We start from the raw sequence: 101372 nt of genomic DNA, 5'->3' as shown, positions 1-101372 counted from the left end.
TTCCCACACCTGTCTCTGTGTGGGTATTGGCATAAATGAGTGTAATACGGTTTCCATGTGCAGTCATCACAGCAAATTACTTTATTTATTCGAGCATCATGGAGGCCAGTCTGAACAATTACTGCAACAACACAATACAAGACTCCTAATTCAAACAGAGAACTCTGGCTAAATGGCTTTAGGAGACATTTGCAGGGTCATTGAAACGATCTCCAGTCAACTCGTTTTATTAGTTGTAGTAGTAAGACAAATACCAGGGCATAGAATGTGTTGCATTCTTGCCAGTCCTTTGGACTGGAACGTAGCTTTCTGCTCCATCAATCCTGGGTCTGGATCAGGTCTAAATTTCTATGAATCCTAAATGTGCAGTGATCTTATTGGATACATTGTACCATCAGCTGAATGAAATTAAAATAATTTTCACCTTGACGCAAGAGCATATCTAAACATGGCAGACCAAAATCTGCTAAGGGTCTGTCACCATATGTATGGCTGGGTGGGCAAATTCTAGTTCTAGAATTTTTATATCCTATACAATCCTAGAAGAGGTTTTGATGTGATAGACCTTTTATATTGGTAGCTTTTAAGTGGTTATCCCCTCTTAAAGTAAAGGCTACTGTAATGGAGGAGAGACACTGCAGGTGAATAGAGTTACATGTTTATAGAGATCATCAAGAAACTGTTGATTACTCACATTAAAACAATTATGTTTTATATTAAAAAAAAATCTGAAATGTTTGAATAAATATGCAAATGTGGCAATACCTAACTAATTATGCGTACATTTAATTTTTTTTTTAAACCCCAAACTATATGTTGTAAATAGCCAGAGATAAAATCATTGTTTCATTTTTACAACTTAAGGGCTTACACTACACGACTTTTCACACGATTTGACAGTCGCAGACAATCTTCCAATGTCGAACTGGAATCACAGAAGTCGTGCTGGAGTTGTGGCGCGCGCCCGTAATCTCAGTCGTTTGGTGTAAGGTGGTCATCCGACCCGATTTCAGCCAGTCTTCTTCCCGTCTTGACGTTCCGACATTATCAAACATGTTTGATATTATCGTTTGTTTTAAGGGGTTGGCTCAAGCGAAATGACGTAAACACCGTCACACTCTCGCATGCACCAAGCACTACGCAGGAGGAGCGGCATTAGTCGCGACCTGTGTCCGCCTGTGCAGGCACTTATTTCGGACACTTTTTCCTTGAAGCCTCGGCTGGAGAACCAGGTTGACAGCCGTGCAACCTTAACACTTTACCGTCAAATACAGGGTTAAGGGGGCGCCTTTAGCTCAGTTGGTAGGGCGTCCCCCCCCATGGGCCTCGGCCAGCAGTGGACCCGGGTTCGATTCCAGCCCGCAGTTGTTCTCTGCATGGCACTCCCCTCTCTGCCCCATTTCAACTCTGTCTCTACACTATCAATAAAGCATAAAAATGCCCAAAAAAAAATACAGGGTTAGGAGTTAAAGTTATTGGGGGACGAGATCAGCAAATAAAGATGGTCAAATAACTAAAGGAAGTCCCCCGCTCGGAATATTGAATTAACTTTTTTTTTATTAAATAATCACTATCGCGTTTGCGGAAATAATATTAATCTCATAAGGAATCTAGTTGTAGTCTTGCAATATGAGACCCCCTGTCTTTTCAAAATCTCACTCTGTGACTGAAAACTAATGACTACTTGTCTTCAGGTGTGAGTGAGTTGATTGTCTGTAAGAGGGTTTCAGTCTTCAGTCTTTTCAAAGTCTTTTAAAAGTCCTCTAGTGTAAACCGAGCATAACATGTGTCCAAAGATTTAACAAAACAGAATATGGGTACAGCCTTTTTTCATTTTATAAATCAAAAAATACTTTCAAAAAATAGTGTTGCCTTTTACGGCATGTTTTTAAGAAGAAAATGTATCATAAATCAGACAATAACCAACATATGAACAAGTCCTTCTGTAATAACCTTCAGAATTGTGCTAGGAATGATTATGGAAAGTTTAGTGCTTCAGATACATTTTCTTCTTTAAAACATGCCAAAAGTTATCACTATTTTTTGATAGTATTTTTTGATTTATAAAATGTAAAGAAGGCTGTATCCATATTCTGTTTTGATAAATCTTTAGACACATAAGTTGATGAAATGAAATAATAATTTTTAACTATTTCCAACACCTAGTTTTGTTTTTGTTTTTTAATTGAAAAGGTGCGCATTATTAGTTAGATATTGCCTACTTTGCATACAGTGCTGTTTGAAAGTTTGTGAACCCCTTGAGCATTTTGGAATTGTATTGTTTTTAACCATTATTAATTAATTTTTATCAATACTAGTATTTTTTATATGAAATAACAGATGTTTGTTTATCAATTCAAAATTTTTCTTTTCCAGAAATCAATTGATAAAAGAGATAAAACAGAGGTTGGCTAGTGAGCGAGCATGGAGTAGGCAGCAAAACGACATGCTCTGCTGAAACTTGAATTTAAAAGTTTTATTTGGCACTTTATACCCTCAAAAGGCGACAAAATACTATTATAAGTTTATTGTTCTCATTTTAGTTGAGTTAAAACTTGAAAGCGTGACGCCAATGGCCAACAGTTTGCGTTTGAAATTCGACAAGTACAAATTCCCCGGAGAATCCCCAACAGCTGGGCCTGAAGCCCCGAGTACGAGTGTTTCAACATCCGCTAGCATCAGCGCTAACTCGCCTCGGCCAGCTAGCCAAATGGAGTCCGCGGATATGAAAGCTGAAATCCTCACGGCACTGAAGAAGGACATCGCTATCCTGCTTAGGACGGAGTTAAAGTCCGTCCTGTCTGAGGAATTTGAATCCGTCAAATCCGAGCTACATGCAGTGAAGGCGGAGGTGGCTAACAACACTTCTGCAATTCGCTCCGAGGTGGACACGATGAAAACAACTCTATCCGACATGGAACGCGGGCTGTCTTCATGCTCCGATGACGTGACTTCACTTCTAACTAGAGTGGGAAGACTCGAGACAGAGGTTATCAACACACGGGAGAAATGCCTCGACATGGAGGGGCGAATGAGACGGGACAACATTCGGATACTAAACGTCCCAGAGACCCCACTCTCCAGCACACCAGCGGCGGTCTCTAAACTGCTAAAAGAAGCTTTAAAGATGGATAAAGACGTCTTGATAGACAGATCGCACAGAGGACTGCAGGCAAGGAAACCTGACGGCAAACCCCGAGTCATCGTGGCAAAACTACACTACCACCAAGACTGTGTTGACATTCTGCGCCGTGCCAGGGAATCCGGACCACTCAAGTTTAAAGGGACTGCCATCTCCATTTTCTCGGACTACCCCCGAGTGTCGCACAGGCCAGATCGGCTTTCAACGAAGTGAAGAGGCTGCTCCGTGGGCAAGATGGTATCAGGTATGGCCTTTCCTATCCAGCACGGCTCCGGATCACACATAATGGAACTGAGAGACAGTTTCAAAGCCCAGAAGATGCCATGACCTACGTGAAAACCAAAATCCTTCATGGATCTACATAAGGCTGGTAAACCATGGCTTTATTGACGTGACTTTATCCTCCATCACAGTAAAAGGTTGGTGCTGTCCACTTTATTATCTGAACACATCGTTTTGATTGAAAGACTGTATAGCTCCGAAGAATAATTACTTAGGCCAGATGAATGAATACGTGTGGAGAGCACAGAAAAAACAAACTCTGTTTAAAAAAGGTCCCATTTAGTCATGTCTTGTGTTTACAATTGACAAGAGATATCAATATGCTGAACAGGATATTGCAGTGTGTTCTAGTAGACCTATTCCTACATTTATTTGTTTTTTTATTTCATCTCTGACTCTGTCAGGACCTTCTAAAATCACTCAGCTGTTTGTCGTGTAAAAAAGGAGACACATGGTTATTGCTGATACTCCTTTACAGCCATATTATTGCTGATACTCCTTTACAGCCATATTTTGCTTTCTTATTTACTTTTTCTCTCATGGTATTTAACCTACCATGCAACGCTGTCTTCCCTTATTTTTTCTTATTTTTTAAATTTTTTTATTCTTATCAAAATTTTATTATACATTTATGAACCCGAGATCCTGATACTGAGATGGCAGACAGTGAACTTTTTTAATTTATTTTATCTCTATTTTATTATTCTATTTTTTTTAAATAAATATTCTATTTTTATTTTATTTTTTCTCCCTTTTTTATTTTATTTATTTGAATGATTATTTTACTGTCCATTTACTCTATGCCTTTGGGTTGAGAACATTTTGATATATGTAATGTTCAATGTGCCTTATGCTAATCTAAGTTCTATATAAGTTTTAGCAGAGTTCTGCCTTTCAAGTAACTAGCGCATCCTTCTACAAGCACTTAAATGTGTAGATGCTTCTGCGAGGGGGTTGGGAGTCACCTTGTTCGGTTAGGTGAGGGGTGGGGATTCACTGTACCTGACTTAGTCAACTGTATGTTTTTTTTTTATCTTACTGTTATTCGTCAGGGATATTTTCAGCACTTTGGGAAATGCAAAACTTTCATTACACCAATCTTCTCTTCTCTCAAATGTGATCATGGCTAACACAGACACTTCTAGAGGATCAGCTAGTTGTGATGTTACCTTTATAAGTTGGAATGTAAAGTCTTTAAATCATCCAGTCAAACGAAAGAAAGTAATGTCTCATTTGAATAAACTAAACGTGGGGATAACATACCTACAGGAGACACATCTTAAAACTTTTGATCATTTTCGACTTCATCCCATTCAAATTTTCACTCAAAGTCCAGAGGAGCGGCCATCCTTATTAATAAGAACATTCCATTTGTTATGTCAAAGGTTGAAACAGATTCCTCAGGGCATTATATAATTGTAGTAGGCAGACTATATAATACACCAGTTATCTTGGCTAATGTTTATGCCCCACATTGGGAAGACAGCTCTTTTTTCAAAACCTTTTTCGCTCTACTCCCTAACATGGATACGCACAATCTTATACTTGGAGGGGATATGAATTGCGCGCTATCACCTGCCCTAGACCGCAGTTCATCCAGAATTATAACCACATCCAATACAGCTCTACAAATACAATTATTTCTTGACACAAACGGTATATCTGATGCCTGGCGCTTTCAAAATCCCACATCTAGAGGTTACTCTTTCTTCTCACCAGTGCACGGGACGTACTCACGCATAGATTACTTCTTCTTGGATAAGAAGCTTCTTCCATTAATGACTAAATGTGAATATGAAGCAATAGTTATCTCTGACCACGCCCCCCCTGTTGATGACTCTACACATACCGGTCTCTCATGCCAACTACCGTCTCAATTCGTTATTACTTTCAGACGAAGATTTTATTAAATTTATCTCCTCTGAAATAACTATATTCCTCGAGCATAATCAGACTCCAGGAATATCCGCTTCATTATTGTGGGAAACAATGAAGGCATACATCAGGGGACAGATAATATCATACAGTGCACGGCAAAGAAAATGTCGCAATGCAAGACTTGAACAACTAACAAATTAAATTCTTGATCTGGACGCAACAATAGCTCTTACCCCAGCTAATGATTTACTTAAATTACGATTGGCGCTTCAAACAGAGTTCAATTTATTGTCAACCAGACGCATCGAAAACCTTATTAATAAAACACAAAGTAGAACATACAAATTTGGCGAAAAGGCTGGAAAAATCCTCGCCCATCAGCTCCGTCAAAAAACTGCAGATCGAACTATACCTGAGATAAATGATGAATTGAGCACTAGGCATACAGATCATTCAGAAATGAACTCATGTTTTCGTAAATTTTACTCAAAGTTATATGCTACAGAAACCCTTGGGAACCACACTCTGTTTGACTCATTTTTTGGGAAAATAAATGTCCCTACAATTAATGATGAGACTGCATTCGATCTAGATGAACCATTTTCCATAGAGGAACTTACTAGTGCAATCAAGTCCATGCAAGATGGAAAATCCCCAGGACCTGATGGATTCCCAAGTGAATTTTTTAAGAAGTTTACCAACAAACTTGCCCCGGTCTTGCTATCTGTATTTGAAGAGTCACTTGCCACAGGCTCCCTTCCTCATTCTATGCGCCAAGCAGTAATTTCCCTCATTCCTAAAAAAGATAAAAATCCACTAGAATGTGGCTCATTTCGCCCTATCTCACTCTTAAATGTGGATAGTAAAATTATTTCCAAAATGCTAGCCCGTCGTTTAGAAACAATCTTGCCCTCAATTGTGTCTGATGATCAAACAGGCTTTATTAAAGGACGGAATTCTTTCTTTAATATTAGACGCCTGTTCAATATACTTTATGATCCCGCTTCACCTGACATTCCAGAAATACTGATATCACTCGACGCCGAGAAGGCTTTCGATTGGGTGGAGTGGGATTACCTTTTTTACACCCTCAAACGATTTGGGTTTGGTGAGAAATTTGTCTCTTGGATAAGGTTGCTTTACTCCTCTCCATTAGCTGCTGTCCGAACAAACAATAATCTCTCCTCCTATTTTCCTCTCCACCGTGGCACCCGACAGGGTTGCCCCTTGTCACCCCTTTTGTTCGCTCTTGCAGTCGAGCCATTAGCAATCGCCCTTCGCAATGAAGCTGATATAAAGGGAATACAGAGAAACGGCTCGGAGAGCAAGTTGTCTCTTTATGCTGATGACATGCTTTTATATCTGTCCCACCCTTTAACTAGCCTTCCAATAACACTTGATCTCCTCAAAGAATTCGGCAAAATATCAGGTTACAAAATAAACTTACAAAAAAGTGAGATAATGCCAGTGAATACTGCAGCTAAGCAAATTAATTTAGACTCATTTCCACTAAAAATAAGTGTGCAAAAATTTAAATATTTAGGAATCTGGATAACACACACAGTTAAAGACATCTTTAAAGCTAATTTCTCACCATTACTTTCTAATCTTAAATTAGATCTGGAACGCTGGAGTCTATTACCTTTGTCATTGCAGGATTAATACAATCAAAATGAATGTGCTACCCAAATGTTTGTATGCATTTCAGTGTATTCCTATATTTATATCTAAATCATATTTTGTCAATTGACAAATTGATATCTGCATTTATTTGGAACAAGAAAAACCCTTGAATAAGGAAAAGCATGTTACAACGGCATCGTCAGCAAGGGGGATTATCTCTTCCTAATTTTCAGTTTTTTTATTGGGCTGCCAACATTAGGACATTGTTATATTGGAAGCAATCTCCATCTAATGATAATGCCCCTGCGTGGCTACAATTGGAGAATTTATCTTGTTCAACTTCCTTGTACTCCCTGCTCTGTTCAAGACTTCCCCTACCAGATCCTATATCCAGATTTTCCTCAAACCCAATTGGGAAACACTCTTTAAAGATCTGGAAACAGTTTAGGAGATTATTTTCTCTCAAACACTTCTCGATTTGTGCCCCTATTGCGAGAAATCACCTTTTTGTACCATCAGTTATAGACGGAGCTTTCCATGAATGGGAGAGAAGAGGAGTAAATACAATAGAGGATATTTTTGTAGATAATACTTTCATATCCTTTGGTCAGTTAATGCTAAAATATAATATTCCCCGCTCACATTTTTTTAGATTTTTACAGCTCCTTAGCTTCATATCGGCATCATACTCTCTTTTTTCATCACAACCACCCAACTCTCTTTTAGAATCCATTCTGAAACTTGACCCATGTTCCAAAGGGACCATTGGGACAGTTTACTCTTTATTAAACTCACAAAATCTGGAACCCTTGACATCAGTAAGGAATCGGTGGGAGGGAGATTTGGGGACAGTGCTTTCTGATGAAGTTTGGAAGAAGGCCATAGATAGGATACATTCTTCTTCTATTTGTTTACGTCACACAGTCATCCAGTTCAAGGTCTTACATCGCCTCCACTGGTCAAAAGTAAAGCTGGCAAAGTTCACACCTATCGATCCCATATCTGACCGATGCAAGCAAGTGCCGGCTACGCTTTCACACATGTTCTGGTCCTGTCCGAAACTTAATAATGTTTGGCAATTGATATTTAAAACCTTTTCAGATGTTTTAGAAGTACATATAGAACCTTCTGCTATCATCGCAGTATTTGGAGTTACTCCACAGGATATACATCTTACGTCCCAAGCAAGAAAAGTTATAGCTTTTGCATCTCTCTTGGCCAGACGACTTATACTCCTCAAGTGGAAAGAGAAGTTCTCCCCAACCTTTAAAATGTGGATTAAAGATATGATGCATCACTTAGTGTTAGAGAAGATTTGTTACTCTACTAGAGGGTGTGCTCAGAAATGTAATGCTATATGGAAACCTTTTTTGACCTATGTGGAGAGGATAGATTATGCTAATATGGGAGTTTAGTGCTGCTGACCTCATTTCCTTCTCTATTGTAGCTGATTTACTGAGGTGTAATTTTAATTTCAATCTGTATTTATTTTTTGTATTTTCCCCTTAGACTGTTATTTAACTGTTTGCATGTATTTCTGGTTTTGTTTTGATTTTGTCTTTTTACTTATCAAATGTGATCCCTGAATGCTATTGTTATAGGATGGTACAGTGTTACTGTTAAAGGGGTGGGGCTCTGTTGGAGCAAGTTGGGGGGGGGGGGGGGTTATAATTGTATGAATCTAATTGTATCTGCATTGCATTCTGTAAAACGTCAAAAATACCAATAAATAAACCTTGAGAAAAAAGAAAAAAAAAATAGATAAAACTAATTATTTGCCAACTGTTGTATCTGCAAAAGTTTGTGAACCCTAAGCTGCATTGCTTAAATCGAGCAGGTAAAAACAATCAGGTGGGTCAAACTGATTGATGAAATAGAAAAATTTAATGAGAGATCTTTAGGGAAGAAATTGGGTGGCACAAGGTAAAACAAAGAAAAAACCAAGTCAGTTTAGACTCACCAAAGTGAACCCATACAGGTCAGACATGCTAAAAGGAGAAAAAAATCTCAGAGGATCTCAGGAATAGTTATGATGTTGCACATTTGTCTGGGGACAGCTATAAATTCATATAAAAAAGTTTGAGCTCCATCGGTCCACCGTGAGGCAAATCATCTACAAATGGAGAGCTTTAAGAATGACTTTACATCTGCCTAGAAGTGGACTTCCTTCAAAAATATCCTCAAGCGCCACAAGAAAAGTGATTTTTCAGGTAAAAGCCCACCCAAACATTACATCTGGAGATTTGCAGACCACTTGCCACCACCGTTCTTCACTTGGGAGAAGGTTCTCTTGGTGGTAGGCAGAGTTGCGTTTTTGCCCAAACATGGTGGTTTTGGTTATGACCAAACAGTTCAATTTTGGACTGATCTGTCCACAGAATAATTCTTCAGGTATCTCCAGGTGCTCTCTGGCAAAGTTGTGACAAGCAGTTTTGTTCTTTTTTGAGAGCAGAGGCTTCGTCAGCAACCCTCCCATGAAAGCCATGTTGACTGTGTGTTCTCCTTATTGTGGAACCATGCACATCTGTCCCAGATGCTGCAAGAGAGGTCTGCAAATCACTAGATGTAATGTTTGGGTTGGCTTTTAACTGAAAATCCCTTTTTTTGTGGTGCTTGTGGATATTTTTGAAGGAAGTCTACTTCTAGGCAGATGTTCAGTCACTCTTAAAGCTCTCCATTTGTAGATTATCTGCCTCACGGTGGACCGATGGAGCTCAAACTTTTTTTTAATTAATTTATAGCTGTCCCCAGACAAATGTGCAGCATCACAACTCTATTCCTGAGATCCTCTGAGATTGTTTTCCCTTTTGGCATGTCTGACCTGTATGGGTTCACTTAGGTGAGCCTAAACTGACCTGGTTTGATCTGTTTTATCTAGTGCCACCCAATTTCTTCCCTAAAGATCTCTCATTACATTGGTCCATTTCATCAATCAATTTGGCCCACCTGATTGTTTTTACCTGCTCGATTTAAGCAATGCAGCTCAGGGTGCACTTTTGCAGATACAACAGTTGGCAAATAATTTGTTTTATCTGTTTTAACAATTGAATTCTGGAAAAGAAAAATTTTGAATTGATAGACAAATCTGTTATTTCATATAAAAAATACTGGTATTGATAAAAATTAATTAATAATGGTTAAACACTGGGGCTGCAACTAACGATTATTTTGATAATCGATTAATCTGTCGATTATTAATCGATTAGTGTTTTGGTCTGTAAAATGTCAGAAAATGGTGAAAAATGTTGATACATTTTCCAAAGCCCATGTTGACGTCCTCAAATGTATTATGTCCAAAACACACAGATATTTCAGTTTACTGTCATAATAGGATTAAAGAAACCAGAAAATATTCACATTTGAGAAGCTGAAATCAGAGAATTCGGAAATGTTTTATTAAAAAATTACTCTAAACGATTTATCGATTATCAAAATAGTTGCCGATTATTTTAATCGATTAACAATCGATTCGTCGATTAATCGTTGCAGCTCTATTAAACACAATACAATTCCAAAATGCTCAAAGGGGTTCACAAACTTTCAAACAGCACTGTATGTATTCAAACATTTCTGAAGAAAACGTCATAAAAAGAATTGTTTTAATGTAAATAATCAACTGGCAAAGTTTCATAATATCTAAAAGTTAAAAATGTTACTCTATTCACCTGCAGTGTCTCTCCTCCATTACAGTAGCCTTTAATTTAAGAGGGGATAACCACTAAAAAGCTACCAATATAAAAGGTCTATCACATCAAAACCTCTTCTATGGTACCAAAATAGGATATCAAAAATCACAACTAGAATTTGCCCACCCAGATAGTACCAATATTGGTAGATATTGACATTTTGGTACTGTGCCCATGGACTAATTCGAGTGAATTTAGTATCAGAAAGAGGCTGACAATGATTACCACTTCATTTTAAGCATAATAAGGCTTTAATTGTAAGCCAGCTAACATATAAACACAACATAGTATTACAATGTTTTAAAATGCACTTAACCCCTTTTCCAATAAGAGGACAGCGAGCACATTTTCAGAAAAACGGGAGTAACATCTCCAACAGCTGCAATCCCGCTGAACATGTTTTTATGTCTTTTTTTTATTTATTTTTATCTCAGCCTCAGTCCCTGCACCAGGCTTGCATACTGTCCCACAGTTCCCTAGCTGTGTGTGTGTCCTAGGGAATGCAAGGGAATTATTATTATTTTTTTTAGATGTGAAGCCTTTTTGTAGCTGAGGGTTTTGTTCAGTGCAGGAGCTCTGTTGCACTCTCGCCGCACACTAGGTTATGCACACTACAGAGTAGAGGGTTGTATTATTTGGCTGGAATGACACAATGATTGAGTAAAGCTGGCTACAACTGCTTTCTGGCAGCACGTTTGGCCCATTAATTTTATTGTATGCTTGCCAACACTGTCCTCTCATGGGAAATGCTCTCATTTGGAATGGCATTATGATCTTGGACATAGATTCATCTTTCTTTATTTTTCTTTTCAATGTTGCATGTGTATGGCTGAGCTTGTAGGTTTGAGTTCAACAAGCATTTTTAGAAAGTTAGTGATTTTTTTATGAAAACAAAACACTAAAAACATTAGGATGAAGGAGGTGTTTTGTGTCATTTGTCCTTCTCCAGTGGCTGTAAACAAGCGTGCCTGAAATACTTTGCAAGACTTTTCCACACGTTGGCACGTTTTCCTCTAGATGTGCTGTGTGATGGGATAGTTTAGTGAAGGAAGCCTTTATCAGTTGGGATCGCCTAGGGCAACATGAGTCTGGCAACCAAACTGTCTTTTTATTAGCTTTTTATTTTTAAAGCCCGATGATTGTGAAGTTCTATTATACTTCAGGAACAACATTGAAACATGACATAAGATCTTTACTTGAGTCAAGCTCATAGAAATGTGTCAGTGGTAAATAACCATGTGCTTACAGTTTTGAACTTGAGTCCAACCTAATGTGAAAAAAACAAACCATTTATTTGGCTAAGTGATGTTTTGGAAGATAATTTCTATTTTTTTCTTTTCTGTGAAGTTTGTATGCTGAATTTGGCAGATGTGAAGGCAAATGAATGTATATCTTTGTACAAACCATTTAGTTCAGAGGACATGTTAGATATGACACATGCAAGAGAAAAACTTTTATAAATCTTTTTGTATTAGAACATTAACAATGGTAATTTTTTGTATATACGAAGGCTAGGCTTTCTGATTAGCAGAAAGGTAAAACATTCCTAATTTTTTTTTAAATGTATGTCCATTGAAATAATGATGGAAACATTATGCGCAATGTTTATGTGCCTTTTATTTGGGTTTGTCTAAATAAAAGAAAACAATAAAACATGATTGTGGACTGTCCATGCTGAGTCCCACAGAGAAAAGTCAATACTGTCCATCTGAGACGATCCCCTATGGTGAAGGTCAGATGTTTGCCCTGGTCTGTATGGATGTTCTTGATCACCACGCTCCTCTGTGTCTTCACTGGCTCAGTCGGCCTGCTCGTGATCAAGGTTCCTCTGTGACTTGGCCTATTGGAGTATGTGACAACACAAAAACATTTTGATGTTTTTTCACCCTTAAACGATATCACTTGGAAAGAGTGGCGGTCTGTGTGAAGGCGGTCTTTGTTTGACATTCAGTGTGTTAACAGACATCTGAATGAGCAAAGATATACTGCTGTACAATTAAAAGCAATCCAGGTTAATTAAACAAAGACTGGTCCATATATAATAGCTTTTCCCATTTTTTTTTTAGTATAGAAGAACTTGACTGGTCTTAGAGCAACTCAATCAAATACCTGTGATGGTGAACTGGAGCCCTCACCCAAATCAAATCCCTGCGGCTGTATTCATAGCCTGACAGCAGAGGAGTGGAAGCTGCTACAGCAACAGACAAGTTACCATGGTGTCAACAACACCTTACACTATCACGCATGGAGAGAATGAGGTGTCAATGTTGTCTAGGCCATGTATCGCAACATAAAGTTCAATGACTTAAAGCAGTGGTGTCAAACATACGGCCCGCGGGCCGGATGCGGCCCGCGAGATGATTTAATCCGGCCCGTGACTTGTAGAGCACACATTTATGAGCATTTCAAAAAAAAAAGTAAGTCTCTAGCCCATTCCTGTGAGGAGATATGAATTTTTAAAGAAATAACCAAAATGCTCACTCCAGCCGCTAGGGGGCAGCCTAAATAAAAAAAAAGCACATTTTAGCAACGTGGGAAATGGTAAATGGCAATCTTGCTTCACCGCTATTAATGTTTCCTCCAGTGCTTTATGGCAAAGTAAAAACCAAAAAAATAAAAAATAAATAAAACAATTTTTATTTTTAGTGCTGAACAATTAATGTACTAGCAAGCGCGATGTGTCCGCGGCTCTGCACGTGCGAAACGAGCAGGAGCATGCTAGTGTAGGCCTACAAGATTTATTTCCTAATTTTCCATGCTGCTTTATTTTTATGTTTTAAATTGGGAAAAACGAATTCCAAAACAACCAATAACCTCTGTATTTAAAAATAAATCAAAACAGTAGAAGTTGCACTTTTATTAAATTTTATTTTGTACTGTCTGCATGTTTGCACAAAATGTGTACCTGTACATATAGTAAACAAAATTGGACAACTGTAACGTCAGTGCCTGTTGTATTTGTGTATTCAAATAAACAGTTGTTTATTTCATTAGTGCGTATTGGCATCTTTGAGCAAAATACCCCCCAAATTTTTGCTGCGGCGCCCAGCGCCGCACCTCCTATTCCCATGGCCAGCAGCAACCTTTACTAAGACATTTCCTGGGGGGTACAGAGATCCCTTGTGATCCGTGATAATGTAGGTTACAAATGTAGACTGAGTGATAAAGCATATTACTGAAAAACAAAGCTAGAGATTTGGAGTTGATGTACGTTATTTTGCCATTATTGTACTGGTCCGGCCCACTTGAGATCAGAGAGGCTGTATGTGGCCCTCGAACCAAAATGAGTTTGACACCCCTGACTTAAAGCAATCACTCTCCGTAAGCCACATAAAAGGCCAGTTTGCTAAAATAAAATGTGTCGATTCTATACTGTATCAACATTTTATGAACATATTTTTAAATTAGTTTCAAGACATATTTAAAGCTGTTTACAGTAGAAAGTCTGTATAGCTGATTGCAATATTCTCAGAAGCTGTGGTTTGATGCATGGCTGCCTTTGAGCTGCTGTCTTGTAGAAATCACCTTACCACCAGAGGTCCCTGTACTCAAGGTATACTACTTTCAAATAGCGGCAGTCATGGTTAGGGGCAACATGTTCTACTACGTTGTGCTACACAATCGGTAAAAGTGTTTGTAACGACTTATATAGGAACTATTTCAACAATGGTTCTGTAATATGTGTTTCATTTCTTTGAATGATTCAGAATATTATTTCTTACTGGAAACTATGTAGGGGAGTGGGGTGAGATGTGCCACTTTTTACTCAAAGTGACTTTAAAGTGAGGCCTTGACAGTAAAGTCTCCAACTCAAATATGTACATACAGTGCTGCTTGAAAGTTTGTGAACCCCTTGAGCCTTTTGGAATTGTATTTATTTGAACCATTATTAATTCATTTTTATCAATACCAGTATTTTTATATGAAATAACAGATGTTTGTTTATCAATTCAACATTTTTCTTTTCCAGAAATCAATTGTTAAAACTAATTATTTGACAACTGTTGTATGTGCAAAAGTTTGTGAACCCTGAGCTGCATTGCTTAAATTGAGCAGGTAAACACAATCAGGTGGGCCAAATTGATGAAATAGACCAATGTAATGAGAAATCTTTAGGGAAGAAATTGGGCGGCACTAGTTAAAACAAAGATAAAACCAGGTCAGTTTAGGCCCACCAAAGTGAACCCATACAGAAAAAATCTAAGATGAAGCTGTCGGATAGATTTTTTTGGAAGGACACTGTTACAGTAGTCAAGTCTACTAAAGATAAATGCATGGACAAGTTTTTCTAAATCTTGCTGAGACATAAGCCCTTTAATTTTTGATATGTTTTTAGCCCATCGATGACGGCTGCTGCGCGACGCCACATTGTATCTCCTGCCGGCTGCTGCGTAGCGCAGCATTGTTACTTTATCTCATTTTCATGGCGTGCGCGGCATAAAATGCACCGCCAGTGGTTCAAATACACATGAGGTGGGTTTTGTTAATTTTTTAAGACCACGTGACCACCCAAAAGTTGTGTGGTTTGCCGAAAATCACGTCAATTAAAAAAATTAAATAAAAAAAATACGCCGGCTGTGTCCGCGATTGTGTATTACAGAACAGTTAGTGGCGTTTGGTGCGCAGAATCAAGGTCTACTATAGATTACTGACGAAAATCACACAACACATTGCATCTATTCATTAACAATATTTATGAATTTAGGCTATATTTTGCTGCTCCAACTCAAATTCAACCCAGCCAGGCAATAGTTCAGTTTCGTTTTCATCTCGAAGCTGTCCCCAGACAAATGTGCAGCATCACAACTCTATTCTTGAGATCCTGAGATTTTTTTTCCCTTTTAGCATGTCTGACCTGTATGGGTTCACTTTGGTGGGCCTAAACTGACCTGGTTTGATCCCTGTTTTATCTAGTACCACCCAATTTCTTCCCTAAAGATCTCTCACTACATTGGTCCATTTCATCTTTCAATTTGGCCCATCTGATTGTGTATACCTGCCCGATTTAAGCAATGCAGCTCAGGGTTCACAAACTTTTGCACATACAACAGTTGTCAAATAATTTGTTTTATCTGTTTTAACAATTGATTTCTGGAAAAGGAAAATGTTGAATTGATAAACAAACATCTATTATTTCATATAAAAAATACTGGTATTGATAAAAATGTATTAATAATGGTTAACATAAATAAAATTCCAAAAGGCTCAAGGGGTTCACAAACGTTCAAGCAGCACTGTATATTTCAGGGTGGTGTGAATCCCTGGCAACAATAAATTTGGATCTGAAATAAACTGTTTCAGAAATATAGCTTTTGGAAAAAAAGTTGTCTTGTGGCACAACTTGCCCCCGGTGTGGTGTAAGTTGTGCCACAAGAGAGAATAGGCTCGTTCGACCCCAGTTGTGGCTCGTCTGGAAAGTAGACAAGAGTAGCCGAGTGCAGTCGGGGGAGTGATGAAAAAGCCTGACTGAAGCCGGACAGCTCCAGGTCGGCTCGACTTGCATGTGCCGTCGGAAGTAGCGTCCTTGTTGTGGATGCAGTTCGTTTTCTAGTATTATTTTGAAGGCCTATTAGAAATATATTCGTAGAAGACCTACACATAGCCTACTACAACCGATTAGAAGCAGAACACAAAAGCGAGGGACATTTTCAAAACAAGATATATCCCCATTCCCCACACACCTTTGTCTTTCTTGTTATTTTACTAGAAAACTTACTTTTAAGTGATAAAAAATAATTTACAAATCCAAATAAAGGAGGTTTAGTATTTCTCCCTTCACATAACGAATATGATCGGCCTAAAGGTCTAATAAAATATCCCTTATTATTACTGTAGAGATGGCTATGATGAACTTTATTATGATGTGTAACATGTAACATACAATTCCCAGACCATTTAGATCACTGGAAATAAGGCTATGATTTAATCTTAATGGTATAAAGATATCACTTCACCACAAATTAATGTGACTCAAGTTTGTGTTCACTTAATAAATGTATACAGCAGAATTAAACCTGCATGCTAATTATTGCTTTCCAAATTATTTCTCTGTCAAGGGTTCAGATCAGTGGAGGTTTAACTCCGATTAAATATATTTCTAGTTAAATGCATACACTGTAGGCCTAATGATATACATTAAAATTAAAAAGAATGGATCGTAATTTAATTTTGAGCAGTGATGTCAGACTTTTGTGTAACCAATTGGGGAAATGCATCAAAGGCACGGGGTTTAAACTCCCAATTAGCGCTCAGCTCCGCCTGTCGGCAAGACGTTTCCCATCAAACATTTCGCTCCCGCAGCCCGTGGGGAGAAACTGCAGCGACTTGCTCCACCCTGCGTTACGAATCGCATACTCTTTCTTTTTTCTATTCTACATACTACATCCGACGATAAAAATAATATAGTTAGGATGCAGTAGGCATACTATTACACTTCACGTGCGCACCGGATTGTGGGTCAGAATCGCCCAAATAGGATGCAGTTTTCAACACTAACAATCTTGGCCGGATGAAGTAGGACATCCGGGTACTTCTAACCATCCTAAATCTGACCACAAGAATCGGGACATCCTAAATCTTTTTTCTACATACTATGTAGTAGAAAGTATGCGATTCGGAACCCGCAGGGCCAGTGTCTGTGTCCGTCTCGATCCCGCGGGACTTCAAAGTCTCATGCAGCCGAGCCGCAGCCAGCCACAGGTGCAAGTCGGACAAAAAGTCTAACCATAATGCTGTGCGCTCAGCAAGACGAGCGTCATAACTGCACAGGTCTTAGCAAGACGGCTCCTTCTCAAACGAGGCTAATACCATGGGGTAAATTGTGCCATTGATATACACTCACCGGCCACTTTATTAGGTACAGCGGTTCATTTTCTTGTTAACACGGTATAACTAATCAGCCAATCACATGTCAGCAACTCAATGCATTTAGGCATGTAGACCTGGACAGGACAACTTATTGAGGTTGAAACCGAGCAACAGAATGGGTAACGAAGGGGTTTTAAGTGACTTTGAACATGGCAATGTTGAGGGTGCCAGGAGGGCTGGTATGAGTATTTCAGAAACTGCTGATCTACTGGGATTTTCACTCTAAACCACCTCTAGGGTTTACAGAGAATGGTCTGAAAAAGAAAAAATATCCAGTGAGCGGCATTTGTGTGGACATAAAATGCCTTGTTGAAGTCAGAGATCAGTGGAGGATGGGCAGACTGGTTCAAGATGATAGAAAGGCACCAGTAACTCAAATAACCACTCGTTACAACCAGGGTATGCAGAATACCATCTCTGAACACAAAACACGACCAACCATGAAGCAGATGGGCTACAGCAACAGAAGACCCCACCGGGTGCCACTCCTGTCAGCTAAAAACAGGAAAATGAGGCTACAATTCTCACAGGATCCCCAATATTGGACAATAGAAGATTGAAAAATCATGCCTGATCTGATTAGTCTGGATTTCAGTTGCGACATTGAGATGGCAGGTTCAGAATTTGGCGTAAACAACATGAAAGTATGGATCCATCCTGCCGTGCACCATCAACCATGCAATGTTCAAAGTCACCTAAACCCCCTTTCTTCCCCATTCTGATGCTCGGTTTGATTTCAGTGCATTGTCTTGTCCACGTCTAAATGCATTATATTGCTGCCATGTGATTGGCTGATTAGCTTTTTGTTTTTATAAGCCATTGAACAGGTGTACCTAATAAAGTGGCCGGTGAGTGTATATACATAAGTGTGATAAAACATGATAAAAACCATCAAAACAGACATTGGGAAGGATTTTTACCAGTTCCACCATTGTAGGCGCATAAACATTCACCCATCTGTTGCTCTGGCGTGCACCGGCAGTGAGACCATGGAGTGTATATACTATATATGAGTGAAACGAATGGCGGTTGGTAGCGTTCTCTCTTCTGATTGGATACAAATTTCGGGATACTCCAATAAGTTTATTTGCCGATTACATGCAAAGCAGCTGACTGAGAGATCGGCTTTACACTGCATTCCAAAATATAAGGCAAATTCGATTTTCCCAGATTTTCCTAAATAGTCGATGCAAATCACAGTCAGTATAATTTTCAAGTCATCAACCGTTAGAGTATATTTCGAATTTTATTGAACAAACCTCCCAATAATAAAAGTATTTTTTTCAAAAATAAAAAACTCCAAATGTTTCAAAACATTTTATAGGTTGTAAACAAATAAAAATGGTCATTTGTTGAATTTGCAGCATTAGGAGGTCACATTTAGTGAAATCAAAAGCTATTTCAATCAAATACATCTTAACAGGCCAAGTTACAAGTTAACATAGGACCCCTTCTTTGATATCACCTTCACAATTCTTGTATCCATTGAACTTGTGAGTTCTTGGAGAGTTTCTGCTTGAATATCTTTGCAAGATGCCAGACTAGCCTCCCATAGCTGCTGTTTTGATGTGAACTGCCTCCCAACCTCATAGATGTTTTGCCTGAGGATTTTCCTCAGGCAAAACATGTGAGAGGCCACACCATGAGTTTCTCTCCTTTTATGCCCAAAGCAGCCAGTGACACAGAGGTATTCTTTGCAGCATGAGATGGTGCAGTGTCATGCATGAAGATGATTTTACTACGGAAGGCATTGTCCTTCTTTTTGTACCACGAAAGAAAGTGGTGAGTCAGACACTCTACATACTTTGCCGAGGTCATTTTCACACCGTCAGGGACCCTGAAGGTGCCAACCAGTTCTCTCCCCATGATTCCGGCCCAGAACATGACTCCGCCACCTCCTGTCTGCCGTCGCAGCCTTGTTGGGACATTGTGGCCATTCACCAACCATCCACTACTCCATCCATCCGACCATCCAGGGTTGCACGGCACTCGTCAGTAAACAAGACTGTTTGAAAATGAGTCTTCATGTACTCCTGAGCCCATTGCAACTGTTTCAGCTTGTGATCATTGTTTAGGGGTGGCTGAATAATAGGTTTATGCACAACTGCAAACTTCTGGATCCTACACCTTGAGGTTCACGGGACTCCAGAGGCACCAGAAGCTTCAAATACCTGTCTGCTGCTTTGTGATGGCATTTTAGCAGCTGCTCTCCTATTCCGATGAATTTGTCTGGCAGAAACCTTCCTCATATTACCTTTATCCGAACGAACCCGTCTATGCTCTGAATCAGCCACAAATCTCTTCACAGTATGATGATCACGCTTAAGTTTTTGTGAAATATCTAATGTTTTCATACCTTGTCCAAGGTATTGCACTATTTGACGCTTTTAGGCAGCAGAGAGATCCTTTTTCTTTCCCATATTGCTTGAAACATGTGGCCTGCTTAATCATGTGGAACGTCCTTGTTAAGTAGATTTCCTTTGATTGGGCTTACTTAGCAAACTGATAATCACAGGTGTCTGAGATTGATTTCAATGATCCAAAGCGCCCTGAGACACAATACCATCCATGAGTTTAAATTAAATACAAAAAATGTAATGTTTATGACACTTAATTCCAATTTGCATAATAATTTGGAATGCAGTGTATGAAACGCGCACAATATGTAAGTGATCAATGTATGAATAAAGAGCGAGTTAACACTTATACAGTATTAACATAAATAAACCGCTTACTTCACCTTTAACATTAAAAAAAAATCAGAAATGTTTGAATAAATATGCGAATGTGGTAATATCTAACAAATTTTTCACACATTTGCATTTAAAAACTAAAAAAACAGAACTAAGTGTTGGAAATAGCCTGAGTTAAAATCATTATTTCATTATTACAACTTATATGTGCCCAACGATTTTTCAAAACAGAATATGGATACAGCCTTTTTTTCATTTTATAAATCAAACTTTCTCAACTGTAGTTTTTTTTCCAACACTTCTATACCAAGAATCACAAATTCCGAAGCACTTATATCAACTAAACTTTCCACAATCATTCCTGGCACTATCCCGAATATTATTATACAAGGATTTGTTCATATGTTGTTAATTGTCTGATTTATGATACATTTTCTTCTTAAAAACATGACGAAAAGGCGACACAATTTTTTGATAGTATTTTTTGATTTTTAAAATGAAAAAAAGGCTGTATCCATATTCTGTTTTGTTAAATCTTTAGACACATGCAAGTTGTAATAATGAAATAGTGATTTTATCTCTGGCTATTTCCAACACCTAGTTTTGGGATTTTAAAAAGATGCAATTGTATGCATAATTAGTTAGATATTGCTAAATTTGCATATTTATTCAAACATTTCAGAAAAAATTGTAATATGACATATTATTGTTTTAATGTGAGTAATCAACTGGCAACGTTTCATGTTGATATCTATAAGTAAAAAATATTACTCTATTCACCTGCAGTGTCATAGTAGCCTTTACTTTAAGAGGGAATAACCACTAAAAAGCTACCAATATAAAATAATTGAATTTCAACTTATTAAGATGTGTTAATAGACACCTTTACAAACACGTTGGTGAAGTTAGAGGTAAGGAATTTATTCCCAGATTGGCAAATCTGATAATATTCCCTGACTAATGGTTTGCATAAAACATGGTCCTAGGTCCAACATTTTAAAAATGTATGAAAGGGTCATTCTGCACACTGTGTGCAGGGCTGGACTGGGACAAAAATTCGGCCCTGGCATTTTGTAACCAGACCGGCCCACCACAATTAATCGACCATCCACCAGAACACATTTATCACAGTCCCTTAACGATGACTGTTCCATTGAATTAAATTAAAATGTTTTTATTTTGAACAAGTGTATAATACAATAATATTTACAAAACACACACACACACACACACACACACCAGTAGTAGTAGTATTTGCTGTGTGTGAGAGAGAGAAAGAGAGATTGAGATCAGTGACAAATTGCACTTTGAGACGAGAGATGGATGAGATTTTTATGGATTATATATTACTCACCAATTGAAAATGTCACTCACTCCAAACTCCACACCAGACAAAAGATGTTGTCAAACAAGGCAACCTTTAAAAGAGTGAGCTGGGACAGATAGAGAAAGGTTAGAATGATGGTTGAATGGAATTATATGATCACATTAGTAGTACTGTATCTGTAATGAAGTAAATATTGTGCACAGTACTTACCTAGTTGAAGTGGATCTGAGTGCATCCTGTATGTGTGAAAAAGATAGGACATGAGACATGACATGAGACAATAATATAAGCAGTAAAACCTAATTAAGTTTGGACGATTTTATACTCGCTTAAAAGACTGCTTGGCCCTGTGAATCTCCTAAACAACGGGTGACAAGGCATGAGGGGAACCTAAAAGGTGGGAGAGGGATGAAACATGATCATTGATAAATGTTAAAACAATGAAATGACATTGATATTAGAATATATTCTAGGGAAAAGTCACTTAATCAAAATATCAAACTCCCCACCAGACAAAAGACTTGAGAAATAGTTACATCATATATTGTATTGCGTACTTACTTTGCGGAAAAGGCTGCTGCAGGCTTTTAATAACAGGTGTGAGGGCTTCCTGTAAGAGAGGATAAGAGGTTAAGATTGGAAGAGAAAAAAGCTGGCAAAAAGAATATTTTCATAATAATTGTATTATTTTACCTGAACACGCTACAAGAGAAGCTTTCTCAATAGCTCACTCTTCGTAGCTACCCTGTCAATGACAATGTCCGAGTCCAATACCATAAGGATGTCTTTCTCTGTGGCCATCATCATGAACATCTCCAGCTTGTTTGCCGACAGGCTGCTCCGAAGTCTGCTTTTTATGAATTTGAGTGTTGAAAATGTTCTTTCACAGGCCACCTGAGTCAGGGAAAGGGTCAGCAGGTACTTGTACGCAATCCCAAGGAGATGATACGTATCTGCCAGCATGTTGAATCGTCTGAGGACTTGATAGCAGCAGAGTGGGCAGTTTTTGCAGGAGGAACAGCTTGTAGTCACAATGGTTGTGTCTTCTTCCTGTGCTGCAGATCCATCTTCCACTGTCCTGGTCTCATATTCATCCACATGTGATGCCTTAAGCATATCCCACTGTCCTGCAAAAGTTTGTAGTTCTGCCTGAAGACTGTTCACTGTTAGCCTGGCTCTGCCCGCCTACCTACTTACGCCCAAATTTCATTTTCCCTTCAGTAGTCAGTCTGGTGGTGGGGCGTATTAGTGAGATTTTTCCGAACAGATTTCTGAGTATCCAATCAGCGAACAGAAGAAGTGGCTGAGAACGATGAGGGTCGAAGTCGCGTTCCAGTTTCAGTTGAATGCTGCGTTCCCTTACGCTCGGAACTCGGAAACTTCCGACCTGTTAGTTCCGAGTTCCGACCTGTCTGTGTTCCAGTGCATCTGCTCGGGAAAGTATGGACGCCTACAACCTTTCTCATCCAAATAACTAAACGTTAGGCTCTAGCAAGTTACCGTTGCCAGGTACCGGTAGATCCATAGACTACAATATGTAGTGAAGTCGGAAATTTCCGATTTCTCCAGCCATGCCTTTTTTTTCACCCTTTTTTTAGGCAGTACAGCCTCCACTTCAATGACGGTTTCTTCCTCCCGCTCAAGTTTTTCATTTGTCCATTTGACAAATGTGTCTGCAGCTGCCTTCACGGTTGTGAAATCTCTTGTAATGCCTTTGAGGCTATCTTGTGTGGCAGTGACCATACGATGGGCAGAAAGGATGTCCATTCCTTTTGTCTGCAGGTACTTAGAAAGTGGAGAGGTTTGCTCAAAGACTCTAAGGAATACTTGTGCGGTTAAAATGGTCTCATATTTGAGGAGACCCTCTTTAAAGCCTCGGGCTCTTGCACGAACAGATGGCTTTTCTTTGGCTTGGTGTTCGATTGCTTCCAGTGTGAGCACAGCATCGATGAAGAGGCCATTGTCAGGTTTACTAAAATGTCCAAATATTTTTTCAAGAGCATTGTGCTTGGCCCACCACCGTGACTCACCAATTGGAGAGAGGCGTCTGTGGCTCTTGTCTTGAGTTTGATTCTCCCAAAGAATAACCCTGTGGTAGGAGTCCTTGATGAACATCAATCCAGGAGATGGAACAGCGACCCACTTTCGATGTTGGTTTGGGTTGTTTCAGCCAGTACAAGATTCAGTACATGTGCATAGCACCACACATGCACATGGCCAGGAGACTGGGAGGTCATCAGTGCTGAAAAACCTTTGTACTGGCCCTGCATATTGGATGCCCCATCTGTTGCATTTGCAATACACATGTTCTTGTCTAGTTTCAGACGCTCAAGGAGTCCTGAGAGCAGGTCCACAAAGTATTGCCCAGTGGATGCTTGGCACCTCAAAACAGCGACAAGCCTTTCCCGCCCAGCATCAGTCACATACCTTAATATAACAGAACACTGATCATGACCTGTGTTGTGTCCAGTTGAACAGAAAACATTCCTGCTTTCTAGACATCCCCGGCAATGGTCTCTTGAATGAGATGCCCAACTGTATCTATAACAGAGTTTGCTGTTGTTTTGGAGAGTAGGGTGATGAGAGACCCTCTTCCTCTTGTTCCACTGGATTGGTGCAATGTTTTGCTTTTGTCTATGCAGTCATCAAGATGCTCCCTTAAGCAAACATCATACTTTCCCAATAACAGGATTAACTCTAAAAAGTTACCATGGTCAATGGTGTTGTGCGTCATTGTCCCCAAGCCTTTTCCCAAGCACTTTAACCACCTCTACAACACGCTCCAAAACCTGCCGTCTCTTCTTCACCTGTTCCCTATGAGCAGACATCTGGCTGCCTGCAAACCTGCTCTTCACGTCCTTTTTTGAGCACTTTAAAAAATATGCTTCAGCACAGGTTTTGTGTGCGGTGCTCTTCTCATGCTCCTCTGTACGTTGATGTATATGTCTCCAATCTGACATTCCAGTAGTGAAAATGCTGGCATCAGTCGTCTTCCCAAATGCCAGACAGACAAAACAGAACAATGTGTGTCGTTGTGTGCAGTATGTGAGCCACTTCCTGCTGGTGCCATCTTTACAATTGAATACCTTTTGCACAACTAAATTGCTAGTATTTTGTTGTGGGTGGTGATCCAAAAATGCCTCTAAAATGGAAGGCTCAGGACGGACAAAATAATCGACATCCTGCTCCTTGCTCTCTCTCTCGTCCGACTCCTCCTCTGTAGATGGTGGCTCAACCTGTTTCATAAATGAGACACACAATTTATTTAGGTTTAAAGGATGTATCAGTTAATGAGGTGGAAAGATGCATTCAAATATAGTTATATAGGCAACATGCACACATTGTTGTTTTACTCAATTAAACCAATGTGAAAAAAAGTTCACAAAATAAATGGTGTACTTAATGTGTATTATTGTAAGTACATGATGGTCTAGAAAGCAGGACTAGTAAAATAAACATTATTATTATTTTTAATAATAATAATAATAATAATAATAATATCTTTATTTATTTAGCACCTTTAAAAACAATGGTTTACAAAGTGCTTTGACATAAAATATCTAGGAGCAAGTACAAATCAAATACATACATACATACTTATCATAAACACATAACTAAGTAACACTTTACTCAACAGCTTGTAGAAAGTAGGCTATGTACAATTATGTGGTAGTCTAATTTTCTTTATATTTTCAAACGACTAAGCATAATGCCTCAAACACTTTAAGTGTTGTGATAGTAGAATTTGTCTACTTTAAGTTGCATATTTGAGTGAATATACCTTTCTGAATTTACTGTTGACTTTGAAATATATTAATAAATGTTTAATGTTCAGGTCAAATTACAGTCTGTGTTTTTAAATTGCATTTAAATTATATACAAAAAATCATTTTCCCCCCCGATGTTTGTCTACATTTATTTGATCTCATTTAGCATAGGACAGCTGTCTCACAAATACGTTTTATCGATTTTTTTTATGTCCCAAAAGAGCTGTTTACCCATATGGTCTTAGCCTAATAAATTAATAAAGCAAATAAAACATTGACAGCTTCCTCACTTTAATGATGCAAAATAAGTACACCAACAACAAAGCTTTTTAACTCTTCAAAGAAAACACAAGAGAGCTAGCAAATGTTTAGTAGGCTAATTGTTGTGTTAGCTAAAATAGCCACTTTGACCTGGCTCGATACACCATGATGACGTTATAATTCAGGCAGCTAGCATTAGCAAACATGCTGTGTTATAATTAAGCAAGCTAGCTACACAAACATTTTCTTTCTTTCAAAGGTTTTTTTATTCAATAAAAGATTTGCAAAGCAATTACAGTACAATGATTACGTTTTTTCCCCTTTTTTCTTCCCCCGAACACACCCCGCCCATATCCCACCCCCACACCCAACCACAAACAATCCTGCATCACAAAATCAGCACAAAAAACAAACAATACACAATGTTAAAAATGACAGAAACGAAATACACGCTACAGGAAACAAAAATAAACAATCAATATGAAAAACAAAAAAAACATAAATAAATAAAATTAAATCAAATAAAAGAGGGGAAGAGGTAGCTACTCTTCTATTGTTGTTTTTTTAAATAATTTAGGAAGGGGCGCCAAATTCTGTCAAATGTATTCTCGGATCCCTGGGTAGTATAACGTATTTTCTCTAAATTCATACATGACATAATGTCTCTAATCCAATGTGAGTGGGAAGGAGGAGCAGGATCTTTCCACTTGAGTAAGATAACCCTACGAGCATTTAATGAGGTGAAGGCCAGTACCTTCAGCTTCACTTTAGGCAAGCCCGGATTTGGAGCAATGCCAAAAATTGCAGTGAAAGGGTTCGGTTCAATTTGATGCTGAAGTACAGAAATTGTTTGAAAAACTGATGTCCAGAACTCAGTCAAGGTGGGACACAACCAGCACATGTGAAAGAGTGATGCCGGTGCGCTCTTACAGCTATCACAGGTCGGGTCTACATCGGGGAACATACGAGCTAATTTAGTTTTAGATATGTGGATACGATGTACTACTTTAAATTGCACAAGAGCATGTCGGGCGCACATGGAGGTAGAGTGTATCCGATCCAGGACTGAATCCCACATGTGATCTGTGAAGGCAGAACCTAGGTCCTGCTCCCACAGGGTTCTTATAGCTGCTAATGAGGGGCTATGCAACTTCGAAATAAGGTTGAAAAACACATAAATTGAGCCTTTTAATGTGGGGTTTACAGAAAGAAACAAATCGACATGATTGGCTAGCGGTTTATAAGGGAATTGGGGAATTAACTTGGGGAACTAAAATGCCTGATTTGCAGAAATCGGAAAAAAATTGTCTTTTCGATACCAAAATGTTTTGTCAATTGAGAAAAACTAGCAAATAGATCATTAATAAATAAATCACCGATGCATTTTAAGCCTTTTTTATGCCAGATCTTGAATGCACCATCCACCGTCGAGGGAGTAAACAAATGATTAGCTGCAATTGGGCTGAAAAGTGAAAGATTCTGCATTCCAAAATTCTTCCTAAATTGGGTCCAGATTCGAAGGGAGTGCTTATTCACGGGACTACTGTTGGGAATAGCTGAAGAGAGTGGAAGTGCGGCGCTTAAGAGGGCAGATAGAGACAATGGGCTAATAGCGCTGGACTCCATTGTTACCCAGACTGGGGCTGAGTCGTCAAGGTGAAAATGCACCCAATACACTAAAGAACGGATATTAGCAGCCCAGTAATAGTATTGGAAATTAGGGAGGGCCATTCCACCTGTTTGTTTGGGTCTTTGAAGAAAAGCTTTCTGTAACCGAGGGTGTTTACCATTCCAAATATAATTTATCATTAAAGAGTCAAGGGCCTGAAAAAAGGATTTGGGGAGAAAGATGGGGAGACATTGGAATAGATATAGGAACTTTGGGAGTAATGTCATTTTAATTGAATTTATTCTACCTATAAGAGAGAAAGCCAGAGGAGACCACTTCGATAATATTTGCTTTGCCTGATCCAATAATTTGAGGAAGTTCGATTTAAATAGGTTTTTAAAATTTCTGGTAAAACATACCCCAAGGTAACTCAGATGATCTGTCACCACTTTGAGTGGGAGAGCTGTGTAATCAAGTTTAAGAGCTTCTTCATTAATCGGAAAGAGTTCGCTCTTACTCAAGTTAAGTTTATAGCCAGAAAACTGACTAAAGACCTCCAACACAGAGAGTGCCTCTGGTAAAGAGGTGGCTGGCTTGGCGACAAACAAAAGTAAGTCATCGGCGTATACTGATACCTTATGTTCAATTCCTCCTCTCCATATCCCCTGAATCTGTTTGTTACCGCGAATGGCAATCGCAAGTGGTTCGATTGCAATAGCAAAAAGGAGCGGGCTCAAAGGACAACCCTGCCCGGTCCCACGGTGCAGATCAAAACTACTTGAGTAACGGCTGTTTGTTAATACTGAGGCAGAAGGGCATGCATATAATAATTTAACCCAAGAAGTGAAAACAGGACCCAAACCGAATTTTTCAAGGGTGAAAAACAAATAATTCCATTCTACTCTATCAAATGCTTTTTCAGCATCCATAGAAGCGAGGCATTCTGATTCAATATTTCTGGGGGAATATAAAATGTTCATTAGCCGGCGGATATTATAAAATGATTGGCGTCCCTTTATAAACCCAGTTTGGTCGGGGGATATGATAGAGGGGAGAACATCCTCCAATCTGTGGGCGAGAATTTTAGCAAGTATCTTCACATCTGTATTTAATAGTGAAATTGGTCGGTATGATGCACAATCTAGAGCAGGGGTGTCAAACTCATTTTGGTTCGAGGGCCACATACAGCCTCTCTGATCTCAAGTGGGCCGGACCAGTAAAATAATGGCAAAATAACGTACATATGTCAACTCCAAATCTCTAGCTTTGTTTTTCAGTAATATGCTTTATCACTCAGCCTACATTTGTAACCTACATTATCATGGATCACAAGGGATCTCTGTACCCCCCAGGAAATGTCTTAGTAAAGGTTGCTGCCGGCCATGGGAATAGGAGGTGCGGCGCTGGGCGCCGCAGCAAAAATTTTGGGGGTATTTTGCTCAAAGATGCCAATATACGCACTAATGAAATAAACAACTGTTTATTTGAATACACAAATACAACAGGCACTGACGTTACAGTTGTCCAATTTTGTTTACTATATGTACAGGGACACATTTTGTGCAAACATGCAGACAGTACAAAATTAAATTAATTTAATTCATTTTTAAATACAGAGGTTATTGGTTGTTTTGGAATTCGTTTTTCCCAATTTAAAACATAAAAATAAAGCAGCTTGGAAAATTAGGAAATAAATCTTGTAGGCCTACACTAGCATGCTCCTGCTCGTTTCGCGCGTGCAGAGCCGCGGACACATCGCGCTTGCTAGTACATTAATTGTTCAGCACTAAAAATATATATATATATTTTTTTTTTGGTTTTTACTTTGCCATAAAGCACTGGAGGAAACATTAATAGCGGTGAAGCAAGATTGCCATTTACCATTTCCCACGTTGCTAAAATGTGCTTTTTAAAATTTTGGCTGCCCCCTAGCGGCTGGAGTGAGCATTTTGGTTATTTCTTTAAAAATTCATATCTCCTCACAGGAATGGGCTAGAGACTTACTTTTTTTTTTGAAATGCTCATAAATGTGTGCTCTACAAGTCGCGGGCCGGATTAAATCATCTCGCGGGCCGGATCCGGCCCGCGGGCCGTATGTTTGACACCACTGATCTAGAGGATCTTTATCCTTTTTTAACAACAGGGAAATACAGGCCTGGTAGAACGAAGGCGGGAGTTTACCTGAGTCAAATGAGTCTGAGAATACTGAACATAAAAAAGACGACAATTCGGCTGAAAATTTCTTAAAAAAGTCAGATGGAAGTCCGTCTGGACCAGGAGATTTGCCTGATTGCATAGATGTTATTGCTGCAATAATTTCCTTCTGAGTAATAGGTGCCTCAAGGCTATGTCTCAGGTCTTGAGAAAGGGAAGGCATGTTCAGGTTACTGAAAAAGGTTTCCATCACCGTTACGTCTACTGTACAATCAGAACTATACAAAATTGAATAGAATGTTTTGAACTTTTCGTTTATCAATTTCTGATCTGATGTTGTACACCCACTGTCTGTCCATATTCCAGGGATGAGTTGCTTCGCTCTAAATCCGCGCAGTTAATTGGCCAGGAGTTTACCAATCTTGTCACCATGCTTGTAAAAAGTACTTCTGCTCCTAAGCAACTGGTCAGCAACTTGACGAGAGGAAAGAAGGTTGAGTTCTGTCTGCAGATCTGCTAAGAGTGGCAGGTTTGGGGGAAGAGCGATCTAAGACTGGATCTAGATAACAATTAAAATCCCCACCAAGAATAAGAGAATGGGAATTGAGATCAGGGAGTTGAGAAAAAAATCTCTTAAAGAATTCTACATCATCGACGTTAGGCGCGTAGACGTTGGCCAAGATGACTGACTTATTGTAAAGTTTGCCTGAAACAATAATAAAACGTCCATTTTTATCTGATATAATGTTTGAGGACTCAAAAGGAATATTACTATCAATAAGGATAGCTGTGCCCCTAGCCTTACCCCTGAAATTAGAATGAAAAAATTGTCCACGCCAGCATTTACTTAATCGCCCATGGTCAGAGTCATGTAAGTGGGTTTCTTGAAGGAAAACTATTCCAGCCCTGAGCCGTTTTAGGTGGGTTAAGACCTTACCCCTTTTCACTTGGTGATTTAGCCCCTTGACATTCCAACTAATTAAATTAAGATTGCCCTTCATCTTGCTCAATTATAGTGAGAATAAAAAGAGTTGCTCCGATAAGAAAAAGAGTAGCAAAATACAGAGGGAAAGAAAAACACACAAAAAAAAGGAAAACACAAATAACTGAAAACACAGCAGGTGATGACTTATCAGCTAAACCCCCAGTTAACACCACCCCATCCCACCCAGAACCCACCCCATTTATTGCTCTAAACAGCAAACCCCAAAAGACCCTTACTAGTCTCACAACAAACATTCCAAGCCTTAACTTCCTGACCTGTGCTAGCTTCCCACATAGGTATTGTACAATTCACCCCATAACAGCTAGTAACACTATGAACAATCCAGCAAACTGTCAAAATGACAACACACTAAACAGAAATACCATGCTCACCTAACAGATTCGAAATACCAAAAAAAAGAACAAGGCGTGAGTTAGACAAGCTGTCCAAATGGCAAAAAAAAGAACAGACACGCTTATCCAGCCGTTTTAAAATAGAGATACAAATAAAAAAAGCGATTGAGCTAGACAATACGTCAAAATGACAAGCAACAAAAATGTCACGCTCACCCAGCTGATTTACTCATTTTAAAAAAGGGAGAAAAAATGCGTGTAGTACCATCAGTCTGAGAGTTTGGCTGGGGATATGAAAAGAGCATTTGTCCAAATTTGTATACTCACAGCAGGCAATCGTATTTACTACGGACTCACACCCAATGTAGATATGTAGTTAGATGCTTCAGAGACGGACCGCAACCACCTTCTCTCGCCGCTCTGGAGAGTAATGCGAAGCCTCGCAGGGAAGAGGAGAGAGGGACGGAGACCGCGCTGATAAAGCTCAGCCATGGCCCCCTAGTATTCAGCCCGCTGCTTCACGACCTCCGCGCTGTAATCCTCGTAGAACCGGAGCTTGTGGCCGTGGTATTCCAGCTCGCCCCGGTTTACGTGCCTCTCTCATGATGAAGTCTTTAGTCTGGTATCGGTGGAAGCGGATGATGACGGGCCGCGGTCTCTCACGCGGGCCCGGTTTGGGTGCCAGAGTGCGGTGAGCTCTGTCCAGCTCCGGGGAAGAAGGGAGAGTTTGATTACCAAAAACCTTGACGAGAAGCTCGGAGAAAAAGGCGGTGGGGCGAGCGCCCTCAAGTGACTCTGGTAAGCCCACAATACGTACATTCTGTCTCCTGCTTCTCCCTTCCAAATCCAATAGTTTAGATTTCAGCAACTTGTTATCTTCCTGCAGTGAGGAGCACGTAGCCTCAAGTTGCTCCAGGCGTCCGCAAACAGTTTCTGCATTCTCCTCGAGATCGGTTATACGTTTCCCCTGGCCTGAGACCACGGCCTGGATGTTGTCCAGCTTAGTGTCCATGCTGGCGAACGATGACTTGAACTCAGCGGCTATGGATGCTCTATGCTGCTCAAGCAGGTCCGGAATGGAAGCCATTGAGCTAGCATTAACATCAATGCTAACCACGCTGTCCGAGGACATATCTGACTCTGCCGAATCTCTTTTTGCATTTTTCTTTCCTCTAGGCCAGGGGTGTCAAACTCATTTTGGTTCGAGGGCCACATACAGCCTCTCTGATCTCAAGTGGGCCGGACCAGTACAATAATGGCAAAATAACGTACATCAACTCCAAATCTCTAGCTTTGTTTTTCAGTAATATGCTTTATCACTCAGTCTACATTTGTAACCTACATTATCACGGATCACAAGGGATCTCTGTACCCCCCAGGAAATGTCTTAGTAAAGGTTGCTGCTGGCCATGGGAATAGGAGGTGCGGCGCTGGGCGCCGCAGCAAAAATTTGGGGGGTATTTTGCTCAAAGATGCCAATACGCACTAATGAAATAAACAACTGTTTATTTGAATACACAAATACAACAGGCACTGACGTTACAGTTGTCCAATTTTGTTTACTATATGTACAGGTTGTGGCGTGTAAAGACGGGAGTCGGAGGCGGAGTGTCAAAAGACGGAGCTAACTGCTTTAATGACATTAAGACACTTGTCGAGTAACAACAACGGAGCAGACATGTCAACTCCTGCTAGTCTCCACATGCCAACAACACAAAACAGGAAATTCCCCCAGTCATAACAGTCCCCCCGGAACCCCGGAACTTCAGTTCCATAGGTGAATTATGTAAGATCACTACACAAGCCCCCCCAGAATTCACCCATAGTCAAAGTCCCCGCGCCGGAAAGGCACGCTGGCCCGGCCGCGACTAGAACGAGTGGCAGGGGCCGAAGAGGAGAGGGGCGTGGTGGGTGCGGCAGGACCAACATCAGTTGCGGTCGTAGCGACTGTGGCACCGATGGTTACAGGAGCGTTGGTTACAGGAGCGCTGGTAACAGGAGCGTTGGTTACAGGAGCGCTGGTAACAGGAGCGTTGGTTACAGGAGCGCTGGTAACAGGAGCGTTGGTTACAGGAGCGCTGGTAACGGGAGCGTTGGTTACAGGAGCGCTGGTAACGGGAGCGTTGGTTACAGGAGCGCTGGTAACGGGAGCGTTGGTTACAGGAGCGCTGGTAACGGGAGCGTCGGTTACGGGAGCGCTGGTAACGGTCGGGCGTGGTGGCGTCATCTAGGCCATCCTGCTTCGGAACCATGTGGAGTGGCGAGGACCACGGACTGTCGGAACGGCGAACGATGCCCAGGCGCTCCATGTTGGCGAATTCAGCCTTAGCAACCGCCAGTCTCTCCGGAGCGAGCCGTCGGGCCCTGGCATGGACGGGGGGCCCTTTCGTCTCAATATGGTGCTCCACACCGTGTTTCGTCGACGTGGACGAGAAGGTTGGTTGCAGCAGGCTAGAGAACTCTCTGAGCAGCCGCTGGTACCTGTCACCCTCAGAGAGCGAGCTAGAAAGGCCGTCGTATGTCCCCTCATCGCAGACACGTGCGAACGAGGAGAAGGTCAATGCGTCATGCTGTTGCGATCGATATTCAAATCAGTCTCGGAATCTTCAGCGGGACTGACGTCAGGGTCACCAATGTGGCGTGTAAAGACGGGAGTCGGAGGCGGAGTGTCAAAAGACGGAGCTAACTGCTTTAATGACATTAAGACACTTGTCGAGTAACAACAACGGAGCAGACATGTCAACTCCTGCTAGTCTCCACATGCCAACAACACAAAACAGGAAATTCCCCCAGTCATAACAGTCCCCCCGGAACCCCGGAACTTCAGTTCCATAGGTGAATTATGTAAGATCACTACAAGGTACACATTTTGTGCAAACATGCAGACAGTACAAAATAAAATTTAATAAAAGTGCAACTTCTACTGTTTTGATTTATTTTTAAATACAGAGGTTATTGGTTGTTTTGGAATTCGTTTTTCCCAATTTAAAACATAAAAATAAAGCAGCATGGAAAATTAGGAAATAAATCTTGTAGGCCTACACTAGCATGCTCCTGCTCGTTTCGCACGTGCAGAGCCGCGGACACATCGCGCTTGCTAGTACATTAATTGTTCAGCACTAAAAATAAAAATTGTTTTATTTATTTTTTATTTTTTTGGTTTTTACTTTGCCATAAAGCACTGGAGGAAACATTAATAGCGGTGAAGCAAGATTGCCATTTACCATTTCCCACGTTGCTAAAATGTGCTTTTTTTTTATTTAGGCTGCCCCCTAGCGGCTGGAGTGAGCATTTTGGTTATTTCTTTAAAAATTCATATCTCCTCACAGGAATGGGCTAGAGACTTACTTTTTTTTTTGAAATGCTCATAAATGTGTGCTCTACAAGTCACGGGCCGGATTAAATCATCTCGCGGGCCGCATCCGGCCCGCGGGCCGTATGTTTGACACCACTGCTCTAGGCATTTCTCCAAAACAGTGCCAGCGTTACCAGCAACACAAGCACAAAAAAAAATCGATGAAAATAGGGTTTAATCAGTTAGGCAGTGTTTCCCACTAATGTATCATTCCGTGGCGGGCCGCCACACTTTCATTTTGCCCCGCCACACTTTCATTTTTTATTTTTTTTTATATATGTATATTTTACTATTTAAAAAATATAGGCTACATGTATACATTTCATTTGCAATGCGCGAGTTTCACTTGGAAACAATAGCATTTGCGCATAAAAATCTTTAACGTGTGATTCGCGCTGTGATCTCAAGAAACAATATTTCCTTCAATCATGGACGTACTGTATTATCAAAGCGCCGCTTGAGGGATCGAGGCTTCAATCTCCCCGAGTCAATCAGCCCCTCCCCCTGCGGTGTCAACACGCGCTTTGACTGTATTGCCTTTGAACACTCTCATTTTTTCAAAGTAAACGCTTCGGACCCCGCGGGACACTCAGTTAAGAGCATCGAGGGGGCGCCGAGAGGCAGGGGCTGGGACAGACGGTAGCTCGCCTCGCGGCGGACCGTCAGCTCGATCCCGAGATCCAACTACGAGCTTTTTAACTGCAGCAACTTTAAGATACGCTATTGGAGCTGGAATTACCGCGGCTGCTGGCACCAGACTTGCCCTCCAATGGATCCTCGTTAAAGGATTTAACGTGTATTCATTCCAATTACAGGGCCTCGAAAGAGCCCTGTATTGTTATTTTTCGTCACTACCTCCCCGAGTCGGGAGTGGGTAATTTGCGCGCCTGCTGCCTTTCCAGCAGAGCACCCTCTGCTGGAAAGAATATTTTGAGCTATCCTTTGTGATTGTAGCCACAGTTATTTGAGTACTAGTAATTCAACAATCTAATAAAACAAAAGGGCGCTTGTGTTCACTCTTTTGAACCACAGGTAACCACCACCTTTGCTTAATTTTTTTGATGGCTCAAATGTGTATCATAGAAAATTATTTATTCATTAACCATTGATAAGTGTGTTAAACTCCATCTTAATCACCATTTATATAGGAATAATGTTCCTCAAAGTACACCAGATTGATGCATTTAACATTTAAAAGGTACAACATTTTCTTCCGGGGGAGCATACCCCCCGGACCCTCCTAGGGGGGGTCGGGGTCCGTCCCCCCCACACTTTCAAAAAATTCTGTGGGAAACACTGAGTTAGGTCTGAAATAGTTAGTGGGAGCTAGAAAGCGATCGCACCTACTCCATGCTCTGTAACCTGGAAGTCCCGCTACACAAACATTTGAATCAACATAACTTAGTTTTCAACTACTTACCACTAATCCAGCAGCAACTGTCCCGCTGAGCAGTAAGAGGCTGTCAATCTCATCGCCTGAGCCCTGGTCAGCGCCGCCGCTGCCTATCTCTGCTCTTGGCCTCGGCCCCTCTTCGTCCCCGCCGCCGGCATCTTGCGCTGGCTCTGCCGCTGCAATTTCCACCGTAGTCGGTGGCGGTGCTGAATCTGATGATGGGCCAGCTCCAGCTGTAGCGGCATAAAACATGTGCGATATTTTCGCACACTGTGCAGCGTTTGCCTCTAGGGCTTCTCTTTTTTTGTCTCGGAGTTTCTCCGCGCCTCCTTTACGCTTCTTCTCCATTTTTTGATTTTTTTTCTGTTCTTTAGTGACGTGACTGATTAACAGATCGACAGCCGCGGCCCTAGGGGCGGGACGTCGGCCCTCCGGTGTGTGTTTGATTGGGCCAGCAGGTATCATGATGATGAGTAACGGGCCTTTCAGGTAAAGTTGACACTGACAGGCAGCCCGCACGCCCAAGGGAGGCGGGACCCCGGCCCTCCGGTGTGTGTGTGACTGGGCCAGGCGGCAGCTCAGCCCAGGATAGCCAATCATGATGAGTAACGGGCCTTTTTCAGGTTAAGTTGACACAGACAGGCAGCCCGCACGGCCCTCGGCTGTGTGACTCGGCCTGTCCTGGCCGGGCCGGGCCGGGCCCAGAAATATAATTATTATTAATAATATAATATATATATATTTTTTTTTTTACCTCACCGGCCCAAAAGGCTGCCGGCCCACCGGGCATTTGCCCGGTATGCCAGATGGTCAGTCCAGCCGTGGCCATGTCTGAAGTTCCCGATATTATGCGTACAATCAAACGCAGCAGGCATGCCTTTTCCAGAAGCGCCTGCATTTACATTTACGGCCACTAGAAACTAGCCGGGCTCCGCCCGCCCGCCTACTTCCGGCCAAATTTAATTTTCCCTTCAGTAGTCAGTCTGGGTGTACAGTGCATTTCCCAGCTTTAGCCGGAGAATCTACAGCCGTCCAATCAGCGAACAGAGCGAGTGGCTGAGAACGATGACGTCGAAGTCGCGCTCCAGTTTCAGTTGAATGCTGCGTTCCTTTATACTCGGAAGAAGGAGATTTCCGACTTGGTAGTTCCGAGTTCCGACCTGTCTGTGTTCCAGTGCATCTGCTCGCGAAAGTATGGACGCCTACAACCTTTCTCATCCAAATAACTAAACGTTAGGCTCTGGCAAGTTACCGTTGCCAGGTACCGGTAGATTCATAGACTACAATATGTAGTGAAGTCGGAAATTTTCGAGTTCCCTGTCCAACTGGTACGCACCGTCAAAAGCCGGCTCATGACACACGTGACGACCAAACGTGATGCGATTGGTTGGCTAATCCAGAGTGGCACTGGGCAGATCCAATAGTTTTAAACTTGGACAGACACCCGCCTCCAAGTGAGTGAACGTTTGCCAATTACAGCACTTCCAGACCTTCTGTACAAATGAAATGAAGTACGATGGTCTGGTTGGACCAGGCTAACTAGAAACAACAACGTAACTCAAATGTCTCAGATTACAACTTTAAGCATTGTTACCCGTTTTAAGCTCTGATTATCTTATTTCCTGTTTATGGCTAGGCAGGCTTTTATTTTGAAAGCTATCAGCCGGTACTTATTAACTTCCTGTGGTACGTAGAACACCCCAGTAGTAATATATAAATAACTAAATAAATAAATAGACCAATGTAAAAACAGCAAAAAACATTTAATAATTTTTAAAACATTAAATACAAGAATAAAGTGTAAATAATAATTGTGTGTAAGAAAATACTGTACATAACATATAATGTGTTGCTTAGCCTAATATTACTTTTTACGATATACCATCTCTATTTCACTTTCATTCCATTTCTATTTGAATGTAAACAATCTTGCAATGCAGGCATGTAATTTCTATATTGTAAAGTACAGCTGGATTTCTTGAATTAAAGGTGCTTTACCAATAAAGTGTATTATTATTATTATTATTATTATTATTATTATTATTATTATTATTATTATTAATAATATATTTTGATAAATGAAAATGATAGGGGAAGTCCTCAGACATGGAAGATGAAATCCACCAAAGCTCCACTAGTGGAGTTATAACAACTTTGTGTGCAAAACAAAAATGATAGGGGAAGTCTTTTGAAGATGATATGCCATAAAGCTTGTTTCATTCGGACCAACCGTGTTGCAGCAGCGGCACATTATTCGCCAAAACATATAAAAAAACGGACCTCATGAAACCTTTCATTAATCCTAACTCGGGCTATGTAACACTAAGGTTAACAAAATGGTATACACATCACAGGAAACACAAAAAAAAACTCACACATTTTTACAGGTGATGTTTAAAAATGTTTTAACTCATACAATTTAGACTTAGGGTGTATTCACACAGGGAAAGTCCGCTAGTTCGTTTGCTTTGGTCCAGACCAAATAGAGTTTAGATTTTTTTTGTTTGATGTGGTCCACTTTCATGTTGCCCCTTTTGTAAGTGAACCAGCATTACGAAGCAAAACCACATGTGATCTGAGGTCATTCATTCATTGGACAGACATTCAGGGGTGTAGAGAAGCAGGAAGAACGAAGTAAAAACTGCGAAATATATCATTGATATAATATGGGGTTAAAAATAATAAAAAGGCCTACTTCTAGCCAATAAATAAAGAAGAAAAAAATCTAATTATTTTTGTTTCATATGGTTATAATATGTAGCCCTATGACAATGCCACGTTATGTGAAAACATAATTTTTACTGTATTTTTGCTGCTGGACGTGCGGCTCGTGAGAAGAATAGGCTCATGCCGACACTCAGCTGATTAAGCTGTGTATCAGCTGGGTGTCAGTTCGGCGCAGTTCAGCTCCAAACTGACACGGGGATAGTATTGACGGTCCCGTACATGGGAAGCAAAATAAAAACACACACTTCCTGCGCAGCGTGAACCTGTTGACACTGTGCGGGAGACACTCCCCTCTCCTTCATCTGATCACTGAACACATTCAGCATTTTTACGCGTCCTCTTGATCAAATGTAATATATTGTTCTGGGCTCCCGGTCAAACCACAACTTATCGTCCTAACAATGGCGACAACAACACTTTCCCATAATATGAAGCTGACGGCAATTTATTAAAAAATAATGCTTCCTGCATTTGGGTCGGATCGTGACCGGACAAATTCACACCACAAACGAACTGCATCAGAGTGCGTTTGAAAACGCACCGAGACTACCTCTTCAGCTGGGTCTCAGAGCGCTTGTTTGGTCCGCCCCCGAGTGCGATTGCTGTATTCACACCTGCCTGAAAGATGCGCACCGAAGGCGGAAGTGTACCTGAGTTTGTTTCAACCGAACTAAATACGGCATGTGTGAATACACCCTTAGACACACACAATTGTTTAGGCAACTTTATCTTCCCCGTACTCACAAAAAAAAATCCTATGTGGTGCAATCTTCACCAAAAAACAGGAAGTTGGTAGAACTCCACTATACCCTGCCTGATCCTTACCAAAATGCATATGGATAATGAAACTAAAGGCCTGAGGAGTCCCACAAACTAGTATTCAGCAATGGTGACAGTGCCACCTGCTGGGTAAAGTAAATATTGCATGTTTGTTAGTTATTTACCTTCAAGTCCTACAAACTTGAACAAATTAACAGCTTTATCTGGACAGAAAAACCATCACTGTTTCACTGGCCAACAACTCGCTGTTTCTTAGTTTCTTAGACGATCATTTTGCCTGGTGGCTGATTTGAGATCAGTGTGTTGAGAGGCAGGGCCCAGGCAGGCTTATTGCTGTGTTGAGAAAGTGAACTTTAAACTCTCCCTGTCAGCTGACTAGAGATAAAACTATTGTATGGGGCCCTGGGCTCAACATTGCTCACATTACTTTGAGTAGTTACACAAGTGAAAGTATATTATATCACCTGCAAAATACATACTTTATTCTTTAGAATTTGTTCGTTGCTTTATACCAAAGCATTTAACTTGAACCTAAATAGGAAGACATGTTGAGGGATCTGAGAGAGTCTGAAAACAGAGAAGTGACACACACAGTAGGTTGTTAGTGGGTGGCTTTTCAGGTTCCACAACACAGTGAGTTTTAAAGCTGGTAAGACCAGGTTGAGTTGAGGAATGTACTGCACGTAACAGGGTAGTGTAGAGAGAGAGAGAGCGAGAGAGAGAGACAGAGAGGGAGAGGGAGAGAGAGGAAGAGACAGAGAGAGAGGGGGAGAGGGAGAGAGAGAGAGAGGAAGAGAGAGACAGAAGGGGAGAGGGAGAGAGAGAGAGGCAATTATTACAGCTTTGGCAGAAGTAAGCAACGCACAGGTTTCACAGGCTGCCCGCGTCGCTAACAACACTCTGACAGGGACGACAAAAGGGCCAACAACCAACAATGTATCAGCACTGAGTTGTTGTTGTTGTTTTGTTTACTCTTTCTTGGGATTTATATGAACTTTTGATTTTGTTTTTTAAAGAAATGGATTTGCTTCTGGATTCTGGCTGATTATGATTATTCTTTCCCAACCAGTTACTTCAGAAATCTTGAATTCTCCCAAGTGAATTTTGTTGTTGTTGAACCATCAGCAGAATGTCTGTGACTGCCCTCTTCAGGGGCAAGTGGGGGCAGAAGTCACAGGAAAGCCCTGAGAAGCCCCCAGCTTCCCCCGTGGTTCCACACAGCCACGAAGAGGAGGAGGAGGAAGATGAATCCAAAGTGGGTTTCAGCAGAGACAACATCCGCAGGAACTCTCGCTTCTACCGCTCAATGAGGAAGAAGAGGCTGGTCTCAGAACAGTCTGACAGTAAGATATCAGCTGATCTATGCTTCATTTACATTGACAACGGGTTTGATTTTTTTTTGCCTTATTCCAACCTGTTTATTCAAATGAATCCAAAGTGAACACTGTCCGACAGACCTCATTGGAGAGCATCACGCATGTAGCAGCATTTTAGGAAATTTAGTTCTGTCTCTGCCTTAGTCATGGAGTCTTGGGACATACTATATATTGACAGTTGATGTTATTTGTAGAAAGTGGAACAAAGGCTTGGTAGTCCTACCACAAAGTAGATATCTGTAATGACTACAACCTGAGAAACAAGTTCTCTTTGAACAGTACGATAGTGGGAGTAATTATACGTGTGCTTTCTACAGGTCACCTGCACGGCCCCATGACTTCGAGCTAAAGACAGATTCAAACTGTGTTTAAATTAAACAGTCAAATACACCACTCAGTCACCCTGAGGAGATTAATTTTTATAAATGATTTACAAAGTTGTTATTGGGAGAGTTTAGTTGTCAACCTGCTTTGCATTGACAGATCAATACTCAAGAGTCTTGAAGAGAATCACAGTTACTGAACAATAGAATTAACAGTGAATTCATTTAACCATAATGTGCTGTGTTTTTATACTATATAAAATTATGATTATTCTCTATAGGAATGCACCATATAAAGCCACAGCAAATGCAATCAAGTGTTTGAGCTTAGACTTTGCCCGACCTGAAGGGATCAAAGTGATTACTTAATACATAACTTAACAAGTCACTTTTACCAATGAAAGTGTCAATAAAGTAGTAACAAATTCTAGTCAGCTGGTCACCGATGAGCTGGAATAAGGCAAGGTGAGTTTATTTCTATAGCACAATTCAGACACAAGGCAATTCAAAGTGCTTTACAGGGGCACACAATACATCAAGATTAGACATTAGAAATTGCATTTAGATAATATAAACAAAGAAAAAATGCAGGCTGACAAATAGCCAGAAACAGTAATATGTGTTTTCAAAAGCACTTCCCTGATTGGAACACCATGGTGGTTAACTCTCCTTATCTTATCAGCAGCCATCAGCTATCCTGTATTGATAATATGAAGAGGCATAGATGTCTTTGTCATATCATGATCAAATGGTATTTGCTTTGATAACATGTCCGATAAATGCAGAAGTCATCACAGTACAATGTGGCCACCACACATGAAGATCTACCTCTTCATTATGAGGGAACCCTTGGCCTGTACTGTACCAAACAGTGCTTTTGGTCAAATTATTTGTTTGTCATTCAGATTTGATAGTATTTAGAATTTTCTCTATTAACAATTTTACAAGCAGTCCAGAACAGTGGTTGGAGTCAGGAATAGTAGCCTTTTCCCACTGGAGACATACTTATTAAGCAGTTCATATGAATGCATTTGGAGTTTAAAACTAGACAGAAATGAACAAAAACTAAAATCCACAACTTAAATAAATTCAAGACGAGATACATTAAATATAACACACCGTCACTATCATGACTCGTCAGTTCACTGACTGGTTTGCAAAAATGTTTCTTCTTTCATTTTCATTTGAGAATTGTTTTGACATATGTTGAAATGCCAACATTCAGATGTCATTAAATGTCTCTTGTTGATTTGATCATTGCAATGATATAGCAGAAGGTATCTGATGCTATTCCCGCCACAAACCCTTAATGCTCTAACAATTTGGCAGAAATGACACTTGTGTTGGTCCTTTGACAAGAATTTTGTAACTTTACTGTGTTTGTGATATTGTGATGTTAGATATTTGTGAGTGAAACAGACTATGTAAGTGGGGCTTATTCTTATGAAAGGGATTCAAATCAAATCCTGGGGTGGCCTGACAAACACAGCACAAGCTGCATTTTCTCTTTTTCACTGTGTTTAATTTTCAGCATTGATTGGCTTCGCATTAAGACTTGAAATCAAACTTTTTAGGCTTTGATAACCTTATAGTGAAACACAAAATATATGATATAAAAAAATAAAGAGTCCAAATAAAAACAGTTCCTTCCTTAATATCTTACATTTCTACTTTGAATACTTGTGTGTTTGTAGTTCCTCTCAACGATAGCTCAAAGGAAAATATTGTACTTTGTACTTATTTTGCACAGGACCTTGACTTTCCTTTATTACTATGGTAATAACTGCTCAAACTTCCTGTACAGTTGTGTATTTATTATTCATTCCATGGCATGCTTCTCTGCCCTGCTGTTGGGAACCAGTACATAATACTGTGCTTTATTTATCTACAGGGAGTTTGAAATTATTATTAAGACTTTCCCTGGCAACTTAGCATGATGAAGACTGTAATATGCTGTTCAACGCTCTGAGAAATGAAAGGAATGAAAGAATAAAGAGACATTTAAAAAATGAACAATAGGAAAGAGAATGAGCATTTAAGAGATGAGTGTGTGTTATGATGATACAATAACAATATACAATATAGTGTGCCACCACGAGGATGAACCTATAGGAGACAGAAAACAGACATAAACCAATCAAGTGAAATAGCTCGGAGTAGGTGTGAGATGGTCAAGAACATGGCACTATATGGCACTATAACATGGGCGATCATTGTTCATTTCCTGTTTAAATGACCAACATTAACATCCATGACTGTGGTTATTCCTTAACTTTAACCAAGTTATTATTGTTTAAGCCATGACAACAAAGGCCCCCTAACCTTAACAAAGTAAACCACACTATGCTTCTGCCCTAACCAGGAAAAGTGTGAACAAGTCACTGCATTTTAAATGCTATGCTGATACCCCTGAATAACCTAAAAACACCAATGATGGCTCTTTGACAGCATTGGATATAACGTATACCTCTTCACTTCATCCAACTTTATTTTAGTTTTAATATATATTTTATCATAATCATAATTTAATGTATCACAAAATGCTTTATTTTGAAGCTACTCACCGCTTCTATTTTCTCATCTTTTCTCAGGGCTTCATTATGGATCTGAATACTGTTTTTATCTGTCAGAGGTGGAAATGCACCAGTCAATGTTAAACACTGGAATATTATAGCAAACATCCACACACACTGCGGTTGCCACAGTAATGTGCGGCAACCACTAGCAGATTGTGGCTGAGTGAAAAATATCACTGGCAATTTGTCAGCTGATAGTACATGTTGAATGCTTCATTTTATTTATCTGGATCACAGGGAAACAAAATAAATATTTAAAGACCTGTAGACTTGCCAGTAAGCTGAGTATGTAAAGTGATAAATTATAGCAAGTAATAAACCATTTTCTACAACTGTTGATGTCAAATAATGTGAAATGGAATGTTGTTCCCGCTGTGATTCCTAACTGATTTGCTTCATAAAAAAAATGTAAATAGCTTTTTGGACCAAGGCATTTTTTTGTTTGTTTGCTTGCTTTTGATGGCTGGTGAGTGGATTCAGTATGCCAAGTCAAATCAATTTTCATCTGTTCATGCAGTTACACACTGCACAGAGGCAACTGGCCGACAGCATTATGTTTTAACCATCAACCAAAATTGTTTGCGTGTGTGTGTGTGTGTGTGTGTGTGTGTGTGTGTGTGTGTGTGTGTGTGTGTGTGTGTGTGTGTGTGTGTGTGTGTGTGTGTGTGTGTGTGTGTGTGTGTGTGTGTGTGTGTGTGTGTGTGTGTGTGTGTGTGTGTGTGTGTGTGTGTGTGTGTGTGTGTGTGTGTGTGTCCGTGTGTGTGTGTGTGTCCGTGTCCGTGTCCGTCCTAACCTGTACCTGATTGTAAAAACATGTTCTCCTTTTCATTTGCCCCTTTAGATTCGCCCAGGCCTTCTTCAGACCACAGTCCATCCACCAGAGCAGGAGTGTCCTCCTCTAACGCTCTCTTACCCCACAAATCACCCATGTTGCCTGGGGCTAGACGGTGAGTGTGCATGCCTCCACTGCCCAACCCTACCACTGAACACTGAACACACCCAGAAAAACAAACACACACATACAGTGCTTGTTTAAACACTGCACTAATATAATTCAGACTTGGTACTCTACATGGCTTATCATATCTGTGATAAGCACACAAGCCTATGCAGTCTTCTGAAGGTTAATTCATTGTCATTGAATGTGTTCAGTTTGACCCATAAGACATATACGTACTGTACACACACATACATATATATACAGGTCCTTCTCATATAATTAGCATATTGTGATAAAGTTGATTATTTTCCATAATGTAATGATAATAATTGAACTTTCATATATTTTAGATTCATTGCACACTAACTGAAATATTTCAGGTCTTTTGTTGTTTTAATACTGATGATTTTGGCATACAGCTCATGAAAACCCCAAATTCCTATCTCAAAAAATTAGCATATCATGAAAAGGTACTCTAAACGAGCTCTTAACCTAATCATCTGAATCAACTAATTAACTCTAAACACCTGCAAAAGATTCCTGAGGCTTTTGAAAACTCCCAGCCCCTCTTCCGGTTTGACGAGCCAGGCGATGGCAGTTTAGAGAGCATGCCCCCAACAATTTGAGTCAAATTTACCCACTTCAACCCGAATATTGGAAAAAAAATTGTTTACAGTTTGATTTAAGTTAGTGGGGCTTGAGAATGCCTAAAGGGAAAAATAAAAAGTCAATGCAGGCGGATTTATTCGACAGCGACGGAGGTAGCCAAACTCCCTCGCCTAGCAGCGTAATGGAGGATGAAGAAGACACGCGTAAACACCTCGAAGTGGGTCAAAAAGATACCGGGGACCTTGGCCTCATACTCAAAGAGCTGAGAGAATTCAGAAAAGACAACCGTCAGCAGCTGAAAGAGATTCGGGAAGAAATTAACAAAACCAATACTAGGATCGAAGAGGCGGAGATAAGGATTGATGCGACTGAAACACGGTTACAAGTGGCGGAGGATACCGTGCAGGAGCTGCTACACCTTCAGATACACCGGGATGCTAAGCTAACGGATTTGGAGGGCCGCTCCAGACGGGAGAATATCAGAATCCACGGCGTTAAAGAGGGAGCGGAGGAAAATTCCCCGTCGATGGTGATGTATGTGGAGCACTTGCTGCGGGAGGGACTGGAGCCCCTGGCCGCATTTGAACTACGAGTGGAAAGGGCTCACCGCGCCTTGATGCCGAAGCCGCCCGGGGAAGCCCCGCCGAGGTCCATCGTTGTCAAGATGTCAAGCTACAGGATGAAAGAAGAGCTGCTGTGAACGGCCTGGCAAAAGCGAGGATTTCAACACCTCGGAAAAAGAGTAAATCTGGATCATGACTACGCGCCTGGGGCCTCATTTATAAAGCTTTCTACGCACAAAAACCTTGCGTAGACGGCAGAAATGTGCGGTCAAATGTGCGGTGGCAAAACGGTGGTATTTATAAAATAATTCTTTGCGTAGAAGTGTGCGTATTCCCACGCAAACTTTTGACCATGCGTAGAGCTCACGCAAGGTTTTGCTGACTCGGGGAATCAGCGACACTCAATGGCAACACCACGAAATAAAGCTCTGTCATCGGAAAAACACACATATCCTTGGCACCCAATATATTTCATCAATTATGTGCGTACCTATTGTTGCGAATATAGGCTACTGTTGTCTATGGCATGCAGTAATGGTGTAGGTTGATTTACTTATCAAGTAGGTCTATACATATTTTGATTATATTTTGAAATTGAATCTTATAGTTCTACTCTGTAATAATATCATATACGTCGGAAGGTGTGTCCCTGAGTGGCCAGCGGGAGAGCAAATAGTCTATATTTTAGGCTGTGTGTAAAAAGTAGTTTTGTACAAAGTTAAGGCCAACCATATTAATTAAAACTATATATTTCGTTAGATAAAATCATGTTATGAATTTAGCAAATTATTTTATGCATCTCTTTCCCATAACAACTAACCCTCGAAGTTTAAACTAGCCTATAATCTGACGTTGTTGGAAATGTGTTGATCTATGGAAGGGAAACAATGCTTTGGAATATACTATAGGCTAATGCATTATTTCACTTCTCACAACACATTAGTTTCGCTAATACGTGATATTTCATACAGTACAAAGTTGGGCAAAACATCTTAACAAAGACTATAACGACTGTGCCAATCATGATATGTGATCAGCGCGCGCGTGTGTGTTTGTGTTTTTGAGGCAGTTACAGAGACGCATGGCACGGGCTTTCTTCCTTCCCAGTCGCTTTCTTTGTGGCCGGTTACCTCCCTTTTTTCCTCATGTCAGTCAAAATGCTGTGCTTATTAAGTGCGTCATCATATTCAGGAGCTATTTAGCATTCGCCATGTATGGTAGATTGTGGGATGAAACTGGGAGGTGTAGTGGGATGACACCGGGCGGAGATCGTCCGCGCACAAATCACCGCAGGTGGGTAATTATAAAGGGAAGATTGCGTGCAACTGTGCGCAGCACAGTTTTATAAATCTCAACTTTTTTTTTGCGCAGCACATTCTTGGTTTTGTGCGAACGCAATGTTTTGGGAAGGTTTCTACGCACACCGTTATAAATGAGGCCCCTGATGTCTTGAAAAAGCGAAGGGAATACGCCGAAGCGAAAGCGGTATTGAAGGAGAAGAAAATCCGATTTCAGACGCCGTTCCCCGCCAGGTTCAGAGTCTTCTACCAGGAGGGAGTTGTGATGTACGGCTCGGCGGAGGAGGCGACGGAGGATATGGCGAAGAGGGGGCTACCGGTGTCGGTGATTAAACACCCGGACTCGCTTTTGGAGCGGATCCAGCGGTTCACGTGGCGCACCGTTAAGAGAATAGGGAACCGGGACAGAGCTGGCAAGACTTCGGACTTTATGGAAAAACTACAGGCTTTTAGACGCCAGGACTCAGGGTGACTGTAAGTTAACTGACAATTGCTGTGTGCGAGTTTGCTCAGAATATAACAGGTGTGACCGGTGAGTGGATATTTTCCTTCCTTTTTTTTTTCTCCGGGGACTCCCAGCAGAGGGACGAACTATGTCTGTTAACACGTCTTGCTTATTAAAGAAGCATTGTATGGGCTAAACAACTACGATTATAACGTCAACGTCGGGGGGATTTTTCTTTATATGTTGCCAGGACAGAGACATCATGCATGCAGGCCCTCTCCCACCTGATAGGGGGGAGGCTTTACCTCAGAGCCCTCTTACCATCAGGGCTTCACCAGGGTCAATATTAAGACCCCACAGTTGGAAGTCTTATTTTCTGCCTTTATTGTTCTTATTGTGTTTCGTGTGTTGTGGCAGTTTTTGCTGCTGTTTTTTGCTGCTGTTCCTTGCAGCTTGTGGGGTGAAACATGTGATTCTTTATGTTACATATGGACACTTATGGAGGTGTGTTTTTGGTTCATTTCATTTATCTTTTTTTACCTTTCTTGTACACTGAATGCAACCAGTTAAAATAGCAACTTATAATGTGAATGGCCTAGTCAATCCCATTAAGAGAAGTAAGATTTTAACTAAACTAAAAAGAGAGAGAATCGAGGTGGCGTTTTTACAGGAAACACATCTTTCTGATACAGAACATGCTAAATTAAAACGATTGGGCTTCAAACATCAGTACTCATCATCTTATACTGCTGGGCATAGAAGGGGGGTGGCAATATTGATTTCCAACAAGACTAGTTTTGAACCCATTTTTGAAAAAAAGAGGGAAGATTTATTTTTGTGAGGGGAAATTTAGGGGGCTCATTGGTCACTCTATTAAATATTTACGCTCCTCCTAATTCTGACTGGAAGTTTTTTAAACTGATATTTGATTTGATAACAGCGGAGACCCATGGGGTTCTAATCTGCGGGGGAGATCTCAACATTAGATTAAATCCTAAACTGGACTCCTCAAATACACATACATCCCAGCCCAAATTGATAAACAAAAAAATCAATATGGCTATGAAAGAAATCGGTTTAATTGATATCTGGAGAGATGTAATCCTTCAAAAAGAGACTACACTTTAAATCCACACTTGGCGTATTCGAGGATTGATTATTTTCTTACTTTTGCTAAAGATCTATACAGGGTTGGTGACTGCAACGTGGGGAGCATGGACCTTTCAGACCATAGCCCCATTTATTTAAAGTTAAATCTTGAACAGTACCGGAGAGACACCTTATGGAGGTTAAACACTCATGTACTTAACCAGATGAAGGAACAAATTAAGAAGGATGTTGCTGAATACTTGGAACAGAACGATAATGGTGAAGTTTCCCCTCCAATATTATGGGATGCATGTAAAGCTGTGCTTCGGGGGAAAATAATTGGATATAGTGCTCACCTAAAGAGAGTGAGGCAAAAAGAGTTAGTTCAGTTGGAAGCGGAATTAAAACAATTAGAACAAAATCACAAAGACACAAATGATAAAAGAAGAAGAAAAAGAATGAAATAAATGAGATTTATACAAAAGACATACAAAAAAAGTTAATTTTTACGAAACAGAAATATTATGAAGGGGGCGGCAAAGCCAGTAAATTATTAGCTTATAGGCTGAAAAAACAGCAAGCAGAGAATTCAATTCATAAAATAAAAAATCCTATTACTAATTCCATACATTACAAATTAAAAGAAATACAAGATTGTTTTGAGAAATACTATAAAAAACTATACTCCCAACCTCAAATTGACGGAGAGAAAATGGAAGATTTCTTTCAGAAGATTAATCTGCCTAAATTGAATGATGAACAAAGTAGGAATCTTGTAGCTAAAATAACAGAGAAAGAAATTTGTTCAGCCATATCACATCTTAAACCAAATAAGGCTCCAGGTCCAGACGGGTTTCCTTCCGAATGGTACAGAGTCATGGAGGTTTCTTTGCTTCCTGTGTTGCAGTCCACCTTTAACTGGGTTCTTAAAGAGAACAGTATACCACCCTCTTGGAGGGAGGCGGTAATATCTTTAATTCCGAAGGAAGGGAAGGATATGTCTGAATGTGGTCATTTTAGACCAGTAAGTGTGTTGAACCAGGATTATAAAATCTTTACCCATATACTAACCAAACGAACAGAGGGATTGTTGCCACAAATTATTAGCCTTGACCAGACGGGATTTATTCGTGAAGACAGACTCAGGATAGTATCAGAAGGACATTACATGTAATTAACCATATAACGGAATATAATTTAGAAGCAGTATGGGGCTAGATGCAGGAAAAGCTTTTGATTGTGTAAATTGGTCTTTTTTGTATAGAGTTTTGGACAAATTTGGATTCCATAGTACCTTTATTAAAACAATACGAGCTCTCTACGATAGCCCAAGGGCGAGAATTAAAATAAACGGGGCTGTATCCAGCCCCTTTCCATTAGAACGAGGAACAAGACAGGGCTGCCGAATTAGCCCCCTCTTGTTTGCAATCTTTATCGAGCCCCTGAGCCAATGGATCATTCAGGATGACAATATTAAAGGAATCACTATGAATGGGGGAGAAGAAATTATTTCGTTATTCGCTGATGATGTATTGGTGCATTTAACCGACCCAGAGCAATCTCTATCACGGTTATTTGAACTCTTGGAACAATATGGATCCTTTTCTGGATATAAGCTGAATGTTCCAAAAACACAAATTCTCAGTTTTAATTATAACCCCTCTGTAAATGTGAAAAATAAGTATAATTTGAAATGGGATTCGGATTTTATTAGATACTTGGGGGTGAACATTCCAATAGATTTGACAAAATTGTTCTCACTTAACTATCTCCCCCTGAACAAAAAGATTAGAGAGGACATAAGGAGATGGGACCTTATACCTTTTCTTAATTTCGGATCACGTGTGGAATCTGTCAAAATGGTTATTTTGCCTAAATTGTTGTACCTCTTTCAATCACTTCCACTAGATATACCTGACCAACAATTTCAGGAGTGGGACAAGCATATTTCTAGGTTCATTTGGCAGGGACGAATACCAAGAATCAGATACCAGAGTTTACAATTGGCAAAAAACAAGGGCGGAGTCGCTCTCCCATGCTTAAAAGATTACTATACTGCTGCTCAATTGCGGCCATTAATATGCTGGTGCAACCCGGAATACTGTGCTAGATGGAAGGAGATTGAAGTTGCTATATCAGATGGATTCCCAATCCAAGCTGCAATTGGGGATAAGGGCTTATTGAACAATTTAAAGGAATTGGGGAACCCATGGATATGTTTGTCACTTAAGATGTGGAACAAGGTAATTGCTCAAAATAACCTGAAGGATTCGGTAAAGGTCTTGAGATGGTGCGCATTTGATCCAGATTTTTTGCCTAAAAGATGGGACGCCAGATTTAAGAGATGGAGTTTGCAAGGTTTAACAGCATATTGCACATTTTTGCACAAGGGGACTATGAATAGTTTTCAAAACCTGAAGAGGCAGTTTGGCTTGGATAAGGATGATTTTTACAGATTCCTTCAGGTCCGGCATTATATTAACCAAATACAGAAGGGTTGTACACAAGTAGGCTGGGATAATATTCTGTTAAAAGTGTTTATTGATGCTTATTCTGCTGGCTCTAACCAGAAACTTATCTCAAGAATCTACAAGGGGTTACAACAAACAAAATGTAGTTCACTGTATGTAAAACAAAAATGGGAACAGGAAGGAAACATTGTTATAAAGGAAGAAGATTGGGAAAACTTATGTGAGACACAGTGGAAAACTTCCAGCTCAACTGTATGGCGAGAGTTTTGCTGGAAAACCCTTATAAGGTTTTTCATTACACCAGCTCAAAAGAAGCACTACACAAATTCTTCGGCATGCTGGCGACAGTGTGGCTGCCTCGAAGCAAATAATTTTCACATATTTTGGTCCTGTACATCATTGATTCCATTTTGGCAGGAGGTTTATAAAGTTGTGCGAAGCATTTTTCAGACGGACATTCAATTTAATTTTGAGTCTTTATATTTGGGTGCCTTATCATCAGAAAATGTCTCTTCTAATGTGAAATATTTATTTCGGATCCTAAGTGCTGCTAGTAGAAAAGCTATTACTAGAAGATGGTTAAAACCAGGAAAGCCTACTGTGGAGGAATGGATTGATATTATCTATGATATTTTTAAGATGTAAAGGATTACTTTTGCTTTGAGACTGCAACAGGAAACTTTTTTGAAAAGATGGGAAAGATGGATAACGTATGTCACACCAATACGACCTTCATTTGTCTAAAGTGGATTTGTGTGTCCGGTTTGTTTTCTTTTATTTTCCATCTGTAGAGGGCTTTATGTGTCACTGAGGTTTACCCCAACATGTTTGTTTATTTTATTTCGTTCTTGTTCTTATCTTACTATATTAAAAAAAATTGTTATGTGTATAATACAGTATGTATAAAGCCTTAATGGGTCCTTGCTCACTTTTGTACTTCTTAATGGGCCTTTGATACTTTTATGTGGTTATAAATGTACATTTACAGAAGGCATAGTGAGAAGTATATGTATTATTATTGACTGTAATGTATGGACCTGGAAAATAACAATAAAAAAAAAAAAAAAAAAAAAAAAAAAAAAAACTCCTAGCCTGGTTCATTACTCAAAACCGCAATCATGGGTAAGACTGCCGACCTGACTGCTGTCCAGAAGGCCATCATTGACACCCTCAAGCAAGAGGGTAAGACACAGAAAGAAATTTCTGAGCGAATAGGCTGTTCCCAGAGTGCTGTATCAAGGCACCTCAGTGGGAAGTCTGTGGGAAGGAAAAAGTGTGGCAGAAAACGCTGCACAACCAGAAGAGGTGACCGGACCCTGAGGAGGATTGTGGAGAAGGGCCGATTCCAAACCTTGGGGGACCTGCGGAAGCAGTGGACTGAGTCTGGAGTAGAAACATCCAGAGCCACCGTGCACAGGCGTGTGAAGGAAATGGGCTACAGGTGCCGCATTCCCCAGGTCAAGCCACTTTTGAACCAGAAACAGCGGCAGAAGCGCCTGACCTGGGCTACAGAGAAGCAGCACTGGACTGTTGCTCAGTGGTCCAAAGTACTTTTTTCGGATGAAAGCAAATTTTGCATGTCATTCGGAAATCAAGGTGCCAGAGTCTGGAGGAAGACTGGGGAGAAGGAAATGCCTGAAGTCCAGTGTCAAGTACCCACAGTCAGTGATGGTCTGGGGTGCCATGTCAGCTGCTGGTGTTGGTCCACTGTGTTTGATCAAAGGCAGGGTCAATGCAGCTAGCTATCAGGAGATTTTGGAGCACTTCATGCTTCCATCTGCTGAAAAGCTTTATGGAGATGAAGATTTCATTTTTCAACAAGACCTGGCACCTGCTCACAGTGCCAAAACCACTGGTACTGTAAATGGTTTACTGACCATGGTATTACTGTGCTCAATTGGCCTGCCAACTCTCCTGACCTGAACCCCATAGAGAATCTGTGGGATATTGTGAAGAGGAAGTTGAGAGACACCAGACCCAACACTGTGGATGAGCTTAAGGCCGCTATCGAAGCATCCTGGGCCTCCATAACACCTCAGCAGTGCCACAGGCTGATTGCCTCCATGCCACGCCGCATTGAAGCAGTAATTTCTGCGAAAGGATTCCCGACCAAGTATTGAGTGCATAACTGAACATAATTATTTGAAGGTTGACTTTTTTGTATTAAAAATACTTTTCTTTTATTGGTCGGATGAAATATGCTAATTTTTTTAGATAGGGATTTTTGGTTTTTCTTTACTTTTTTGCCAAAATCATCAATATTAAAACAATAAAAGGCTTGAACTACTTCAGTTGCGTGTAATGAATCTAAAATATATGAAAGTCTAATGTTTATCAGTACATTACAGAAAATATTGAACTTTATCACAATATGCTAATTATATGAGAAGGACCTGTATATATATACAGTCATATGAAAAAGTTTGGTATGTCTTTAATTTACCAGGAACAGTTAAGTACTGGGATGTTTTCCAAACAAAGATTTTTTGAAAAGCAGTATTTGGTTGTATGAAATAAAATAAAATGTGAAAAACTGTCTGTGCAAAAATATGGGTACCCTTGTGGTTTTGTTGATTTTAATGCCTGTAACAGCATGTAAAACTGATGACTTTAAACACAAAGTTGGTTGGATTATGTTGTTAAGCCTTGAACCTCATATAATTGTCTGTTTAATCATGAGAAAATGTATTTTAGGTGCCTAAATGCAAGTTGCACTTCTCTTTGACTCTCTGCTGAAGTGAGACAGAATGGGATCATCAAAACAGCTCCCAAAAGATCTGAAAAACAAAGATTGTTAATTGGCATGGTTTAGGGGAAGGCTACAAGAAGCTTTCCCAAAGGTTTCAATTGTCAATTTCGACTGTAGGGAACGTTGTCAGGAAATGGAAGGACACAGGCATAGTGGCAGTTAAACCCAGGCATGGCAGACCAAGAAAAAAACAGGAGCGGCATAGGTGGAGGATTGTGAGAATGGTTGCACACAACCCACAGATCACCTCCAAAAGCCTGCAAGAACATCTGGCTGCAGATGGTGCATCTGTACATCGTTCAACAATTCAGCGCAATTTGCACCAAAACATCTGCTTTTTATAAAGACCAAATAACTTAATTTTTGTCTCATCAGTCCAAAGCATTTTCTTCCAATATGAAGCTGGCTTGTCTAAATGAGCTTTTGCATACTCCATGCAACTGTATCTGTGGCGTGGGCGCAGAAAGGGCTTCCTTCTCATCACCCGGCCATACAGATGTTTTGGTGCAAATTGCACTGAATTGTAGAACCATGTACAGATACACAATCTGCAGCTAGATGTTCTTGCAGGGCTTTGGAGGTGATCTTTGGGTTGTGTGCAACCATTCTCACAATCCGCCGCATATACCGCTCTTGTACTTTTCTTGGTCTGCTAGACCTGGGTTTAACTGCAACTGTGCCTGTGTCCTTCCATTTCCTGACAACGTTCCTTACAGTCGAAATTGACAATTGAAACCTTTGGGAAAGCTTCTTGTAGCCTTCCCCTAAACCATGACAATGAACAATTTTTGTTTTTCAGGAGCTGTTTTGATGATCGCATTCTGTCTCACTTCTGCAGAGAGTCAAAGAGGAGTGGAACTTGCATTTAGGCACCTAAAATCAATTTTCTCATGATTAAACAGACATTTCTATGAGGTTCAAGGCTTAACAACATAATCCAACCAACTTTGTGTTTAAAGTCATCAGTTTTACATGCTGTTACAGGCATTAAAATCAACAAAACCACAAGGGTTCCCATATTTTTGCACAGCCAGTTTTTCACATTTTATTTTATTTCATACAACCAAATACTGCTTTTCAAAAAATCTTTGTTTGGAAAACATCCCAGTACTTAGCTGTTCCTGGTAAATTAAAGACATACCACTTTTATATTTTTTTTGTGAAAGCAGAGTCAATTATAATGCCGGCTGAGAGGGGTTCCCAAACTTTTTCATATGATTGTGTGTGTGTATATATATATATATATATATATATATATATATATATATATATATATATATATATATATATATATATATATATACACTCACCTGCCACTTTATTAGGTACACCTGTTCAATGGCTTATAAAAACAAAAAGCTAATCAGCCAATCTCCTGGCAGCAATTTAATGCATTTATACCTCTAGACGTGGTCAAGACAATGTACTGAAATCAAACCAAGCATCAGAATGGGGAAGAAAGGGGGTTTAGTTGACTTTGAACATGGCATGGTTGATGGTGCACGGCAGGATGGATCCATACTTTCATGTTGTTTACGCCATATTCTGAACCTGTCATCTGAATGTTGCACCAGAAATCGAGACTCATCAGACCAGGCATGATTTTTAAATCTTCTATTGTCAAATATTGGTGATCCTTTGAGAATTGTAGCCTCAGTTTCCTGTTTTTAGCTGACAGGAGTGGCACCCGCTGGGGTCTTCTGTTGCTGTAGCCCATCTGCTTCAAGGTTGGTCGTGTTTTGCGTTCAGAGATGGTATTCTGCATACCCTGGTTGTAACTGATTTACTGTTGCCTTTCTATCATCTCGAACCAGTATGCCCATCCTCCACTGACCTCTGACTTCAACAAGGCATTTTACGTCCACACAAATGCTGCTCACTGGATATTTTTTCTTTTTCGGACCATCCTCTGTAAACCCTAGAGGTGGTTTAGAGTGCAAATCTCATTAGATCAGCATTTTCTGAAATACTCATACCAGCCCTTGTGGCAGCCTCAACATTGCCATGTTCAAAGTCACTTAAAACCCCTTTCTTCCCCATTCTGTTGCTCGGTTTCAACCTCAATAAGTTGTCCCGTCCAGGTCTACATGCCTGAATGCATTGAGTTGCTGACATGTGATTGGCTGAAAAGTTATATGTGTTAACAAGAAAATGTACTGCTGTACCTAATAAAGTGGCCGGTGAGTGTATATATTTATATATACACACACACACACACACACACACACACACACACACACACACACACACACACACACACACACACACACACTTTAATATCGATTTCATGGATGTGGTCTTCCCCTGAGGCTCCTCCTGTGATATTTGGGTGTTATCTACTGCACCTTTAAAGACAATCTGAAGGATAATAGAGCCCACCTCAGGAACCAAAGATAATAGCCTCGTTTGAGTAGGAGCCGTCATGCTCAGACCTGCGCAATTATGACGCGCGTCTTCTGAGCGCACAGCATTTTTGCAGCATTTTGCTGTGCGCTCAGTAAGACGCACGTCATAATTGCGCAGGTCTGAGCAAGACGGCTCCTTCTCAAACGAGGCTAATACTAGAACATATGTGTTACAAAACCATGTGACCTGCTGCTGTAAACAACAACAGTGAAACAGTAACTTATCAGGGACCTGTTTCAGGTAGCTGGTTTTACAAACTCTGAGTTTAATCCTGCACTCTGAGTTGCTCAACTCTGGGTTTTCGGTTTCAGAACAGTGGATCAGGGTTGGGTCAATCAACTCTGAGCGTGTTCACTCTGGGTTGAGTGTGTGCATAAAAGCCATCGTCAATGGATCGCTGATAATATGATTCACCATGGAAACAGGAGAAACAAATACTTGATCCTCCCACTTATCCACTTCTAAAAAAAAAGAAAAAAAAAACGTATCCGCTCCTCCCACTAGAGTTAGAAATATTAACGAATGGGTTTATGGAATGGAGAAGAATCAACAGGGATATTATCTCATAACTCTGATCTAATCACCTCGTCAAATCAGAAAAAAAACGGGGAAAAAAATTTTTGTCAAGAGAATCGCTTCCGTATGAGAAGCAATAGTCTATTTTAAGAATTAAGTTACGCATATCAGCAGCAGCAAAAGTATTAAGCTAGCGCTGCACAGCATTGCTGACAGTGTTTTATATTCGCTGTATTATGTAGGCAAGCTATAATAGCCTACTGTGCAGTAAACAGACTGTCGCTTCTTTTAAATGGGGAGTGAAAGACATTAACGTCAGACACATTAGGTGACTGTTTCCATTGTAGAGCCTGATTGATTTATTACCAGATCCATTTTCCTCAAGTGATCACAGCTTAAATTATCATATTATTTCTATATTCATATAAGGCTATTTAACGAGGCTCATCTGTGACTTTGTGATCACACAAGTGAACAGTAACGATCGCGTACAGCCGCAGAATTACATTTCAACCTGACAGAAATCTGTTCATTGGCACAGACGTTATAAACTCCTGTTAATAAAAATAAAACAATTAGATACTTATGTAGTGAATATAGACATGTATTTCATTCATTAAGACTTTTAACTCTAAAGTGAATTACTTGGTTCTGTCAGAATGTTGGTGTCAAAAAACCCCAAACATTCCTCTGCCTTGAGCCGAGGCATTGTCTGTGTTTCACACCTTTTTCTGCCTGAAGCCTGGCCATTGTCTTGGGTTCGCACCTAGCCAGCCCAGCCAGGATGTGCCCCCCTTTCTCTTCCGTCATTGGTCAAAAAGTCTTATGCTGTTTTTGATAATAGCTATTGAGCTGGCTACACAGTTGCTCTCTCTTCTCCTCGCCTCCACCAAGAGAGGTTGGAGGACTCTCTTCTCTACGCACCACCCAACGGACTGGGGGTGCCAGTTGCTCTCTTCTCTTCTCTACCCACCACCAAACGGTGTGGAGGTACAGCTCTCTTCTTCCCCAACTTCCAGACTGGGAGGGGGAATCCACCAAGTTCTCTGGAGCCGGCAATCAGCCTCTCCACAGTGAAAGACCTGGTGCTACTCTCAAACTCCTGGACCCCGGGCAAGGCCCGTTGTTCTCTGCTCTCCCTGATCCAAGCCCTACAGCACGGCCTGTCCAAACAGCCGTGAAGGCCCTCTCAACCAGAAGAACCAGGGAACAGACCAAGCTCCAACCAAGGCCAGACCCTTTAAGAAGAACTAAGCACAGCGCTACTGAAGATCCAGAAAGCAACAGTTCATCCGAACTGCACACACGACAGGACTAGACCTACTGAAAACCCCTTTTTCATGCCAAAGGATCCAGAACCTCTCACACTGCAACAAACGCCCTGTAGGCCTACAATTCTGGTATTGTGAATTTGATACTGAAACCTTAGGGGAACACACAGAAGCCTCAAGCTCTCCCCCCCACAGAACAAAGGTTTTTCACACCTCCACACTCACACACACACACACACACACACACACACACACACACACACACACACTCAATTTGCATCCACATACATGCACCCACCGACACACACACAATGTGTCCTTAGTTTTTAGTGATTTTAGATGTGGTGATTTTATTTACTTTCTGTTAATAAATTACATGCATTTTCTTTTTGTAACTGGAAGTTTCTGTCTTTCATTTGTGTGAATATTTTGTGGTATGTCAACCTCTGCACGTCAAGAATTCATGAACCTTCAGTAATGTGGATATATTATCAGATTTGTAAGCTCAATAATAATTGATTTATTATTAGATTTTATAAAGTGATAATTAAACTAGGTTTTATTAATATTGATTCATTTTCACTGATCACTATCAACATTCATTTTAAACCATCGATAAAACGAGACATTTTTGCTATTTTGCACTCGTAAGTGGAGAGCTGGTGCCCGAACTTGAACTTTAATAAATGATTAAGGTATTATTAATCTTCAGATAATTTCTAATAGCAAAATTAATCTGAACCACTTGTGACCGCTACATAAATGTTGCTTCCCTTGTGAGGAATTACTACACTTACAATCAGGGTTTTTCCTGCATAGAGAAAGTTTTGGCGCGCGCCTAAGCGGATTTATCCAGCGCCAAAGGAAAATCAGGAGCGCCAAAATGATAAAGATTGAGAATAAATATAGCTATTTAAAACCTCTCCAAATTCAGCCCAATTTAAGTCACCCTTCTTGAGGGGCTGGGCAATAACTTGAATTTCATTTTCGATTACTATTACGGCTTCCCTCAATCATGAAAACAAAATAATCATTATCAAACTATCATTGTTCCGCACGCCGGGGCATGCAGGCTTGTAAATGCAGCAAACCATTCTGCAATGCGCTCCGCTCGGCCCCTCCCTCACCTGGTAGTTATAACGGCTGGTCCAGAGAGTATGAGGGAGATGTTACGCATTGCCGGGTGTTTTGAAAAACTTCTAGATGACTTGAATAAAGGTAAAACTAATTGTGTTGTCTGAAAACACTTCAGACTCACAACAAACTAAAATAATGTGCAAGATATGTCACGCGCGGACACGCGAGTCACGTAACATACGCGACCACGAGAGAGAGAAAAAAAGGCATATACGACTAAACTAAACTTCTAAACATCCCGACCAATTTGTTTATTCACTTTAAGTAGAATCATAGTGGTCTATGACCAAGCAATAAATGACTAAAAAAACACAGGAGTTTAAAGCTCCTTGACTACTGCCACCACAACTGTCAACACTACAATGCAACTGCCTATCCACCCTGCTCCTTGACATAAATAAATCATGCCCTTACATTTAATGCTATCAAAAGACGTGCCCTATCAACACCATTTACAACTGGTTATTTTTATTTTGACCTATTTATTTTATTCAATTATTTTTAAAAAATCACTTATTTAGCCTATTTCTATTCTCCCTGTTTTCAGTTCAATTAGGCCTTTGTTTAAAGTCCAAAGTCATGGTGTTATTAGAAAAAAACCTTGTTAAAATTAAATTAATTGTATAATGTTCTTAAATCAATGATTAACTGTCTTTAATAATCGTGATAACAGTGATTACTCAAAATAATCATGATTATGATTTTTTCATAATAAAGCAGCCTTACCTTCTTGCAATTTCCATGGTTTAGATCAATTAGAAACAATTAAAGTATTAAATAGGTAGGCCTAGTCATTATTAGTATGTTGACTTCATATCTACAGGTTGTTTATTGTGATTTCATAAGCGTCAGTGAGCTCCATGGTAACACAGTGATTGACAGGCTGACTGAAATGCTCTTTATCTGGACAGAAACTGCCCTCTCCCAACCCCACACCCTCTTAAAATACAAAAACTGTTTGCCTTTACTGTTGCACATAGTCGCGACCCCAAAAAAAGTTGGTCGCGTACTGACCCCCCAAAGGCCCATTCTGAGCCAGGAAAAACCCTGACAATACAATAGGTTTATTAATCTGAATGTAGAACATGTTCACGATGTGTAAGGTGGCCGCATATGAACGTCACCAGGGCTGAGAACAAGGCTACTGATCAGATAAATGATCGATCAAACCTAAAATCATCAGGAAATTATAAAAACATCCCGATGGAGATTTCTATGGAGTGATTTTGCTTCAAACTGTACAGAGTTGCGTTGTGACAGTGACACTCTTTCTTCAGTCGGAGCTGCAACGTAAAGTGAAAACAAACTCAGGGTAGGTCTAACCACCTATACAGCAGGTTAGACCCATGGCGTATGTTGCTGCAGTAACTGACTCTCGGTTGCGCTGAACCTGCTACCTGAAACGGAAAACCCAGAGTTTCCACTAACTCAGAGCGAACAAACTATGAGTTGCCTCAAAACCAGCTACCTGAAACAGGCCCCAGGAAGCTTTCCAACTTCAAACAATGTTCCATGGATTTAATTTTCCCCAGAGTGAATTTTTTTTCTTTTCAGTTATTAAAATATACCTTAGAAAATCGAATTTACAATCATCATGAGTATTATGTTGTTTGATTTTTGTTGAAAGGTGGTTTGGTTTTAACAGCTTTCGAAGATGTATGATATATAATAGTTTACAGCACAGGTTGAAAGGTTGGACAAATGTCAAATACTGCACCAACAAAATGGTATTTATTTAATGAAATCAAATGATTAGTTATTACTGTTATTACTGGGTTATTACTGATGATCATGCCTGATCACACCAATACACGTATTTTTATTAAAACCAAGTGTTGAATTCATGATAAAGTAAGCATTAATATTTCATGACTTAATCATGTTTGTGGCCCATCCAATAAAGTGGTGACCTGGGGCCTCATTTATCGACGCTGTGTACGCACATTAGAGGGTGTACGCCACCCAGTATGCAACCTTTGATTTATCAAAAGCAAACTTGATGGGAAGATGTGCGGTCCTCCACGCAAACTCTGACCCATGCGTACACACAGAAAGCGGAGAAAGGAGAAACGGCGACTCCGTCGGCAGTTGTATGAAGTGCGAGAACGAATGTGTTTGTGTAAAATTAATCGAGACAGGCCTATTATAAGCCATGTAGGTCTATCATATATTGGGAGTTCCTTTGCAAAACGGATGAAGCCATTCTTACAAGTAATACAACAAATGCCTCCACGGATTTTCCATGGTTTGAAACCAGCAAAAAAAATAATTAGGATCTTAAATAGCCTACAAACGGAGATATATGAGTGCAAATAAAAAAACAACGTTGGAATATGCTCTGCAGTTATTAAAGAATAACCTACCTGCATGTTATTGAATTCATTCTGATTATATTGAAGTGGAATACATATTACTTTTACACTGACGCTGTTCTTGATGCCTCTGTCAGGCAGACAGGAGTGCACAGTTTCATACATTAATCATAAGCCTACAGTACATCACATATTGTGCTAACTTTTCATGGCTTTTAGTCCGTTTTATTTATGTGTTTTCCTTTATGTTCAAGCATGTTGTAACTGTGTTTTGAAAGGGACTGTGAAGTTTATTATTAACCCTCCGCCACCGCCACTGCGCCGGGAGGAATTCCCCGAATCAGTTTCTCATAGGGGGTCTCAGTGTCCCCCACTCGTGTCACAAACACTGATGTGTGAGGATGCACTTTTTTGCATCCACTTTTATGTCGGATCGCTTCTTTTTTATTTCCACCACAGCCCGACATTCTGACGCTGCAGCGTTAACAGAGGTCACCACACGCTGCAACTCTGACACCTTTACGCACACACTGTGTCACCAAACTATATTTTGTCTGGTCGCAACCTCCCCAACGGGAACTTCGGCGTGGCCGCAGTGATCCACACTGTGTGTAGTCTATTTTCCCATTTCCCTTTCAGTCGGCTTCGCCGAGACCGCCTCCATGCAGTCAGTAAATTATATTAATTTGGGGCGTTTCAATGACTATGTATGGGTAAATATGGCCGTTATGTGAGCCCGCAAAGGCTGCTCCACATTTAGGATTGATTGTGATTTATAAAGGAAACAGGCGTAGGACTTGCGTCGGCACTTTTTCATAAATCCGAATCTCTCTGTTCGCATGCATTGCTCTAAATCCTACGAAAGCAACCTTCCAACGCAAATCCTACGCACAGTTTGATAAATGAGGCCCCTGGTATTTCAAGTTCAGAACTTATAAAGTGGTGACCTTGAAATAGTGGTGACTTTGAACTATATTAAATGGTTTAAATAATATGAACCAGGTCTTTATTTGATGGGCCACAAACATCATGAAGTCATGTGAAATTAATGCTTAGTTCATCATGAATTCAACACATTTATTTCAATATGTAATCATACAAAGAACAAATATACAGCAATCATACAAAATACAAATATCACATAGCACTTGTTCGCTCCGCATCGACCTTCAAATTTAAATCCTAATACACATACAGAAGGTATGAAGAATATTTTTAACTAAACACATGTGTATTGGTGTGACTGGACAGACATGATCATAACTCATATCAAGATGAATCACATACCTTACCTGATGCATTATTAATGTATTGTTTCTGCGTTTAACCATGCATGAGATAGTATTAATCCTAGTGAATTACTGATAGCTCTTGAAGTACTACATGGATTCATGCATTCATTTAGACATGAACTCATGATGATTCATGCACCATTGATATAAAGTGTTACACATCAAATGTAGTTAATTATTAGTTAATGCTTATTAGGCATTAACTAAGTATTAACACCCATTTAATTAATGTAGACTACCCTCATTGTAAAGTGTTACCAATAGTTCAACTGCTCAGTTAAGATAAAGATGGCTGTTATTGATATATCTCTAAAATATGTTTTTGCTTTAAATGTAGCCCTCCGCCTTCACCACGGACCCAAAATCATTCAAGTACGGTGTTGCCAAGCAATAGTGAGTCCTGCAGTAGACCTGCTCAATCTAAAAGAGAGGGGGGAGGGAGGAGCAGCCAGCTGACTCCAGACATCACGTATCGGACTCACAACATCCACAGTGGAGACATCAAGCTGCTGTCAGAGCTGACCAGCACAGCCTGCAGCGTACAGGACGGACCAGGGAAAAGCATGAGCACATCACGGCAGGACAGCGCCAACAGGTCACACTCTATATTACATTGAAATGGAATGTGTCACATGTTAGAAATGGAAAAGGATTCTTAGTTAAAAACCTCAAAAGGATAGTTCAGTATTTTGTTAGTGGGGTTGCATGAGGTACTTATTTATAGTTAGTGTGTTACAGTGGCGGCTCCTGACAATAATCTCAGGGGGGGCAATTGTTGCCATGATGGGTAAAATGACCCAAAATTAACCTAAATCAGATAGCTAATATGACAATGTCATATTGCATTTAACAGTTTGTTTTTCCTGTTCATCTGGCATAACCACTCTGGCAACATTAGACAAGCATTGTACTGTACAGTATTTTTGGACATGAAGTTAGTTAATTTCTTGAATACAATTATTTTAGCTCTAAAATGATTTAATTATCCGGCTGTGGCCATCACAGATAACTTGTCATCTACCAGTGTGCTCCACTGCTCCTCAGATAGGCTTCTTTTAAATCGCCCAAGAGTGACGGTACAGAACACAGACGCTGATTGTGACTTAGATGCAGGTAAAAACTGTATTTAAATCATAAATTATGATTATAAATACAAAAAAAAAATATTGTTATTATATTTTTGTTTTTTGCTGGTATGGCTCAAGGAGGGCGTCGCTCTATCGCCCTCTATGGGCGAGCCGCCGCTGGTGTGTTACCTTATGAAGAGACCAGCTCTACAATTAATCACAATAATCTGATTGACTTGACAGTTGTGTTCTGATTAAACAAAAATGGATGCTGGCATAGCATATGTGCAACATTAAAAGTGCTAATCATCACATTGGTTTTGGTTACTACTGTCTACAGCACTTGGTAGGCGAGGTTTATGCCGGACGGTGATAACAGCTGTCAGAGTAAACAGTCTATGGATCAGCTGTTGAACGGCGCTGGCTCGTCCATATGCAGATTGATGTTTAATGTTTGTTTTACCTTTTCTGAGAGATGATGCATAGGGGTGACACCCGAAGTTATCCATGTGGTGTCTGTGCTGCCATCAGGATGGATAAAAAGCCATTGTACAGTCCATAATCATCATGCAGCGGCAGCAGGACATAGCGTTAGCTCCTTAGCATCCTGCTAGCCTCGTTAGCCGTTCAAACGAGCCCCGTGAAAATCCGCGTTTATACGATCCCCCAATCCATCTTGGTAGATACTTGCTTAATGGTTACATTTTATCTTGGAAGGACCTAGTCCTTTTAATGACATGATCAAGTAGCTTGCCAGCCTAGCCTGAGTTGATATAAAGTTATGTTGGTCTTGAATATGACCGCTTTGGGCAGCAGACCGGACATGTGACTGTATCAGTCACTGTAATTGGTTCATTGTTTACTGTACGTATGACGACAACACGTAGAGATTGCATTGCCTGCAGTTTGAAAAAAAAAAGGTTTTACATTGAAGTCTACGAGAGCGCTGGGGGCGATTTTCAACCAGCCCGAAATCGCCCAAGAGTGACGGTACAGAACACAGACGCTGATTGTACAATGATATTCAGACTTAGATGCAGGTAAAAACTGTATTTAAATCATAAATTATGATTATAAATACAAAAAAAAAAATATTGTTATTATATTTTTGTTTTTTGCTGGTATGGCTCAAGGAGGGCGTCGCTCTATCGCCCTCTATGGGCGAGCCGCCGCTGGTGTGTTACCTTATGGAGATGGCTCTCAGCTCTAGCAGAAGTCAGCCTTGAACTGTTGCAGAGGGGGGCATATTATATATTTGAATCAAATAATGATGGAAAAAGTCATTCCTGTGCTTGGGTTCACTGTCGGGTTTGATGGGCCAGAAAATCCATCCTTGTATGTCTGTGACGTGCTCAAATGCAACCATCGTACTGCTGTATCAACTTCTAGTGAACCTTTTCTTTCCTTTCCTTCCTCCGCCTCCCAGGCTGCAGAGTAATGGAGACCAAACCATCTGTCACAGCCTCAACATCGTCAAAAACATTGGTGAGCAAAGACTTGGTATAGTGGGGAGGGAGCATAGAAACTCCACCCACGTTTTCACCTCATATTTGTGAATAGATTTAAGATTCAACGTGGTTTATTTGTCATATGCACAACAAGATCAGCAGCAGTCATTAGCAATGGCATTCTTAAGTCCCAAGCTCCTCTAAACAATGCAACAGAAAACGAAGATAATGTATAAGAGGAACACACACAGTGTAGAGAGCAACCTTATAGACACAAATAAACACAAAAGTAGTGCAAGGACACAGTGCAGATACAAAGTGTAGAGATAAGGTGCACCATAGAAATATAAAGTAGAATGCAAAATAAAGTTCAATTAAATGTAGACGAAATACAATCCTGTACATGGAAATAAAAAATTAAAGTAATAACTGTAGCGGAATAGGATACTTTACATCATTACGAATAATGTTCTATATAAATATAATTTTAAAAATATATATGCGATGTGGTGTGGTAAACATTAATGTGTGCAGCATGAGCATTAAAATGTTATAGATGACATAACACTGACCATTACTGAGACACACACAATCACAAATCATTACCAAAGACAGATTTTAAGTATTTGTTAGTATTTAGCCAACAAGAGGCTCAATTCAGCTCTGAGTTGTATCAGTCACTGCATATCTCTGCCTTGTTGACTGACGTCTCACCATAGTGTGTACAGAGCATAATGCTTATTTGTAGGGATTAGTTCAGCTTTACTCAGGACAGCTTTCCCCTTCAGGGCTATAGTGAATTATTCAAGAGAGACTATACACGGTTGTACATCATTTCTCTCGTCTTGCATTTCTTTGGCTGGGTTTGCTCATTTCACTGTTTATGTAATTCTCAGTGCAGTTCAACGCCCACCAAAGCAACCTGCAGTTCAGTATATGAGTGAGAGACATTATGCAACACACCTCTGTTGTTTAAACTCTCCTTCCCTCTTCATATGCACGTATGTTCCCTGTTCTTTCTGCAAATCTTTTTAGTTTAAGTTAGATCAAATGAAATGAAATTACCATTGCCTTATCAATTGTTGCCACACACACTATAGTAAAGAAATATCCAATTACAGATACATTTCATATTTACACTCTTCTACTTCAAGTCCAATGCTGGAAAAATGATAGTCTCTTAACTTATGATGGTGGCTACACCAAATCAAAAGTCAAAATTTCGGTTGCTTCAAACATAGGTTGATGGTTGGTTGGTAAAATTGGTGATATCTTGGAATGCTGGGTGATGCATGTTTATGCCCTTGCACTGGGACAATCATTTCAGCTTTTATCTTGCCAAGCACACTTTTTACTTTCTTCAGAATAACAGCTTAGCGTTAGCACACTGACATGTGTTGATAGACGGCCTGCCAATGACTCATGGCCTAACAACAGCCTTGACAAACGACATGCAGACCAATCTGTGTTAAATCCAGATGTGTGTTGTGTGTATGTTTTTGTATTGTGTAAGGTGATAATAAGAGGACAGGAGATGATCTAATAGGCTAGGTGCTGAACATATTATATTTGACCGTGGCTCAGGTGGTTAAGCGGGTTGGCCAATGATCCAAGGGTTGGCGGTTCGATCCCCGCTCTGCCACCTGTGTCATGGTTGTTGTGTCCTTGGGCAAGACACTTCACCCACCTTGCCTCGTGTGAATGTGTATGACTGCTGTATGTTTGAGGTGGTGGTCGGAGTAGGCGTAGGCGCTGAATGGCAGCCACGCTTCCGTCAGTCTGTCCCAGGGCAGCTGTGGCTACTCTTGTAGTTTACCACCACCAGTATGACTGTGTGTGAATGAATGGAACCTGGAACCCTGTAAAGCGTCTTTGAGTGCCTTGAAAAGCGCTATATAAATCCAATCCATTATTATTATTATTATTATTATTATTATTATTATTATTATTATTATTATTATTATTATTATTATTATTATTATTATTATTATTATTATTATTCACATTGTGGTGAATGGAGGGCAGTTCAGTGTTTGACATTTATTTGTTGAGAATCAGAACACACAGCTTGACAGCAGGACAATCGGCTATGATACATGTATGATAAGGTTAATGGACCTAACACCTCCACAACCAACACAAATATCTGATCAAAAAGAGGATTTTTAGTGTAAAAGTTACCTTCTGTATTTACTAGTTTAAATAGCCTAGCCTACTGTTGGTTGTAGCAGTAAATGAGATAGATGTTTCTCTGGTAATATAGTCTATATTCCATTAGCACTGATGCTAACTTATGAGTACAATGTAACAGGTTATTGTTATTCATTAACTTATTACAAGCGGATTCATTCATATGAGTTAAAGACACAACTTTAACTAACTGCACAATATGTATTGTATCAATAATGTTAATATGAATTTTTCGCTTGTTTGCCAAATAATGAGCCCATGTCATGGGAAAGTGAACTGATGTGTCACTAACCAATAAGTTCCCACTATGACTGTGTTTTGAACAAGCAGTTGAACAACTAACTTCTGTTACATCATATTGTTCTAAATACATTCATGATGACTCTTATGAGACAGCAGATGCATTTATATTTTTGAAAGTTCGACAGTGAAGAAGAACCTTTCTCTTGGCTTTACTAATGAGTTGAAAATACTGCATCCCTGGGTACCATTTAGTAAACTGGGCATTTGCAGAAAGCCAAACCAAATTCTACATGTGTGCCAAATGTCTGATCATTTTCTTTTGACCCTTCAGCCTTCCTGTACCAGGAGTACCGTGACACAGCCAAGCAGCAGGAGATCGAGCAGCGGCGGCAGCGTGAGAGTGTGTCTCCGGTGGGCTGCAGTGCCATGGCCCCCCCTGTGCTCCAGCTACAGCTCAGGAACAGCTCCCTCTCACTGTGGCAGAACCTGGAGGTGGTGCAAGCCAGTGGACTGCTCAGCCAGCTACCTCAGAGAGAAGTCATCATGCAAGAGGTACGCAGGGCCAAGGCTTCTGTGGATAGATACAGAGTGGCATACTGCATTCAAGTATCTGAGAATTGAGCAATTCAGGTTCACATATATTCCACTTATACATTCAAGGCTCATATTTATTTATTTATTTAAAGTGATGCGGTACATGACAAAACATTGAGAGACATGACAAAAACACCATTGTGTGTTGGACAAGACAAGCTATCAGAGACAAGACAACAACAACAACAACAACAAAAAGAACAAGTAATAAAAATAAATAAATAATAATATATATCATTATACATATACGATAAAGAAATAGAAAAAAAAATACAGAAATAGACTAATGTGTGTGTTTGTTTGTTGGGAGGGAAAAGTACTGCGGCTAACTTCTGTGAGTAGATGTACAGGTAGAGTTTGGAAGAGTAATTGAGAATAAAATCAGAAATTAAAGTAAATAACTGGGTAGTATAACTTATTGTCTCCTCCCCCCCTGCTTCGTGTCCTCTCACCATGAAGTCACTCCCCTATCTTTTTATCTTATTTTTTATTTAATTAAAACTTTAATTCTTAATGAGGCATGAGGGGCTCATCTTTCAGTCGCCGCTGGACCCTAGGGAAGGCTGATGTATTGGATTTATATAGCGCTTCTCTCGTACTCAAAGCGCTTTTACAGGGTTCCAGCTATCATTCATTCACACACAAGGCTAATCTTTAGTGGCCATCACAATTGTGCAAGGTGCATACAAAATTGGAATCATTATGAAATAAAATTGTACTCTAAGCACAAAAGTAATTTATAAATCAAAGGAAAACTAAATGTCACACTATATGAGTGTTCATACAAAATGATTTACACAAAAGAAGGAAATAACAACAACAGTTACATATGAAAAAGAAAAAGTTGACCAGAATCCCCTGTCACACCCAGGTAGCCTGGTCCTACCAGACCATCATACTTCATTTCATTTGTACAGAAGGTCTGGAATAGCTCAATTGACAAATGTTAACTCATTTGAAGCGGGTGTCTGATCTGCCAACCAATCGCATATCATTTGGTCGGGACGTATGTCATGCGCCGGGACCGGAACTTTTCCCGAACCCCGTGGAGAGAAGCACCACAACATCATGGCCACCAACAAAACTCAGCAAAGTTTGTTCTTGCTCCGGCCTTAATTTATCGATATTCGGCAGAGTTGCTACAACAGACCGAATAGCTTCTCTCGCATCCTTCCCCATGGTCTTCCTGGTCTCCTTCTGACTATAACTGAAACTGGCGCACAACCTCAACGTCATTGTTCTCAGCCATTCCCTCTGTTCGCTGATTGGACTGGTAAAAATCAGACTGAGAAAACCGACACGAATATACCACGGACCCAGACTGACTACTGAAGAGAAATGAAAATTCAGAGGAAGTAGGTAGACGGGCGGTGCCAGGCTAACACCCAGGTCCAGCCTCACTAAATTCCACAGCTCAATACTCACTGTTAAGGAAATCTAAATTCAACCCAAGCTGCTCCAGAAAACTTTGTGCAATGAGTATAATCGAATTAGTGAGAGTGGCAATGTGGATGTGGAAGTTTGGATCAACATACCCTCAGTTTATTAGGTAAACCTAGCCCAACTAGATGAATCACACTCAGATAGAAAAGCCCTGCAATGAATCAGAGAAGTTTAGTAAATGTGAGCCATGCTGGAGTTTCTGCTTTATGAAGCTTCCTATATTTAGTCTAAGGACTGGAACACACATCCTGTGTCTACCTCTGAAGAGGGTCTGTGTTACCTCTGCGTCTCTCACTTTTTTGGACTACGCATGCAACGTCTCAACTGCTGCTGCTGCAGCGCTGCTTCTAAAAGCCCTGTCTTTCTACATTTTCATAGATATTCCCATATGAAGATGTTTCATTTATTTTACATTCACATTTTATGACGCATATGATTAATATTTCTTTTTGACAGTAATTCTAGTGCCTCTTTGCCTTTTTTTATTTTCTTTTTTCTCCACATTGAAAAAAAACCCAGACGTGTCCAACGTCATCCTGCGTCTACTGCGCGTCTGCTTCTGACTTTTTTTCCGCCGACCGTGTTAACACACTACAGCTCCACACATCCAACGTTTTCCCGGTTTGTCCCTTTTAAAATAAAACTTGTGGAGAAAAAAAGAAAGAAAGGCAATGAGGCACACAACTTACTGTAGACAAGAAATAATCATATGCGTCATAAAATGACATGAAACAACTTCATATTAATGGGAATTATCTATGAAAACTCTGTGTAGAAAGACAGGGCTTTTAGAAGCAGCGCTGCAGCTGCAGCTGAGACGTTGCATGTGTGGCCGCAAAACAGTAAGAGGGACGCAGCAGTAACAGATGCAGACACGCTCCAGAGGTAGACGCAGGATGTGTGTTCCAGTCCTAAGAGTTGAATCAACACTTTCATAATGAGGGTAGGATTTATTGCAGTGTATTTCATAGGGATTCTGAAATATGACATTTTCAGCTCAGAAGAATTAATTCAAACATGTGTAAGAATGATTAAGCAACCAACATGTCTCTACTTTTTTGGTTTTTGATATTTATGCAGCCACTGCTAGCTAAGCTTGAGTGTTTGAGCATGTTAACATTTGCAAATAAGTACTAAGCAAGTGCAGCAGAGACTACTGAGAATCTCGATATATGAGCAAGTATTTGGTCCAAATCCAAGGTATTTGACAAACTAGAATTTTGACCTCATGACACATGACATGTTAATACAATGAGGGGGTCATTAATGTCTGTACATTAATGATGCAATCATCCAATAGTTGTCACATTAACTTTTCCGAGCTTCCAACCACGATATATGGTCTTCTTGTACGAATGCATCTGTTGTTGCACTTGAGACGAACGGTGTGTTCACTAACAACTGATCAGCTGATGGTGGGAGTTATGGCCGTGTGTTAGCAGACAGCAGGAATTAGTTTTATTCTGGTTTTCATTCAATCTTGATCCAAGAAAGGGCTTTGGATCTCCATGCTGAGATAAGCACCATTATCACACCAGCACAGTTTCACACTAAGGTCATCTAATGACACTTTGCTCTATCATTGGAACATGGTATTTAAATTGATACATTTTTTTCAATGGAAATCTGTGAAAATGAAAACAATGAGACTTATTTGTGTCTTAAAAATCTGTACCAGCAGGACAGGATTATACACCATCTAAATGCCATCCTAACAACGACATTGTTTTTTCTATCTAGGCCATGTTTGAACTTATCAGCTCAGAAGCGTCCTACTACAAGAGTTTGGAAATTTTAGAGACTCACTTTCTACGTAACCCTGCTTTGATCAACACTCTCAGCCAATCCGACGTGCACTTTCTCTTCTCCAACATCGAGGAAGTCATGAAAGCCAGTGAACGGTAAGACAAGGTCAATCAGTAGCTCAGTTTATGATTGGACATCTTAATATACATCTTAACTCCTGTCCAATTAAGGAGACTTTGGCTTCATATCCCTGGTTATTAATCTCTTCATATTTTCAGGTTCCTGATGGACCTTGAGCACCGAATTGAGAAGACCATTTTAATTTCCGATGTATGTGACATTGTTCATGTCCATGCTGTGGAACACTTCAGGGTCTTCATCAAATACGTCATTAACCAGGTGTACCAGGAGAAGAACTACAGACGGATTTTGTGAGTACCTATTTCATTGATAGATCTGTTGCTATGTTGACTATGTTTCCATACATATTGGGCCGGTTTCACAGACAAGGCTTAAACCTAGTCCGAGACTAAAATGCCTGTTTGAGCTGGATTAATTCAAAGCTACTTGCACAGACTCAGTTTAAAATAGTCCTAGATTAAAGCTATTCTGGATTAAACAAAGGCAATTGCAAGACGGACGACTAGAGCTACTCTAGGTCTAAATTTGATCTTAAATTAATCCTCCATAGAGGCAGGTTTAACTTCAGTTTAGTGGTGTTTGTGAGGGAGCATGGACTATTTGGAATATCTAAATGAAGACCAACTCCCACTGCAGAGGCCAGCCAGAAGAGTAGGGGAGAACGGGGTAATTTGTCACACGGGTTGGTTGTCACAATCGTTATATCTCGAAACCAGAAGGCGCTGTCTGTGAAATTTTGGTAAATATTTTGTAAATATCCAGAATTGGGATCAGAGGTCACCTACATAGTATTCCTTTGAGTTAGACTGCTGAATTTGAGGTGAGACGACTGTGTTTTTCATGTCAAATTGAAAATATTTAGCTCCTCAGTATTTTTCTTCTAGGCTTTTACACAATGGCTTTATAACAAAACACTCGTTACCCATACAAAGTGTGAAGGGTAAGCTATAGTTAGGGGGCCAAGCCCGAGCAGGAGCTGGGACCGCGTTTTGCACAGCAACGCGGTTCCCAAGCCCTGCGGGGCAGGGAACCCTATTGTTTTTGTAAGGATTGTTATTATTATTATTATACTTCGCCGCCTAAAACTGTGTCCACAGCCCAAACCGTAAAGGGTTGGGACATGCCACTTGCATGACTAGTTCAGACCCCCGGCCTCTCGGCCTACAAAAAAATTCAGACATGCCGGCCACTAGGTGGCGCTACACCAAAGAAAACGCGTTTGGGGCTATAACTCCCACACCGAACATCCCACGGTCAAAAACTTTACATCCACAGGTTCTGTGGAGTGAGCGGCAGGCACGGCGCTTGACGACGAGTTGCGTCGGAGGCTTGGCCCCCGGTAAAAACTGCTTGCAGTTCTAGTTTAGATTGTTTTTAGCAAGCTAATTAGTTGTCAGATGGTTGTTGGCCTTGATGCTAGCAAGAAATTCAAGTTGGGGTTGGTCGTCATATTTTTTGGGGGGTTGGTTGTCACATGTTATCTCAAGGCTGCAGCCAGAAAAGGAACCCAATAACGAAAGAAATTGTCAAGCTGTATCCTCACTGACACTCCAGAGAAGGAAAGAATAGAGCAGGAAAAGGCAGCTAGCATGCAAAAGAAAAAAGGGCAACAAAATCAAAACAACCCAGTGCATCCCAAACTAGACCAGCTGCCAAGGCTACATTAAGTTATGTAGGCCTATTTGTCAACTTGACAATGCAATTAAACTTACAAATTTAGTTTCTACTTTCTTGCCTTCTTTTTAAGATTATTCCCATTATGATAACATTGTGACAAACAACCCCATAGTGTTTGACAACCGACCCCTTAATGGGGTTGGTTGTCACAATGTGTAATGATGATTGATGTGTTTGATGATTAATTTCTTCTTCATTGCAATAAGTTAGAAAAAGTGAGGGGTACACATTTCAAGCCAACACCTTAAGCTTCAATTTAACTTAGGAATGACTATTGAAAGATGTTTAGGTGATAAGCAATTCTCACTAGAGTAAAAAGTGTGCCTACTTACCCCATTCTCCCCTACTTGTGGATAGGTCTTATCCAAAACATTTATTTGATGAACTTACATTTCGAGAACGCTTTCAATATGGAAAATGCACTGAAAATAACTTTGCTTGAGTGTATTAGATGGATGCATTTAAATTGAAGATGTATTCAGCATAATAAAATGAGTGTCTAAAACAATTCTGTTTTCAAATGTGGTTGTTGTGATTTAAAATACTGACACAAATGAATAACAAAATGACAAAATACAACAGGAACACCTTTTATTTTCTACTTATATATCTTTACTGATTAGTAATCACAATTGTCTCAGTACTGTATCTTTGAATCATAGCTCTCTCTTCCAACTTCATGTCCAATTCCACCTGTAGAATTTTCATTTTCATGTCGTTCTTCCTTCAGATATTGCATTTTCTGTTCATGGAATTCTCGGGCTAACTTTCATGCAACGTCATCTTTTTTGTCCTTTGTTGAAAGGTTGTGGCAAGCTCTTCTTTAAAGCGAGATTCGGGTTTTTCTACAGAGTCTATCAGTGCAGATATCATTAAATATAATGTCAAAATTATAAATGAGTGTATTGTTCTCTTAGTAACATTTTCATTAGAATTGAATTTGTTGCAAATTGCGGACCAACTATGTATTTGCTCAGTCCCAGCAGTATGGCTTTTAGATTCAATAACCGGATGGTTTCAAACTATTTTTTTAAGAGATTTTTTTCAAATTCATTAAAGTTTATTGATGGGATTTTTTTAGCCTCTGCCCTTGTTTTTTCTCACAAGCAATGGTGTTTCTGCTCCACTCTGGGTTTTTATGATCACCGTTGGACCAGCAGCATGTGCTCATGGGCAGGTGTTCACAATCAGGCTTACTTACCTTACTCCAGGGGCCTATTGCATAAAACTAGGATAATGGATTAACCTAGGATATTTCGGTTATCCTGGCTTGCGTTAGCCATGATCCGGTTGCATAAAAGCGGAGGGACAGAAGTTACCATGGAGATTTATCCTTTACATTTAGCCTGGCTTATTCTGTTCCCTGATTGGCTCAGTCAGCTGTCACTCCGATCTGGAATCAAGGTTCTGTGTATTGCTTTATTTTCATTAGCCTGTTTTAAAGTACCACATACAAGACTGCATTGTCATTTAGTTCTACCATAGTTCTTATTTTTTATTCATTTAACCTGAACCATTTATAATTAACTTAATTATAATTAGATTAAGATGCAATGATATAAATTATAATAATTGATGTTCAATATTGCAGGCTATATTTATACAATTGATTATCGATGGCAGATGACGTTGCAAGTGTGGGTCAAATAAATTCACTTTGTACTTATCACTATATCGAGGTGCATCTAAAACAAAATTCAATATCAATGAAATATTCCTTTTTTCTGTAATTGAATTCAAAAAGTGAAACTTAAATATATTCTAGAAATTCATTACACATGAAGTGAAATTAATCTAGAATAAACATACTTTTCAGAAGGTCGACATTTCTGTATTATAAATCCTTTTTCTGATTGGTTGTATGTAACATTCTAATATTTTGAGATACTGGATTTTTTATTCCATGATCAATCAATCATCCAAAAAAAGGCCTGACATATTTCACTTTGTGTAGTGAATCTATGAAAGTTTCACTTTTTGAATGGACTTTCCATGATATTCAATTTTTTTGATGCACCTGCAGACTGCTCACTGTCAACTATTTTATCATTAAACAATGCAGGGACATCAAGAACAGTTTGCAGAGAATACATCTCCTGTATGAAATGAACTGCCCCCTCACTTACGGTTTAAACTAGCAAGGCATTGTGGGAAAATGGGCCGTCTTTTCCATTTTTCCATCAGTAAATCTGTGTTCGATCTTTGGGTCTACTTCTGAAAGCTGTGGGCTGGCACTTAACAGAATTACTTACACCTGGCTTGACAAAGCAGCCCCTTTACATCCTGGATTGGCGTTTATGCAACTGACTAATCCAAAGTGCCCAGGCTAGACTTTGTCAAGGCTGGCTTTATCAATCATCCTGGATGTCTTTATTCCACTTTTATGTAATAGGCCCCAGGACTTCATAGTCTCAGACAAACTAAGCCAAACTTAAGCCATATCCATGAAAGTGACTTAAACGTCCCAGTTTAACTAGTCCACATTAAGGCCTACTCCTGGCTTAATCTAGGCCCTGTCTGTGAAACTGGCCCTTAATGTATATTGTGGAGAGGTTCTGTATATACAGTAAGTCAGGAAGCCATTTCTTCTTAGTGGTGATTTATTTAAAATGCAGTACATTGGGATACCTTTACATTTGGAAAAAATACATTTCATTTGAAAGCAGTGCATAATAAAAGGGCCTCTCTCACACAACAATACTACTGTGGCATGCTTGACTACTGCTGATCAATACATGTTTAGAGAGAGATGAAGTGTGAGAAGGAATACTAGGCGTCATCCCTTATGCATTGCTGATCTTCTGTTGTCTGTGAATGTAACCAGGCCTTCTCTTTTCAGAAGAGAACAGGTTTGGTTTTGGATCATGACGAATGTGATGTGCAGGGTGTGGCTGACTTGTGAATATAATGTGTTATGTCCCACTTCGTCAAGCACATACCACAGTGTGTGACGTTCCCACGCACTGCAGAGGACAGGCCAAGACAATGAATGGGACAGGCCAAGACAATGAATGGGTTGTATGCCAGCTACTGGAAAAACCTCTGACACCTGTTGCGGTTATTCTCTGAAAATCACAAGGCCCGTGACTAGTTCTGAAACTAACATTTTAGAGATGCATTAAAGGTGCACTATGTAAACTTAGGTGTGTCAGAGAAGTGAACAATTTCTAAGGTTTACTGCATAACTGAATAAACAAACTTTCCTTTCAGGAAAAAATTATCCCTGGAACACTGTTTGATGTTAGAAAAGCTACCTGGAAAGTTTCAATTTCACTGTTGTTGTTTACAGCAGCAGGGCCCACAGTTTGGTCAACAAACATATTCTAGTCTTACATTTGGTTCCAGGACTCCTCTTGTGTTGTGTAAAGTATGTTTAAAGTAACATGGGCTGTCTTTGTTCCCCCTTCTTAATATATGTGGCAGACCGTTAATTAGCCTTGTCGTTAACATTTCTACTTTGACTTAGTTAGCTTTGCCTTTGTGACATAACGTTAGCAACTCCTGTTGAAGATATCCCCAACAACCAACACAACCGGGTGAGATTAGCGAATATATGGATATTTCTTCATGTTTTTCTTCTGATCTGTGATGAAAATCAAATGGAAGACAAACGGAATTCAGTTTAAATGTAATTTATTTTAAATATTTGTATTGTAGTTTTCAGTTTGAAGAACAGAGTGCATACAAACACACATAACATACAGAACAAAGCACATCTAAATTAGCAGCCACAGTCAGACAAGTGAATGCCAGAGTACAATTAAAAAGAATAATACACATATCCATATACATATTCACAGTAAAGCACAATAAAGCAGCCTGCCCATTAAATAATCTTAGTTACTTACTTACTTACGCCTTACACCCCTACTGGGGTATAGGCCGTCGACAAGGGACCTCCAGAGTTCACGGTCACTGGCGTTCTTTTCTATCTGCGACCTGGTGCCTCCCAGTCTCTTGGTGTCTGCCTGGAGGTCCCGGCGCCAGGTGTTTTTAGGACGTCCTCTGCTTCTCTTCCCTTGAGGGTTCCAGGTCAGAGCTTGTCTGGTGGTGCTTGGTTGTGGTTTGCGTAATGTGTGCCTGATCCATCTCCATCTTCTTCGTCCAATTTCGTCTGCTGCTGGGGGTTGTTTTGTTCTTGTCCACAGATCGTTGTTGCTGATCTTGTTCGGCCAGTAGATTTTCAGTATTCTTCTGATACATTTGTTTTTGAAGGTTTGCACTTTATTTATTGTGATCTTATTGATTCTCCATGTCTCTGCTCCATAGAGCAGGACGGATTTTACGTTGGAGTTAAAGATTCTGATTTTAGTTGTTTCCCGTATCTCTCTAGAGTTCCAGATGTTCTTGAGAAGTAGAAATGATGTCCTTGCCTTACCTATCCTAGCTTTTACATCTGCATCTGTACCACCCTGACTGCTGATGATACTCCCCAAGTAGGTGAAGGACTCTACCTCTTCTAACATGGTGTCACCAAGGGTGATCGGTTCGGTACTAGTTGTATTTATCCGTATGTTTTTTGTTTTACCCTTATGGATGTTAAGTCCTACTTGTGAGGAAGTCTCTGTGAGTGTATTGATCTTGTCTTGCATCTGGTGGTAGCTATGTGACAGTAGTGCCAGGTCATCTGCGAAATGTAAGTCATCCAGTTGTGTCTATAATGTCCATCGGATTCCGTTCTTCCTTTGTTCTGTTGTTGTTCTCATGATCCAGTCAATGGCTAGTAAAAACAGGAATGGGGATAGAAGACAACCCTGTCTGACCCCAGTCTTGATCTGGAACTGTTCTGTGAGCTGTCCATCATGTATCACTCTACAGGTCATTCCAGAATAGCTGTTTTTAATGATGTTCACTAGCTTAGTGGGCACTCCATGGTGTCTCAATAACTTCCATGCAGTCTCTCTATGTACACTGTCGAATGCCTTCTCGTAGTCGACAAAGTTGACATAGAGTGGGGAGTTCCACTCTAGTGACTGCTCTATGATAATGCGAAGAGTGGCAATCTGGTCGACACAGGACCTATTCTTTCTAAATCCTGCTTGCTCGTCCCTCAGTTGGTGGTCAACTGCATCCTTCATTCTGTCCAGGATGACTCTATTTAGCACTTTTCCTGGCACAGAGAGTAGGGTGATCCCTCTATAGTTGTTGTTGTTTCCCAGGTCTCCTTTCTTTGGGAGCTTGCTAATAAGGCCTTCTTTCCAGTCCGATGGTATCTCTTCTTCTTCCCAGATCCTTTTGAAGAGTGGATGCAGCAGGCTCACCGTGGTACCAACGTCTGCCTTTAGGGCTTCTGCCGGGATGTTATCTGGCCCAGTTGCTTTCCCACTCTTCAGCTGCTCACCCTCACATTGAATGCCAAAAACGGCTGTTAGAGGGTTTGGAGCTATTGGTCTCTTCTTTCAAAGGTTTTTTTATTCAACAAAAGATTTGCGAAGCAATTACAGTACAATGATTACGTTTTTTCCCCTTTTTTCTTCCCCCGAACACACCCCACCCATATCCCACCCCCAACTACAAACAATCCTGCATCAAAAAATCAGCACAAAAAACAATACACAATGTTAAAAATGACATAAACAAAATACACGCTACAAGAAACAAAAATAAACAATCAATGTGAAAAATAAATAAATAAATAAAATCAAATAAAAGAGGGGAGGGGTACTCTTCAATTATTGTGGTCGGTTTCTTAAAATAGTTTAGGAAGGGGCGCCATATTTTATGAAATTTAGTCTCAAATCCCTCAGTAGTGCAACGAATTTTCTCCAGATTCATACATGACATAATGTCTCTAATCCAATGTGAGTGGGAAGGAGGAGCAGGATCTTTCCATTTAAGTAAGATAACCCTACGAGCAAGTAAAGAGGTGAAGGCCAGTACCTTTAGCTTCACTTTAGGCAAGCCTGAATTGGGAGCGATGCCAAAAATTGCAGTGAAAGGGTTTGGCTCAATTTGATGCTGAAGTACTTCAGAAATTGTTTGCAAAACTGATGTCCAGAACTCAGTCAAGGTGGGACACAACCAGTACATGTGAAAGAGTGATGCCGGTGCGCTCTTACAGCTATCACAGGTCGGGTCTACATCGGGGAACATACAAGCTAATTTAGTTTTAGATATGTGGATACGATGTACTACTTTAAATTGCACAAGAGCATGTCGGGCGCACATGGAGGTAGAGTGTATCCGATCCAGGACTGAATCCCACATGTGATCTGTGAAGGCAGAACCTAGGTCCTGCTCCCACAGGGTTCTTATAGCTGCTAAAGAGGGGCTATGCAACTTCGAAATAAGGTTGAAAAACACAGAAATTGAGCCTTTTAATGTGGGGTTTACAGAAAGAAACAAATCGACATGATTGGCTGGCGGTTTATAAGGGAATTGGGGAATTAACTTTACCAAAATGTTTTGTCAATTGAGAAAAACTAGCAAATAGATCATTAATAAATAAATCACCGATGCATTTTAAGCCTTTTTTATGCCAGATCTTGAATGCACCATCCACTGTCGAGGGAGTAAACAAATGATTAGCTGCAATTGGGCTGAAAAGTGAAAGATTCTGCATTCCAAAATTCTTCCTAAATTGGGTCCAGATTCGAAGGGAGTGCTTAATCACGGGACTACTGTTGGGAATAGCCGAAGAGAGTGGAAGTGCGGTGCTTAAAGGCCTACTTCACCGGTTTGAATATGAAGGTGTATTGAATTCTGAGATCCTATGTAGTATAAATGTGCAAAACAAATTGAAATTGGTTCATCCTAGCCTGAGAAAAGGCAGAAAGAGTGTTTTTTTAACCCTATATTAATCTTACTGTGACATCACAGTAAGATAAATATAGGGTTAAAAAAAAACCTTACTTTGTAAATATTACTGTGATTTCTCCTACTGTGACATCACAGTAATATTTACAAAGTAATTTTTTTTTTAACCCTATATTTATCTTACTGTGATGTCACAGTAAGATTAATATAGGGTTAAAAAAAAAACTCTTTCTGCCTTTTCTCAGGCTAGGATGAACCAATTTAAAAAGAAATTGCACATTTATACTACATAGGATCTCAGAATTCAATACACCTTCATATTCAAACCGGTGAAGTAGGCCTTTAAGAGGGCAGATAGAGACAATGGGCTAATAGCGCTGGACTCCATTGTTACCCAGACTGGGGCTGAGTCGTCAAGGTGAAAATGCACCCAATACACTAAAGAACGGATATTAGCAGCCCAGCAATAGTATTGGAAATTAGGGAGGGCCATTCCACCTGTTTGTTTGGGTCTTTGAAGAAAAGCTTTCCGTAACCGAGGGTGTTTACCATTCCAAATATAATTTATCATTGAAGAGTCAAGGGCCTGAAAAAAGGATTTGGGGAGAAAGATGGGGAGACATTGGAATAGATATAGGAACTTTGGGAGTAATGTCATTTTAATTGAATTTATTCTACCTATGAGAGAAAAAACCAGAGGAGACCACTTCGATAATATTTGCTTCGCCTGATCCAATAATTTGAGGAAGTTCGATTTAAATAGGTTTTTAAAATTTCTGGTAAAACATACCCCAAGGTAACTCAGATGATCTGTCACCACTTTGAGTGGGAGAGGTGTATAATCAAGTTTAAGAGCTTCTTTATTAATCGGAAAGAGTTCTCAGATTTAAAGAATCACACTGTGCTTTAAATGCATCAGACACTGGCGTCAACCAATCCCAGTTAAGATCACCAACCACAACAATTTCATTATACTGCAATTGTGACAGACTTTTCACCAGTGTGGACAATGAATTACCTACTGCAGATGGAGGTCTGTAACAACCAACTATCATGATATGATGGTCTTTCGTAACTTCAAAATTTAAGGCCAGGAGCTCAAATTGTTTACTGAGGGATTCAGTGAGCACTAAATTAACATTCAATTTTCGTTTGGTGTAAATAGCAACACCACCCCCCTTATTAGGGCGGTCAGCTCGAAAAACATTATATCCATCAATGAATATATCCTTATCATGAACAGATTTAGTTAACCAAGTTTCAGATAAAACAACAATATCAGCATCAGTTGAATTAACCCAAATCCTTACCATGTCCAATTTGGAGATTAAACTCCGCACATTAAGATGAATGATACCAAGGCCTGACCTAGATTTAAAGTCTGCAGGTGTGTCACATTGCTGAGGCATATCAGGGCCAGGATTTGGCTGAACATTTCCAGATATAAGTAACAGCAGCATGACCATGAGTCTATGCCTAGTTGACCTGCCTGACATAGGCCTTTCATTTTTTGAATGTAAAGAGCTTACAAAACCAGGGAGTGAATTTACAGAGATATTAAACCAGTCTTTCAGAATGAAAAGGCGGAGGAAATTCACTTCATTAAATGAGCATAGGGATAAGTGCACAGGTATAATAACTTTCTATTTGAGTGGGACAGAGAGTGTATCCCTATGTGAACAGTCTAGAGGAGGAACTAGTACATTGTCAGCCTCACTTGCTGAGCAAGGCCCAATATCCACATAGGCAATGAAAGTCATCAGGCTAAGAAAGGCTAAGATTAGCTTCATTTTCACTGTATGTAACAAATATGTGGATTTTGGAATCAGTGACTGCTAAAGTGAACCAGGCGCATGCAGAGCCAGCACACGTGTGTGTAGTGTGTGAGAACCAGGACAGATAGGATGGTAGGATGAAACAAGCAGTCAGGAGAGGACATGCCGCATGCCTGCATAAACCACTTCAGTTTTGTACTCTCAGCAGGTAGCAACTTGAGCTCAGAATATTAGCCCTTAGGACTGCAGGTAGCTAGCATCAGCTCACTCAGGGCATCCAGCAGGTAGCTAGCATCAGCTCACTCAGGGCATCCAGCAGGTAGCTAGCATCGGCTCACTCAGCAGGTAGCTAGCATTGGCTCACTCAGCAGGCAGCTAGCATTGGCTCACCCAGCAGGTAGCTAGCATCGGCTCACCCAGCAGGTAGCTAGCATCGGCTCACCCAGCAGGTAGCTAGCATCGGCTCACTCAGCAGGTAGCTAGCATCGGCTCACTCAGCAGGTAGCTAGCCTCGGCTCACTCAGCAGGTAGCTAGCCTCGGCTCACCCAGGGCCTCCAGCAGGTAGTCAGCTCACTCCGGGCCTCCAGCAGGTAGTTAGCTCACTCCGGGCCTCCAGCAGGTAGTTTGCTCACTCAGGGCCTCCAGCAGGTAGTTAGCTCACTCAGGGCCTCAAGCAGGTAGCAGACCACATGAGCCGTGTGAAATGTAAACTAGTATTTTCAAATCACCTAAAGTCAGTTTGTACTGTTACATCCAAAGTGCAAAAGTGTACATTTAAAATAAGGATTGTAGAATAAAATTTAGAGTAAAAAATCACTTAAAAACTGTAGGACACAGACAAACAAAGACTAACATGCTGCCATCTTCAATTAATTCTAAATGAAATGTATTATACTGTACATGTAATAAATGAGCCCTTAATACAACTGTGTGTGTGTGTTTGTGTGTGTGTGTGTGTGTGTGTGTGTGTGTGTGTGTGTGTGTGTGTGTGTGTGTGTGTGCGTGTGTGCGTGTGATGAAGCTTTGTTTTGTATTTAATTTAACTTTTCTATTTTTTATTATGTGTACCTTCTTGTCCAGAGAGGGGAACGGGGCGTTTCGTGAGGCCATGGCAGCACTGGAGAAGCATCCCCGTGTCAGAGGCCTCTCCTTCACTTCCTTCCTCATCCTTCCTTTCCAGAGGATCACCAGGCTCAAGCTGCTCGTACAGGTCCGTTTGTCCAACATTCATTCAGAGTCAATACAAGTAGATACTGTCCAGCAAAATGAAAAGATTCACAAGTGAGATTGAATAAAGGCTGGGTGATTTTTTTTACATATTGATCGATATTTAACGCAATCTGAAGCCTGAAGAAATAAGTTAAACTATAGAATATAGTTTATTAACTTTGTTTTGTTGAAAAAATTATATTGAATGACATTGTAATGTTAACAATCAACCTGACAAACATGCTTTATCTGCCTCAATAAAACAATTCAAGGTCATTCAAGTTTGCTTTGTAACTTGTTAAACATAATTAAAATCAAACTAAAAGCTGTGACTTCTACGTGCTTTGGATATGTTAAGTGTTGAAGCACAGATTCTGACCATTTGCTTTCGGAAGACAACTAATCCTTTAATCATCTGAAAGAAAGCAACCCAGCCACCGTACAGACAGTGTGACGATATAACAACGCGTTTAGTCCAACGTCTTAGCGCTGGTTTGAGCAGTGTGAGCGTTTAGCAGTGTGTTGCTGTGTTGGCACAGCTCCACTCACACTGCTAACGAATGCACCGACCAACAACATAGTTTGCACACGGCCTTAATCTGTACTAAATCACTTTTCAGATGAAACTTCCATATATAGATGTCCTGTTATCTTTTTTTCTGTCAACAACTTCCTCACCTTCGGAGGATAATGTCAGTTCACTTTCAACATGGCTGCTTTCGTGGCCCTCTGTTGTTCCATTAATTTTTCTTTTCCCACTCACTAAAGTCTAACCCTCTTTCCTCACTGCTGCTAGCTCAAACCAGTGTGTGCAGTAGGAAATGTGTGTGTACTTTGACGCATGATGCAAAAACTGCAGTTTGACTGGCTGTTTTTATATCTGCTGTGTCTCTTAGGTAAGCTACAGTATAACCAAAGTTAACCAGACAGGAGGAAACTTAAGGATATCACTGGTAAACATAATCTGTCCCAAATGGTTAATGGGCCGACTCGAATTACACAGTGTTCTAATACACAGATTGACTTGATATTCTGCAATCGACCAGAGAGGATCACTGTATCATATAACTTCATTACTGGTATTTCAGACCATAATCTAGTGTTGGTATGTCGGAAACTGACAAAGAAAAGGTTTATTTACAAACATGAAAGTAAAAAGATTTCATACAAAATACCTAGGAAGGATATGCACTTGTTCGAGGGACAGTTAAAACTATTAGATTGGTGTGATTTTAAAAATGATGACATTTCTTTAAATGACAAGTGCACACTCTTCTCTAGCATTATTAGTGGTGTGAAGGATACATTTGTTAAGAAATGTATACATGGGCATAAAAAAGCTAATCTACCTTGGTTAAATGATGAGTTATGGAGCCTAATGAGGAAAAGGGATCATGCACTTAAAACTGCCCTAAAAAGTAAATTGAATAGTGATTATAGGATATTTAAAGGGCTGAGGAATAAAGTAACAAGCATGCTCCGGAAATCTAAAGCAAATTATTTCATTGGCCTTATTAACCAGGCAAGAGGTAATGGCCAACAGATATGGAAACACCTTAATACAATGGCCAGAAAACAGCCAAAAGGAAACCATGCACTTGAGCTAAATATTAATGGAAGTATCTCAAGTGATGATAGAGAAATTGCACTGGCTTTTAACACCTTCTTTAAGGAGTCAGTTGAGCAATTAGCAAAAACTTTTGGTCATCGGAATGTACTTATCTCCACACTTAACTATGAACATCCAGTTTTTAATCTTCAAGAGGTAAATGAAGAAGAGATATATAAAATTTTAACTAATCTTAAAGGGTCTAAGGCCCAAGATATTTATGGTTTTGATTCCTCCTCGTTTAAGAATAATGCAAATGCGCTTTGCGAACCCATTACGCATCTTGTAAACATGTCCATCAAACAGTGCCTGTTTCCTGATGCTTGGAAAAAAGCAGTGATAATTCCGATTTGCAAAGCCGGGGAGACAACTGACGTGGCAAACTACAGGCCTATAAGTATTCTCCCTATTATTTCTAAGGTAGCTGAGAGGGTTGTCACACAACAACTCACCAAACATCTTAATTTGTGCCATGCTCCCCTGCATGCAATGCAATTTGGATTCAGGGCAAATCACTCCACAGATACTGCTCTTTGCTACTTTGTGGAAGAATTGAAATCCAATTTAGATAAGGGTGGAGTAGTTGGAGCAATTTTCCTGGATTTGAAAAAAGCTTTTGACACTGTAAACCATAATGTTTTAGTTTCTAAACTGTCTTCACATAACATCTCTACTGACACAATTAAATGGTTTTCATCATATCTATCAGGTAGGAAGAATTGCACCAGAATTAATGATATACTGTCCACTGAAAATACATGCTCAATAGGGGTTCCCCAGGGTTCCATTTTGGGCCCTCTATTGTTCAGTATGTATATAAATGATCTTCCCTTAGTTTGTCTTGATGTAAATATTCAAATGTATGCTGATGACACAGTGATATACGCATATGCAAAAACAAAACAACACGCAGCATACAAACTCAATGCAGCATTGAGTAAGATAGCGGACTGGTTGGATAATTCTTGTTTGACACTTAATACGTCAAAAACAGTTTGCATGTATTTCACTATACGCAAAAAGACCACTCAAGAGCCAGACATATTTGTTAAGGGAGAAAGGCTCAAGGTAGTAGAGGATTTTAAATACTTAGGGGTCATTGTTGACTCCCATTTAAGTTTTAAAAAACATATTAAAAAGGTCAATGGTCGAGTTAAAATGAACCTCGTACATTTTAAGATAATAAGGAATCAGTTGACCACAGAGGCAGCGAAACTTTACTTCCACTCAATGATTTTAACTCACATCTCATATTGCTTGACCACCTGGTCCCAAGCAAATACAACTGCCCTGTCACTGATTCGCAAATCCTATAAAAAGGCTCTTAAAATTCTGGACAAAAAATCTAATTTATACCATCACTGTCCCATCATACAGAAGTATGGTTTATTTAGTCTGGACAATTTTATTTCTTTTTCAAACTGCTGTTTATTTTTTAAAATTGTAAATGATCTTGCTCCCCCCCCTCTTAAGAAATTTGTGAGTCTGAGTAGAGCAGAAAACAACACAAGAGCATCATCTAGAGGGGACTCATTAAGTGTGTTTAGAAGGACCACTTTTGGTCAAAGTGCCTTTTCTGTAAAAACAACAGGGCTATGGAACAGTATTCCTGTAGGTATTAGGCAAAGCAACACACTCAGTAGTTTTAAATCAGGTCTCAAGAAATGGCTAAAAACAGGGCAGCGATGTGAACATTTTTAGTAATTTATCTCATGTTTGGTGTTTTATGTTTACTTTATTATACATCTTGTTTTGGTGTATTCTTTTAACTAGATATGCCTTCTTGGTCATGCAATATTGTGAGCCTATATTTGCACATTGGGCACCTTTTAATTGTATTATCAAATTCTTGTATTATTATTCATTTTAATCCTTTTTGTTTTTAGCTTAACACCAATTCCTGTCCAGGGACTACAGACGAAAATTAGCCATGTGGCTATAATCTGGCTCAATTGTATATTGTGCACTGTCCCTGCTAAATAAACAATAAATGAAATGAAATGAAACCATCGTTATCAATGGCAATTTTATTGCAATCCACTATCAAGATGTTTTTATTGCTCGGCCATAGCTTGCATATCTTTTGAACTCCTGTCAAAGTAGATTAGTCCAGCTCCCATGTCCTTAATAAATTCCCTCCAAATGAATTGTCCCCTTAGGGATGAATAAAGTCTGAATCGGAATCTTAAACACTTGTGTTTGGAGCCAAGCAAGCTTTATGTGAAGGCCTTTTGATTGGACTTTGTTTCTCTACACAGAACATCCTGAAAAAAGCAGAGGAAAACTCAGAGAGGGAAGCCAATGCTATCAAAGCACATCAGCAACTGGAGCAGGTACGCATCAGTCCAGAGGGCCCAGGTTGGGTTTGGCCAGGCAGTAAAGCGAATATAACAATGTTGTCAACCTGATAAGACTATTGTTATGTTGGCATGCTCATTGACCACACAGGGGAGAATGACTTCACTCAACAACAAACTCAAGTTGTTAAGTCAATGTTAGAATATGCTTTAAGTAACACAAAGCCATATCATAGTAGTAGTATTGCTGCTTTAAAGCTTTGTTAGCTTCAGAAAGAATGACTGACTAGCTGTCACTCACAGATTTGTGGCTGAGTTTCTATCAGTTGTTCCTGCCAGCCGCCCTGTTTCAGTCAAACTGTGGTGAAGGTCAAATTAGCGTGCTCTCCAAATTCAAGCAGTAGCTAAAAAAAAAAATCTGAATGCCCATCTTTACTTTATAAGTTTAGTAACTTATGACACTCCTTCTAACTGTTTCCCGGACCCTTGTGGTCCCCCCAAAAATACCCAATATAAGATATTGAGAAGGGGAAATAATATGATATGATGGTGTTTATTAATGTTGTATATTGTCTTCCTCAGATTGTGAAAGAATGCAACGAGGGGGTGCGAAAAATGAGTCGGACTGAGGAGCTTATCAGCATTGAGAAAACACTGGACTTTAAATCCAAGGTAAAATTTGTCTTTCACAACAGAAAAGTCCGCTAGTTCACTTTGGTCCAGACCAAATAGAATTTTTAGAATTTTTTTTTGTTTGGTGTAGTCCACTTTCATATGGCCTTTTTTGCAAGTAAACCAGCACAACGAAGCAAAACGACACGTGATCTGAGGTCATTCATTCACTGGACAGACATTCTGGGGTGGAGAGAAGCAGGAAGCAGGAAGTGATAACTGCCAAAGTGTTAACAATCATGGAGATATTCCATACTGCGGTCGTGTTTAGTGATTCGGTGCCATCAGCAAATAACGCTCCCTCTCTATCAAATGAAATATATTTGTTCGGGGCTCCCAGTCAAACCATAGCCTGGCTCCGCCTGCCCGCCTACTTCCGGCCAAATTTCATTTTCCCTTCAGTAGTCAGTCTGGGTGTACAGCTCATTTCCCAGATTCTCCGGAGAATCTACAGCCGTCCAATCAGCGAACAGAGCGAGTGGCTGAGAACGATGACGTCGAAGTCGCGCTCCAGTTTCAGTTGAATGCTGCGTTCCTTTATACTCGGAAGAAGGAGATTTCCGACTTGGTAGTTCCGAGTTCCGACCTGTCTGTGTTCCAGTGCATCTGCTCGCGAAAGTATGGACGCCTACAACCTTTCTCGTCCAAATAACTAAACGTTAGGCTCTAACAAGTTACTGTTGCCAGGTACCGGTAGATTCATAGACTACAATATGTAGTGAAGTCGGAAATTTCCGAGTTCCCTGTCTAACTGGAACGCACCATCAAAAGCCGACTCATGACACACGTGACGACCAAACGTGATGCGATTGGTTGGCTAATCCAGAGTGGCACTGGGCAGATCCAATAGTTTTAAACTTCGACAGACACCCGCCTCCAAGTGAGTGAACGTTTGCCAATTACAGCACTTCCAGACCTTCTGTACAAATGAAATGAAGTACGATGGTCTGGTTGGACCAGGCTAGTCAAACCACATCTAATGTTCTTAACAATGGCGACAACAACCCTTAGTGTGAAGCTGACGGCGATTTATTAAAAAGTAAAAGAAGGAAAAGGCACAGTGCTTCCTGCATTTTGGTCCGATCGAGTCCGGACAAATTCACACCACAAATGATCCACAACAGAGTGTGTTTGGAAGCGCACCGAGACCACCTCTTCAGCTGGGTCTCAGAGCGTTTGTTCGGTCCGCCCCCAAGTGCGAGTTCTGTATTCTCATCTCTCACTTCTGTGTGTGTGTGTGTGTGTGTGTGTGTGTGTGTGTGTGTGTGTGTGTGAAAGATGCACAACAAAGTGCACCTGAGTTAGTTTCAGGTGAATTAAACACAGCAGGTGTGAATACGCCCTTAGTTGTCTGAGATGGTAGAGACGCTGACGGGCTTTCTTTACAACGTTCTTGGTGTGACAGGACCATAACATACACGTGTGTGTGTGTTTGTGTGTGTGTTACATATAGTGCTATACGACCATCCCAATCCTACCTACCTATGCTTATCATTCAAAGCAGGGATTGCATTACCAAAAGAGGGTCCCACAACCCCTCATACTGTACTTGACCTTCTCTAGTTATTGGAAGGACAGTAGCAAGTGTGAATATGTGGCAGAGTTGAGGAAGCCTGCGCAAGACTAATTCATAATAAATGAAAACAGAATACAGTGGAGGCCAATTTTTTTAAAGATCTCAAGTTCACGCAGGCCATGGAGGCAACAAATAAAGACATGATGATTTCCACATCATGAAAGCAACATGCTGAATGGAGCTGAGGGCCAGTATCTACAGTGGAGGAAATAAGTATTTGATCCCTTACCAATTTTCAACTGGAATTTCTTGCTATTATCAAGGCCAACAACCATCTGACAACTAATTAGCTTGCTAACAACAATCTAAACTATAGCTTACCCTTCACACGTTTTTAGGGTAACAAGTGTTTTGTTATAAACCCATTGTGTAAAAGCCTAGAAGAAAAATACTGAGGAGCTAAATATTTTCAATTTGACATGAAAAACACAAACAGTCCTCTCAACTCAAATTCAGCAGTCTATATGTAGGTGACCTCTGATCCCAATTCTGGATATTTACATAACAAAATTTAACAGGCAGCGCCTTATGGTTCCGAGATATAACGATTGTCACAACCAACCCGTGTGACATATAACCCCGTTCTCCCCTACTGTTAGGCCAGAAACTAAAACCAATAGGCTTCAGTTGAAGTAGAAATAGCTTTTACCGGACGGTAATACCGTGTACCCGGTAAGAATTTTGGGAAGATTTAAATGCATCAAGAATTGGATACCGCCCAACCTAGACAGTAGCCATCCTGAAGATAACTTTTGATAATATGCCATTGTTTTGGGGTTTTAACACTGAAGAGTGTACAGAGTTTACTCAGTTATTTGGAGTGCCCTCCCAAAGGTGTATCACTAAATTATGTTTGGTTCTTTGTGATTAAACTGTTTTCCATATAGTTCAAAAGATCCTGAATGGCTGGGTGTTAACTGAATGTTAACAAACCACGCTTACTCAATTCACTCATGTAGTAATATAGACAGAAATATGTATTGGACATTCAGCTGAATAACCAATGTTTTACCTGATCAGAAATTATTCTTATTTGAAATTGAATGCAGGTTCCCCGGCCTTCTGATGTTCATAGGGATTATACACAGCTCAAGTGATCAATACTTGACTCGACATCATTGTAAATGAGGGTCACCCCTCAATTGATCTCTCGAGTATAAATAAAGGTTAAATGAAAATGAAGTAAAAATGTACTGTACATCTATTACAATTAAAACACGTCACTAATGTGAGGTATGGTTCTATTGGAAAATTGGAAACATTCAACCTTACTTAATGCCCCTATCTTTTTACCTTTTCTTAACCTCTGTAGTCGGTGCCCATCATTTCTCACTCCCGCTGGCTGCTAAAGAAGGGTGAAGTGCAGCTCATGGCTGGGCCTAAGAGCACTAGGACCATGCGGAGTCGTAAGCTCTACCAACCAGTGTACTTGTTTCTTTTTAACAATCTGCTGCTGGTCACCAAGCGCAACTCTAGGTAAGCATTTGTTAAGGTATTGTAACTGTGGAATCCTGCTGTTTTGACCACTAGCTTGTTTTGTCAGTCTCTTGACATCCAGTGGCCAATTGATCAGGTACACCTAGTTAAATTTAAATTTTGATCATTTTGGAGGATGTAATGTGTGGATGGAGTGAGTGATTTGATCTTTTTTTCATGCTATAAAGTCTTAATTCAATAGTACAAAACCTTTTGTCCAAGATGTCAAGTTTTCAAACATAGAGTTTCAAGCCTTTAAAACTTTTTAATTCAGATTTGAATGATCCCATTACAGAAGGCTGTTTTTGGTATTAAGCTTATCCTCACTGATAGAAAATATCAGGGACAACATGATGAAAACAATATAATCCAAGCACTCCAAACTAAATCCTCACAAAGTGACCGTACAGTTGAATCAATACCTCTTTAATATTCACTGCACAACAGTTTTATTAAACGGCATCAGTTTTAGCTATGTGTACCTAATAAACTGGCAACTGAGTGTATGTTTACATTCAAAAACAATTCAGATGGTTGTTTGCACTGAAAAACAGGGAATGCTAATTTAGTCAATTTGTTGTCAGTGGGGACAAGTTCCAGGTTCTTGACTCATGCACTAGGGCCATGTTGAGGACTGAAGACCTTGAGGACCAGGGTCAGCTACTAGCCAATGTCTTTAATCTAAAACTGCTGGAGAACCAAGAGGATCGTCCAGTCAGCTACATGCTTAAGACAACCAGTATGTGAGTATCTGGAGAACAATCACATTTTAGCTATACATCCAGTTTAACATCCAGTAAATAATCTAATACATTGTACCACTACTAATTGTGTTTTTCTATGGTACAGTTGAACCAAATATATTAGACTTTGGTTACACAGATAAAGCCTGAATGTAAAATGTGTAAATGTTAAAGTATGGATTTGTATAGCACCTGGCAGTCTGAATTGTCCGCCCTAAGAATGATGAAGATACCAAACAAGAACTCAGTTTATATAAAATGACTTACTAATCACTGACATCCTGTGGACAGGAGTAATAAGCTGCGATGGGTGTGTGCTCTCACACCAAACCGCCGCACACGTTTTATGTCTACTAGTGCCAACCAAGCAGGTGAGACAGAAGGTCAGCCCAACATGAAGACATCAGTGAACAGACATGGTGACATGAACCTAACCTGTCAGTACGGATCAGACTCTCCACAGGTGCAGTGTATTCAGTCCTACTCGTCTCAGGAGCCAGATGAACTCTCCATTGAGATGGCTGATGTTTTGAACCTCCTAGAGAGAACAGACGATGGTATGTAAAACCATAAATCAGCTATATATGCTGTTTTTCCCTTTTGTTTTTTAAATATTATTTTAAGTCATTTTTGCTTTATTGGACAGTGTTTATGGGACAGAGATGAAATGGGGTAGAGAGGGGTATGACATGCAGAAAACGACCCGGGCTGGATTCTAACCCGGGTCTGCTGCTATACTGTATATGCTGTTCCCTGTAATCTCTGGTGTATTATGTATTCCAGGCTGGATGATGGGTGAAAGGCTTCATGATGGGGAAAAGGGCTGGTTCCCTAGTCGAGTAGTGGAGGAGATCCAGAGCAAGGAGGAACGAGCTCAGAACCTGAGAGAAGCCTTCAGGATCCAGCAGGCCCAGGAAGGTGGAGGGAGCCTGCAGACTGGAACTAGGAGTGGCTTAAGGGTGGCGAAACGCATCCCAAAGGTCTCCCATTGATCAAATGGGGGAAAAGAGGTGAAATACAGCAGTGAATCAGTAACACTGATGACTGTCACCATTCTTATCCATATGCACTAAGAGAAAGAACTATTAGGAAATGTGACATCATTTCCAAACTATAACATTTTGTCTTTTGATTTTCACTTCTCAGTGAATGTTTTTTTTTTTGCATCCACAGTTTTGATCTCAGTAATCTGGAACAAATGATTAAAGCGCCATATAAATGTGTGTGCTAAAGAGGCCCACACACTGGTGTTTTAATGCATGTTTGGAGCTGCATGTGGGGTTGGCAAGAACCCCTAATACTGTATGTTTTTGTAACATCCTCGGCTGCATGGGCGAGTTTGAAAGTTGTAATATGTTCATTTCCTTGTAAAATACCTTTCAACATGGAATTATACCCAAGACCCGCAACACAAACAGCCAAGTGTATAATACAATAAATAATAGTATAGTTTAAATCACCAATTATTCACAAAATCATTTGTCTTATTATTATCATCAAAATAGGTGAGTCAGCTTAAGTTATACTCCACTGCAAAGGTATCTTATTAGTATGAAATAATAACTATAGCCTCAGCCATTATGGAGAACAGAAGCAGTATTCAGCTTGGCTTCACAGTAAGGGTGCAACGTCATGGCGCCTGTTTTCTACGACGTAGAGCTGGACTAAAAACAGATTATCAAGAGTTGATGATGGAGGTAGCTAAGGAGTGAGCCATCTCTTTTCTCTCCTATCTCTGAGAGTTGCACATGTTTAATAGCGACCGGGCCACAACCTTATAATAGGTCCATGGTATAAAGTACAAAGCATAGCAAAATGGTGGAGAGTGTATAAAGTCTGGGAGTAATTCACCCTCAACACTAGCCTGGCATTCCCAGACCTGCCACTAGGCGCTGGCAAATTAAATTTGCTGCGCGTGTTGGTCTGGACACGCTCCGTTGAAGCTTTATCAAGAAAGCCAGAAATCTGGCGGGCGCGCCAGAGCCCCTTATATGGTACTCTGGGGAGGACGTAACCGGATGACGACAGTGACGTGCATGCGACGTCGAAGCCGTGATAGTAAACATCAGAGATGGCTGCGGATATGTTGTGTGCGTTTGAGACTGCTTTAGCCTCGACCCTTAACGATTTGGAAGACGGCACTCAAATCTTTCATTAGCAAGTAAGTGGAATGTTCTGTTTTGCCGACCGACCACGGCAAACGTTTAATTTAACAGTTTAACAGCTGTTCGCTAAACGAAAGGGGCTTACGTCGCCTTGTGCATCGCTCTGATTGGTTGTAGTGCTATCCAACTGCGTGCAGTGGCATTTGAAATGCGCGAGTAGGAGCCGCCCCTTGAGTTGGAAATTACTATTGATCGTCGCCAGACCCTCTATCGTTCAAGATATCAGGGTCTGGATTTCCAGGCTACCTCAACACAGTAAAAAATCTGCAATTAAAAAATCTAAATTTTTTAACACAAATCACCTCTGATATCTCTAAAGGTAAAGGAGAACATAAAGGATTTCAACAGCTCCCCCACTGACCGCTGATGTGTGGCAGAATGTCAAACAGAGACTTTTTGCATTTCTATTTATTTTTAACGGCAGACTGCAACATTTAATGAAAAAATTAATGATTGAGTCACACAAAAATATCCCTCTCAATGATCACTTCTGCTCCACTAAATATATGGTGGTGTGTTTATGTGCACAGTCCTCCTCTCTCTGGCTGGATTTTACATAGTAGTAACATTTGTTGGTATTGTTTTGTAAACAGAAGACTCAGGTCTAAGCTCCACCCTGCTACTTCAGCGGGCCTATAGCACAGAGCAGAAGCCTTTCCACTTCCTTGAATGGGGTTAGCTTTGGTTAGCTCAGTGGCTAACACACTGATATGTACTGTACTGCGTTCCAATACCTGTTCAACATGCCCTCGTTCACTTTCCCTAGGCACTTGCCCTCGGGGGAATCCCCGCCGCCATACTAAGTGTCGTTCCAATTGTCAGGAAACTGAAGTGAACTTTGTGAGATAGACGCTCGGAGGGCTGAGTGATCAAGTGAACATCTATGGTCACTCCGAGGTGGATATCACCCACAGTGCATTGCAGTTCGTCTTCTTCTTCTTCTCCTTTTATTTTCCTGTAGACTGTATGCTTTTAGGGACATTGCGGCCACCCGCTGGATATAAATATATTCCAAAACGCCTCAATTAGGCTATCCTATTTCCTTTGGAACAATCCAGTGAATGTATTGCAGTTTACACATTGATGCTATAACACCAATGGCTGCCAATTATAGGACTATTTAAAACAAATGTTTTTGGTTGAAACTAACATAAGTAAGAAAATATGTCGGAGCAAACAATTTACATGTGTAAGTAACAATGTCTTGATAATCTGAGTTACAGTGTCGAAATTCAATGTTTGTTATGCTATGGAAATGGCATTCTGCAATAGGCTACTTTAGCAGAATATTATAATTCTGTATTATTTGCATTCAGAACTACCTATGTAACTGACGGTCCATTGCGACTACAAGGGCAAGTGGGTTCCATTTAAATCCCCCGCTCCTCCCCCGCCCACTCTCCCTCCGCGCTCCAAGTTCCCTCCGTGCAACGTATGCTGTTACGTCATACCAAGGGCTGAGGGTAAATGAACGAGGGGAAGTGCAACTACTAATGGAATGCAGCTCATGTCTTACTGGAAAGTGGTGTCCTCTCCCCCTCCTCCGACTGCTCTCCGCTTGCTACTAACCCCAGCTGTACTACACATTAAGTTTGCTGGTCAAACACAAACATGTCAAATGATGTAGTTATTAGATAGTAAATAAAGAAAACAATGTCCACTAATAAATTGAATAACAGGGTTTATTTATGATTGCAGTTAGGGCTATATAAATATTTGACATGGAAATGTTATACCAACCACAATGGACTTGAGAATTTAAAGGTAGGTTATATCAATTAATGTGGTAGCAAGTGTAACTCTGAGTTAAGTTTCCCTATTGTTCATGTGCATTTACAGCTTAAAGGTGCAGTGTGTAATATGACATCATCAAGAAAGTTCTACAAAGTTCTAGAATGCAACACTCCCTGGGTAACCCCACCCCTTTAGAATAATAACAGAAGCTACAGTGGCCTTCAAGGACAAGAACAATTCTAAATTTTAAACTTTAAACAATGCACCTGACATTCCAACTATGACACTTTCAAGATGGCGGCACTAGGCCTTGGTCCAAGATGTGCAGAAATATGGACATATATGAGACCCTTTCTAAAGGAAAAAAAATTATTCAAAACATTTTTTTCAGCTATTATGCACTAAATTAAATGTACTTATGGATATTATAATTACTTTCTACAAAATCTGCTAGGAAATAAAACCCAAGATTCTACACACTGCAGGTTTAATTCGATGCAGCCTGCACATCCTATATGCACATCCTATATGCACCCAAGTGGCTGTCACCATTCCCTGCAGCTGGACCCCTGGCCAGCATAATCCAATCTGCAAAATACAGGGGGTCCCTGAACGCTTATTTAATACTTTGAATACACTCAATCTTTTAGGCTACCTAATTATCCAAAGGGAAAATATAAAGTTCTTAAATAATAAATGTTACCACTAAACAAGTGTATGAAATGACACACTGGATTTAGATGACATGCACTTTTAGTCTGGAGATCATTTCACATGTTTTTAAAAATGTTTTTTAATGTTATTGAAACTTTTTTGGTGGTGAATGATGTGCTCTTCATGTTGTATTATTATAATTTGATTGAGAGGCCTATTTGATGGCTGACACGGGGTAACAAGCAAATTTTACAGTCTCCTGATTTCTAACATTTTTGTACATGCCATGAAATCCAGCTGACCACAGCTTCTGTTATTTGCCAAAGAAAAAAAAAACGACACTACATAACCATCTTCTCATTTGACAGTATTTATTGCTCAAAGATTTTGTGTTGAATGTCACTTTAACATTTTCAATTTGACATGTGGACACAAGGGATTAATCCTGTGATAGTTCTTTTGTACCAAATAACTGTCATATTTTGTAAATGTATAGAATGTGTCAACCTTTTGAACAATTAAGGATCGGCATGATTGTAAAGCCTGTGTGTCTTTCAATGCAGTGTACAGAAAATGCAAACATTCAATGTTCAAATTAATTATGAAATTATTTCATTTTGTAAGGTGTAAATTATTGTTCATAAAAAAACAATCAGAGATGTGCCTCACTTGGTGACTTCATTATTGATAGAATAGAATAGAAATATGAACTACAAGAGGTTAAAGGATCATTACACCCTCAAGTACGGCTAGAACCCTCTAACCAAACTTATGTCAAATGCAACAGAGTGAATGAGCAACAACTGTCCGAGGTGTAGCGGCGGAGACTGAATGACCACCAGCATTCTTTGTGCCTTGGACAGCAATGTAGAGCTTGTTATCACAGCTAACCAGATATTAAAACCCTCTGAGGTCTAGGGGTATTTTCTCCGATTTTACATACTTCTATAAATACCTATTTCAAATGTGCAAGAAGATAAATTATACCAAAGTGTTTTATATGGAAATGTTCAGAACACATTAGGCCTTTGTTTTCTGAGGTCTACTTATGTCCTAGACCATTGTGTATAAAAATAATTGGCTTAAATGCTGAAAAATGTATTGCGATTTTTGAAAAACCTGGACATTTGTGTGAAAGAAGAACCTTTAGTCATCCTGTTGAGTTGTTTTGGCTCTTGAAATTGCTTCTCCTAAGCCTTAGCTTCAAAAATGCAGTGGAAATTTTCCAAAACACAGTAGGGGAGTGCACAAAACATGACTAATATAAAATTTGGTCCAGATGCTTTATGGTAGAAATGTTGTCTCTACTTTCAAAAAACATTAGCAAATTAGACTGAATGAAGACTTCAGACCACATATGATGATTCATGGGATGTATACTAATAAAAGAGGAAGTATCACAAATTTTTTTTCAAACAAACCATTAAGTAAATATAAAAACAATAATAACAAACTATTTTCACACTATGTATATACTCTATGCACTATTTACAAGCTAAGTGGTAGCTGGGGAGCTTCTGGGTCTTGCTTCTCACAGTGTTTTCTAAGCCTGTAAGGGACTGACAGTATCACAAGAACATTCCCTGGAAACAGGAGCACCTCTAGTTTGAGATGATGTTTTCATTTAATTTTTCAGCCATATCTTCAGGGAGATATTAATAAAGATTTGCGCGCGCCGGCGCGTGAGTAGGCCTCAGCTACCGTCTGCATCATGCATTGCCAAGTCTCCTCTACTGGCACAGAGGGAAGTCATGTTGAATGGCTATTGTGGTCCAATTTTTCTTTACTACCAACCGTGTCTTTTTTCCTGTCAAGTCCTGCTATTCTCATCTCTTATCAAGAAGGAGTCCACCTGTTTTTTTCCTTTGTTGAGCAATGTCTCTTTGTTTGGACTTTTTGTTCTTGATGGATTTTTCCCACCGATATTCTGAGGAGAAGGGGACTAGTAAAGCAGAATCAAGAATCAATCACATGGCAGCAACTCAATGCATTTAGTGATGTAGATCTGAACAGGACAAGTTGTTTGAGTTCAAACCGAGCAACAGAAAGGGGGTTTAATTGACTTTGAATGTTGCATGGTTGATGGTGCCAGACGGGCTGGTCTGAGTAATTCAGAAACTGCTGATCTACTGGGACTTTCACGCACAACCATCTCTAGGGTTTACAGAGAATGGTCCGAAAAAAAGAAAAAATATCCAGTGAGCAGCAGTTGTGTGGATGAAAATGCCTTGTTAATGTCAGAGGTCAGAGGAGAATCGGCAGACTGGTTTGATTGATTGATTGTCTTTATTTCGAACATGCAAGCAATAAAAAAAAACAAGTTTGAATATTAATAGATGAATAAATAAAAAACAAACAAAAAGCAAAAAATAAATAGAATAAAAAAAACAGACACACTTTCTACATGCTCGAAAGCGGGTAGGAGGAAGTAAAAAAACTTTTCTAGTCCTACCCCTAACAGATCAATTTGGCTTGGATAGATTACGTTATTAACATGTCAGTATAATAAAAAGATATAATAATGCATATATACATGAATGCCGAATAATTTTGTGTGTATATATATATATATATATATATATATATATATATACAGTCATATGAAAAAGTTTGGGAACCCCTCTCAGCCGGCATTATAATTGACTCTGCTTTCACACAAAAAAGATAAAAGTGGTATGTCTTTAATTTACCAGGAACAGCTAAGTACTGGGATGTTTTCCAAACAAAGATTTTTTGAAAAGCAGTATTTAGTTTTATGAAATTAAATAAAATGTGAAAAACTGGCTGTGCAAAAATATGGGAACCCTTGTGGTCTTGCTGATTTTAATGCATGTAACAGCATGTAAAACTGTGGACTTTAAACACAAAATTGGTTGGATTATGTTGTTAAGCCTTGAACCTCATATAAAGGTCTGTTTAATCATGATAAAAGGTATTTTAGGTGCCTAAATGCAAGTTCCACTTCTCTTTGACTCTCTGCAGAAGTGAGACAGAATGCGATCATCAAAACAGCTCCCAAAAGATCTTAAAAACAAAGATTATTCATTGTCATGGTTTAGGGGAAGGCTACAAGAAGCTTTCCCAAAAGGTTTCAATTGTCAATTTCTATTGTAAGGAACGTTGTCAGGGAATGGAAGGACACAGGCACAGTTGCAGTTAAACCCAGGTCTAGCAGACCAAGAAAAGTACAAGAGCGGCATATGCGGCGGATTGTGAGAATGGTTGCACACAACCCAAAGATCAGCTCCAAAGACCTGCAAGAACATCTGGCTGCAGATTGTGTATCTGTACATGGTTCTACAATTCAGTGCAATTTGCACCAAAACATCTGTATGGCCGGGTGATGAGAAGGAAGCCCTTTCTGCGCCCACGCCACAGATGCAGTTGCATGGAGTTTGCAAAAGCTCATTTAGACAAGCCAGATTCATATTGGAAGAAAATGCTTTGGACTGATGAGACAAAAATTAAGTTATTTGGTCTTTATAAAAAGCAGATGTTTTGGTGCAAATTGCGCTGAATTGTTGAACGATGTACAGATACACAATATGCAGCCAGATTTTCTTGCAGGTCTTTGGAGGTGATCTGTGGGTTGTGTGCAACCATTCTCACAATCCTCCACCTATGCCGCTCCTGTTTTTTTTCTTGGTTTGCCATGCCTGGGTTTAACTGCCACTATGCCGGTCCTTCCATTTCCTGACAACTTTCCCTACAGTCGAAATTGACAATTGAAACCTTTGGGAAAGCTTCTTGTAGCCTTCCCCTAAACCATGACAATGAACAATCTTTGTTTTTCAGATCTTTTGGGAGCTGTTTTGATGATCCCATTCTGTCTCACTTCAGCAGAGAGTCAAAGAGAAGTGCAACTTGCATTTAGGCACCTAAAATAAATTTTCTCATGATTAAACAGACATTTCTATGAGGTTCAAGGCTTAACAACATAATCCAACCAACTTTGTGTTTAAAGTCATCAGTTTTACATGCTGTTACAGGCATTAAAATCAACAAAACCACAAGGGTTCCTATATTTTTGCACAGCCAGTTTTTCACATTTTATTTTATTTCATACAACCAAATACTGCTTTTCAAAAAACCTTTGTTTGGAAAACGTCCCGGTACTTAGCTGTTCCTAGTAAATTAAAGACATACCACTTTTATATTTTTTTTTGTGAAAGCAGAGTCAATTATAATGCCGGCTGAGAGGGGTTCCCAAACTTTTTCATATATATATATATATATATACATATATATATATATATATATATATATATATATATATATATACATATATATATATATATACATATATATATATATATATATATATATATATATATATATATACATATATATACATATATATATATATACATATATATATATATATATATATATATATATATATATACATATATATATATATATATATATATATATACACATATACATATACATATATATACATATATACATATACATATATATATACATATATACATATATATATATATATACATATATATATATATATATATATATACATATATATATATATATATATATATACATATACATATATATATATATATATATACATATATATATATATATATATACATATATATATATATATATATACATATACATATATATATATATATACATATATATATATATATATATATATATATATATATATATATATATATATATATATATAAATAATCAATATAATCACATACAAATATTATAAACAATTATATATATATATATATATATATATATATACTATAAACAATGTATATTACATTATAAATACCTATACATGTATATTGTAAGTTACTATATATATATACATATTATAAATATAAATACAAATACCATGTATATTACAAAACTACAGTCTACATATGTCCATGTTACAAAGGCTTTTCTAAATTTCTGTACTTTGTGAAGATGATGTCTTTATATTTGTTTTTGAACTGTCTTATGTTTTGGCTTTTCTGTACTTCCACACTTATTCCACAATTTAACTCCGTAGATGCTGATACAAAAGCTCTTTTTCGTTGTGCGTGTGTGGTGGACCTTGAAGTTCAGCTGTCCCCTTAACTTATAACGTCCCTCCCTTTCAGAAAACATTGCCTGTATGTTTTTCTTTAGCATATCATTTCTGGCTTTGAAGATTGTTTGGGCAGTTTTGAATTCGACCAGATCAGGAAATTTGAGAGTTTTGCACTGTATGAATAGTTGATTAGTATGTTCATGATAAGTTACATTATGGATTATTATAATGGCTCGCTTCTGAAGAATACACAACGGTTGTAAAGAGCTTTTGTATGTGTTTCCCCAGATTTCTGAACAGTAATACAAATATGGTAATATTAATGAGTTATAAAGAATATGGAGTGATTTATTATTCAGGAAGTGCTTAGCTTTGGACAGGACTGAAATGCTTCTTGATAGTTTGGTTTGTATGTGTTTTATATGAGGTTTCCAGCAAATTCTGTCGTCAATGATTGTAATAGGAAAATTAAGCAAACAGTGATACGTTAATAGTAGCATCAGGTTTCATTTAATCATACAGCAAGGATCTCCGCGGAGAGGTCACAAATACAGACACAGAGATTGTATGTGCAAGAGTGACCCCGTTTCGTTGAAGAGACGGATATTTAAGCACATTGCTTTTCGATCGAAAGACAGACTAATTGTATATAATTTAACCATAGGAGGAGTTTGAGCATAGGACAATAGGAGACTGATACTTAAGCACATTGCTTTTCGACCGAAAGACAGACTAATTGTACATAACTTAACCATAGGCGTGGCTGTCCGAGTGGTCGTTGGGTAATCTACATTTCAGTTACAAACCACATGCAATATATCCAATTACACTTATAAGTCTAT

At 39.8% G+C, this 101372-nt stretch overlaps 1 protein-coding gene across 3 annotated transcripts; it reads left to right on the top strand.

Moving 5' to 3' along the window:
• The first annotated feature begins 39734 nt into the window (after positions 1-39734).
• On the top strand, positions 39735-96247 carry ngef (neuronal guanine nucleotide exchange factor). Of its 3 annotated transcripts, XM_080053626.1 has the most exons (16): positions 39735-40040; positions 40082-40225; positions 43999-44104; positions 62593-62850; positions 64749-64807; positions 67535-67755; positions 70981-71141; positions 71265-71417; positions 82417-82546; positions 86413-86487; positions 87034-87123; positions 90012-90175; positions 90760-90918; positions 91210-91289; positions 91371-91475; positions 91702-96247. In XM_080053626.1, the coding sequence occupies exons 2-16, from the start codon at positions 40189-40191 to the stop codon at positions 91908-91910; spliced, it is 2007 nt and encodes a 668-aa protein (XP_079909752.1). In that variant the 5' UTR covers positions 39735-40040; positions 40082-40188; the 3' UTR covers positions 91911-96247. The 3 variants fall into 3 exon arrangements, with proteins under 3 accessions (XP_079909752.1, XP_079909751.1, XP_079909753.1); XM_080053625.1 differs by having other exon boundaries at positions 39735-40225; XM_080053627.1 differs by having other exon boundaries at positions 39735-40225; positions 90760-90914; positions 91702-91837.
• The last annotated feature ends 5125 nt before the right edge of the window (positions 96248-101372 follow it).

The sequence above is a fragment of the Ammodytes marinus genome (genome assembly GCF_949987685.1).
Source record: "Ammodytes marinus genome assembly, chromosome: 3".
Classification (NCBI taxonomy): Eukaryota; Metazoa; Chordata; class Actinopteri; order Uranoscopiformes; family Ammodytidae; genus Ammodytes; species Ammodytes marinus.
The sequence above is the reverse complement of the archived record's forward strand: the minus strand, read 5'-3'. Positions and strand labels throughout refer to the sequence as shown.

Excerpts from the sequence above, each read along its gene's own strand:
- ngef (XM_080053625.1), top strand. The coding sequence starts at position 40,012 with ATGTCTGTGACTGCCCTCTTCAGGGGCAAGTGGGGGCAGAAGTCACAG. Across the intron at positions 40,226-43,998 it reads GGTCTCAGAACAGTCTGACA|ATTCGCCCAGGCCTTCTTCA; the intron begins GTAAGATATCAG and ends TTGCCCCTTTAG. Across the intron at positions 91,290-91,370 it reads TACTAGTGCCAACCAAGCAG|ACTCTCCACAGGTGCAGTGT; the intron begins GTGAGACAGAAG and ends AGTACGGATCAG.